Below are 135056 nucleotides of genomic sequence, written 5' to 3' on the forward strand. Positions count from 1 at the left end.
CAATTCCCCTCTACCATCACTCTCCTCTGCCCAGCGGAATTAGTTCTTACTCTCAATCATTTATCCTTTGGCTCCTCGCACTTCTTCCAAACCAAGGGTGTAGCCATGGGCACCCGCATGGGTCCCAGTTATGCCTGCCTTTTTGTTGGTTATGTGGAACAGCCCATGTTCCAAGCCTATACGAGTATCCATCTCCCTCTTTTCCTTCGCTGCATCGACGACTGCATTGGCGCTGCCTCCTGTACGCATGCTGAGCTCGTTGACTTCATTAACTTTGCCTCCAACTTTCACCCTGCCCTCAAATTTACCTGGTCCATTTTCGATACCTCCCTCCCCTTTTTTAATCTTTCAGTCTCCATCTGTGGAGATGGCCTATCTACTGATATCTACTATAAGCCTACAGATTCTCACAGCTACCTGGACTATTCCTCTTCCCACACTGTCTCTAGCAAAAATGCAATCCCTTTATCGCAATTCCTCCGTCTCCGTCGCATCTGCTCTCAGGATGAGGCTTTTCATTCCAGGACGAAGGAGATGTCTTCCTTTTTTAAACAAAGGGGCTTCCCTTCCTCCACTATTAACTCTGCTTTCAAACACATCTCTCCCATTTCCAACTCCCATGCCCTCACCCCATCCGCTCGCCACCCCTTGTCCTCACCTACCACCCCAGAAGCCTCCAGGTCCAACGTATAATTCTCCGTATCTTCCGCCACCTCCAACGGAATCCCACTACCAAACACATCTTCCCCCCCCCCTTTCTGCTTTCCGCAGAGATCGCTCCCGACGCGACTCCCTTGTCCATTCATTCCCACCGATCTCCCTCCTGTCACTTATCCTTGCAAGCGGAACAACTTGGAAAGATCCAAGATGGCGGCGCGACGCAGCTTGCAGCGGCCACTCCGGAGCTGATTATCTGTTATTTGTGAAGTGGGGTGCCGTGCGCAATCATAATCGATTGAAAACGGACGTGGGAGCACGGAGGAACATCGGGAAATGTCCAGGAAGTTCTTCTTCGTTGTTGCTGTTGCTGTGAGGTCCAACACTCTGTTGGGAAGAACAGGCCCCCAGTCCTCGGGGTCGCATTGGCGGGGCCGTCTTGATACACTCGGCAGAGGATGGTGCTCGGAGAAGCTGTGCCGGAGGGGATGGTCTTTGGCTCGGAGGTTCGACGGACTCGGCGCATTCGGTGTGTGCTGCGTCTGCGAGGCTGAGTCGGGCGGCGCCGTGGGGGCCAATAGCGGGGGTATTCCCTTCTGCCGCCGGCGTGGGATGGCGAGTCTGTCGGGACCCTGGGGACTCGTGGAAACTGTGTGGTGATTTCTATTGAATTTACAGTCCTTTAACATCTTGGACTATTTTTACTGTGGCCATAGTCTGTTTTTTTTTAATCAATTATGCTATTGTTTGCACTGTTGTAACTATATGTTGTAACTATGTGGTTTTGTTCAGGTCTTGTAGCTTTAGTTTTTGGTCTTGTTTTGTCTGGTGGTTTTGGGGCACCTTTCCGGGGAACGCGCTAAGATGGCAGCGCGATATTAATACGCAGCAGCCTCTCCGGACTCTGGATTGGGGATTGCCAAACGTTATGTGGATTTTCTGGTGTACTCTGTTTTGTCCTGTGCTTTTGTGATATAATTCTGGAGAACATTGTCTCATTTTTTTAACTCATTGCATTTGTGGTTTCTAAATGACAATAAACAATCTGAATCTGAAGTGTGTTACGAAGGTGAAGCAACTCTGAGGGGCCGAAGGGTACAAAGTAGCCCCCTCCTTTTTGAGAATCGCAAGATCGCTATTAATTCGGGTCTGGGACCCAGGAAATGAGAGAGAATCCTCAAGGTTTGGAATGTGTCCTGGCCTCAGCGAGACAAAGCCACGGATACCGGCCATTGTCTCTGGGAGACGGAATTGTGTATTGAGTACTGTACTATTCATTGAAGCCCTCAGGGAATGACCAGAGTGGGCTGGTTGAGGGATTGCATCATCCCAACCTGATTGACATCTGAGACCCCGTGAGTGAGGATAAAAGAGGGTCTGGGGAACAACCCCTTTAGACGCAGCAGGAGAAACGCTAGGAATCCCATGACAGCGTTTAATAGCGACAGCCGGTGGTGGGGGGGTTCGTGTGCGTCCTTTCCCTTGCCTGGGATTGGCGGCCTCACCACGGAAGAACGGCTTTAGCTAAAGGAGAGGCCACAAGTGAACGGCCACACCAACGGGACTCCCGAAGGATCAAAATCATAAAGGTTGGAAAACCCGGAGCGGTTCCATTCTATTCGTATTTCTCTCTCTCTCCAACAAAGTGCACCACAGCGACAACCAAAAGACGACGGCTTGTGGAACTTCAGTGAACTGTATATTTCCATTGGACAATTCGTTATCCCCGAGACAACGATAGAGCTTATTTCTTATTGATTATTAATATACCCGCACTTTTAGATTTAGTATTGACGACGTATATTATCTGTATATTTGCATTGATATTATTTTTGTGCATTTTTACTAATAAATACTGTTAAAAATAGTATCATCAGACTTCAACAGACATCTCTATCTTTGCTGGTAAGTGACCCAGTTACGGGGTTCGTAACAAGTGCTACACCTGCCCTTACACTTCCTCCCTCACCACCACTCAGGGCCCCCAACCTGATGGCATGGATTGACTTCTCTAATTTCTGTTAATGCCCCTCCTCCCCTTCTTACTCCATCCCTGACATATTTAGTTTTTTTGCCACCCTCCTCCTTTTTTCTCTCTTTCTGCTCGTCACTCTGCCTATTCTCCATTTCCCTCTGGTGCCCCCCTCCCTCTTTCTTTCTCCCGAGGCCCATGATCCTTTCCCTTCTCCAGCTCTGTATCACTTTCGCCAATCACCTTTCCAGCTCTTGGCTTCTCCCCACACCCTCCGGTCTTCTATCATTTTGCATTTTCCCCTCCCCTCGTACTTTCAAATCTCTTACTATCTTTCCTTTCCGTTAGTCCTGACGAAGGGTCTCGGCCCGAAACGTCGACAGAGCTTCTCCCTGTAGATGCTGCCTGGCCTGCTGTGTTCCAACAGCATTTTGTGTGTGCTGCAGATGCTGCGGATCAGCGGTAAAACGGGATCACGTGACGGGTGGAGGGTCTCCCACGTGACCCGGTGACTCCGCTCCTCGCCCCTCACACGCTGCCCGACCTCCCCACCGCATTTCCCACATTATTCCCTATTTACACCGGGTACATGTTTCACATTTTCCCTCCGTATATTCCCGTCCCATCCCTCCACCTCCCTGGGTTAGGGGCTACGGGTTCGAATCCCATTCCGATCCGACTAACATTTTAGATCCAAACCAGAATTGTGCAGGTTTCATGTAAATCAGTCGATGTTTATAAACACTAATTTGTATTCACATTCCTCCGGCCTCACTGGACAGGAACACTGAAACATCAAGTGAGAAACAGCAGTAGGTGGCCATTTAGCCCCTCTAACTATCAACAAGATGGCGGCTGCTCTCCCATCTCAGACACATGTTTCTGTCCGATCCTAATTTCCTCAATCCCTTCGGTCTCCACACATGAGTCAGCCTCTGTTTTACGTGGGGACGATCACCGAGTCTTCAACAACCTCTGAGGTGGGGTTTACAGACATTCACCACCCTCGGAATGGAGACATTTCCCCTCATCGCAGTCCCGGACAGACCACTCCTTTTTTCAGAGACTGTGATCCCTGGTTCAGCCGGTAATGATGTTGTGCATTTCAATGTGTCTCAGTCCTCAGTGCTCTAAATGAAAGGGTTATCACATTTGATCTTTCTTCATATGATGAGCCCAGCACCCCAGGGATCAGTCTGGTGAATCTGCATTGCACTCTCTATAACAAATACTCTCTAACCTCTTTGTTCATCCTCTATGAATAAAATTCCATCTTCTGCAGCCCCATGTTGCCCCAACCACTCACCTCCCACCCGTCACTATTTCCACCTTCCCACCTCCCCCTCACCTGGATCCACCTCTCACTCCCCAGCTCTTGCCCCATCCCCACCCTCACCCCTTTTCTCTGACTATTTCCCGTCCACTCTCAGTCCAGAGGGAGGGTCTCGGCCCGAAATGTTGACGGTCCATTTCCCTCCACAGATGCTGCTCGACCCACTGAGTTCCTCCGGCAGTTTGTTCTTTGCTCTGTCTAACCCGTGTTAGTTTGGGGAGCGGGATTTTACACCATATTCCAGGTACAATCTCAACAAAGCACAAATAATTGTCACTCTGCCCGGACCTTTGGTCCCGCTTGCAGGGCAATAGTCTGCCGGTGTTTGCCCCCCATGTGGTGAATCCCTCTGCTCGACACCACCGTGGGCTCAGACATTTCCACAGATGAGCCCCTCCTGTCCCCACCGGGACAAACATCCTGTCCGCCCCCTCTCTCACCATCTTCATCCTTTCAATAAAATCCCTCCCTCCCCGGGGAACCGGCATCGAACCGACGGGCCGAGCGGTCTCCTCCTGCCTCTCAGCGATACATCAGACTCCGGCCGCAGGGACGCTTCACAAACGCCCCAACTTCCCTCGGAGGGAAATGGAAATAAATCAGAAAGCGGGCATTTACTTTGAGGTTTTCTCCGCTCTGAGGAGGCGGTCGGCGCTCGAGCGGGGTAACGCCCACTCGGCTTGTCCGCCTCCGCGATTGGTTGTAACCAGTGACTGACATCGCTTAGCACCAATAGGAATAGCGTAGCTCCTGAATCCTCTGTTGACAGCGGTGCGGGAGGGGCTGGTCACGTGATTATTAGCCCAGCCGTTCAATCGATAAAGCTCGAGCACAGCAGCGCGTGGGTGACGTAAGACACCGCGCACGTGAGATCCCGGTGTGGGGAGCCCATGTGTGACGTCAGGCGCGTGGGAACTGTGTCTGACGTCACCTGTAGGCGAGCGCTGGCATTTAAAAGCACCTTAATGGACTTTTCGGTGGGACAACAACATTAATCACGGGTTTCATCACTGAATCCAGTGTTGTGGGATGTAAAGTCCCCTGTTATGTGTCCGGCTGTGCCGTGTTGTTGGTGGAGTGGGCAGCGTGGTGTTTGTCTCGATTCGGGTCACAACACCAGAATTGCCAGCGGGGTCCACACACATATTAGTCAACAGAATACACTGTGTGTATTCTCAAGTGAGGAGTCTGTGTGGTGATGCAGCTTCCCTGGAGGTGGACGAAAGAGGACACACCAACAGGTGGAACCGGCTGCGGGAAGACATGATTTTTCAGGTCTGATGACGAGCTGAATGTACCATAACCTTCAGACTGAATCAGAAAACCATTCTGAGGGTATTTGAAACGTCAGAAGCAGAGGAGATGTGATCCTATGTCTCCATCAGACATCAGTGAGATGGTTCCAGTTATAACGTGCAGGGATGAAAGCACAGTGTTTGGGGTCTGATTTAATCACTGATTCTGACACAGTGAGAGGGTTAGTTTTGCTGTAAGGGAGAAACATTAATGCAAGAAGACACAGGAACTTCATCAGTTGCCAGTTGTTTAGCAGAAGTGACCAATCTCTATGCTACTTTGACAGAAACAGATATTCCCAGAGGTGAGAAAGGGGTGCAGTCTGGTTTATTTCAGGTTGGAGACGGGTGTGGAGTTTTGAAATCAATGCCTTGCGGTGTCCCTATCGTTAATTTAGCATGTCCGGATTGGTGGATCACACAGCACGGGAACAGGCGTTTGGCCGGCCATACCTGTTCTGACCATCCACTCACTGTCTACACTGGTCCCATTTATCAGCACTTGGTTCACAGCCGACTGTATCTCTGCAGTTTCAATGCTCATCCTCTTCGTAAATGTTGTGAAGGGACCTGCCTCCACCACCACCTCGGGCAGTGAGTTCCAGATTTCAGCTACCCTGGTGACACCGGCTCCTCCGCTGTTGTGCGGGGTAGGGTTGTTTCCTTTGGGGGGGGGGGGCTCAAAGGCCTGTTTCCGTGCTGTGTGATCCACCACTCCGCTCATGCTAAATTAACGATGGTGGCACCACAAGGAATTGATTTCAAAACTCCACACCCCTCTCCAACCTGAAATAACCCTTTTGTCCAGAGGGGTGGGGTTTGTAGATTGATGATCGGGATGCCGTTCTTTTTTTAAGCTGGGGTTGGGGTGGGAGTTTGATTTTTCTCTCTGAACGACTTTCATGCTGGAACTCACAAACACAACAGCTCGTTAGTTCCGCTGTATCTGTCAGTTCACCAGCGCTTGAATGTCGCCGATCCTTGAATGTGGAGACGGAGATGCTGGAGAAGACAGCGCCACACTCGCTGCAAGGAGAGCCCGAACACGTGCCCATGTCCGTGATCTGATTGGATAAATCGCCATGACGTTCCGAGCAGTGAGATATCATTCACTGGCTCTCATTTTGGAAGGGATTCAGTCGGCCATCGCAGATTCACCAACAGCTTCGCTCTGGGAAGCGGCCGTTCACCTGCTCCGTGTGTGCGAAGAGACTCATTCAGTTAACCCATCTTGTGATGTAAATAGAGGCCACATTTCTGTCCGGAGTGAGCAAAGAGTTTTACTCAATCATCCCAGCTGCTGCAACACCAGCAACTTCACATCAAGGAGGAAGTTCAAATCAGCTCCGTGTTAAATGTTTAACCATCACGGTGACTGAAGGCAGCTGCAGGTTCATGAGGGACTGTTACTGTCAGATTCTGCAGTTCTTGCGGCTGCTCATCGCACCCAGGACTGAACCCTGGTCACTGAGCATTGGAGGAGTCTGTTCTGCTGATGTTAGCCTTAAACTAGACTGGTGTTTAATATTGTGGAGCTGTGAAAGATAAATCAGCTCTGTATCAAATACCGTGTCTCAGGTTCTTATCGTCTCTAACACACTCACAATGTACACTAGAGTGGCCACTCTGTCCATCTGGTCCCTGCCCATGTTTCTGTTCCATATCAGTATATTAAAATCTACCCCTGCCGTTCCCCTCTCACTCTCCCTGTGATGACAGGTTACAACTAGTCACCGCTCCGTGGGATAGGAGATTTCTCTTGAATTTCAGAGAATCATAGAAATCCACAACACATTACAGACGCTTTGGCCCACAATGTTGCGCCGACCATGTAACTTACACTAGAAACTGCTTTAAAATTACCCTACCGCATAGCCACCTATTTTCCTAAGCTCCGTGTACCTATCTAAGAGACTCTTAAAATACTCTATTGTATTCGCTTCTGCCACCATCGCTGGCAATGCATTCCACACAAACACCACTCTTTGCTTTAAAACCTTAGCTCTGACATCTCCTCTGTACCTACTTCCAAGCAGCTTAAACCTATTCCCCCTCTTGTTAGCCGTTTCTGCCCTGGGAAAAAGCCTCTGACTATCCACACGACCTATGCCTCTCATCATCTTATACACCTACATGAATTTCCTACATGATTTTCTCCGGGCTGAACAAGACGATGAGCTCACTGTGGTTGTGACGTTGTTCAGGGCTCCGGACGAAGTTGGTTAAACTCCTTCTTCTCCGCTCTTTTCAATGTTTTGTGTCATTTTCACCTATTTTAAAGGACTGTGCCTCAGACATCTGGGTTGTTGCAATTTTTACGTACCAGCAGCAATAGATCACTAACGGAGTCTGGTTTCGATGTTAAAACCATTCTCTTCATTAGTATCTACTCCAAATCTAAAAGATTGAACGAAATAAACAGCAATTAACGGTGTTGTACGTATTCCAAACTATCAAACTTGGGAAACAATGCTTAAACTCTTAAGATGGTAAAGTGGAAAAGTTCAGTAATCTACGGAACAAGCGAGTGAGAGGAGAGATTTATAAATCCACACGAAGATGTAGAGAGAAGGCAATTACGAAGAATTCCACACACATTCCACGCTGGGTGAACGGAATAACAGTCGCTGAAGATCTTATCCGTCGATTAGTTCCGAAATACACTTAGAAATATCACCAGGTGACAGTCACAAGAATATCTTCTTCGGGTGGTTACCACAGAACACCCCGATTCCGGGTAAGGGAAATCCACACATATGGATTATACGAAGTGACAGTCACACATCCGTTGTGCACTGCGTGCCGATGATCAACCCAATCTTTTGGGCATAGCAGTGACGAGCTGAAGTCTCTCTCACTCTTCCTCTCTTCGTCTCCCTCTATCTCTCTCTCTCCCCTCCCTCTCCTCCCCCCTCTGTCTCTCTGTCTCTGCTGCAGCGCCTGTCTGACGTCACAGACCCGCCTCACTCAGGCACTCAAAGCGACACTCACAGTAAACGAATCTGCGGTCTCGTAACACAATGCACCTCTAAAGTCTGACAGCAGACTGGCGAGTGAAACTTCGATGGTGCAGAGTCAGAAACCAAAGAGTTGCCAGCCTGAGTCAGGCTTTGCGGCTCCAGAGAGAGAATGGGTCTGGAGTTTACGAGGAGGAGGAGAGGGAAGAATCAGACCAACAGGATATGGCTACAAAAGGAAAATCAGAAAAAATTGGAAACTGGTTGACCGAAAAAAAAGATTGTTAGTATCTGCAAAATACTGGTGGAAATCAAAAGATTAGGCAGCAATTGTGGAGAGGAATAAATAAACAACTTTTAGACCGATCCTCTTCAGCATGCCTAGACTGTGGACTCCGCTGCTTAGTTGCTACCTGAACTGCAGAGCTCCTCCAGCATTTTGTGTGTGTGCGCATCTCTGTATGTCCAGCCACTGCAGAATCTCTTGTGTTTTATATCCACATTTTACTTTGGCATTAAATACTCGTTGATATTGAGTATATTGTTCATGTGAGCCGCTTCCTGCGTTAAAAAAGCTGCAGACTTTTTCTATATACCCGAAAAAAAAAGATATGGACATTGAACCGGTACTTCAAGAACTGTTTAATGGCACCGGTATTACCCAAAAGGCCCTGCGCGAATAAATCTTATCAGGCGCTGAAGCACTGATGAACTGCGCAGGCGTCAGGCTGATGACATCCCCGAGTATCACGCATGCGCGCAGCACACGAGGCCTGGAAAATGTCGGTTGCAGGTAAGAGCGATTCTCCGTGTTTTTATTTTAAACACCGACTTCGGGATAATTCCTCTGAATTTCGGACACCGTGACCAGCAATCCGGGGACAGTCCTGTTCTCTTCCCTCTCTCTCAGCCCCACGATCCGTACACGGGCCCCGGGGAGCTTCCGGCTGATGAGGGAATGGGAACCGATGGATCTCTCAGACAGAGCTGAGCTCCAGCTATCTAAATGCAAGGATTAGGAACTCGGAGAAAGGGAACAAAACCCATCTGTGGACACTCTCTGGAGGTCCAAGATTCGTATGTTACACGACCGCTGGACTAAGTGTGTAAATGTAGGAGTGGACTATGTTGAAAAATAGATGTGCTAGATTTTCTAAAATTGACTCCTCCTACCTTAGGCCACAACCTTATCTGTCATTCCTTATTTATTTATTTATCTATCTATTTATCTATCTATCTATCTATCTTATATATGGAAAAGCAGTATAACATTAGATGATCATCACCATAAGATGAAAGTTGAAACCTTAGCCTTTGCTTTAAATCAGTACTTAGTCTTTCCTGTGATTAGAAAATCGGAATCTTGGTTAAATTACTGGACATAAAGTATGGTGAGGTACATTGCTAGCATTGTAGATTAGCAAAGATTCTACTTTGGATTGGACTTCCAGAGCACAGTTACTGGATATCCACAGGACAGTACTGTCAAAGACTAAGATGGTACTTTCAAATAGCATTGGAAAGGAAATGAGCGGGAATTTTTGCAGTGATATAGGGCAAGAGAAGGATTGGAATTGAGAGGATAGTTCTGATTGATGATCTCCATTCATGCCAACAATAATTTTATAATAATTATTCTGTGATTCTGTGTGAAGCTTTCCCTGGTCATTTGCCACCTCTTCTTGTGATTCTGCTCCTAAATGTGAAAACTTGGGGAAGTGAGTTTAAAATTATGCCATTGAACTGGTTTTAAGAATGGATCACACCTATTGGTCCTCATTTGCTTTATTCAGATCCTTGTCAATAGCATAAATAACTGAATAAACGTTTCATTAGAACGGGGTGGATTAAACTGAATATATAGGATCTTTAAATTATACCCCTTCCCACTTATTATTTTCACTGGAAAAGAGATGTTGAAATTCTAAGTAATCATGACTAAAGTGTAATATGGTTTTAGAAAAAAAGCTCAAGGTCAAATAAGCGTGAAACATCTGGCGAGCATTTTATAGGAAGGGACATTAAAGACATTCATCATTCATGCTGATTTTTCCTCCCAGCACTGCCGCAAATACACAAACCACCCCACCTCCCTTCAGATCTACTCCATGCTGTGCCTCATGAAACAGCCAAGATTAGCAGTTCACCATCTGTGGGAAAAATTGAGTACAAATACCTAATAAGATTGGGATGTGTACATTTTTCTATACACACGAAAAGAATGAGGTATGGACATTGAACCGGTGCTTGCACAAATGTTTAATGGCACCGTGATTACCCATAGGGCCATTCATTAAGAATTTCGCCGGCGCTGAAGCGCCGATGAAATGCACAGGCATCAGGCTGAGGACGTCCCTGAGTTTCAGGCATGCGCGCAGTACACAGAAGGCTTTGAAAATGTCGGATGCAGGTAAGAGTGATTCTCCGTGTTTTTATCTTAAACACAGACTTCAGGATAATTCCTTTGAATTTCGGACACTGTGGCCAGCAATCCCGGCACAGTCCTGCTCTCTTCCCTTTCTCTCAGCCCCACGATCCGTACACGGGCCCCGGGGAGCTCCCGGCTGATGAGGGAATGGGAACCGATGGATCTCTCAGACAGAGCTGAGCTCCAGCTATCTAAATGCAAGGATTAGGAACTCGGAGAAAGGGAACAAAATCTTTTACATCACCCATCTGTGGACACTCTCTGGAGGTGCAAGATCCGTACGCTCCACGACCGCTGGACTAAGTGTGTAAATGTAGGAGTGGACTATGTTGAAAAATAGATGTGCTGGATTTTCTAAAATTGTCTCCTTCTACCTTAGGCCACAAACTTATCTATCACCCCTTTGATTTATATATAGCAGTATAACATTAGTTGATCATCACCATAAGATGAAAGTTTAAATCTTAGCCTTTGTTTTAAATTAGTACTTAGTCTTTCCTGTGATTAGAAAATAGGGATAAAGTATGGTGAGGTACAGTGCTAGTATTGTAGATTAGCAAAGATTCTACTTTGGATTGGACTTCCAGAGCACAGTTACTGGATATCCACAGGACAGTACTGTCGAAGACTAAGACAGTACTTTCAAATAGAATTGGAAAGGAAATGAGAGTGAATTTTTGAGTGATGCAGAGCAAGAGAAAAGGATTGGAATTGAGAGGATAGTTCTGGTTGATGATCTCCTTTCATGCCAACAATAATTTTATAAAATTGTTCTGTGATTCTGTGTGAAGCTTTCCCTGGTCATTTGCCACCTCTTCTTGTGATTCTGCTCCTAAATGTGAAAACTTGGAGAAGTGAGTTTAAAATTATGCCATCGAACTGGTAAGAATGGATCACACCTATTGGTCCTCATTTGCTTTATTCAGAGCCTTGTCAATAGCATAAATAACTGAATAAACATTTCATTAGAACGGGGTGGATTAAACTGAATATATAGGATCTTTAAATTATACCCCTTCCCACTTATTATTTTCACTGGAAGAGAGATGTTGAAATTCTAAGTAATCCTGACTAAAGTGTAATATGGTTTTTAAAAAAAAGCTCAAGGTCAAATAAGTGTGAACCATCTGTCGAGCATTTTATAGGAAGGGACATTAAAGACATTCATCATTCATGCTGATTTTTCCTCCCAGCACTGCTGCAAATACACAAACCACTCCAGCTCCCTTCAGATCTACTCCATGCTGTGCCTGATGAACCAGCCAAGATTAGCAGTTCACCATCTGTGGGAAAAATTGAGTACAAATACCTAATAAGGTTGGGATGTGTACATTTGTCTCCCAATTTATGATGTAGGAGCATTGATATTATGCTGCTTTGTGCGTAAAATATACAATCCTCTTTGTTCAATTCTTTATTAGCTAGTGAACTTGCAAGTTTGCTTCATGGAGTTAAGCAATTTAATTTTAAACAACAGCATGAATTGATAAATGTTACCAATTTTAAATAGCAAAAAGTTTATAGTATTTTTTTCCTGGGAAAAAATAGAAGGGGGAAAAAGAAGACTTTTGGTCTGAAGTTTGAATAGTGTTATGATGTGACCGCATTTTTCGAAAGAAAAGAACAAAAATTGTAGTTATCGAAATGCAGAAAGGTTAATCCTACATTAAATGTGAATTACGATTAAGAGATCCAAGATAATGTTAATTTAATAAAATAATTTAAATCCAATTATTGCTTTAAATCTACATTATACGTTCAAGAATGCATTTTAGGTAGCTCAACACCTCATGCAGGTCAGTCAGGTATCTCTGCTCCCTTTAAACTTGCACGTTTCTGTTTCCCAGATGCCTTTGAAACTTACTTTGACCTTATTTTCTGAGCTTCTTTTAAACTTGCAGGTTATGTGGAACATATCATTCTATAATGTGATGTCTAAAAACAGTGATTTGGAAGTGAGGTATGATGTATTAATATGAGAACATCTAATAATACAGAAAATCTGCTGGTCCGACACCCAAGACCCAACCATGGCAGGTTCACTAAGTTTTACTGTGGTTCGTCACATGTTTGGAGGGCTGTCGCCTGAAAGTAATGATCATTAATCACCATCAATGTTACATAGTTCACACTGAAAATAAAAGCACAGGGGAGAAATCGGCCTCTGCCGCACCTTTTTTTCAGAGTGCTCAGTGGTTCATTTGAAATCAGGTCCAGAATTTTCCTGCACTTCTGATGGGAAATCTGTTGGATGTGTTTCTGACAAACATAAACCCAAAAAATGTGATGAGTCAATGCACCAAGTGGATTGAACGCCAGCACTTTTGAACAGTGTGTTTCAGCCTATTCTGTTTCAATCTTTATGAAATGTGAAATAATATGAAAGGTCTAGAACAAGGGTGGGCAAACTTTTTGACTTGTAGGCCACAAAGGGTTCTAAAATTTGACAGGGGGGCCAGACCAGGAGCAGATGGACGGAGTGTTTTGGTAATACACCTCATAAGAGAAAATAAAATATCATGGGATATGTAGAAAACATGTGCTTTAATTTCAATTGAAAATGAACAAATGCATTACAACAAAATATCTGTCTTTGAAGTCCCATGGTATTTAGCTATTTATTGAAATGACTTTTAAAACACTGAAAATTAAATGAATAAAATACAGCTTTTTTAAATAGTAACAGTTATTATTTTAAAGCACTGAAAATTCTGTTATCCTTCAAGGTATTATCATCATCACTCTCCTCCTGACTGTCTTTATTTCAAAACCGGTAGGAGATGCAGGTCTACTTGTCCTACTCCTTCTTATTCAATTGTCCACTGTGCCAAAACTCAACAACGACCAGCACAAAGACAGAACAATGCCAGCGTGCCAGTATGCGGAGCGCGTTATTTGATCTGGAGCGCATTTTTTATTTTGAGAACGTACGTGCACCTGCGCACTACTCGTGTCCATCACTTAACAGCAATGACATGTAACATGTAAGGCTTATTGAAAAAAATATTTTCAAATGCATTTTTTACATAACACAATGAAGAAACTTATTTTTAATTTCAGTGGGAACAGTGTTGTTGGTCTCCCTTTTTAGCCAGCGCATCAAAGTCTGGATTTAGTTTTGTTGTGGCGATTCTCAGGATGGATCTGAGGTGTTGGTCAGTTAACTTGGATCTGTGGCTGGCTTTGTTGATGTTCATGACGCTGAACGCCTGTTCACACAAATAGGTCGAGCCGAACAAAGTGTAAAGCGCAAATGTGGAGTAATACGCTGCACCTCAACAAAGGTCAATGTATATAGAGTGCGTCATCTATTGGGAAAACGCCAGTATTGCGGGGAAAAGACGTTAACAAGGTTTATTAATATAATTTCATCAAGTTCTGCGGGCCGAATTAAAAAACTTAACGGGCCGCATATGGCCCGCGGGCCGTAGTTTGCCCATGCCTGGTCTAGAACTTGATAGAGGGCTAAAAGATTACGAGAGGCATAGACAGGGTGGATAGTCAGTACCCGTTTCCCAGGGCACCAGCAGCAAACACCAGAGGGCATATGTATAAAATTAAGGGAGGGAAGTTTAGGGGAGACATCAGGGGTAAGTTTTTTTTTTCACAGAGGGTTGTGAGTGACTGGAATGACTTGCCAGGGATGGTGGTGGAGGCTAAAACATTAGGGGTATTTAACATCCTCTTGGACAGGCACATGGATGAAAGAAAAATGGAGGGTTACGGGGTAGTGTGGGTTTAGTTCTTTTTTTTAAGGTTTATATGGGTTGGCACAACATGGAGGGCTGAAGGGCTTGTACTGTGCTGTAATGTTCTATTCTATGGCTCTAAAATCTTTTACATCACCAGTTGAGAAAATCATCTTTGTTGTACCTCCAATCACAAAGAGGAAATCTGCAGATGCTGGAAATCCAAGCTACACACACAAATTGCTGGAGGAATTCAGCATTAGTACTCTTTTCCATAGATACTGCCTGGCCTGCTGAGTTCCTCCAGCATTTTGTGTGTGTTGCTTGTTCTACCTCCTCTCGGTCTGCATTTTTCTACCAGTGAGAACATGTAGCCAGACAGAACCAATTCTGTCTGGCTACATAATGATATCAAACACCTTTGCCCTGGCCAACGAGTAGCTTTCACATCACAAATGTGCCAGACTCCAGGGAGACAGACTACTGCCCTTAAAGGCAGTATTCCTTGGCATTACCATCACTGAGTTCACCACTTTCAGTCACCTGGGTGAGACTTCAGGGGAAATACTTATGTACAATACTGTGTGTATTGTGGTGATGCAAGAGTTGCTGGAGAATTTTCAAGTGGGAAGAAGTGGAGTGATATTTGGAAATCTGAAATTGAAAGCATCATTTAGCAAGAAAATCACAAATAGGTGGTTTGCAAAAGCTGTGGCGAGTAAATCCTTCATTAACCTGTTACATAGGTTGTATGAGAGTGCTGATGAACTCAATCAAGACTCAACCAGAGGAGATTAAAGTTCTTACTGACAGTGATTTGCTCGCTGTTGAAATGAATACCTCTCTATATAAAATTCAGTTTGCACATGTTGTTGTCACTGGGTAAAAATTGTACAGTACAAGGTTTTTGCACACACTGGTCATTACAAATTAGAGGGGATATTGGTGGGAAGGCGGGGAGACCTCCAGTGTCCCTGACGTCCTCACGTATATCCAGCTGCACTTTAAGGAGTTGGAGTAGGTAATGGATGAATTCCGCATCATCCAAGCGTCAGAGGGTGTGATAGGTATGATGTGCAGAGAGGTGAGTTGTACCCAGGGTGCAGGACACAGGAAACTGGATGAGAGTCAGGAAGGGGAATGAGGTTAAATAGCCATCGCCGAGTACTCTTGTTGCTATCCCACACAACAACAGGTGGACACTTTAGAAACTGTTGGGGGGAATTACCTGGCAGAGGAAAGTCAAAGGGGTGATAGGGGATTTGTTAGTTAGTGGAACAGAACTAGAAAGGGATGAGTATCCTAGTGGCAAGGCTTGCTGGTGCTCCCCTGTGGGGTGGGTGGTTAAACTAAAGTTGCAGGGAGGATCGGAGCCAGAATGACAGAACAGATAGTAGAGAGGGTGAATTGAATCGAATTGACTTTATTACTTACATTCTTCATACACGAGTTGTAGAAATCTTTATGTTACGTCTCTGTCTAAATGTGCAATGTGAAATTTATAATAGTTTATAATAAATAGTATGTACAACAGGACAGTCCGGATAAATAAAAGTACAATTGTATCAGCATGAATTAATCAATCAGAGGACCTGGTGGAAGAAGCTGTCCCTGGGCCTGTTGGTCCGGGCTTTCTGGCTGTGGTACCGTTTCCCAGATGGTAGCAGCTGGAACAGTTTGTGGTTGGGGTGACTCTGGTCCCCAATGATCCTTTTTACACAGTGGCCCTTTTTACACACCTGTTTTTGTCAATGTCCTAAATAGTGAGAAGTTCACATCTACATATGCGCTGGGCTGTCCGCACCACTCTCTGCAGAGTCCTGCAACTGAGTGAAGTACAGCACCCATACCAGGCAGTGATGCAGCCCGTCAGGATGCTCTCAATTGTGCCCCTGTAGAAAATTGTTAGTATTTGGGGCCCCATCCCACACTTCCTGAACCGCCTGCGGTGAAAGTGGTGCTGTTGTTCCTTTTTCACCACACAGCCAGTATGTACAGACCAGGTGAGATCCTCGGTGTCGTGTGTGCCAGGGAACTTAAAGCTGTTCACCCTCTCAACCCCAGATCCTGGGTCAGCCTGTCTCCATTTCTCCTGTAGTCTGCAGCCAGCTCCTTTGTTTCAGTGACATTGAGGGCAAGGTTCATTTTTGACACCAAACAGATGTCATTCAGACCTCAGGACATGAAATTATGATATTGTAGCCATTACTTGGACTTGCTTGCACCCAACAGTCTGAGGGATTTCAAGGAACAAATCTGTAGAGAGATTGCGGACTGTGCCAAGAAACAAGGTTGATAAAGTGAATGATTTTAACTTTCCGTTTATTGACTGGAATCCTAGGCTGTAAAAGGACTAGATGGGGTAGAGCTTATCAAATCTACCTTAATCAGTATGTAAAATTCCCTATGTAGAAGTGTGCAATAAGCTATTGGGAAGTGATCTAGGGCTAGTGACAGAAATTAGTGTATGGGAACACTTTGTATCTACTGATCATGAGATTCCAAGTAAATACAGAAAAGCAGAGGCCTAGACCTCTCTTGAGATTCTAAATTGGAGAAAGGCCAATTTTTATGATATTTGCAAGGATTTGACAAGCGTTAGTTGGGACAGGATGTTTTTTTAGCAAAGGAGTACTTGGTAAGTGGGAGTTCTTCAGAAGTGAAATTTTAAGGGTGTAGAGTTTGTATGTGTCTGACAAAATAAAAGTTGAATGGTAACTAGTGCAGGGAATCTTGGTTTTCAAGAGATATTGAGGCCCTGGATAACTTGTTCCTCTAAATGCCGCAGACTACTGGGTGCAACCAAAACTCATTAATGACAGCCATTTCATAATTCCACTCCCGAGCTCATCTGACTTTCCTTTAGTTGTCTTCTGTTGGATTCTAAAAGCTTCCTAATGGTCTTTTGCTCTTTTGTTTGCCCTCTCCTCTGATTTTATGTTGGTTTTGGATTCTCATTTAACCCACGGTTGTGCCCTGCTGCCTTTCCAATGCTTCCACGTCTTTGGGATGTATCGATTACTCAGCTCTCGAATTGCTCCCAGAAACTCCAGCCATTGCTGCTCCATTGTCACTCCTACCTTTTCCCTTCCAAACAAGTTTGGCCAGCTTCTCTGTCACAGAAACATGGAGAAGTTCAGTACAGAAACAGGCTATTTGGCCCATCTAGTCAATGCCAAAAACATTTAATCTCTCTAATGCAACTACCTGCACCGGGATCATCACGCTCCGTACCCCTACCATCCAGGTACCTGTCAAACTTCTCTTAATGGTGAAATCGAGCTCATATTCTCCACTAGTGCTGACATCTCATTCTGCACTCTCACGACCATTTCAGCAAAGAACTTTTCCAAATGTTCCCATTAAATTTTCACCTTCCCCACTTACCCATGACCTCTGGTTTTCGTCCCACCCAACCTCAGTGGAAAAAGCTGTTTGCATTTACCCTATCTATACCCTCATAATTGTGTTTACTTCTGACAAATCCTCAGAGCAATGTAAAATTTCCTTGTTTATGTTTAGAGCCTTTTTTAGGTGTATAAGATGATGAGGGGCATTGAGTGTGTGGAGAGCCAGAGGATTTTTCCCCAGCGTTAAGATGGCTAACAGGAGGGGGCATAGTTTTAAGGTGCTTGGAAATATATGCGGAGGGGATGTCAGGGGTAGGTTTTTTACACAGAGAGTGTTGGATGTGTCGAATGCACTGCCAGCAGCGGTTGTCGAGGCGGATACAACAGGGACTTTTAACACTCTCTTAGATAGTTACATGGAGCTCAGAAAAATAGAGGACTATGCGCTAGGGAAACTCCCGGCAGCTTCTAGAGTAAGTTACATAGTCGGCACAGCACTGTGGGCCAAAGGGTCTGTAATGTGCTATAGATTTCTATGATTCTATGAAATTCAAGGGAAATCTCCAAACCCACGGAGTGGTGACTAGTCGTGAATAGTGGGAAAGTTACTGGAACGTATGTTCAGGAACCGGAAATATAAGTATTTGGATAGATGTGAACTGATTAAGTATAGGCAGCACGGCTTTGTGCATGGTAGGTCATGTCTAACCAATCTCATGGAGCTACTCGAGGAAGTTATCAGGAAAGTGGATGAAGACAAGGCAGTGGATGTCGTCTACATGGACTTTAGCAAGGCGCTTGACACAGTCTCATATGGGAGGTTGGTCAAGAAGATTCAGTCACTCAGCATTCAAGATGAGATAGTAAATTGGATGAGACACTGTCTTTGGCAGAAGCCAGAGTATGGTAGCAGATGGTTGCCTCTCTGACTGGAGGCCTGTGACTAGTGGTTGCCACAGGGATCAGTGCTGAATCTGTTGTGGTTTGTCATCTGGATCAGTAATCTGGATGATAGTGTGGTTAACTGGATTAGCAGATTTATGACTGGTGGTGTAGTGGACAGCGAGGAAGACTATCATGGCTTGCAGTGCAATCTGGACCCCCTGGGAAAATGGTTTGAGAAATGGAAAATGGAATTTAATGCAGACAAGTGTGAGTTGTTGCACTTTGGACTGACCTACCAACAGAGGTCTTTCACAGTGACTGGTTGGGCACGGAGGAGTGTTGTAGAAGAAAGGGACCTGGGAATATAAGTCCTTAATTCACTGAAAGTGGTATCACAGTTAGATAGTGATGGAAAGAAAGATTTTAGCCCATTGGCTTTCATGAACCAAATACTGACAAAAGATGGATATTATGTTGACTTGTAAAAGAGGCCTAATTTGGAGTGTTGTGTGATGTTTTGGTCACCTACCTACAGGAAAGATTTAAAAGAGTTTCAGAGATTTCAGAGGAAATTCACAAGGATGTTGCCAAGTTTGGAGTACTTGGTTATAAGGAAAGATTGAACAGGTCAGGACTTCATTCCTTGGAATGTGGAAGATCGAGGTGAGATTTGATTGTGGTAGAGGGGCACAGATAGTGTAAATGCAAGCTGGCTTTCTCCACTGAGATTGGGTGGGACTTCAACCAGAGGCCAGGGGTCAAGGGTGAAAGGTGAAATGTTGAGGGGAACATGAGGGGAATCTTCTTCACACAGATGGTCATCTAGGTTTGGAATGAGCAGCCATCCCGAGTGGTGCATGCGAGCTCGATTTCAACATTTAAGAGGTTCGTGTAGGTACCTGGATGGTAGGGGTGTGGGAGTGGCAGTTTAAATAGTTCAGCACAGACTAGATGGCCCAAAGGACCTGTTTCTGTGTTGTAATTTTCTAAAAGAACCTGAAATATTACAAAAATTCACTCTAACCCCTTTTAACCGCTGTGCGGACCAACCATTCATCTCAGCACGAGTTTTTTTTATATGGTGTTAAAACTGTGGCAGTTTAAGTTAATAATACATAAAAGAAAATCCCAGGTGCACATCCACAAAGACAATTTGCGTGAGACTGTTTCAGTTACTGTGGGGCCAGGCACCCATACTGCTCAACAGGAACAGGGAATAATACCAACGGAGAGAGTCAAAATGAGCCAGGTCACAGATTGGAGGCGGCAGAAATGCCCCATTGTTATAGAGACAGGAAGAGTATCAGGGAATTGATGGTCATTCCAGGTTCCAGCACTCTGCCCAGTCAGGAGATGATTTCTCTGTCCAACTTGGGTTGAACATCACTGTAACAGTGTGATACCAGATCAAACCTTGGCAACTCAAGAATTCTCATCTGAAATGTGGTCCTAAATCCATTGATGGATTTTGTAAATCTTTTCACAGGATAAAAATGAGAAGGAATTTGTCACCGGGAATCTCAAACACAGTCCGCCAGTTTTGCTGTCTCTGTCTGGATATTTAAGAAGTCGAGCAAGGATATTCAATCAACCATCCTTCCTGCTCAGACTGTGGGGAGGGATTTATTCGGTCATCTCAACTGAAGGTACATCAGCAAGTTCACACTGGGCAGGGCCATTCACCTGTTCTGTGTGTGAAAAAGGATTCAGTTGGTCTTCCCGCCTGTGGACACACCAGTCAGTTCACACCACACCGGGCGGAGGCTGGTCATCTGTTGAATTTCTGGGAAAGGATTCACTCAGTCATTTGACCTAATGGCTCACCAGCAAGTTCACACTGGGGAGAAGCCGTTCACCTGTTCAGTCTGTGGGAAGGGATTCACTCAGGCATCCAACCTACGGAGACATCAGCGAGTTCACACTGGGGAGAAGCCATTCACCTGTTCAGTCTGTGGGAAGGGATTCACTCAGACATCCAACCTACGGAGACATCAGCGAGTTCATACTGGGGAGAAGCCATTCACCTGCTCAGAATGTGGGAAAGGATTCAGTGAGTTATCCAACCTACTGGTACATCAGCGAGTTCACACTGGGGAGAAGCCGTTCACCTGCTCAGAATGTGGGAAAGGATTCCGTGAGTTATCCAGCCTACTGAGACATCGGCGAGTTCACACTGGGGAGAAGCCGTTCACCTGCTCAGAATGTGGGAAAGGATTCCGTGAGTTATCCAGCCTATTGAGACATCGTCGAGTTCACACTGGGGAAAAGCCATTTACCTGCTCAGAATGTGGGAAAGGATTTACTGATTCATCCACCCTACAGAGTCATCAGCGACTTCACACTGGGGAGAAGCCGTACACCTGTTCAGAATGTGGGAAGAGTTTTACTCAGTTATCCCAAGTACAGAGTCATCTGCGAGTTCACACTGGGGAGAGGCCATTCACCTGCTCAGACTGTGGGAGCAGATTCACTCATTTATCCAGCCTACAGAGACATCAGCGAGTTCACACTGGGGAGAAGCCATTCATCTGCTCAGAATGTGGAAAGGGATTCATTCAGTTATCCCACCTACAGAGTCATCAGCGAGTTCACACTGGGGAGAAGCCATTCACCTGCTCAGTCTGTGGGAAGGGATTCACTGATCCTTCCAACCTGCAGAGTCATCATCGAGTTCACACTGGGGAGAAGCCGTTCACCTGTTCAGAATGTGGGAAGAGATTTACTCAGTCATCCCAACTACAGAGTCATAAGCGAGTTCACACTGGGGAGAAGCCGTTCACCTGCTCAGTCTGTGGGAAGAGATTCACTCATTCATCCACCCTACAGCGACACCAGCGAGCTCACACTGGGGAGAAGCCGTTCATCTGTTCAGTCTGTGGGAAGAGATTCACAGAGTCATCCCACCTATTGAGCCATCAGCGAGTTCACACTGGGGAGAAGCCATTCACCTGCTCAGTCTGTGGGAAGAGATTCACTGATCCATCCAGCCTACAGAGTCATCATCGAGTTCACACTGGGGAGAAGCCGTTCACCTGCTCAGAATGTGGGAAGGGATTTACCCAGTCATCCCAACTACAGAGTCATCAGCGAGTTCACACTGGGGAGAAGCCGTTCACCTGTTCAGAATGTGGGAAGAGATTTACTCAGTCATCCCATCTACAGAGTCATCAGCGAGTTCACACTAGGGAGAAGCCGTTCACCTGCTCAGAATGTGGGAATGGATTCACTCAATCTTCCACCCTACTGAGACATGAGCGTGTTCACACCGGTGAGAAGCCGTTCAATTGCACAGAATGTGGGAAACGGTTCACTCTGTCATCCCACCTTCTGGAACACCAGCGAGTTCACACTGGGGAGATGCCGTTCCCCTGCTCAGAATGTGGGAAGAGATTCACTCAGTCATCCCACCTACAGAGTCATCAGCGAGTTCACACTGGAGAGAGGCCATTCACCTGCTCAGACTGTGGGAGCAGATTCACTCATTTATCCAGCCTATAGAGACATCAGCGAGTTCACACTGGGGAGAAGCCGTTCATCTGCTTCGTCTGTGGGAAGAGATTCACTGAGTCATCCAGATTACTGGAACATCAGCGAGTTCACACTGGAGAGAGGCCATTCACCTGCTCAGAATGTGGGAAGAGATTCACTCGCTCTTCCACACTACAGAGACATCAGCGAGTTCACCCTGGCGAGCAGCCATTTACCTGCTGAGAATGTGGGCAAGGATTCACTCAGTCATCCCAACTACTGGCACTCCAGTCAGTTGTTATGAATCCCTAGGTTTTGTTTGCTGTGGACTGTCATTTTAAGAGAGAGAGATTAAGAAGGTGAATCAGTCTGATTTGCAGCTTGTTTACATCACTCCCAGCTTGTTTAGTTTTAGCTGAGGACACAGACACTCAGAGTCAGGAGATGAAGGAGAAAAAATGGAAGGATCTATACAAGGGAAATAGGTGCCAAGGGTCACTGTTTGGAATTTCCCTATGCCCACAAAAGTGGGTTAATTATCGATTCAGCGTACACAAATGTGTGGTTGTCACGTCGTTTGATCCGTATGAGTGGATCTGATTTGGGGTATCCTATGAAGACCACTGATGTGTTAACCCTTGCCTGTGTGTGGTGTGGTAATTCATTTGAAGACGATACCCCTTGTGACAAGTCACTTTGGGTGATAATTAGTATGTGGATTTGGAAGGATGACAGATAAAATCTGCAGTGACTGTTCTCTTGTTTTACCACCATGCAACCTGTGGAATTCGACATAATTGCCTTCCCTTTACATTTACCCTGGATTACAAATATCTCTTTCATCAGTTATTCCGTGGCTGAACTGAACTTTCATAATTTACCATCTCAAGACTCCAGACCTTGGTTCCCCCATGCTCAATAGTTTTGGATTTATACTTACACACATATATAAACATAACACTGTTAACTTTTGTTTATTTTGCTTAAGTTACTATATTATAAGTACATTCTAATAAAGGTAGTTTTAACATCAAAAACAGATTCCTGCTGTAGTCTCCACGAGGAAATCTGCAGATGTTGGAAATTCAAACACACACAAAATGCTGGTGGAACACAGCAGGCCAGGCAGCATCTATAAGGAGAAGCACTGTCAATGTTTCAGGCCGAGACCCTTCGTCAGGCAGTCTCAGGCAGTCCTGACGAAGGGTCTTGGCTTGAAACGTCGACAGTGCTTCTCCTTACAGATGCTGCCTGGCCTGCTGTGTTCCACCAGCATTTTGTGTGAGTGTTGTTTCAGGTGTAGTCTATTGGTGCTGATTTGTTTCAAAAGCTTTACAATTCATAACAAAATTGGGGCCTGCATCCGGGATATGAACATCTATGGGGGCGTTGTCATTAATTATCGATTTCATTGGGGAAGTCCCTTTTGATTTATTTGTGTGTGGAAAATCAGCAGCGGATGCTGATTATTGTTTGGAAGCAGCAACCTCTGAGGCATTAGAGGATGCCAGAAGGATTGAGTTGTTGAGTCTTGTTAGAAGGGTAAAACTTGTTATGTTGAAATTGACAATGAGGAGGGCACAGTTGCAGAGGATAACAGCTGAACATTATGTTTCTGAGAGTGTGTTTAAAGTGGAGGAGTTGGAGGTGTTTCCTGAAAGTAAATCTAGTGAGCTTGAGCTCCAGTATGAGTGAGAAAAATTAAAGATGGAGGCTGCGGAAAGGCAGAGGCAGTTTGAGGCTATCGAGGCAGAAAATCAGAGAGGAGGCAGAAAAACAGAGGGAGGAAGCAGAAGGACAGAGGCTATTCGAGCTGGAAAAGATACAGTGGTTGCAGCAAAGGGGTCTAGCGTTAGACTCCGGTGATGAGTTTGAGGCCAGTCAGGAAATTAAATTGGTACCTCCATTTGATGAGACAGAGGTTGATAAATACTTACAGCATTTTGAGAAGGTTGCTTAGAATTTAAAGTGGCCAAAAGAGGGTTGGTTCTCTTACAAAGGGGGAGGCTTAGCAAGCCTATTCTGCTTTGACAGTTGATGAAGCAGCTGATTATGACATAGTGAAACAGGCTGTGCTCAAAGCTTATGAGTTGGTCCCAGAATCATACAGGCAAAAGTTTAGAAATTTGTGGAAATCTGTGAACCGGACATATGTAATTTGCTTATGAGAAGTCTGTGTGTTTTGATTGCTGGTGCACATATATGATGATATATATGATGATGATAAATATATGATGATTTTAATAGCTTGAAAGAGTTAGTTTTAATTGAAGAATTCAAAAAGTGTGTCCCTGATGACACAAAAACATATTTAGATGAAAAGGATGCTGCCACTTTGCAGGAGTCTGCTAGATTAGCAGATGAGTTTGCTTTAACTCATAAGTTTAAGTTTACCCAGAATAAGAGCTTCCAAAAGAGTAGCAGGGATCACCAGGGTAAACGCGAAATTATAGCTGGGACTAGTGACAAGTGTAAGGATGAAGGGAAGCAGTTGAAAGAGAAATATTCTGGTCTTGCTTGTTACTATTGTAAGAAAGCTGGTCATATGATGGCTAATTGTTCTGTCCTGAAGAAGAAAAAGGAAAAGGTGTCAGTCCCGAATACCTGTGATCAGTCTGTTGAAGCACCTATCAACCCACAGGGTTCTGAACATTCTGTTGAGGCTCAGTTATGGACTGAGAGTTCTGACCGAATTAAGAAGGCTTTTGATCATTTTATGTCAAATGGGTTTGTATTAGTAAAGGAAGGGTGAACCCAAGAACCAGTGAAAATTCTTCAAGTTACTGGCGATTCTCAGTCACTTATATTAGACAGCATTCTAAAGTTTGGTGATGAGATTTAACACTGGTGAGGTAAATCTTATTAAAGGCATTGTGCCGTTGTACAAGGTAACTTTACTGTCAGGGTTGGTTTCAGGACCTGTTAAAATCGGATTATACTCCATTTTACCATTGGAAGATGTTGGTTTGCTGTTCGGGAATGACCTAAAATTGTTCCTGCAGTGCTATTGACAACTAAGACAACCACTGACGACCCACAGATGGATTTTAACATTTATCCTTCCTGTGCAGTAACTCAAAGTATGGCTAAGAAGTCTGCCGATGCAGACGGTTCTGTGCAGCATGATTCTGATATCCATGATAGCCAACATCGGGATTCAGGTTATGATGTCAGGGAATTTCTGCCTTCATTGTTTCAACAGGATTCAGGTCGTAAGTCTGATGAGAAAAATTTATCCCTGTGTCGGAAGGAGTTTATAGCAGAACAGAACCGAGACCCTGAGATTGAAGCTTTAAAAGAAACAACTTTCTCAGATGATGAGATTAAGAAAGTGCCAGTAGGGTATTATCTTAAGGATGGAGCGTCAATGAGGAAGTGGAGGCCACCTGCTATTCCAGCAAGTGAGGAATGGGCAATTGTTCACCAAGTTGTAGTTCCTAAAGTTATATGGCTGAAATTTTAACTTTGGCCTGCAGTCTGCCATCAGGTCGACATTTTGGAGTGAATAAAACTGTAAACAGTTATGAAATAATTCTACTGGCCTAATTTGAGGAAAGATGTTGTGACCTTTTGCAGAATCTGTCACACTTGTCAAGTTGTCGGTAAACTGAATCACTCTGCCCTATACCTGCATTCGGTGAACCCTTTTTAAAATTTATAGTGAGGGGACCTTTGTCCTTGTTAAAGGAACAGTGGATTGATGGGGATATACATCTTAACTTGTTAGACTTTGTGTAGAAGTTCAAGAATAAACTACAAGTCTGTAGTCCAGTGAGACAAAACTTAAAGATTTCTCAAAACAAAATGAAGTGTTGGTTTGATAAGTTGGCTTTGGAAAGAAAATACCAGGTGGGGGATAAGGTGCTTGCCTTATCTCCAATATTGATGAATCCACTTCAGGCTAAGTTCAATAGACCGCATGAAATAGTCTCTCAAATTAATGATCTGAATAATGCTATTAAAACACCTGACCAACGTAAACTAACACAGGTGGTACACATAAATATGATAAAGCCTTATTTTGACAAGCAGGCTCCATCTGTGAGTGTTGTTGTCAAAACAAATGAATCTGGTAACCCTGAGAATGAAGCAATTGACTCGTCTGAGAATTTTCACAAGCCAAACATGGTCGCAGTTAGGCTAATCAACTCGGTTGTTCCAGAAAACATTGTTAACAAGTCGGCTCATCTGCAGCCAAAGCAACAACAACAGCTGAAGGAAGTAATCCTGATGTTTAAAGATTTATTTCCCGATGTTCCCAAGCAAACCACGGTCGCAGTACATGATGTAGATATTGGTCAAGCCAAACCGATTAAACAACATCCATATTGTATGAACGTTGAAAAATGTAAATTGGCTGAGCAAGGAATTGAATATATGCTGAAAATGGTACTATGAGTCCTTCAGCATCAGATTGGAGCTCACCCTGCATTATTGTGCCTTAACCTGATGGTGGTGTTAGATATTGCACTGATTATGGGAAGGTAAATTCATTAACAAAAACAGAATCCTGTCCTATCCCTAGGGAGGATGATTGCATCAATAAGGTTGGAAAAGCTAAATTTCTTACAAAGATTGATCTGTTGAAAGGGTATTGGTGTGTTTCATTGACGGACAGATGTAGAGAAATTTCTGCATTTGTGACACCTTCTGGGTTGTGTGAATGCAATATTTTCTCTTTTGGAAGGAAAAATGGTCCAGGATCATTCCAGAGAATGATTGATTCTCTAATTCGAGGGTTAGAACATACAGATGCCTATATTGATGACTTAGCCACAGGGAGTGGCACTTGGGAAAAGCATATCTCTGCAGTAGAGAAGCCGTTTGACAGGCTTTCCCAGGACAACCTTACAGTTAGCTAAGAGTGAATTTGGCCATGCCACTGTGACCTGTCTTGGCTATGTTGTTGGTCAAAGCAAGTTGGCTCCTGTTGGGGCAAAAGTCCAGGCAATTTCTCAAGTTCCTATTCTGACTGCTAAGAAGGCTCTTAGAAGGTTTCTGGGAATGGATGGATATTATCGTAAGTTCTGTAAGAACTTTGCTGCTATCGCTCTTTCTCTGACTAATCTCCTGAAGAAGCGTGAAAAGTATGTTTGGACCGAACCTTGTCGGGAGGCATTTGATCGATTGAAAGTTATTATTTGAGGTTAGGCCAATCAATGTAGTGCTGTCAGCCAATTTCATTAGCAGGTTGGAGCTGTGGGTGGCAACACAAGTCATGGGTGCACAGAGAGTAAAGGAGAGGGCCAAAGAGACAACACTGTGGGGTATGAGTGCTGAGGGTCAGAGAGACAGGAGATGGAGCCCACTCTTACCACCTGCCGGCGATCTGACAGGAAGTCCAGGATCCAGCTACACAAGGCAGGGTGAAGGCCGAGGTCCCTGAGCTTCTTGTCGATACTTCACGCCTTCGTATGGCTACTGCTCTGCCCATGACTGTAAGGAACTGCAGAGAACTTTGGAGAGCAGAGAACATCAGAGAAACAAGCCTCCACTCCATGGACTCTCCCTACACTTCCACTCCCTCGGAGAACCAGGCCATGTACTCAAAGATCCTCACAACCTGGACATTCTCGCTGCAAACCCGCTCCCCCATCGGGGAGGAGATACAAAAGCTTAAAGTGCGTAACACCAGGCTGAAGGACGGCTTCCTGTCTGCAGTTATAAGCCAAATGAATGATTAAATGGACTCGACCTCACAATGTAACTGGACGTGACCCTGCACCATGTGTCTATCTGCACTGCACTTTCTCTGCAGCCATAATGCTTTGTTACAGTTATTGTTTTATCGTATATCAGACCGATGTACCGTTGTTATGTATCGATCTGTGTGGATGGTACGTCAGGGAAGATTTGAACTGTCGTTCAGTACATGATGATAATAAACAAATTCCCCATTTTAATTGTGTGCAAATATTAGACAGACTGAGCTTCTGCTCTGGAACCACAGAAGGAAACTGAACAGTTCTCTTTCTGAGGAACGCAAATGAATAGAAAAGGCGTTAATCTCTCATTACGATCTGCGGTAAGTGGGATCAGGTGACTGGTGGTGGGTCTCCCATATCAATATCAGAATCAGGTTTAATAGCACCGGCATATGTCATGAAATTCGTTCAGAAGTAGAACCTAATTTTTAACCATAGATTTTAACAATTGTGATTTAATATAAGAATATAAATATCACATTGTTAAATTATATAAATAGTACAAAATGAAAAAAAGATATAATAAACTATTTTAACTGTGCCGACTGTTTGACTGACTGGGTTGTTGCTTTGGAAGTAGTGGAGTGAAGCTTAACTGAACTTTACACAATGATGAGAAGCTCAGATAATTATAAAAAGCTAAATTCTCACATAAGTGGGTCAGACACCCAGAAACATCGGCAGCACTTCAGCAGGTAAAAACAGTGGAATGAAACATGCTGAAAATATTGCCGAAAAAAACCATATTGTCCACCACAACGAGAGGACGTGACAGATCCGGATCTCACTGCCTTGTCTGAACGGGGAAAGATGAAGCTACACGTATAGGTAGAGCAGTGACCCGCAGATGCTGCAGATCTGCAGAGAAACGTGAACAGGAAACGGGATCACATGGCCGCTTCGGTCTCTCACCCCCAGACAGATGTCCGTTTACCCACTACTCTGTGGAAAGACGCAAACGCCACTCATATCTCCACTCACTTTAACTGTATTAGACATTTCAACCTCCAGGAAAAATATATCGTCTGTCCACTCGATCTATTCCTCTCGTAATCTTATAAACGTCCATCCAGTCTCACCCCAGCCTGCGCCGCTCTGGAGAAAACAACACAAGTTTGTCCAGCCTCTCGTTATAGCTCATGCCCTCTAATCCAGGCAGGGTCCTGGTAAACCTCTTCTGCGCCTTCTCCAAAGCCCCGACATCCTTCCAAGAATGGGGGCAACCAGAACTGTATGAAACACTCCAGATGTGGGCTAACTAGTTTTATAAAATTGTGTTACAAACTGTAGCGTTTTAGAAACAAACCAGCAGCAATAGAGTTCACACTGGAGTCTGGTTTTGATGTTAAAACCATTATCTTTAGTAGTATCGACTGATAATATAGTAACTTAACGAAATAAATGAAAGTTACCAGTGTTATGTGTATATATGTGTAAATATAACTCCCAGACTATCGAGCGTGAGGGAACAATGCTCAGAGTCTTGAGATGGTAAAGTAGGAAAGTTCAGTAACACACAGAATAAATGATGGGAGAGAGATATTTGTAATCCAGGGTGAAACGTAGAGAAAAGGCCGTTACCTCAAAACAACCACCGTCGAAGTTCTTATCCGCTGAATCCGTCCACCGACGAGTTATCAGCGAAAGTGACCTGTCACAGGAATACCGTCTTCCAGGGGTTACCACACAACATTCCCAGGCAAGGGTTAACACAAGATATTCCAAAACCTACTCCTATGGATTATACGAAGTGACAGCCACACACATTCGTTGTGGTTCCGTGTACCGATGATCAACCCACTCCTGTGGGCATAGGAGAGTTCCAAGCCTCAGCTGCGACTAACTGAAGCGATCAGCTTTTCCAGTCTCTGTCTCTCCCTCTCCCTCCCCCTCCCTCTCCTCTCTCTCTCCCTCTCTCTCTCTCTGATGGTTCAGTCCACAGTCAGCGCTGTCAGCCTGTGACTGACGTCATAGTCCCGCCTCCTCACGCCGGCGCTCTTAAAGAAACAGTCACAGTACGACCGCAGGCTCGTAACAGCCGCAACACAACTTCCCGACTTTTGAACTCAATGCTTCAACTAATAAAGACAACCATGCCATTTGCCTTCTTAACCACCCGATCAATCTGTGCAGACTCTTTCAGGGAGCGATGAACTTGGAGTCTGAGATCCCTCTGATCATCAACACTGTTCAGGGTTTTACATTTAACAGTGTTCTGTCTCATACATTCGACCTACCGAGCTGCCAAGATGATCATCACTAATCAAATCCCACTGAGATTTCTCAGGTCCTGTTGAATTTATTGCCAAGTGCTCAAGTACGGGAAGGTACAGGTACAGAGAAACACTGACTTGTGGCAGCATCACAGGCAAGTACATTCAGATAACACGCGGAACACAAATTATACGATTCTCTGTCAGTAACAGTTTATAAATATGTTTTATGTCATTAACGATATTTAAAATACATTGTGTCATGATCAATACTAAAATGTGCATTTGTGTCAATAACAGACTTGGAAATGTTGAATTTGGTCTCTGTCTCCATTCCTCCTGTAATCCACAACCAGCTCCTGTGTTTTTGTCACAATGAGAGAGAGGTTGTTTTCTTGACACCACTGTGTCGGGGTGATGACTTCTTCTCTGTCGGCTGCCTCGTTATTATTTGGGATTCGGTCGATCAATGTTCTGTGGTCAGCAAATCTAATTAGCAGATTGGAACCCGCCACTGCAGACCCACAGTGCACTATGTACTGATTGCAAAGCTACGAAATTGCATGTGAATAGCCTCCCCTCCCCCAACTCCACTCTTTCTGCCTCACCAGCAGACTGAGGCATCACACATCTCGCTGCCTCCGCCAGGATATTAAACTGTGAACAACTATGGTCAGGGACTGCTCTGTGGGGTACTCCAAACGCTACCTCCTTCCAGTCTGAAAACGATCCACTCATCCAGACACACACTACCGGCAGTTTATCATCTCCAACGAAAAAGCCTAATCACCTATTCCCGATGTTCAATACCATTGCTGTCTCTGAGTTCACCACCGTCAAATGCCGGGAGGGACATAATAATCAGAAAGTCTCTAGTCACAGCCGTGTAAATAAAATGTGATCTCAGTGGGTGTGTGGCGCATGCTCAGAATGCGAAGGAGACAGACAGACTGAGCCAAGTCACAGACTGATGAAGGGGAGGAATGATCCATTTTGATACAGAGAGGGAAGCAGAGAGTTTGATGTTGTGCCTGATGCCGGAACTGTGGCCAGTTAGAAGTCTTGTTCCTCCAACTTGTTTTGAACTGTGAAAATGTTTTATTTATACGAAGGCACCATGGACGCTAAAGTTATTTGAGTTGAAATGTTGTCCTTCACCCACTGACGTGCTTTGTAAACTTTTAACAGTGTAGAAAAGGCAAAGGATTTGTGTATGGGAATTTCAAACACAACAACACGTTAGTTCCGCTGTATCTGTCAGTTCACCAGCGCTTGAATGCCGCCGATCCTTGAATGTGGAGGCGGAGATGCTGGAGAAGACAGCGCCCCACTCGCCACAAGGAGAGCCCGAACACGTGACCATGTCCGTGATCTGATTGGATACATCGCCATGACGTTCCGAGCACTGTGACGTCAATCACTGGCTCTCATTTTGGAAGGGATTCAGTTGGCCATCACAGATACACCAACAGCTATCGCACTGGGAAGCGGTCGTTCACCTGCTCCGTGTGTGGGAAGAGACTCATTCAGTTAACCCACCTTGTGACGCTCCGGTGTGTTTACAATAAAAAGAGGCCACATTTCTGTCCGGAGTGAGCAATGAGTTTCACTCAATCATCCCAGCTGCTGCAACACCAGCAACTTCACATCAGGGAGGAAGTTCAAATCAGCTCCGTGTTAAATGTTTAACCATCACGGTGACTGAAGGCAGCTGCAGGTTCATGAGGGACTGTTACTGTCAGATTCTGCAGTTCTTGCGGCTGCTCATGTACCCAGGACTGAACCCTGGTCACTGAGCATTGGAGGAGTCTGTTCTGCTGATGTTAGCCTTAAACTAGACTGGCGTTTAATATTGTGGATCTGTGAAAGGTAAATCAGTTCTGTATCAAATCCCGCGTCTCAGGTACTTACTGTCTCCACCACACTCACACTGTATACTAGGAAGGCCACTCGGCCCATCTGGTCCCTGCCCAAGTTTCATTTCCATATCAGTATATGCCGTTCCCCTTTCACTCTCCCTGAGATTACAGGTTGCAACTAGTCACCACTCTGTGGGATAGGAGATTTCCCTTGAATTTCATAAAATCACAGAAATATATAACGTATTACCGATGCTTAGGCCCAGAATGTTGTGCCGACCATGTAATTTACTCCAGAAGCAGCCTAGAATTACCCTACCGCATAGCCACCTATTTTCCTAAGCTCCATGTACCTATCTAAAAGTCTCTTAAAAGATCCTATTGTATCCGCCTCTACCACCGTCGCTGGCAGTGCATTCCACCCACACACCACTGCTTAAAAAAATTAGCTCTGACATCTCCTCTGTACCTACTTCCAAGCAGCTTAAATCTATGCCCCCTCGTGTTAGCTGTTTCAGACTGGGAAAAAGCCTCTGGCTATCCACACGACCAATGCCTCTCATCATCTTATACACCTGCATGAATTCCCTGCATGATTGTCTCCGGGCTGAACAAGACGATGAGCTCACTGTGGTTGTGACGTTGTTCAGGGCTCCGGACGAAGTTGATTAAACTCCTTCTTCGGCGCTCTTTTCAACGTTTTGGGTCATTTTCACCAATTTTAAAGGACTGTGCCTCAGACAGCTGGGTTGTTGCAATTGTTACGTACCAGCAGCAATAGATCACTAATGGAGTCTGGTTTCGATGTGAAAACCACTATCTTTATTAGTATCTACTCCAAATATAAAAGATTAAACGAAATGAACAGAAGTTAACAGTGTAATGCGTATATATAGCTCCCAAACTATCAAGCTTGGGAAACAATGCTTAATGTCTCCAGATGGTAACGTGGAAAAGTTTAGTAATCCACGGAATAAGTGAGTGAAAGGAGAGATTTGTAAATCCACACGATCATGTAGAGAGAAGGCAATTACGAAGAATTCCACACACATTCCACGCTGGGTGAACGAAATAACAGTCGCCGATGATCTTATCCGTCGATTAGTTCCGAAATCAACTTAGAAATATCACCAGGTGACAGTGACAGGAATATCGTTTCCAAGTGGTTACTACAGAACACTCGGATTCCAGGTAGGGGCCAACAAAAGTGATACCACAGGATACTCCAGCAAATCCACACATATGGATGATACGAAGTGACAGTCACACATCCGTTGTGCACCGCGTGCCGATAATCAACCCGATCTTCTGGGCGTGGAAGAGCTCCAACCTTAGAAGTGGCAAGCTGAAGGTCCAACAGCTTGTGCCTGTGTGTGTGTGTGTCTCTCCTCTCTCTCTCTCTCTCTCTCTCTCTCCCCTCTCTCTCTCACTCTCTCTCTCTCTCTCTCTCTCTCTCTCTCTCTCTCTCGCAGCCGCAGTGTGTGACTGACGTCACAGTCCCACCTCACTCAGGCACTTAAAGCGACATTCACAGTGAACGGATCTGCGGTCTCGCAACACAATGCTCCACTAAATTCTGACAGCAGACTAGCGAGTGAAACTTCGAGTCAGAAACCAAAGAGTTGCCAGCCTGAGTCGGGGCTTTGGGGCTCCAGAGAGAGAGATGGGGTCTAGAGTTTAAGAGGAGGAGGAATCAAACCAGCAGGATGTGGCTACAAAAGAAAGATCAGAAACATTTGGAAACTGGTTGACCTAAAAAAATGTGGTTAATTTCTGCAAAACTGTGGTGGAAATCAACAGATCCGGAAGCAAATGTGGAGAGGAATAAATGGACATCGTTTAGGCCGAGCCCCTTTTGCACGCTCAGGCTGTGTACTCCGCTGCTTAGTTGCTGCTTGAACTACAGAATTCCTCCAGCATTGTGTGTGTGTGCGTCGCTGTATTCCCAGCAACTGCAGAATCTCCTGTGTTTTATAACTGCATTTTACTTTGGCATATGATACACGTTGATATTGAGTATATTGTTTATGGGAGCCGCTTTCTGCGTTAAAACAGCTGCAGATTTTTCTATACACACGAAAAAAATGAGGTATGTATATTGAAACAGTGCCTGCAGAAATCTTTAATGGCAGTGTATTTAAAATTTCGCTTACTCTGAAGCACCGAACAAATGCGCAAGCGTCAGGGTTGATGACGTCCCCAAGTATCACGCATGCGCACAGTACACAGAAGGCCTTGCAAATACCGGGTGCAGCTAAGAGCGATTCTCTACTTTTTTAAATAAACAGCGACTGAGGGACGATTCCTGTGAAATCCGGACACCGTTACCCGCAATCCCTGGACTGTCCTGCTCAATCTCCTCTCTCTCAGCCCCACGATCCGTACACGGGCCCCGGGGAGCTTCCGGCTGATGAGGGAATGGGAACCGATGGATCTCTCAGACAGAGCTGAGCTCCAGCTATCTAAATGCAAGGATTAGGAACTCGGAGAAAGGGAACAAAATCTTTTACATCAGCAGTTGAGAAGATCACCTTTGTTCTTTCCTCAATCACAAACAAGAGAACATCTGCAGATGCTGGAAATCCAAGCAACACAAATTGCTGGATGAACTTTTCCACAGATGCTGCCAGACCTGCTGAGTTCCTCCAGCATTTTGTGTGTGTTCTTGTTCTGGACTTTTCTACCGGTGAGAATATGTTTTGTCCCATTCTCTTTGGGTACATAATGATATCAAACACCTTTGTCCTGGGCAACAAGTAACTTTCACATCACAAATGTGCCGGACTCCAATGAGACAGACTACTGCCCTTCACTTCATATTCATTGGCATTGCCATCACTGTAAGTCACTTGGGGGAGACTTCAGGGAAAATATTTATGTAGAATACAGAAACTGGTGATACCTGTGTGCATTGTTGGTGATGAAAAGTTGCTGGAGAATTTGCAAGTTGGAAGAAGTGGAGTTATATTTGGAAATCTGACTTTTTAAACATAATTTAGCAAGCAAACCACATATGGACAGTATGCAAAAGCTTTGTTGAGAAAATCCTTCATGTTCGGTTACAAGCCTGCTACATAGATCGTGTGAGAGTGCAGATGAACTGGACTGAACCCAGAGGAGATCAAAGTTCCTATTGACAGTGATTTGCTAGCTCATAAGATGAACACCTCTCTGTATAAAACTCACTGTGCACATTGTCACTGGCAACAAAATGCACAGTACAAGATTTATGTGCACACTGGTTATTCCAAATTAGAGGAGATATTAGAGGGAAGGAGGGGAGACATCCAGTGTCCCTGATGCCTTCACTGACAAGATGTACATCCAGCTGCAGCTTGTAACCCTGCACTTTAAGGTGTTGGAACTTGAGGCAGATGAATTCCACATCATCCGGCAGTTGGATGTGGTGATGGATGTGACATGAAGTGAGGTGAGTTGCACCTAAGGTGCAGGGCACAGGAAACTGTGTGAGAGTCAGGAAGGGGAATGCGGTTAAATGGTCATCATTGAATAATCTTGTGGCCATCCCCCACAACAACAGGTAGACCACTTTAGAAAGTGTTGTGGGGAGAATTAACTGGCAGAGGAAAATCAAAGGGGTGATAGGGGATTCGTTAGTTATGGGGACAGAACAAAAGGCGACTAATATCTTAGGCTTGCTAGATGTAGCGTGGTGTCGGGGGGCAATATGATTAAAATAAGTTGTAGGGGGAATGAGAGCCAGAATGACAGAACAGATAGTGGAGAAGGTGAATCGAATTGAATTGACTTTATTACATAAATACTTCATAAACATGAGATGGAGAAAACTACATTACATCTCCTTCTAAATCTGCAATGTGTAATTTATAGTAATTTATAATAGATAGTTTGTACATAGACAGTCAATATAACATCGAAATGCAATTGTATCTGCATGAATTAATCAGTCTGATGGCCTGGTGGAAGATGACGTCCCAGGGCCTGTTGGTTCTTTTGCTGTGTTACCGTTTCCTGGATGGTAGCAGCACGAACAGTTTGTGGTTGTGGTGAACTTGGTTCCCAATATCCTTTGGGCCCTTTTTACACAAGTGTCTGTGTAAATGTATTGAATGGCAGAAAGTTCAGAACTACGGATGCGCTGGGCTGTCCACACCACTCTCTGCAGGTTCCTGTGATTAAGGGAAGTACAGTTCCCATACCAGGCAGTGATGCAGCCAGTCAGGGTGCTCTCAATTGTTTCCCTGTCGAAAATTCCTAGGATTTCGCCCCATCCCGAACTTCTTCAGCCATCTGAGGTGGAAGAGATGCTGCTGTGCTCTTTTCACAACACAGCCGGTATGTACAGACAACCTGAGATGCCTGGTGACGTTTATGCCGAGGAACTTAAAGCTGTTCACCTTCTCAACCGCAGATCCAATGATATCAGCCTGTCTCCATTCCTCCTGTCATCCACAATCAGCTCCTTTGTTTTGGTGACAGTGCGGGAGAGTTTGTTTTCTTGACACCAGTCAGAATAATTGCTGGCAGAGTCAGCAATCAAATGGTTGAGCGTGGTGCGATGAATGTGCTGAGCTGTGTATATCACAATGCAAGAAGCCTCGTAAGAAAGCCAGATGAGCTCAGGACAGGGAATTGTGATATTGTAGCCGTTATTGGGACTTGTTTACACCCAACAGTCTGAGGAATTTAGAGGAACAAATTTGTAGAGAGATCACGGACCATGCCAAGGAACAAAGGATAATTCAGTAAGTGATTTTAACTTTCCATATATTGACTGGGACTCCCATACTGTAAAAGGACTAGATGGAGTAAAGTTTGTCAAATGTGCCCTTAGTACGTAGAATTCCCGACGTAGACGTGTGCAATAAGCTGTTAGGAAATGATCCAGGGCTGCTGACAGAATTTAGTAAACATCATACCGTGAGATTCAAAGTAAAGATGGAAAAAGAGAGGTCTGGACCACGGGTTGAGATTCTAAATTGGAGAACAGTCAATTTTGATGGTATCAGAAAGGATCTGACAAGTGTGGTTTGGGACAGGCTGTTTCCTGGCAACGGAGTATTTGTAAGTGGGAGGCCTTCAGAAGTGAAATTTTGAGGATATAGAGCTTGCATGTGCCTGCCAAAGTAAAAGTTGAAAGGTAACTGGTCCAGGGAACCTTGATTTTCAAGAGAAATTGAAGCCCCGGATATTTTGTTCCTCTAATAGCCTCAGACTGTTGGGTGCTACTGAGATCCATTAATGACTACAAATCACAATTCCACACACTGAGCTCATCTGACTTTTTTGTTGTCATCTTCTGTTAGGTTCTAAAAGCTTCTGAATAGTTTTTGCTCTTTTGTTTGCCCTCTGTTTGACTTTTATGTTGGCTCTGGCTTCTCATTCCAGCCACTGTTGTGTCCTCAATGTTTTCACTTCTTTGGGATATATTGATCACTCAGCTCTTGCTTGCATTTGCCCTATCTATACTCTCATGGTATTCTATACTTCTAACAAGTCGTCCGTCCAATGTTCAATTTCTTTGTGTATGTTTGGAGCCTTTTTTAGGTGCATATGATGATGAGGGGCATTGATCGTGTGGATAACCAGAGGTTTTTTTTCCCAGGGCTGAAATGGTTAACACGAGGGGGGCATAGTTTTAAGGTGCTTGGAAATAGATACCGAGGCAATGTCAGGGGTAAGGTTTTTTTTTACACAGATAGTGGTCGGTGCGTGGAATGTAAGCCAGCAGTGGTTGACAAAGCAGATACAATGGGGTCTTTTAACAACCTCTTGGATAGGTACATGGAGCATAGAAAAATAGAGGGCTGTGCACTAGGGAAATTCTAGGCAGTTTCTAGTGTAGGTTAAATGGTCGGCACAGGACTGTGGGCCAAAGAGCCTGTAATGTGCTCTAGATATCTCTGTCCTATGTGAAGGAGCAAAGCAACTTTGGTTATTCGCCGATCCTCTATTACCACCCCCATCACTAAAGATGACTTAATTATCTCTGCTGGGGCCCCTACAATTTCTGCTCTTGCCTCCCACAGGGTCTGAGGGAGCACCTGGCCATACCCTGGAGATTTATCCACCCTAATCTGCCTCAGGATGGGAACCACCTCCTCTGCTTTAGTGTGTACGGGGTCCACGATGTTAATGCTGCTTTTCCACACTTCCATTGACTTTGTATCCCATTTGCTGAGGAAACAGAGATGAAAGAAAATGAGGATCTCCCTCTCTGCTTTGTTTCCAAACATGGATTGCCACGTTGGTCTTCCAGAGGACCAACTTTCTCCCTTGCAATACTTTTGCTCTTAATCTATCAGTAGAATCCCTGAGGATTATCCTTCATCTTTTCTGTGAGGGCAACCTCAGAATCAGAATCAGACTTTAATCGCCAAGTACCTGTACACACACAAGGAATTTACTTCCAGCAGATGTTGCCTCTCTGCTCATAACAATAATAATGATAAATATAAATGAAAATATAGATTATACATACAGGTAGTGCAATCCAAGTAATAGTTAGCCGACAGTTAACTGGCAGTCAACTGTTCAGCAAAGTGACCGCAGTAAGGAAAAAACTTCTCCAGTGCTTATTAGTCTTAGTCCGGAGGGATCTGAGGTGCCTTCCAGACGGAAGCAGTTCAAACAGTCCGTGCGCAGGATGGAAGGAGTCCTTTATGATGTTCCCCGCCCTCTTCTTCAACCTGGAAGAGTACAGGTCCACAATAGAGGGCAGGGAGGCTCCAATGATGCGCTCGGCATCTTCTTTTAGCCATCCTGATTTATTTCTTATAGCACAGAACACTAGAGGGGAATTCTAGGCAGATTCTAGAGAAAGTTACATGGCTGTCACAACATCTTAGGCTGAATGGCCTGGAATATGCTGTAGATTTCTATGTTGAACAACCAATTAACTTCTCTTCTTTAACCTGTGCAGGGTCCATGATTTTAATGCGGCTTTTCCACACTCCCATAGAATCTTTGTCCATCTCCTAATAAATAGAGATGAAAAATTATTTAAGATCTCCCCCATCTGCTTTGGTTCCACACGTGGATTGCCATTCCGGTCTTCCAGAGGACCAACTTTGTGCCTTGCAATGCTTTTGCTCTTAATCTATCTCTAGAATCCCTGAGGATTATCCTTCATCTTTTCTGTGACAGCAACCTCATGCCTTCTTTTAGCCATCCTGATTTATCTCTTATGTGTTCTCTTGCATTTCTTATACTCCATAAGAAACTGCCTGTCGATCCCTGTTATGCAATTCCATTTTGTGCTTCACCAGGGTCTCAATATCTCTTGCAAACCAAAGTTCCCTACATTTTCTATCTTTACCTTTTATTCTGGCAAGGAGATACCCGCTTTGTACTTTCAAAATTTCGCTTTGAAGGCCTCCCATTTACCAAGCACACTTTTGCCATAAAGCAGCCTGTCCCAATCCACAGTTGCCAGATCCTAGTGTTGATTCCAGGTGTGGATCCATGTCCTGAACACATCCACCTTTCCTACGCTGCTCCTTGTATTGAAATATACAGGCCTCAGCATATTCACCGCACCATGCTCAACTTTTTCATTCCTGTCTTTGAGGACTGAACAACATCTGCCTCCACAACCTCTCCACTACCTGTTCTGTTATTCAGGCTCCCATTCCCCCTGCAACTTTGGTTTAACCATCCTTATCCTCACCTCCCAGCATGCAGCTCTATCAGCCCTTTGGCTTTCTGCTCCCAGATCGATAAAAAGGAGGTACAGGCAGATAGGAACAAATGGAGTACTTTTGAAATACAGGAAATTCAAGTGAACACTTATGAAAGAAATAAAAGAAGGCATCAGGTTGCCCCAGCAGACAAGGTGAAGGAGAATCCTCAGGGATTCGGCAGATATGTTAGTAGCAAAAAGATTGCAAGGGAAAAAAATTAATCCTCTGCAGGATCAGAATGATAATCCATATGAGGAGACAAAATAGATGTGGGAGATTTATTTTGCATCCGTATTGACTCAGGAGATGGACACAGAGTCTGTAGAAGTGAGGCAAAGCAGCATCAACTTCATGGACCCTGTACAGATTACAGAGGTGGAGGGATTTGCTATCTTCAGGTAAATTAGTGTGGATCAATCCCCAGGGCCTGACAAGTTGTTCCCTAGGATCCTGCGGAGGACAAGTGCCAAAACTGTACGGGCACAAGGACAGATATTTAAATAATCTTTAGTGGCAGGTGAGGTACTGGAGGATCGGAGGACAGCCGATATTGTTCTGCTGTTCAAGGAAGGCTCTAAAAATAAACTGAGAAATTGCACATTGGTGAGCTTGACATCAGTAGTGGGAAAGGTCTTGGAATGTTATGTGCAGGAACCCGATATATAAGTATTTGGATCGATGTGGACTGATTAAGGATAAACAGCGTGCATGGTAGGTCATGTCTAACCAATCTTATAGAGTCTCTCGAGGAAGTTATCAGAGAAATGGATGAAGGCAAAGCAGCAGATGTTGTCCACATGGACTTTAGCAAGGCACTTGACAAAGTCTCATATGGGAGGTTTGTCAAGAAGGTTCGGTCACTCAGCGTTCAAGATGAGACAGTAAATTGGATGAGACACCGTCTTTGGGAGAAGCCAGAGTGTGGTAGCAGATGGTTGCCTCTCTGACTGGAACCTGCGACTAGTGGTTGCCACAGGGATCAGTGCTGGATCTGATGTTGTTTGTCATCTATATCAGTAATCTGGATGATAGTGTGGTTAACTGGATCATCAGATTTGTGGATGACACCCAAGATTGGTGGTGTAGTGGACAGTGAGGAAGACTATCATGGCTTGCAGTGTGATCTGGACCAGCTGGGAAAATGGTTTGAAAAAGGGAAAATGGAATTTAATGCAGACCAGTGTGAGTTATTGCACTTTGGTATGACCTACCAAGGGAGGTCTTCCACAGTTACTGGTTGGGCACGGAGGGGTGTTGTAGAAGAAAGGGACCTGGGAGTACAGGTCCTTAATTAACTGAAATTTGTATCACAGTCAGATAGAGACAGAAAAAAAGATTTCAGCCCAATGGCCTTCATGAACCATAGTACTGACAACAATAGATGGATTTTATGTTCACTTGTAGAAGACATTGTTGAGGCCTAATTTAGAGTATTGTGTGTAGTTTTGGTCACCTGCCTACAGGAAAGCTGTAAAAGAGGTTCAGAGAGTTCAGAGAAAATTCACAATAAAGTTGCCAGGTCTGGAGGACTTGGGTTATAAAGAAAGATTGAACAGGTCCAGACTTTATTCCTTGGAATGTAGAAGATTGAGGTGAGATTTGATTGTGATAGAGGGCATAGATAGTGTAAATGCAAGCTGGCTTTCTCCACTGAGATTGGGTGGGACTACAACCAGAGGCCAAGGGTTAAGGGTGAAAGGTGAAATGTTATGTGGAACATGAGGGGAAACTTCTTCACACAGACAGTCATCTGGGTGTGGAATGAGCAGCCAGCACGACTGGTGCATGCGAGATCCATTTCAACATTTAAGAGGTTTGTGTAGGTACCTGGATGGTAAGGGTATGGGAGTGGGCAATTTAAATAGTTCGGCATAAACTAGATGGCCCAAAGTGCCTGTTTCTGTGTTGTAATTTTCAATGACTGTGACAAAAACTTGAAATAATACAAAAATTCACTCTAAATCCTTTTTAACAGATGTGCGGACCAACCATTCATCTCAGCAGGAATTTTTTATATGGTGTTAAAACTGTGGCATGTTAAGTTAATAATACATAAAAGAAAATCACAGTTGCACGTCAAGAAAGACTATTTGTGTGAGACTGTTTCAGTTACTGTGGGGCCAGGCACCCATGCAGCTCAGCAGGAGGAGGTAATAATACCAATGGAGAGAGTCAAACTGAGCGAGGGTTCAAATTGGAGATGGCCAAAAGCCCCATTCTTATAGAGACAGGAAGAGCATCAGAGAATTGATGGTCATTGCAGATACCAGCACTCTGCCCAGTCAGGAGATGATATCTCTGTCCAGCTTGTTTTGAACCTCACTGTAACAGTGTGATACCAGATCAAACCTTGGCAACTCAAGTAATCTCATCTGAAATGTTGTCCTACACCCATTGATGGATTTTGCAAATCTTTTTACAGGTTAAATACAAGAAGGAATTTGTCTCCAGGAAGCTCAAACATGACACGCCAGTTTTGTTGTCTCTGTCTAGATATTTAAGTAGTGGAGCAAGGGATTCAATCGACCATTCTTCATGCTCAGACAGTGGGGACAGATTCACTCGGTTAACTGACCAACTGGCATGTCCATCATTTTACACAGGAGAAAGGCCATTCACCTTCTCAGACAGTGGGAATGGATTCACTCGGTCATTTCAACTGAAGGTACATTAGCAAGTTCACACTGGGCAAGGCCATTCACCTGTTCTGTGGGTAAGAAAGGATTAACTCAGTTTTCCCACCTGTGGACACACCAGTCAGTTCACACCAGGCAGAAGCTGGTCATCTGCTGAATTTCTGGGAAAGGATTCACTCAGTCTTAATGGCTCACCAGGGAGTTCACATCAGGGAGCGGCCATTCACTTGCTCAGTCTGTGGGAAGAGATTCATTAAATCATCCCACCTGCTGAGTCATCAGCGAGTTCACACTGGGGAGAAGCCGTTCACCTGCTCAGACTGTGGGAAGAGCTTCACTCAATTATGCAACCTACAGAATCATCAGCCAGTTCACACTGGGGAGAGGCCATTCACCTGCTCAGAATGTGGGAAGGGATTCACTCAGTCATCCCATCTGAAGGTTCATCAGCGAGTTCACACTGGGGAGAAGCCATTCATCTGCTCAGTCTGTGGAAAGGGATTCACTGATTCATCCACCCGGCAGAAACATCAGCGAGTTCACACTGGGGAGAAGTCGTTCACCTGCTCAGAATGTGGGAAGGGATTCACGGATTCATCCTGCCTACTGGTACATCAGCGAGTTCACACTAGGGAGAAGCCGTTCACCTGCTCAGAATGTGGGAAGGGATTCACTCAGTCATCCCACCTGCAGAGACATCAGCGAGTTCACACTGGGGAGAAGCCATTCAAATGCTCAGAATGTGGGAAGAGATTCACTCAATCTTCCACCCTACAGGCACACCAGCGAATTCACACTGGGGAGAAGCCATTCACTTGCTCAGTCTGTGGGAAACAATTCACTCTGTCATTCCAACTACTGAAACACCAGCGAGTTCACACAGGGGAACGGCCGTTCGCCTGCTCAAAATGTGGGAAGAGGTTCGCTGGATCATCCAACCTACAGAGACATCAGCAAGTTCACACTGGGGAGAAGCCGTTCACTTGCTCAGTCTGTGGGAAGGGATTCACCCAGTCGTCCCAACTACTGGCTCACCAGTCAATTCACAATGGGGAGTGGCCATAGTTATGAATCTCTGGGTTTCGTTTGCTGTGGGCTGTCATTTTAAGAGAGAGCGAGAGAGATTAAGAAGGTGAATCAGTCTGACTTGCAGCTTGTTTACATTGCTCGCAGCTTGTTTCCTTTTAACCAAGGACACAGACAATCAGAGTCAGACGGAGACGAAGGAGGAAAAATGGAAGGATCGAAACCAGGGAACTAGAGGCCAAGGGTCACTGTTTTGAACTTTCCTATGCCCACAAGGGTGGGTTAATTATCGATTCACCATACATCGTATATGTAGTTGTCACCGCGTTTGATCCATAGGAGTGGATCTGATTTGGGGTGTCCTATGAAGACCACAGATGTGTTAACCCTTCCCTGGGTGTGGTGTGGTAATTCACTTGAAGACGATACCGCTTGTGACAAGTCACTTTCGGTGATAAATCTTATGAGGGTTTGGAATGATGACAAATAAAATCGACAGCGACTGTTGTGTGGTTTTACCACCATGGAACCTGTGGAATTCAACATAATTGCCTTCTCTCAACATTTACCCTGGATTACAAATATCTCTCTCATCACCTGAACTTTCATACTTTGCTATCTCAAGAATCCAAGCCTTGTTTCTCCAGAGCTCAATAGTTTGGGAGTTTTATTTAAACACATATATACACATAACACTGTTAACTTTTGTTTATCTTGCTTTAGTTACTATATTACAAGTAGATTCTAATACAGATAGTTTTAAGATCAAAAACAGACTCCAGGTATAGTCTATTGCTGCTGGTTCGTTTCTAAAACGTTATGATTCGTAACAAAATTGGGGCCTGCATCCAGTATATGAACAGATTTGGGGGCGTATTCATTAATTATCAATTTCATCCCTTTTCATTTATTGGTGTGTGGAAAATCAGCAGCAATGGATGCTGTTAGATGTCTGGATGCTGACCAACCTGTGAGGCATTAGAGGATGCCAGAAGGGTTGAGTTGTTGAGCCTTGCTAGAAGGGTAAAACTTGCTAAGGTGAAATTGACAATGAGGAGGGCACAGATGCAGAGGATAATAGCTGAACATTATGTATCTGAGGGTGTGTTTAAAGTGGAGGAGTTGGAGGTGTTTCCTGAAAGTAAACCTAGTGAGCTTGAGCTCCAGTACAAGTGAGAAAAATTAAACTGGAGGCTGCGGAAAGGCAGAGGCAGTTTGAGGCTAGGGAAGCAGAAAAACAGAGAAGAGGCAGAAAAATAGAGGGAGGAAACAGAAAGACAGAGGCTGTTCGAGCTGGAAAAGATAAAGAGGTTGCAGCAAAGGAGTCCAGCGTTTTTCTCTGGTGATAAATTTGAGGCCAGTTGGGAAGTTAAATTGGTCCCTACATTTGACGAGGCAGAGATTGATAAATACTTTCATCATTTTGAGAAGGTTGCTCAGAGTTTAAAGTGGCCAGAAGAGGTTTGGCTTATTCTCTTACAAAGTGTAATTAAGGGGGAGGCTCAGCAAGCCTATTCTGCTTTGACAGTTGATGAAGCAGCTGATTATGACATAGTGAAACAGGCTGTGCTCAAAGCTACGAGTTGGTCCCAGAATCATACAGGCAAAAGTTTAGAAATTTGAGGAAATCCGTGAACCAGACTTTTATGGAATTTGCTTATGAGAAGATTGTGTGTTTTGACCGCTGGTGCACATATAAAAATGTGAATGATGATTTTAACAGCTTGAAAGAGTTGGCTTTAATTGAAGAATTCAAAAGGTGCGTCCCTGATGACATAAAGACATATTTAGATGAAAAGGATGCTGCCACTTCGCAGGAGTCTGGGAAACAGTTGAAGGAGAAATATTCTGGTTACTTCTTACTATTGTAAGAAAGCTGGTCATGTGATGGCTGACTGTTCTGTCCTGAAGATGAAAAAGGAAAAGGAGGCAGTCCCAAATGCCCGTGGTCAGTATGTTGAAGCAGCTATCAACCCACTGGGTTCTGAACATGCTGTTGAGGTTCAGTTAAGGTCTGAGAGGTCTGACCGAGTTAAGAAGGGATTAGATCATTTTATGTCAGATGGGTTTATATTAGTAAAGGAAGTGTCAACCCCGGTAACAGTGAACATTTTTTGAGTTACTGGGGCTTCTCAGTCACTTATATCAGACAGTGTTCTAAAGTTTGGTGATGATTCTAACACTTATTAAAGTCATTGGGGGCGACATGGTTTCCGTGCCATTGCACAAGGTAACTTTACTGTCAGGGTTCGTTTCAGGACCTGTTAAGATCAGATTATGCTCCAGTTTACTGGTGGAAGATGTTAGTTTGCTGTTAGGGAATGAACTGGCAGATGGTAAAGTTGTTCCTGCAGTGCAGTTAACAACTAACCCAACCACTGACGACCCACAGATGGATTTTAACATTTTTCCTTCCTGCACAGGAACTCGAAGTTTGGCTAAATTGTCTGCCGATGTAGACGAGCTGATAGCAGAACAGAACCAAGACCCTGAGATTGAAGCTTTAAAAGAAACAGCTCTCTCGGATGATGAGATTATCAAAGTGCCAGCAGGGTATTATTTCAAGGATGGTGTGTTAATGCGGAAGTGGAGGCCACCTGCTATACCAGCGAGTGAGGAATGGGCAATTGTTCACCAAGTTATAGTTCCTTAAGTTTATAGGGCTGAAATTTTAACTTTGGCCCACAGTATACCCTTAGGTGGCCATTTTGGAGTGAATAAAACGGTAAACAGGATTACGAAATAATTCTACTGGCCTAATCTGTGGAAAGATGTTATGAGCTTTTGCAGAACCAGTCACACTTGTCAAGTTGTGGCTAAACCTAATCAGGTCACCCCAGTGCCCCACTGTGGTCTATACCTGCTTTCGGTGAACCCTTTTCAAAATTTATAGTGGATTGTGTTGACCCATTGCCAAAGACTAAAGCTGGCCATCAGTATCTACTAACTATTATGTGTACTGCATCCGGATTCCCAGAGGAATACCTCTCAGAAATGTTAAAGCTAAAACTGTGGTGAAGGCTCTTACCAAGTTTTCTACATTTTCTGGTTTGCCTAAAGAAATCCAGTCTGATCAAGGACGTGATTTTACATCTGGATTATTCCAGCAGGTAGTTTATCAGCAGGGAGCTGAACAAATTGCAACATCTGCATACCATCCAGAATCACAAGGGGCTTTAGAAAAATTTCATTCTACCCTCAAAACAATGATTATGACATTAAAATGTTGAAAATGGAAAAGACTGGGATGAAGGAATACATTTGCTTTTGTTCGCAGTAAGAGAGTCGGTACAGAGATCACTGGGCTTTAGTCCATTTGAACTTGTATTTGGTCAGAGAGTGAGGGGACCTTTGACCTTGTTAAAGGAACAGTGGATTGATGGGGATGTACCTGTTAACTTGTTAGACTATGTTTTGAAGTTCAGAAATAAACTACATCAAGCCTGTAGTCTATTGAGACAAAACCTAATGATTTCTCAAAACAAAATGAAGTGTTGGTTTGATAAGCGGGCTTGCAAAAGAAAATACCAGGTGGGAGATAAGGTGCTTACCTTATCTCCAATGTTGACAAATCCACTTCAGGCGAAATTCAACAGACCGTATGAAATAGTCTCTCAGATTAATGATGTGAATTATGTTATTAAAACGCCCGACTGACATAAACTAACACAGGTGGTACACATAAATATGATAAAGCCTAATTTTGACAAGCAGGCACCGTCTGTGAGTGTTGTTGTCAAAACAAATGAATCTGGCAACCCTGAGAATGAAACAATCGACTCGTCTGAGACTTTTCACAAGCCAAACGTGGTCCCAGTTAGGCTAATGAACTCGGTTGTTCTGGAAAACATTGATAACAAGTTGGCTCATCTGCAGCCAAAGCAACAACAGCTGAAAGAATTAATTCTGAAGTTTAAGGATTTATTTCCCGATGTTCCCAAGCAAACCGCGGTTGCAGTACATGACGTAGATATTGGTCAAGCCAAACCGATTAAACAACACCCATATTGCATGAACGTAAAAAAATGTAAATTGGCTGAGCAAGTGTTGTAAGTGGGGAAACAGATTCGATACGTCTCAGAAGCAAGGACTTTGGACAGAAAATGATTTTATTTACAGAAGGCAAACGTGGGAAAACGGCAACAGAAGCAACACGCACAATTTACAGCAGTCGTGGGGAAAGTCGGTTCGGCAATAAAACACACACGGACAATTACTAACGAACGTGGGAAAATCGCCTGGGAACAAAGTGGACGCGCGCACACACGCAAACACACAAAGGAAAATTCTATACGATATCCGCCAGCCCTTGACCCTGTGCAGGCACAGCTCTGTGTTATTAAAGAGAGTAATCAACGCTCCCATCCTACAATGCACAGCTCACTAACAATTTCTCCAGCGCCGTTCCACGGTTCTCAGCCTGGAGTGAAGCAGGGTGGTCTCTCGGAGATGGCAAAGGGAAAGCACACGCGGCACCCTTTATAGTGCACAGGGATGGAGGGTCCAGCCCAGGTAATCTATAGAGGGGCCAAAGGCTCCGTGCCAGCAGAGTTAAGCAGATTACAAAGGCCAATTGCTCGAGGCCAAGTACAAGGCTAATTAAAGGGGCCAATGGTGAGGTGTGTATTTGGCAGGTGGTGTGCCTTGACCAGGTAGTGCGTAGGTTTGTCACGTGAAAGTCACGACCCCTCCAATACAGTCTACCCCACGGATCCACGCCACTCGCCAAGCATTACATGTAACAGAGTGAGAAGGAAAGTGATATATCTTAATGGAAGTCTTACACTTAACTATTTCTAAGGTTAACGCTGTATGTCACTGTCCAGAACTAAAGAAAGGCAGACGTGCTCGGAATGGTTTGGCAAGCACAGCATAACATACACACAGCGATGATAACGAGAGGTAAAACGTAGAGAGAAGGCAATCACGCCGAATTCCACGGTGGTAATTAATAAATATCAGTGGTGGAAGATCCTCCGTCGAGCCGTTCCAAATCCACACACGAATTACCACCAGAGTGATCTGTCACAGGGATGCCGTCTTCAAGGGGTTCCCACATCACACACCCAGGCAAGGGGTAACTTCGAGTGGCCCCACAGGACATTCCCAGATCCACTCCTTTGGATTATGCAGAGTGACAGCCACACATCCGAAGTGCTCCGGATCGATGATCACCGCACCCTTGTGGGTTTAGCAGAGTTCCAAATCCCCAGCCTCGACAAGCTGGAACTGCTGCCTTTTCCAGGTTCGCTCCTCTCTCTCTCTCTCTCCCTCTTCTTCCGACTCCTGACCGTGACTGTCTGCGTCCTTGTTTTAAAGGTAAACAAGCTGCGAGTCGGTCAGTGAACAACATCATAGTCCTGCCTCACTGAAGCGCTCTGTTAAAGTGACAGTCCACAGTGAACGAAACCTGCGGGTCCGTAACGGTGCATTGATGGGCGAGGAGGGGTCAAACCTTGATTGGCAGGTGACGTGCCTTCCGACCGGGTAGTGGGCAGTGATGTCACGTGACAGTCACGACCCCTCCGATACACTGGGTCAGGAAATGTTCTCTCAAACCGTTCAGTCTCAGTGTACTCCCGACATAAAAACAATTAACCCTGTCTTTCCCTCCAGGCGACCAAGAACGCTCGGAGTCGGCTTTCCTCCAGCAGCTGGTTCTCACAGCGCCAGTGCCTGGATCCCAGCTCAGAGCAGATGAGGACTGAAACAGACGTAGGAATAGGAGCAGGAAGCAGGTCGGGTCAGGTGCAGGCACAGGAATAGGATCGGGGCAGAGGTAGCTGGGGCACTGGTGCCCGAAGTGGACACCCTAGGGTTTCGGGTGTTAGGACAGTCCCTCCGAAAGTGCCCCACCTGACCCACGGGGCAGGAGCAGGGACTGAAACAGACGTAGGAATAGGAGCAGGAAGCAGGAGTCGGCTCAGGTGCAGGCACAGGAATAGGATCGGGGCAGAGGTAGCTGGGGCTCTGGTGCCCGAAGTGGACATCCTAGGGTTTCGGGTGTTAGGACAGTCCCTCCGAATGTGCCCCACCTTCCTGCACGTAGCCCCAGAAGCACCCGCCTGAATCACAGGGGTAGTAGCAGAGACTGGAATAGACGTAGGAACAGGGACAGGGTTAGAGACAGGGTCAAGGGCAGGAGCAGGGGCCGGCACAGGTGTAGGAGCAGGGATGGGATCAGGGGCAGAGATAGCTGAGGCACTAGTTCCCGAAGTGGACTCCCTAGGTTTTCGAGTGCTAGGACAGTCCCTCCGAAAGTGCCCCACCTCCCCGCACGCATGGTACCGTGGGCACTCAGAGTTCCAATACACCTGATAGTCTACCCCCTCGGGCCGGACAGTAAACCGGCCCTCAACGTCGTCCTCCATTTCCAGCTGCATGAACACCTGACGCCGGAAAGAGATTACGTTACGGAGGGTGCGTCTCTTAAATTTGAGTCTGATGTCAGTTATATCTGACCGCACTTGTCCCAAGCTGTCTAGTGCGGGAAGCAGGACCTCGTTGGGGATTAAACGTGTCCGTTAAGCTGCGTGGAAATGTCACCAGCTTCATGTTTAAAAGGATGTTTTCCACCGTGATCCCCCCAACTAAGATCCCGGTGTACTAACTCATCATTCTCTAGATAAAACACTACCTTCCCGAACTCATTCTCTGTGGCCAAAATACCACCTTTCCCAAACAAGTCCTCCATAGCCGCCACATATTTTTTGCAGGGCGGTTCTTAGATTCAAAATACATTGCACTCGCGTTCCCCTTTCACCGACCAAAACAAGGCGTTGTCCGAGGCTGGAGTTGCAGCCGCCTTTGTCCAACTCCCCGAAGGCCTGCAACTCCGTGGAGAACGGACCGGCATGCTGACACTACGTCCAAATCTAGAGATATACGGATGTGCCGGTTATAAAGTCCTGGAGCGAGTGGAGTAACTGGCCGGAAAAGTTTGTACTCGACAGTATCTTGCAGGCTCGGCGCCAGAAATTTCAACGCCAGGAAAGGCTCCGTTAGTCCTACAGAACTTCAGGCCGTGAGGAGTCAAGACTTCTCAACAGATGCTCCGGCTCCAACACCGAACGAGAATCACGACAATAAAAGAGGAGGGACGTTGTCCCGATGTTAATGGGAGAACAATGGCGTTTGTCTCCGTTGTTTGGAGCAAACCGGTCTCCTGGCGAATTGCCAGCAGCTGCAGCTGGGAGCCCGGCATTTAGCAGCCGTCAACGAACCCAGTCCAAACTGGCAGAAAAACTCCAAGCGAAGCTTCCACGCTAAAACAGCCGCTCACTTATATGTCCAAGAGACAATTCGAAACATCTCCAAAGTTTCTCACGAACTTATACAGCAGATTTTCCCCGATTTCTCCCAGCTCATTCAGAACAGCTCCACGCTGTGTCTGACCCTGCGAGTGTGTGTTTGGATGATGTGGACGGAGATTCACTCTGTGTCTGACCCCGGGAGTGTGTGATGGGTGATGTGGAGGGAGCCTCACTCTGTGTCTGACAGAGGAATTGTGCGATGGGACAGTCTGGAGGGAGATTTTCTCAATGTCTGACCTGCGATTGTGTTATTATACAGTGTGGAGGGAATTCTCTTGGTATCTGACCCGGGTAGTGGGTGATTTCATGGTGTGGACAGAGATTCTCAATGTCTGACGCTGGGAGTGTGTAATGGGACGAGGTGTAGGTAGGTTCACTCTGTGTCTGACACCGGTAGTGTGCGATGGGATGGTGCGGAGGGAACTTCACTGTCTCAGAACCCGGGAGTGTGTGATGGGATGGTGGAGAGGGAGATTTACTGTGTTTCTGACCCCCAGGTGTATGTAATGGGAGGATATAAAAGGAGCTTCACTCAGTGTCTGACCCTGGAGGGTTCTGATGGAACGATGTGGAGTAAACCACACTCTCTGTCTGACACAGAGATTGTGTGATGGTACGATGCGGAGGGAGCTTCACTCTGCGTCTGACACAGAGACTGTGTGATGCGACATTGCAGAGGGATCTTCACTGTTTATCTGATCCGTGGAGAGTGTGATGGGGCCCTGCGGAGGGGCATACACTCTGTGTCTGACCCTCTGCTATTTCTGACCGTTGTGGACGCAAGTCTGATAGTATACCGTATATGAGCTTCCAGTCTCTTTTGTTGATTTTGTCTGCAAAGCCAGGAGAGTGCTCATTAAGGTTGGGGTCCGGAGAGTGGGTGTATCTCGGGTGCGAGGAAGCGGTGGTCAGCCTTGATGGGGATGGGGACTGAAGAGATCCAGGGGACTGGACAATCTCAGCCTGGAACTGAGGCGCAGCTGTACCACTTCATTGTGAGTGTGTGGTTCCCTCTGTATGTGTGTGTGTGTGTGTGTGTGTGTGTGTGTTTCAATGTGTGTGTGGTTCCCTGTGGTGTGATGGGACGGTGTGGAGGGAGCTTCACTCTGTGTCTGACCCCGGGAGCGTGTGATGGGACGATGCGGTTGGAGCTTCACCCTGTGCTGAATGCCGGTATTCCATCCCGCATCCCATTCGTACTTGGGAACCCAGTGAAATCACGTCTGACATTACAGAATTACAGACATTACAGGCATTAACTGTCTGTGGGCGCCTAATCTCTGAGACGCTGCTGTACCAGTGTGAGGAGCTCAGAACCATTATTGCAGTTCACCGAATGCGGGGGGCAGCAGTAACTCCAGGTCTCCTCTAGTGAGACTCAGGAATGCAGGAAGTTACAGCGGTTTATTGATTTCATCATGACAAATGCAAATTAAGGAATGTGTGAACTGGATAGGACGCGGAATCATGTCACTGCGGCACCGCCTCTGAGATCACAGAGAGCTCGGCTGAAGCCAGGATCTGTTAGAACAGTTAGAAAGTAAACGTGTATTGCAGGAAATCGGCCAACATGTCCTCATCCAGCGAGCAGGGCTGTTCACACATTCAGATCTTCACAACTCCACTCTCAGTCCTGGTCTGGGTTCCTGCAGTGATCTCAGTTCCCTCTCTCCTGTTGGACTGAACCGATTCCAGTGCAGCCTGAAACAGATGGGAGAATAAAGATGAAATAAACTGATTACACAACAGTGTCAGTAACAGGGGACCGGGGTTAATGTTTCAACAACACTCACAGACAAATATCACCAGAAAACCCGCGGATCCGCTGATATTTCATCACATTGAACATTAACACAAACACTCACCAGATCCGCTCCAGACTCGGGAGGGTCAATATGAGGCGGCGGAGAGCGGGGACAGATCGGTCTGTCAGTGAGTTTAATCCCAGGTCCAGCTCCGTCAGTGATGGGTTTGTAATGAGAGCGGAAGCGAGATCCTCGGCGCCAGAATCCCTGAGACCGACATTGTACAGCCTGGAGATGAGAGAGAGTGAGGGTGAAGGACACAGAGAGACAGGAGATGGTACAAATCCCCAGTGTTTATCAGTAACACAATTACTGATCACATTAGTGTTCAGTGTCAGACACCCAGTGACTGTAAACACAATCTCCCACAGTCTGGTACTTACAGCAGTTTCTGTATTTTACACTCCGGGTTCCTCAGAGCCGCAGAAACCAGTTTCACTCCTGAATCTCCCAGTTTATTTTCACTCAGATCCAGCTCCGTCAGTGATGGGTTTGTTCTGAGAGCGGAGACGAGATCCTCGACACCAGAATCTGAGAGACTGATATCTCTCAGCCTGCAGATGACAGAGAGTGAGGGTGAAGTACACAGTGAGATACGAGACGGTACAAATCCCCAGTGTTTATCAGTAACACAATTACTGATAACATTAATGTTCAGTGTCAGACACCCAGTGACTGTAAATACAATCTCCCACAGTCTGGTATTTACCCCAGTTTCTGTATTTTACACTCCGGGTTCCTCAGAGCCACAGACACCAGTTTCACTCCTGTATCTCCCAGTTTATTACGATCCATGTTCAAATCCATCAGTGATCGGTTTGTTCCGAGAGCGGAGGCAAGATTCTCAGCGCCAGAAACTGTAAGATCGACATTGTCCAACCTGGAGATGAGAGAAAGTGAAGGACACTGAGAGAGGAGGTAGTACAAATTCCCAGAGTTTACCTGTATCTCAATTACTGATCACATTAATGTTCAGTGTCAGACACCCAGTGACTGTAAACACAATCTCCCACAGACTGGTACTTACCCCAGTTTCCGTATTTTACACTCCGGGTTCCTCAGAGCCGCAGAAACCAGTTTCACTCCTGAATCTCCCAGTTCATTCCCCGCAAGTCTAAACACAAACAGACAGATTGCTGAACAAATGGATGAATTGATGAGGGTCTGAGGGAATTACTCTCAATCAGGTATTTCAGGAACCACGATACCCTTCAGTAAATCACTGATCGGTGTTCCCATCACTGTCAACGTCCCTCTCTGCCCAGCTCCAGGGTATTCACCGAATATCAGTAATTTAATCTGTTGTTGTGACCCTGTAAAATACACATATTCTGTCTCATTTCTGGCAGTTAGAAAAGTGTTATTGGCCTGAGAGCATCAGAAGGGGCAGGGATGAATGATGGAAGGAAGTCCCACAGTGAGGAAAATTTATGATTGGGAGACTGTCGATGGGAATGGTGGAAGAGCCCGCACCTGAGGAAAACTCGATGGGAAGAGAGATCCCACAGGAGGAAGGAGGATGGGAAAAGTTAATCCTACAAGACGAGAGGATGCAGAAAAAGATTGCAAGGAAGAGGTGGGTTTGAACTGAGGGCCACAGTCGGGAGAGAAGATGTGCCCATGGTGTCGGGGTATCTGGTAGTGAGCACAGTCACACAGGTGGACTGATGGTGATAGTCACACACGGGGAAGGGCAGGGGAGGACAATCTCACAATGGTATTTCTTTACTTCTCACTGGGGCAGTCTGCTGACGGTCTCTTGTCCCTCACCGGGAAGGGGGTGTGAAGCTCTGACCCACCTGCTGCAGTTAGTGTCGGTCTGGGTGTCAGTAGCAGTGAGAAGGAACATTGTCAATGGACGTGTCACAGGCTGAGAAAAACACGGCCATTCCTGTGATTTATTATCATTAAACCAAAGGCCGGTGTTCTCTGAACTGACAAAGTCTCTAACAGCCCTTCACAAGGAATCACAGTAACCTCCTGTACTTGGGGAATTAGTGGCCAATCACAAGGGCATTTGTCACAATTCTTCAGAAGCTCATTTACTATAGTTTTAACCAAATCCCTTGACATTGAAAGAGCAAAATGGAACAGTTTCACAGATCAGAGTGAGAGATAAGTCGTTACCTCAAATCCTGGCACTTGTGCAGCCCGGGTCCCAGTCGCTGGCTTCCTTCACTTTGAATGAGGCAGTACTCCAGGTCGAGGTGTTTTATTGTATCACAGAGTCCGATGACATGAGACAGGACCGCGCAGTCAATCGGGGTCAGTGTCATTCCACAGAATGAAAGTGTTTCCATAGATTCCAGTGCGGCCTGAGCCAGTCCACGATTATGAAACTCAAACAGGTAGTGCAATGTGTTCAGGAGGCTCCTATTACCAGCTTTACTCTCTGTGTTTCCACTCTGGCGTTTAACCTCCTCCTTCACCCAGTCAATCACCCGGCAGGTTGTTTCATTGGGAAATGGACCCAGAAACTCCTCCAGGCCCCGAGCTGTCACTGGGTTGGAGAGACCAGCAACAAAACGGAGAAATACCTCAAATCGCCCATCCTTCACACAGTGGGCTTCAGTGAGGAGTTTCATGATATCTCTGCCATCTGGGATCAGGAATTGTGCGACTGCAGCTACAAACTCTTGGATGGTGAGGTGTGGGAATGTGTACACCACGCTCCGGGCAGAATCCTCTCTCTCCAAAAGCTCCATCAGGAACCCGGACAGGAACTGGGAAGGCTGCAGATTGTAGTTGATCAAATCTCCATCTGTAAACACAATCTTCCTCTCGGACACTCCTCTGAAGGCCAACTGACCAACTCTGAGTAACACATCACGGGGGTTCTCAATCTCACGGCCATGGTTTTTCAGGATGTTGTAAATGTAGTAGGAGTACAGTTGGGTAATGGTCTTGGGAACTCGCTGTGGGTCCCTGACTCTTTGTGTGAAAAAGGGGCCCAGTGCCAGAGCGAGGATCCAGCAGTAGGAGGGGTTGTAGCTCATGGTGTACAGGATCTCATTCTCCTCCACGTGTTTGTAAACAGCTTCCGCCACCGTCTGATCTTCAAAATGTTTGATGAAATATTCCTTCCGTTCCTCACCTGAAAATCCCAGGATTTCAGCTTCGGTACCGATCTCAGCCTTTTCCAATAAATGTAACGCAGTGGGACGGGTGGTCACCAGCACTGAACACCCTGGGAGCAGCTTGTGCTGGATTAAACTGTACAGAATGTCAGACACCTTGCACTTGTATTCAGGATCTGTGCACGTGCACCGAGTTTCCGTGTCTCTCCGACTGTCAGAAAAATTAATTTGGTCATTGAATTCATCCAAACCATCGAATATAAACAGCGATCCCTCTGGGTTCTTCCAGACCTCTCTCAGGATATTCCCAAAGTAAGGATACTGATTCAGGATCAGTTCCTTCAGGTTTATTCTGCAGTTAATGGTGTTTAAATCGCGGAATTTGAAACTGAAGACAAACTGGAACTGTTGGTATATTTTCCCTGTGGCCCAGTCATGAACAATCTTTTGTACCATTGTTGTTTTCCCGATCCCTGGGACTCCGGCCACTGCTGCTGAACTCCCAGATTTGGAGTTAGTTTGGGAAAAGCTGCTCTGGAACAACTGATCCATCTGGAGTTTCTCCAGCTCTCCGCAGAGATGTTTTTCTCTCCACTCCCCGTGGTCTCTGCCTCTTGCCAGCAGCTCATGTTCCACCATTAGCCGGTCTCGAACAGTAGAAATGACCGTGAGCTCAGCGTATCGATCAACCAGCTGGAAAACCTTCACCTTCTCCCTCATCAGGATCGTGTTCACTCTCAGTGTTTCAGTTTGTGCCCGCAGAGTCTCCTTGTGTTTCTGTTGGACATCTTCCATGGGAACAGACAGTGGACAAACTGTTAGATGCCTCAGCTCAGAACTCAGTATTTAAGCACACAAGAGTTAGCTCAGAGCTGTTGCATTGATGGATTCATCAATGGTTGTTCGTACAGTAAAGTAAATTTGATTAACAGACCTCTGACTGGACAGAGAGGCCTGTTCCAGATAAACACCAGATCATCACATTTCCACATTAACTGTGCTGTGAAGGTGAGTATTTCGCTGGTAGTTTACTGACCCCCAACTGTCCCGTACTGGACAACATCTCACTACTGCCACAGATATCATTGCTCCTAAGGAAGTATCTTTTAATCCCTTGTGTTGATGTGGCGTATGGAGATAGAGAAGAAGGTGGTGGTCATTCTGTCAAAGGAACAGGTCGGGGAAATACAGCTCACCCTCCCCTTCCACCATCACTGAATCAAAATACAAAGCAGCAGATTTGCTGATCAGAACATGAACTGTGGGTGGGTGGGTGGGGTGCGTCGGATCTCAAACTGTGTTCGAAACCTGTCGGGTGTGTGGGGTTATGCACTGTGTCCGGCCTCTGCCAGGGATGTATGGGGAGAGCACAGTGTGTCAGGACCCTGTCAGGTGTGTGGGGTCTCAGTGTGTCAGTATCCTGTCAGGGGTGTGGGGTCTCACAGTGTGTCAGTATCCTGTCAGGTGTGTGGGGTCTCAGTGTGTCAGTATCCTGTCAGGGGTGTGTGGGGTCTCACAGTGTGTCAGTATCCTGTCAGGGGCATATGGGGTCCCACAGTGTATCAGGACACTGTCAAGGGAGTGTGGGGTCGTAAAGGTTGTCAGCGCCCTAACCGGCATGTGTGGTGTTTCACGGTGTGTCAGGACCCTGTCAGAAATATGTGGGGTCTCGTAGTGTGTCAACCTGTTTAGGGGTGTGAGGGTCTCAGCATGTGTCAGTATCCGGTTAGGAGTGTGTGGTCTCACATCCTGTCAGGACAGTACCAGCGGTGTGTGGGGTCTCAGTGTTTCAGGACCCTGTCAGGCATGTGTGGTGTCTCACAGTTTGTCAGGATCCTGCCAGGAGTGTGGGGTCTCACGGTTTGTCAATTGATAATAGACGATAGGTGCAGGTGCAGGCAATTCAGCCTTTTGAGCCAGCACCGCCATTCAATGTGATCATGGCTGATCAGCCACAATCAGTACCCCGTTCCTGCCTTCTCCCCATATCCCTTGACTCCGCAATCTTTAACAACTCTATCTAACTGTTTCTTGAAACCATCTGGAGAATTGGTCTCCACTGCCTTCTGAAGCAGAGCATTCCATAGATCCACAACTCTCTGGGTGAAAAGTTTTTCCTGAATTCCATTCTAAATGACCTACCCCTTATTGTTAGCTGTGGCCTCTTGTTCTGGACTCCCCCAACATCAGGACCATGTTTCCTGCCTCTAGTGTGTACAATCGCTTAAAAATCTTATATATTTCAATCAGATCCCCTCGCATCCTTCTAAATTCCAGAGTATCAGGACCCCTATCTGGCGTGTGTGGCATCTCATGGTGTATCACGAACCTGTCAGGGGAGTGTCGCGTCTGACAGTGTGCCAGGACCCTGTCAGGGGTGTGTGGGGTCTCACAGTGTGACAGGATCCTGTCAGGGGTGTGTGGGGTCTCACAGTGTGTCAGGATCCTGTCAGGGGTGTGTGGGGTCTCACAGTGTGTCAGGATCCTGACAAGGGTGTGTGGTGTCTCACAGTGTGTCAGGATCCTGTCAGGGATGTGTGGGGTCTCACAGTGTGTCAGGACCCTGTCAGGGGTGTGTGGTGTCTCACAGTATGTTAGGACACGGCCAGGGGTGTGTGGGGTCTCACAGTGCGTCCGGACCCTGGCAGGCATGTGTGGCTTCTCACTGTGTGTCAGGAACCTAAAATGAGTTTGTGGGGCATCACGGTGTGTCAGGTCCCTGCCAGGGGTGTGTGGGGTCTCACAGTGTGTCAGGACCCTGTCAGGTGTGTGTGGTGTCTCACAGTGTGTCAAGACATGGCCAGGGGTGTGTGGGATCTCACAGTGCATCCGGATCCTGGCAGGCGTGCGTGGCCTCGCACTGTGTGTCAGGAACCTAAAATGAGTTTGTGGGGCATCACAGTGTGTCAGGTCCCTGCCAGGGGTGTGTGGGGTCTCAGAGTGTGTCAGGACCCTGTCAGGTGTGTGGGGTCTCAGTGTGTCAGTATCCTGTCAGGGGTGTGGGGTCTCACAGTGTGTCAGTATCCTGTCAGGTGTGTGGGGTCTCAGTGTGTCAGTATCCTGTCAGGGGTGTGGGGTCTCACAGTGTGTCAGGACCCTGTCAGGGGTGTGGGGTCTCACAGTGTGTCAGGACCCTGTCAGATGTGTGGGGTCTCACAGTGTGTCAGTATCCTGTCAGGGGCATATGGGGTCCCACAGTGTATCAGGACACTGTCAAGGGAGTGTGGGGTCGTAAAGGTTGTCAGCGCCCTAACCGGCATGTGTGGTGTTTCACGGTGTGTCAGGACCCTGTCAGAAATATGTGGAGTCTCGTAGTGTGTCAACCTGTTTAGGGGTGTGAGGGTCTCAGCATGTGTCAGTATCCGGTTAGGAGTGTGTGGTCTCACATCCTGTCAGGACAGTACCAGCGGTGTGTGGGGTCTCAGTGTTTCAGGACCCTGTCAGGCATGTGTGGTGTCTCACAGTTTGTCAGGATGCTGCCAGGAGTGTGTGGGGTCTCACAGTGTGTCAGGACCCTGTCAGGTGTGTGTGGTGTCTCACAGTGTGTCAAGACATGGCCAGGGGTGTGTGGGATCTCACAGTGCATCCGGACCCTGGCAGGGTGCGTGGCCTCGCACTGTGTGTCAGGAACCTAAAATGAGTTTGTGGGGCATCACAGTGTGTCAGGTCCCTGCCAGGGGTGTGTGGGGTCTCAGAGTGTGTCAGGACCCTGTCAGGGATGTGTGGGGTCTCACAGCGTGTCAGGACCCTGTCAGGGGTGTGTGGGGTCTCGCAGTGTGTCAGGACCCTGTCAGGGGTGTGTGGGGTCTCACAGTGTGTCAGGACCCTGTCAGGGATGTGTGAGGTCTCACAGTGTGTCAGGTCCCTGCCAGGGTTGTGTGGTGTCCCACTGTATCTCAGGACCCTGTCAGGGGTGTGTGGGGTCTCACAGTGTGTCAGGACCCTGTCGGGTTGTGTGGTGTCTCACAGTATCTCAGGACCCTGTCAGGGGTGTGTGGGGTCTCACAGTGTGTCAGGACCCTGCCAGGGGTATGTGGGTTCTCACAGTGTGACAAGACCCTGTCAGGGGTGTGTGGGGTCTCACAGTGTGTCAGGAACCTGGCAGGGATGTGTGGGGTCTCACAGTGTGTCAGGACCCTGTCAGGGGTGTGTGGCGTCTCACTGTGTGTCAGGACCCTGTCGGGTTGTGTGGTGTCTCACAGTATCTCAGGACCCTGTCAGGGGTGTGTGGGGTCTCACAGTGTGACAAGACCCTGTCAGGGGTGTGTGGGGTCTCACAGTGTGACAAGACCCTGTCAGGGGTGTGTGGGGTCTCACAGTGTGACAAGAACCTGTCAGGGGTGTGTGGGGTCTCACAGTGTGTCAGGAACCTGGCAGGGATGTGTGTGGTCTCACAGTGTGTCAGGACCCTGTTAGGGATGTGTGGGGTCTCACAGTGTGTCAGGACCCTGTCAGGGATGAGTGGGGTCTCGCAGTGTGTCAGGACCTTGTCCGGGGTGTGTGGGGTCTCACAGTGTGTCAGGACCCTGTCAGGAGTGTGTGGGGTCTCACAGTGTGTCAGGACCCTGTCAGGGATGTGTGGGGTCTCACAGTGTGTCAGGACCCTGTCAGGGGTGTGTGGGGTCTCGCAGTGTGTCAGGACCCTGTCAGGAGTGTGTGGGGTCTCACTGTGTGTCAGGACCCTGTCAGGGATGTGTGGGGTCTCACAGTATGTCAGGACCCTGTCAGGGGTGTGTGGGGTCTCACAGTGTGTCAGGACCCTGTCAGGAGTGTGTGGGGTCTCACAGTGTGTCAGGACCCTGTCAGGGTTGTGTGGGGTCTCACAGTATGTCAGGACCCTGTCAGTGGTGTGTGGGATCTCACAGTGTGTCAGGACCCTGTCAGGAGTGTGTGGAGTCTCACAGTGCGTTAGGACCCTGTCAGGGGTGTGTGGAGTCTCACAGTGTGTTAGGACCCTGTCAGGGGTGTGTGGTGTCTCACTGTGTGTCAGGACCCTGTCAGGGGTGTGTGGTGTCTCAAAGTGTTTCAGGAGCCTCTCAGAGTTGTGTGTGGTCTCATGGTGTGTCAGGACCCTGCCAGAGTTGTGTGGTTTCTCAGTGTGACAGGACCCTGTCAGGATTGTGTGGTGTGACTATTCAATGTGTTGGGCTGTCATAGGGAGCGTAGGAATACACTGATCCTGGATATATTCACTTTTGAGAATGTGACAGTGGCAGAAATGATGTTCTTTAATAATCAGGGAGTGTATCAGTTTCATATTCAGAAATGGGTTTGGGAATTTCTCTGTCTTGTCTGTTCCCTCTGCAAACAGGATGAAGGACAATGATGATCAAGCTTGTCGCGATTTTCTAAACCCGTGTTCAGGGACACTGAGGGGTTTCATTGACCGGGTGTGGACTGGAGCAATATTTACAGAGGTCCCAGAAACGTCAGTAGTTTGCAAACTTCCTGATTCGAACATCTCTGCTCCCATATTTAAATTATCATCTTTGGGATTTGTTATTGTAAATGACAGAGACTGAACCAGGGTTCTGGCCAAGATTCCTTGTATTTCTGGTAAGAGCTGCTCTGTGGTTGAACAGACCAGTTGGGATGTTCCCTGCTTTTCTAAGTAAAGTGATGCTATTATTACTATTCTGTGACTGGAACTTCAGTGACGCCCAACTCTAAGAAAAAATCATCTGCGGGAACTGGGGGAGTTTAGAAAATGGTTCAGGATGAGTCTGTTCAGGAGGGGGCAGTGCCTGGCAAGATAAGGTTTTGACTTATTGGTGTGAAGAAATATAAGATTATTTTTCCATTCTCCAGATCGCCTCTTCTCCACTCAGACTCCGGTGGGGATCTGTAGTTGCAGGCCCCAGAGCGGTGTGACCACCTTCCTCAAACTCGCCAGCTCTCTGCCTCTTTCCTCAAAATGTCCTTTGAAAACTCTCCCTCTAGCAAACACGTTTCCCTGTGTCTCACTGTGTTCTCTGTCACAGTGTCAACATTTACCAGGTCAGATCCTGTTGGCTCATCAACTGAACCGCCCGACGCAAATTACAACCGTTGGTGGAAACAGAGGTCAAGTTTCAACTTAATGAAATTTGCTTCAGCCTCATCTGGGTCATTGCGTACCGTTCCGATCGCCCCACTACCGGAGGGATGTTGTGGCTTAAGAGAGGGAGCAGAAGAGGTTTACCAGGATGCTGCCTGGTTTAGAAGGCATGTGCTATCATGAGAGGCTGGATGAAATTAGGTTGTTTGCTCTGGTTCATCGGAGGCTGAGAGGAGCTCTGACACAGGTTCACAAGATTACGAGAGGCTTGGATAGAGTGGACAGAGAGAATCCGTTTCCCACGGTTGAAATGTCTATTACCAGAGGGAACATATTGAAGTGGTTGAAATGTCTATTACCAGAGGGGATATATTGAAGGTGAGAGGGTGTAGAATGAAGGGGGATGTGAAGGTCAGCTTATTTTTTAAATCAGACAATCGTGGCTGCCTGGAATGCACTGCCTGGTAAGGTGGTCGAGGCAAATTATTAGAAGCTTTTAAAGGACTTTTGGACAGTCACATGGATGTAAGGAAGATGGAAGCATGTGGACATGGTGAAGGAAGGAGAGATTAGTCTTCAGGTTTGTTTGATTTATTTCTTAGCTGTTTCGGCACAATATTATTTGCCTGATGGCCTGTTCCTGTGTTATACTCTTCAATGTTCAATGTACGTTCACTTACCTTTCAGCTCACTGAGAACCTTTAGTAAAAGTTGAGCGGGAATTGGTCGATGGGAAGGATCACAACCTGTTTGAATTTAAACAAATTGAGGGAAATCATTTTCGTAGCATTTTAAAGTGTGCTGTATTAAATCCAAATTTAAATTAATCTCTGATATTATCTCACCATAAATCTGGATTTCCTTCAGTATTTTGTCCAACTTTGGGACACCAATCCTCATTTTCACAAAGGTTTCCCACATCACCCTCCGGGCGCGGGAGCCTTTCTCCATCACCAGGCTCAGGAGGAGTTTAGAACTGTCCGCCCGCTCTCCCTTATCAGCGAGATCAGAGATTTTCTGTGAAGAGTAACAGTGAACATATTGGGGACTGACAGATTCACACAGAGAATGGGAATTAAATGATGTGCTCTGTAACGGGATCACCCGGACGGGTGCTGATCCTGTCTGGACATGGACTGTACATTCTGAGTGCAGAGCACACGGAGGGACATTCACCATGAACCTGGTCCACCAGTCAATGAGATCCTGGCTGGTCTGTGACCGCTTCATTGATGTGGCTCCAAATCCATAAATATTTCCTCACCGGATTTGACGGTGTAAAACAAAATCAGAAAATAACGATCACAGATGAAGAAAGAAGTCAGGAGGGTTTTTGTATCAGCGTGAACAGTCTCTGGGAATTTGCAGAAAAGATGATGTGATTCATCTCCTCAGTCCGCCAGTGCCCAACATGACAGCGGATTTCCCGTTGGCACCTGATGCCTTTCCTTTGCCTTTTCCAGTGGAGGTTTATTCAGTGATTACACATTACAACATGGCAGTATTCCCCGATCCACACTGTTTGCAGTTACAGATTGTCACAGAATGATCTCCAGCGGGAACAGAACACACTCGAGCTCCTGTGGCATCCAGTCGTAATGCCCCGGTTCTCAGTGAATCCTGCCGTCACTCTGTACACTCTTCCCAAAATAAAGATTCCTGCCGTACTTCCATTTAAGCTCGTTAATTGCAACATCATAGAACTGTTGCCTACTCCCCTCGCTCTGAACATTGAGCCACCAGCAGGGGTATTTACAACTTTTTCAACCATCGCTTGAGATTCACATTTTTAAGAATTTCTTTATTTCTGATTTGTTTTAAGCTTTATGATCCGATGAGTGAGAGTTATGACACCCATCAGTCCTGTGACGTGTGAAAATTCAAACCCATTCTCTCTCCCACTCACCCGATGTTCCTCTCCGCTGAACTGATTCTCGGCCGTTAACGCCAGGCTCACTCCGTGCACCCCTCCTTCCATCGCCTGCTCCAGCCTGTCCCGGTAGAAGTCCATCAACCGCAGCAGCTGGGAATCGTCCCAGCTTGCCAGGAGCTCGGTGATCACTCTCAGATCTGTGAAGGAAAATGGGGAAAATTAAAGACATTATCGAACACCTAATGGACCACAAATTTATCTCTGGAGCCTAAAGACGGGGATTCTGTGCAGCACGTTGCCAAACAGAATCAGAAATAGACACACAGAAGTGTTACAATCTGGAAGGACAGATCAGAGAAGGAATTTCACAGCGAAAGACAGGGCAGTGAGTAGTGAACTGAGGAACATGGATATGACCCCATGGATTTTAAATGATTGAAAGTGGTGTCACGTGGAGTTAGGGGTGTAAATAAATATTTGATACATTGGATGTTATAAATCCAAACGTGAGTAGAGACATACACAAGCTGCTGTAAGAATTCAACAGTTCACGCAGCAACCATGGAAATGTGTATACAGTCGATGTTACGGGCCGAGATCCTTTGCAAAACGTCGACTCTTTACTCTTTCCCATAGCTGATGTCTGGCCACTGAGTTCCTCAAGCATTTTGTGTCTGATGGTTAGAATTCCCGATACTACAGATTTTCTCATCTCACAATGTGTCAGAAACCTGTCAGGTGTCTGTGGGGTTACACAGTGTGTCAGGACCCTGTCAGGTGTGTGTGGGGTCTCACAGTGAGTCAGGACCCTGTCAGGGGTGTGTGGGGTCTCACAGTGTGTCAGGATCCTGTCAGGGGGGTGTGGGGTCTCACAGTGAGTCAGGACCCTGTCAGGTGTGTGTGGGGTCTCACAGTGTGTCAGGACCCTGTCAGGGGTGTGTGGGGTCTCACACTGAGTCAGGACCCTGTCAGGGGTGTGTGGGGTCTCACAGTGAGTCAGGACCCTGTCAGGGGTGTGTGGGGTCTCACAGTGAGTCAGGACCCTGTCAGGGGTGTGTGGGATCTCACAGTGTGTCAGGACCCTGTCAGGGGTGTGTGGGGTCTCACAGTGTGTCAGGACCCAGTCAGGGGTGTGTGGGGTCTCACAGTGTGTCAGGATCCTGTCAGGGGTTTGTGGGGTCTCACTGTGTGTCAGGACCCTGTCAGGGGTGTGTGAGGTCTCACAGTGTGTCAGGACCCTGTCAGGGGTGTGTGGGGTCTCACTGTGTGTCAGGACCCTGTCAGGGGTGTGTGAGGTCTCACAGTGTGTCAGGACCCTGTCAGGGGAGTGTGGGGTCTCCATTCAATGTACTCGGTTGTGATAGGGAGCGTAGGAAAACATTGATTGTGGACATATTTACTTTAGAGAATGTGATAGTGGTAGAAATGATGTTCTTCAATAATCGGGAAGTGTTTCTGCTTCATATTCAGAAAAGGGTGTGAGAATTTCACTGCTGTGCCTGTTCCCTTGACAAACAACATGAGGAATAGTGACGAACAAGCTTGTAGTGATTTACCAAATCCATGTTGCTGGGAAAGTGTGGGGTTTCATTGAGCAGATGTGGACTGGAACAGCATTGACAGAAGTGACAGAGGCATGAGTAGTCTGTAAATTTCCTGATTCGTCTATCTCTGGTCCCGAGTTTAAATTATCATCTTTGGGATTTGTTCCTGTAAATGAGAGACCCTAAACCAAGGTTCTGGCCGAGATTCCTTATATTTCTGTTGAGAGCTTCGAATAATCAGATAGGACATGGTCTGATGCAATATTAATCAGTTTTGTGATATTTGTCTTTCCTACGCTCTCTCCTCTGTTAAATGTGCAGTTGAGTAATCCAACTCAGTCTGCGCTGAAGGTGTCTTACAATCTCTTGAGCTCATGCACTGGCCCGGGCTCCATTTTCACAGACATGATGGGCTTATGGATGTAGTCAGCTTCCCATCCAGATGGTCACAATTTAACTAATTGCAATATTATTTATAGATATTTCCAGTCCTTTGCACCTTCCTTGCCGCAATCCCAGAACCCTCGGTTTCCCTGTCCTAATTCCCATCTCTCATCCTTCCACAGTGTCCATCACACAACACCGGCAGACAGGAATCTCAGCTTCTGTGGACTGAGCTGAGGAATACGTCCCCCAGTCTCACCCTCTCTAACACTGTAGCAGTGTTTGCACTAGTGAGTGCAGATGTGAACACAGCGGGTTCATCTGCTGCTCTGTGGTTGAACAGACCAGTTGGGATGTTCCCTGCTTTTCTAATTAAAGTGATGCTATTATTACTATTCTGTGACTGGAACTTCAGTGGACGCCCAACTCTGAGAAAAGATCATCTGCGGGAACTGGGGGAGTTTGGAAAATGGTTCAGGATGAGGCTGTTCAGGAAGGGGCAGTGGTTGGCAAGAGAAGGTTTTGACTTTTTGGTGTGAAGAAATATAAGATTATTTTTCCATTCTCCAGATCACCACTTCTCCACTCAGACTCCGGTGGGGATCTGTAGTTGCAGGACTCAGAGTGCTGTGACCACTTTCCTCAAACTCGCCAGCTCTCTGCCTCTTTCCTCAAAATGTCCTTTGAAAACTCTCCCTCTAGCAAACACGTTTCCCTGTGTCTCACTGTGTTCTTTGTCACAGTGTCAACATTTACCTGCTCATTTCCTTGTGGCTCAACAACTGAACCGCCCGACGCAAATTACAACCGTTGGTGGAAACAGAGGACAAGATTCGACTTGATGAACTCTGCTTCAGCCTCATCTGGGCCATTGCGTACCGTTCCGATCACCGCACTACCGGAGGGATGTTGAGGCTTTAGAGAGGGGGCAGAAGAGGTTTACCAGGATGCTGCCGGTTCAGAGGGCATGTGCTATCATGAGAGCCTGGATAAAATTGGAATGTTTTCTCTGGGTCATCAGAGATTGAGGGAGCTCTGACAACTATCCGAAATTATGAGACTTAGTTGGAGAGGGCAGAGAGAATCAGTCTCCTGGGTTTGAAATATCTGTTACTAGAGGGTGTGCAGTGAAGGTGAGCGGGGGTTGGATTAAGGGGGATGTGAGGGTAGTTTTTTTTTAAATCAGAGAGTCGTGGATGCCTGGAACACACTGCCTGGAAAGGTGGTAGAGACAAATTTTTAGATACTTCTAAGAGACGTTTGGACAGGCACATGGATGTAAGGAAGATGGAGGCAGATAGACACGGTGAAGGAAGGAGAGATTAGAGTTTGGGTGTGTTTGATTTATTTCTTAGCTGTTTTGGCAGAATATTATTTGCCTAATGGCCTGTTCCTGTGTTATACTCTTCAATGTTCAATGCATGGTCACTTACCTTCCAGCTCACTGAGAACCTTTAGTAAATGTTGAGCGGGAATTGGTTGATGGGAAGGATCACAACCTGTTTGAATTTAAACAAATTGAGGAAATCATTTTTGTCAAATTGTAACATGTACTGTATTCAATCCAAATTTGAATTAATCGCTGATATTATCTCACCATGTTCCTGTATTTCCTTCAGTATTTTGTCCATCTCTGGAACACCAATCCTCATTTTCACAAAGGTTTCCCACATCACCCTCCGGGCGCGGGAGCCTTTCTCCATCACCAGGCTCAGGAGGAGTTTAGAACTGTCCGCCCGCTCTCCCTTATCAGCGAGATCAGAGATTTTCTGTGAAGAGTAACAGTGAACATATTGGGGACTGACAGATTCACACAGAGAATGAGAAGTAAATGATGTGCTCTGTAACGGGATCACCCGGACGGGTGCTGATCCTGTCTGGACATGGACTGTACATTCTGAGTGCAGAGCACACAGAGGGACATTCACCGTGAACCTGGTCCACCAGTTAATGAGATCCTGGCTGGTCTGTGACCGCTTTGTTAACGTGGCTCCAAATCCATAAATAATTCCTCACCGGATTTGACCGTGTAAAACAGAAATCAGAAAATAACGATCACAGATGAAGAAAGAAGTCAGCAGGGTTTTTGTATCAGCGTGAACAGTCTCTGGGAAGTTTCAGAAAAGATGATGTGATTCATCTCCTCAGTCCGCCAGGGTCCAACATGACAGCGGATTACCGGCTGACACCTGATGCCTTTCCTTTGCCTTTTCCAGTGGAGGTTTATTCAGTGATTACACATTACAACATGGCAGTATTCCCCGATCCACACTGTCTGCAGTTACGGATTGAAACACTATCATCTCCACTCAGAACAGAACACATTCAAGCTCTTGTAACACCCACAGATGATGTCCCAGTTTTCAATGTCATCCTGCCATCACGCTGCACGTTCTTCCCAAACCAAAACTTCCTGTATTATTTCAATTTAATACTGTAAGCCCACACAACTCAACTCACTCTGAACATTGAGCAGCTACCCACCATTCCGCGGGGTCTTTTCACCCCTTTCTATCACTGGTTCAGATTCACATGTCTGGGATTGTATGTAGAGCATTTATTTCCCAGTTGTTCCTTTATCTAATATAATATCCGATGAGTCAGAGTTCCGGCACCCATCAGTCCTGTGATTTGCAAAAATTCAAACTCATTCTCTCTCCCACTCACCCGATGTTCCTGTACACTGAACTGATTCTTGGCCATTAACGCCAGGCTCACTTCGTGCACCCCTCCTTCCATCGCCTGCTCCAGCCTGTCCCGGTAGATATCCGTCAACCGCAGCAGCTGGGAATCGTTACAACTTGCCAGGAGCTTGGTGATCACTGAGCTCGGACCTGTGGGGAAAATGGGGAGCATTAAAGAAATTTCAACACCATACTGGGTGGTAACTTTCTCTCTGGAACCTGAAGATCACAACAAAACACAGTCCGGGGGAGGGGGGGGGGGACACGTGATGACGTAGGATCGAGACGCGGGAAACCAGCTCTCCCGTAAAAAATCAGTAAATTAATGCTTACGTGAAGAAAAGTTAGTAAATACTTTCTAAAAGTTACTTATAAACTACTCCGGATTGTTTCAAACTGTGTCTCACAAACAGAAGATGAAGAAAACTACTACCGTGAAGACAACGCAACTTGGAACAGAATCAAGGCCCGCTGCTGCCAGAGAACCGGGGCTCAGGTACATTTTACCTGCGGTGATACAGACCAGGAAACTGCGGCAACATCGACCATTTCCAAAGAAAAAGTCCAACAAGAACTGCGCAAACGTGAAGGAAGGAACATGCGCAAACGCGAACAACCTGAAATACAAATCCCAGTTACGATTGAAACCGGAAGTGAAAGTGAATCTGCGGCAGATTCAGATTCTCTGGATAAATCAGACGAAGATGGAGGTAAAAGTTTTTCTGGAAATATAGAAAAAACTTTGATGCAAATAATGCGTAAATTAGAAAAAATAAACGCATTAAAAGAAATCAGAAAAAGGTAAATATGGAGATTATGTTTGATAAAATGATAAAAAGACAGGAAAATGGAAAGAGAATTACAGACTTGGAAGCCACAACCGAAGACGTGGTTGAAAGAATGAACAAAACGGAAGATAATATCTCTGCCTGGACATCAGAAAGAAAACCATTGTTGGAAAAAGTGGATAAGCTAGAAAATTTTAGTAGACGAAACAATATTAAGATTGTTGGACTTAAAGAAGATATAGAAGGAGAAGATCCAATAGTTTTTTTTCAAAAATGGACCCCTGAAAACTTGGAAATGGAAGAAAGTCTAAATGAAATTGAAAGGACTCATAGAGCCTTAAGATCAAGACCTCAAGCTGATCAAAATCCGCAATCAAATTTGATAAAATGCTTAAGATACCAAGATAAAGGCTGCCCACTGTGCCAGAAAGAGTAAAGGGACATTGATGATAGAAGGGAAAGCAGTTCTTTTCTATCCTGATATAAGTTATAACCTTCTGAAGAGAAAAAAGGAATTTAACCCAGTGAATTTTTTTTTCTTCTTAAGTATATACTTTTCTATGTCGCGGGGGAGCTGGAGGAGCTTTGGATCGATTGCTACGGGATTGACGTGTGTAATCATGGAGATTGCCATGACCCGTACAACAGATAGGGGTAATGTTGTGTTCTTTTTTTACCCACAACATTTGTAGGGGGGAATTTTGTTTTTTTCTTTATATTCTATTTTTCTTCTATCTTTTTTTGCCTGGATGTTTGGTGGGGACACACATAGCAGCATGGAGAATTTTAAAAAGATTCCCCAAGGTTCCACGAAAGTTGAAAGATTAGGTATTATTATAGATTGGAGTAACCCAATTAAAAATAATGACTAATTTACTATATTTTTAATGTTTTAATGTTAATGGGCTTAATGGACCGGTGAAAAGAAAAATAATCTTAACACACATTAAAAAAATGAAAATATATATAGCTTTTTTACAAGAAGCACACTTAATAGAGAAAGGACATCAGAAATTAAAAAGAGATTGGGTTGGAAATGTTATTGCAGCTTCATTTAACTCAAAGGCGAGAGGAGTTGCAATTTTGGTTAATAAAAAATTACCAATTAAAATACAAAATGTATTAATTGATTTGACGAGGAGATATGTAATTATACATTGCCATTTTTTTTCAGAAATATGGACTCTTATGAATATTTATGCACCAAATGAAAATGATGTAAAATTTATACGAGGTCTTTTTGAATTTAGCTAACGCACATGACAAAATATTAATAGGCGGAGATTTTAACTTTTGTCTAGATCCAGTTTTCGATAGATCAACAAAGGTTGTCACAAAATCAAAAGTAGCAAAATTAACTTTATCATTGATAAAAGATTGAAATATGGAGAAGTATTAGTCCAAAAGTAAGAGATTATTCATTTTATTAAAATAGACATAAAACTTATTCAAGGATAGATTTTTTCCTACTAACAATGAATATTCAAGACAGAGTGAAAATATGGAATATAAAGCAAGAATATTGTCAGATCATTCTCCTTTGATAATGACATTGATAATGATAGATAAAGAGGAATCAATGAAGGCATATTGGAGAGATCAGATAATGTTATACTTCTAAAACTAAGAAGGAATATATGATAGAAATAGATCAATTGGAAAAAGAGATTACAAAATTAGAAAAAGAATCTCAAAGATATATGACAGAAGAAAAATGAAGACAACTTGTTAACAAGAAGTTACAATATAATACACTTCAGGCATATGGAACAGAAAACGCAATTATGAGAACTAAACAGAGATATTATGAACTAGGTGAAAGATCACATAAGTTTCTTGCTTGGCAGTTAAAAACAGACCAGACTTCTAAAATGATGAATGCAATTCGAACAAGAGTAAATAAAATTTCTTATAAACCATTAGAAATTAATGAAACTTTTAAGAATTTTTATTTTGAGCTGTGTAAGTCAGAACCAAAACATGATAATGTCAAGATAGAAAGGTTTTTATCACTAATAACTCTTACAAAATTGAGTTCAGAAAAACAGAAGCGATTTGATGTGCCTTTTGCATTAAAAGAGGTCGAAGAAGCTCTACGATCATTTCAAAATAATAAATCCCCAGGAAAAGATGGTTTTCCACCTCAATTTTATTAAAAATTTTAAGATTTATTAATTCCTGCTTTTATGGAGTTAATACACCAAGCGGAAAGAATGCATAAACTTCCAGAATCTTTTTCGACAGCTATTTTAATAGTATTGCCAAAAAAATATAGAGATCTTTGAAAGCCAACATCATATAGACCTATTTCTTTGTTAAACACTGACTATAAAATAATAGCAAAAATCTTAACTAACAGATTATCTAAATGCTTACCAAAATTAATACATATGGATCAAACAGGATTTGTTAAAAATAGACAATAGGCAGATAATGTAACTCAGTTATTTAGCATAATTCATTTGGCTCAGAAGTGGGAGGAAATGAGTGTGGCAGTTGCTTTAGATGCAGAGAAAGCATTTGATAGATTGGAATGGGATTTTTTATTTAAGGTATTGGAAAAATATGGATTAGGAATGTCCTTTATAAAATGGATTAAAACCTTCAATACTAATCCCAAAGCTAAAGTAGTGACAAATGGTCAATTTTCAACACCATTTCAGTTAACAAGGTCAACGAGGCAAGGTTGTCCATTATCACCTGCTTTATTTGTGTTGGCGATAGAGCCATTAGCTGAATTAATTAGAATGGACCCAGATATTAAGGGTTTCCGAGTTAACCAGGAGGAATACAAGATTAACTTATTTGCTGATGATGTTCTGTTTTATTTAACAAACCCATTGTACTCGTTGCGTAAATTATCCTCTAGATTAGAAGAATATGGGAAAGTTTACCGACTCCGTGTCGTTATTGTAGTGCTGCGTGTAGCACACCGCTACAAGGCTACAAAATAAATTGGGATAAAAGTGAAATTTTACCTCTTACTAAAGGAAATTATAGTCAATGTCGATTAATAAATCAATTTAGATGGCCGATAAATGGTATAAAATATTTAGGTATAAGAGTTGATAATGATATAAAGAACTTATATAAATTAAATTATTTACCATTATTGATAAAAATTCAAGAAATCTTGATAAATGGATGACATTACTAATAACATTAGTAGGTAGAGTAAATACCATAAAAATGAATATATTCCCTAGATTACAGTACTTGTTCCAATCACTACCAATACAATTACCCCAGAAGTTTTTTCAAGAGTTAAATAAATATGTGAGGAGGTTCCTTTGGAAAGGTATGATGTCAAGAATATCTTTGGAAAAATTGACATGGAAATTCGATCTAGGAGGGTTACAACTTCCAAATTTTAAGAATTATTATAAAGCAAATCAACTTAGATTTATTGCATCTTTTTTTGAGAAAGATAGACCGGCATGGATTAGAATAGAACTAGCTAAAATAGGAGCAAATACACCAGAAGATATTATATATAAATGGGAATCTAAATGGATACGGGAAAAGAAAGAATCTCCTATATGAAAACATTTGATTGATTGCTGGAATAAGATAAATGTTGATGATGAGATAAAGAAATCTTTATTAGCAAAGAGATCTTTAATTCAAAATAGACTTATTCCTTTTACAATGGATAATCAACTTTTATATAATTGTTTTCAGAAAGGGATTAGATAAATAGGAGATTGTTTTGAAGGAGGTATATTAATGTCATTTGATCATTTAAAGAATAGATATAAAATATCAAACAACACTCTTTTTTGTTACTTCCAATTAAGGGCATTTTTAAGAGAAAAATTGGGTCAAACAACGTTATTGCCGAAATCTAATGAAATAGAAACTTTAGTTCAAAAAGGAAAAACTAAAAAAAAAATATTTTTCGTATGTATAGTTTGATTCAAAAACAGGCAATTAAACAAGGAATCCATAAGTCAAGACAAAAATGGGAAAGTGACTTGAATATTAAAATTGAAGAAACAAATTGGTCAAGACTATGTTTTGATAGTATGACAAATACAATAAGTGTCTGGTTAAGATTAGTGCAATGTAATTTTTACATCAATTATATATTACACCACAAAAAAAATAAATTAATTAAACCCAAATTTATCAGCTCAGTGTTTCCGATGTAACCAAGAAATTGGTACTTTTTTACATTCTACCTGGTCTTGTTCTAAAATTCAACTTTTTGGACAAATTTAAGAGTTTTACTGGAAAAAAAATTATTGGAACACAACTTCCACATAACCCTATATTATTTTTATTCGGCGATATTGACGGGTTAAAACCAAAACCCAAATTGAATAAATATCAAGAATTCATAAAAATTGCACTGTCAGTAGCCAAAAAGGCTATTGCAGTTACTTGGAAATCGGATTCATACTTAAGTATAGATCGTCGGAAGAATGAAATTTCCAGCTGTATTCCACTTGAAAAAATTACATATAATTTAAGAGATAAATATGAAACATTTTTGAACATTTGGCGCCCTTATTTACAAAAGACAGGATTAACTATATAGGTGCTCCGAAGATAAAAAACATTGGTTATTTGGGGAAATAAATAAATATATATACTAAAGTTATTATGAACTCCGTGGAGCATGTGGGATCTTCCAATATCCAGGCATTCTTTCTTTCTTTTTTTTTTCTTTTTTCTTCTTTTTCTTTTTCTTTTCTTCTATAGGGATGTTAGGGGGGAGGGGTTAAGGGGAGGGGGAAAGGGTAGATATTTTTTTCTTTCTGTAATCATTTGAAAACTCAATATTTTTTTTAAAAAAACAAAACACAGTCCGAGATATATATATGGGAGAGAACAGGTTTGGGTCAGAGGGTAGGGGTCGCCGGGGTGCAGGAGGTAGTATAGTTCCATCTGTTGAAGTCTGCTCTTTCGTGACCCCAGGAATACACCTCTCTGTTTGGAAAGGACTCTGCTGATTGCTGAGAATATAGTAACCCATCACCATCACTCTCCTGGTATTGTCCATCACCACCGCTTTGCTCTGGGTTACTGTCTGCCTGCCTGGTCAACCCCTTCCTCAGCAAATCTCTGGGATTTCTCACAAAATGCTGCAGGTACTCAGCAGGTCAGGCAGCGTCTATGGAGGAGAATAAACAATTAATGTTTCGGGCCAAGGCCCTTCATCGGACTGGAAATGAGGAGACAGAAATTCTAGATATTGTCACATTACTTTCTATTCCTTGTGGTCCTGATCTGAAATGTTGACCGTTTATTCCTGTCCATGGATGCTACCTAACCTGCTGAATTCTGCCAATATTTTGTGTGTCTTTTTGTTGCCCAAAACTTTCAGCATCTGCAGAATGTCTTGTCTCCTGGTGTAACTCGCTATTTTAATGTGCATCACAATCTGTTAGAGGAGCAGGAGCAGACGGTAACTGTATTCCTTCCATGTGTGACTGAGTTTCCCCCAGAGATGTTAACTCTCTTTTTCTCTCTCTAATCTCCCTGCTCAGTTTTCACAAATACTTTGTGAATTGCCTATATTGCATTAAACTCAGACGCAGAATCCGCAGAGTATTTATAAATTTAAATAATTCGCCAACATACCCGTGTCCTTTCCTGATGTTGACGTCACTGGAGCTCCTCCACTGCTCGAACCTTGATGCATTTTGGGGACAGGTGTGATCAGTTTTTACTGTTCTGTAACAAAACAAAACAACAACAGGAGGGTCAGACATTAATTACAGGAGAATACTGTATTGTTTTTAAACGGATGCGAACACTTCCAAACATCTTGGGCCGATCTACTGAAGCCTTGACATGGCCGGATCCACCTGTGCCCATTCACCCACAGTCACACAATGTCCATTTCCGATCTCTCCATGGATTGTACACTGGACCAGGATTCTCCAGGGTATCTACTCTCTGCATTGCAGGCAATTCCCTTTTTGGAACCAATCTTGTGTCCCGGACCAGGACTGTTGCTTCTACGGAATGGCAAGGCAGATTGAGCAGACAGCGCCCATTGCTTTGGTCCTCCTACCACTGGTGGCGCTGTGGTGAGTAATGGACAAGTGTTACAACAGTGTGAGCTGAAACATTTCTGCTGATGATGAGACGATGCTGACGATTCCTCTCGTCACTGGATTATACAGATTTCTCAGTCACTCCTGATTCTCACTGTCTCCTTTCAGGTTAACATCGTCTGGCATTGACACCTACAGCAATATAGGATTTGAGTCTACAGAGTGACATCCTGAACAATGCAATATTACCTATAGCATCGTAACATTTTGTCCTGAACCACTATAGTTTTTTTTTTTTCCGGCAGGACTTTTAAGGCCATTATTAGCACCAAAATTCGGTTAATATTTCTTTGAGCATATCACCTGGCTATTCTCAGATAGTTAGTTAAACACCTTGGTAAACACAATGTCAACATGCCATACATCCAGAACAACAAGTTGGGAAAAATCATTAAAATAAGTAAAATAAGATGCTGGAGTTATTCAACAAGACAGAGAGTATGTTAATATTTCAGGTGGCAGACCCTGTATCAGAGCTGAACTTGTGTGTAGGAGCCATGTATCTGTTCTCTATCAGCATTGCATCCTGCGTTGTGTATTTATGATGTTTTTATGGTAACTAGTTGCATCAGTAGGGGTGTAGTACACGCAAAGGGAGTCAGTTATATATTTGTGCTTTGTTCCATGCAGTACACAGCCCTAACGCCCTTCCTTTGGACAACATCCGTGGCGTGGAGAGGGGAGACTTACAGCTTGGGCAACTGCCGGTCTTCCATAAGAAAAATACCTTGCCCAGGCTTGCGCCCTGGAAACTTCCCAAGGTGCAAATCCATGTCTATGGAGACTAACGGAGGCCAACTACACTACCCAGCTGGGGACTGACGGATGTCATATATTTTGTTATTATCCACTCAAATACGCTGAACTTAAACTTGGGTTCAGATCAGTTTCATCGCTTCAAGATTGTATGTTTACTGATTTCTAATAAAGGATCGAATACTTATCACTGACATTTGTAACAATCATTATTGGATTTGAGGGCACGTCATGTAAGTAGAACAAATTTGTGGGGGGTCGCCAGCAATGGCAAATTAGCTTGGTTACATTTCACCGCTACATTCTCAACAGATGTTTCTCAACCTGCCGATCATTTGATTATTCTGAGATGCTGAGTATTTTGCTTCAGTTTTCACCAGTGAAAAGGACCCTGGCAATTGTGGGGATGACTTACAGCAGACTGAAACACATGAGTGTATGGACTTTAAGAACGAGCATGCACTGGATCCTTTGAGAGGTTTTAAGTTAGATAAGTCGCTGGGACTGAACGAGATAATCCCATGCTACTGTATGAATCGTGGGAGGAGATTGCTAATCCCCTGACGACGATCTTCACATCATCAATGAGGTGGGGAGGTGTGCCAGAGGATTGGAAGTTTGCAAATGTTGTTCGCTTGTTTAAGAAAGGGAGTAGATAACTGAGAAAATTATAGACCAGTAAGCATTTGGAGAGACATAATCTGATTAGGGGTAGTCAGCACGGCTTTGTCGAAGGCAGGTCACACCTAATGATCCTGATTGAATTTTTTGAGATGTAACAAAACACACTGATGAAGGTAGAGCAGTGGAAGTACTGTCTATGCATTTCAGTAAGAGGTTAGCTAAGGTTCCCCATGGAAAGCTCATTTAGAAAATAATGAGTGATGGGATCCAAGGAGACCTTGCTTTGTGGATCCAGAATTGGCATGCAGACAGAAGGCAAAGGGCGGTTGTAGATATTTTGTATTCTGCGTGGATGATGATGACCGATAGTGTTCCGTTGGGTCTGTTCTGTGACCCCTTCTCTTTGTGATTTTTACAACTGACCCGGATGAGGAAGTTGAAGGATGGGTTAGTAAGTTTGCTGAAGACACAAAAGTTGGGAGAGTTGTGGATCGTCTGCAGGGTTGTCAGATGTTACAGGTCAACATCGATAGGATACAGAACTGGGCAGAGAAGTGGCAGAAGAATTTCAATACAGATAAGCGTGAAGTGGTTCTTTTCGGTCAAATTTCAAGATAATATAATATTAATGGTAATACTCCTGTCAATCTGGAGGATCAGTGAGATCTTGGGGTTCGTGTCGATTGAACACTCAAAGCTGCTGCACACGTTGACAGTGTTGATAAGAAAGCATATTGTGTTGACATTTATCAACCATGGAATTGAGTTCAAGGACATGAGGTAATGTTACAGAAATATAAGACCTTGATTAGACCCCACTTGGGAGTACTGTGTTCAGTTCTGGTCACCTCACCACAGGAAACTGTATGGCTGCTTTAGAGGGAGCACAGAGGAAATTTACAAGGACTTGCTTTGGATCCAGAATAACAATTATTTTGTTCTCCTTTACATTTGTAAACAATCTTGAATCCTGAACCTTGGGGATAATAACACGACTAACCATATTATCTATGCCACTTGATTTCATCAACTCCTATAATGTCACCCTCATTCTCCTCTGGAATAAAGATCCAGCTCGGCCAACCTCTGCCTATGACTCGGCCCTCTAGTCCAGGCAGCATCTTCAGCAATCTCGTCTGCACCCGATCCAACTTGATAGTATCTTTCCTGCAGCAGGGTCAACACAACTGTACAGAATACTCTGTGTCGCCACACCAACAATATAATGCCCATAATCCGGAACTCAATGCCCTAACTGATGAAGGCCAGCATGATTAAAGCCGTCATTTCCACCCTCTATACTTGCCCGTCCACTTTCAGTGACTGTACTCTTGTACTCCCAGGTCGCTCTGTTCCGCAACACTTGTTGTGTTCCCATTCACTACACCAGTCTCACCTCGTTTGACTGTCCAAAATGCACCATCGCTCACTTGTCCAAGTTGAAAACCATTTGGCATTGCTCAGCCCATCTCCATAACTGACCAAGCTGTCTTTGAAATTCATTGTCACCTGTTGCCTGATAAGCCGGTCTCCCGAATTTAGTCTCCCTGTCTGCACATGACTGTGTCGGCACCCACAGCTCTCATCTGCTAATTAAGTTTGTCGACGACACCGCATAGATTGGCCTCCTCTCAAGCAATAACGAGGTGGCCTACAGGGAAGAGGTCATCTCTCTGACACAGTGGTGGCAAAGTAACAACCTTCCTCTCAATGTCGCAAAAACAAAGGAGCTAGTTGTGAATTACAGGAGGAATGGAGACAGACTAACCCCTATTGACATCAATGGATCTGGGGTTGAGAGGGTGAACAGTTTTAAGTTCCTCGGCATCCACATCACCGAGGATCTCACGTGGTCTGTTCACACCAGCTGTGCGGTGAAAAAGGCACAAGAACACGTCTTTCACCTCAGACGGTTGAGGAAGTTCGGTATCGGCCCCCAAATCCTAAGAACTTTCTACAGGGGCATAACTGAGAGCATCCTGACTGGCTGTATCACTATCTGGTATGGGAACTTTACTTCACTCAATTGCAGGACTCTGCAGAGAGTGGTGCGGAGAGCCCGGCGTATCTGCAGTTGTGAACTTCCCATGATGCAGGACCTTTAAAAGGACAGGTGTGTAAAAAGGGCCCGACGGATCACTGGGGACCAGAGTCACCCCAACCACAATCTTTTCCAGCTGCTACCATCCGGGAAACGGTACTGCAGCATAAAAGCCAGGACCAAAAGGCTCCGGAACAGCTTCCTCCACCAGGCCATCAGACTAGTTAACTCACGCTCAATTGAGTGTACTCTGTATTATATGGACTGTTCAATATATTATAAATTACTTTCATTGCACATTTTGATCGAGACGTAACGTAAAGATTTCTACTCCACATGTATGTGAAGGATTTAGGAAATCAATTCAATTTAATTCAATTCAAACCTGCTCACCGTGCCATGTACGTTCATATATAAATCAATGTCATGAATTAATTACAGAGGTTTCGACACTGACACACACATCCCACTCGTCACATGCCTCCATTCGATAAAACCATTTTCAATCATCTCCCTCTGCTTCTTGTTCTCGAGCTCGGTGTGAATCCACCTCGCCAGCTCCGCGTGACTCCCACGTGACCGAACCTTCCCGATCAGCTGCCATGCGGAATCTTGTTACAGACTTTAACAAAGTTCAGATGAACAAAGTCACTGCCCAACTTCACCTAACTCCCTAGTTAACTCTTAAATAATCTCCAAATTACTTGACTGATGATGTCCTAGTGGGCAATTTAGACGGTGATCTTCCGTTAGCCAATGTCCAACATCCCGGGATTTCAGCTTCACTGCAGACAGAAAATTCCGATCCCAGCTATTGAAATACCAACCTGGACTGAAGCCTGTATACTGCCAGTTCCATATCCTCAGTCACCAGCCCAATATCATCACCCATACAAAGACGCTTTGGTGCCGGTGATTTGCCGTGGAGTTCCTGCCCTTTCCGATTCACAAACTGAGTTGGAATTGGAACCTAATGCTGCCGGGGCCGGTGCTCAGGCTGGTTCCCCGGTCTGTATAGAGGATGCGGATACACTTCAGCCTGATCCCAGCAGCTAAACCGAGCACATTTGATCACAATCTTCCTGCTGTGTGGGATCTTGCCCAGCACAGCTGGCTGCCACGTTTCCTGCAGTGTAGCAGGAACAAAATGTAAAATTATACAGTAGAAAATGCTGAGAACTCAGTACATCAGAATACATCTCTGAAAGGAAAAATGGTGGAAGACCCAGTTCCAGAACTGAGACTGTCCAAGATGCTGCCGATCTGCTGAGCGTTTCCAGTATTTTCTCCTCCTTACTTTAAATTTCCTGCAACTGTAGTATTTTCTCCCTCTTCATTTTAATGCACAGATAGTAACTGATTGCCATCCTAAACTGTAAATACCATCCCACCCCAACCACTCTGTTAGTTCTGAGTTCATTCTGACCCTGGTGTAACACATTTCGTACGGTCAATGATCACAGCATCCTTTTCTCCCACTATCAATCACTCTGTTACATTTGCTCCTGAGGTCACTGTCTCTACGCTGAGAGGCGGTGACCACAGAGCGATAAAAAGTGCAACACTTGCTGCAGCTCTGACGGGCCGTTACCCTGGAAACGGAGGAAATGGTTCACCGAAAATAAACAAAAAATGAAATAACAAACACAACTTCAGATGCTATGGGTTACATTATGGCAAAGGTTAACACTGTAGCCATTTTGTAAAGGTGAAACTAAAATACAAATGACTGCTTTTTACTCTGCCACGTGCTGTGTTCAGTTAAACCACTGGTAGTCCTAACTGTCAAAAAAACAATTCTGGAAAAGATGGAAAGCAAAACTTGATTGTGAAGACAAAGTTTAAAAGAGAGATTGCAGAAATATATCATTGTAGCAATAGGAACAGTCTGGGCAGAGGTTAAACAAGATGGTTGATATATATTATTGAGGTGATGGCATACAGACTGGACAGACGTTGAACAAGATGGTTGATATTTTTCATTGAGGTGGTGGAATACAGGCTGGGCAGAGGATTAACAAGATGGTTGATATATATCACTGAGGTCATGGGATACAGGTTGGACAGAGGTTGAACAAGATGGTTGATATATATCGTTGAGGTGGTGGAATACAGACCGGACAGAGGTTGAACAAGATGGTTGATATTTTTCATTGAGGTGGTGGGATACAGGCTGGGCAGAGGATTAACAAGATGGTTGATATATATCACTGAGGTCATGGGATACAGGTTGGACAGAGGTTGAACAAGATGGTTGATATATATCATTGAGGTGGTGGGATACAGACTGGGCAGTGGTTGAAAAAGATGGCTGATATATAACACTGACTTGGTGGGACAGAGGCTGGACAGAGGTTGAACCAAATCGGCACGTGATGAGCAGATGGAGCCAGATGGGAGAATGGGATCAAGGGCGGTCTCTGATGTTCCTCCCGCAATACACAGATAATAGATAATAATAGTACACACTGGTAGATAACAGATTCCAATATAACAAAGCCAGAACAAACAATAAGAATTTTGGTATATGTCATTTTCTACTCGACACACTTTATCAATTCACCGCAGAAAGTATCCCATTCGATACTTCACATCTTCATATGGATACTGCTCTTCCTTTAATTGAATGAAATAGCGGAGAACAGTGATTGAGCTGAGTACGTAATAGAAACCAACCCTCCCTCCATGGACTCTGTCTATACTTCCCACTGCCTCAGTAAAACAGACAACATAAGGAAAGATCCCCGCAACCCTGAACATTCTCACTTCTCCCCCTCCCATCGGGACGAAGATAAAACAAAACAGAAACATGCCACCGGGCTCAAGGACGGTGTCCATTCTGCTGTTAGAAGCGAACAGCGTGACGAGTGGACTCCTGACCTCACAGTCTAAATCGATGTGACCTTGCACCACATATCTACCTGCACTGCACTTTCTCTGTAACCAGAATGATTTGTTTTACCTCAATGTACTGCTGCAATGTATTGATTTGTGTGGATGATACCAAAGACATGATTTTTACTCCACCTCTGTACATGGAAAACATTCCACATTTCAATCGTGTGGAAATATTAGACAGCCTGGGTTGCTCCTTTGGAAATTTTGGAGGGAGTGGACACTTTTCCGAGAAACCCAGATAAATGAACAAGACATAATTCTCTCATTAATAGGGCCAGATATCGGGAAACACTCTCAGCATTTCGGCAAGTTGTGGTAACGGAAAGAAGATGAAAATAAACTTCCCAGTCCCCCGAGAGGACGTGAGAGATCTGGATTTCACTGTCCTGTCTGAACTGGGAAAGATGAAACTACTCATACACGTGGAGGAGTGTCCCGATGGTGCGATTACTCTGGTTAACCCTCGCGGTCTGCAAGAACACAATAGGCCGAACGGCCGCTTCCAGTGTGCTGCAAATATGTAAAACAATTATCGACCCCAGGCATCCATACAAGTGAAGTTTGGATCCAGTACCGGGCCGGGTGATGGAGGTAAAGTTCACCAGGTACGTCTTAATGGATGGGTTCAGTCTCGGCATCACCACCTCATCCCTCTCCTGGGACCAGAACACCAGGGGCTGAACGGCAGCTCATCTCAGGCGGTTCGGTGTGAAGGTCCCATAACCCAGACCGACCACGACAGGTTGTGTCCAGGAAGCGGGACGAGACCACCGGTTCGAGGATGTTAACGGGACTCCCTGCCCATCATCAGGTGCCCAACTTCCCCCGGGATCGGCTTCCGTACTCACCGATGGGAAAATGTAGGTCACGTTTACCCGTAGTGACCGGTTATCAACACCCACCGATGAGAACTTGATCAATTGTTCCCGCAGAAAGCGATCGGTCCTCCGGCTCCCAGACGACGATCCGCTTCAACAGAGAACGGAACGAAAACCCCGCCCATCCGGAGACTGTGAGAGTGGGGGCGGGGCTTCGGAAGCGAAACCCTCAGATGCTGCAGATCTGCGTTTGAAATGGGAGTGAGAACCTGGATCACGTGACGGGTGGAGGGTTTCCCGTCTGAACCGGTGACTCTGCTCCTCGCCCCTCACACACTGCCCAATCTACAGGCCGCATTTTACATATTATTTCATATTTAACCCAGCTACATTTTTAATCTCTCCCTCTGCATCTTCCCCGTCCCCATCGCTCCACACCCGGTTCTCAGAGTTACTGGATCAATTCTCATCCCGGTCCGACACTGAATTCCCACCCGAAGAAGAATTGTGCAGGTTTCATTGAAATCACTTCTCCGTTTATAAACACTAATTTCTATTCACATTCCTCCGGAGCCTCACTGGACAGGAACACTGAAACATCAAGTGAGAAACAGGAGGAGGTGACCATTCAGCCCATCAAACCATCAATAAGATGGCGGCGGCTCTCCCATCTCAGCAACATGTTTATACCCTATCCTCATTTCCTCGATCCCTTCGGTCTCCACACAACTGTCGGTCTCTGTTTTATGTGAAGACGATCACTGAGACTTCAACGTCCTCCAGGAATCAATCTGGTGAATCTCTAAAACAAACTCTCTCTTACTTGTTAGATAATCTTCCACAGAATTTGATTCCATTTCTGCAGCCCCGTGTTGTCCCAATCACTCACCTCCCACGCCTATCACTATTTCCACCTTCCCACCTCCCCCCTCACCTGGATACACCTCTCACTCCCCAGCTCTTGCCCCATCCCCACCCCTCACCTCTTTTCTCTGACTATTTTCCACTCTCAGTCCAGCCGGAGGGTCTCAGCCTGAAATGTTGACGGTCCATTTCCCTCCACAGATGCTGCCCGACCCACTGAGTTCCTCCGGCAGTTTGTTCTTTGGTCTGTGTAACCAGTGTTAGTATGTGGAGCGGGATTTTACATAATATTCCAGGTACAATCTCAACAAAGCCCAAATAATTCTTACGGTAATTGCCACACTTAAACACGAGAAAGCTTGCAAACTCTGGAAATCCAGAGTAACACAGACAAAATTCTAGAGAAATTCAGCACAGCAGGCAGTGGCTATGGAAAAGAGTAAACGGTCCACAGTTTGGACCACGAGCCTTTTTCATTCCTGAGCAGGAGGGGGAAGTGATATGAATACAAGTGTCGGGGGGGGGGGGTGGGGATAAAGTGGGGAGCTGGAAGGTGATAGGTGAAGTCAGGTGATGGTCTGTTCAAGGGCTGGAGAGGAAAGAATCAGAGCGTTGTCAATAGGAGAAAGGGAATGAGGGGACCCAGGGAGAAATGAAAGTTCAGAATGGGAGGGGGAGGGGTGGGCTTTGTTTACTGGAAGGAGAATTCATTATTCATACAATCAGGTTGGAGGGGACCCAGATGGATTATAAGATGTTGATCCGCCACCCTGAGGGCGGTCTCATCTTGGCACAAGAAGAGGCCATTGACCGGGACGTCGGAATGGGGATCAGAATTAAAATGTTTGGCCGCTGCAGAGTCTCCCATGCGGCAGATGATACAGAGATGCTCGGCAAAATGGTCTCCCAATTTATGGCTGTTCTCACCAATGTAAACGAGGCCGCATCGGGAGCACACGACAAAATAGATGACACCAGCAGATTCGCAGGTGAAGTGTCGCTTCAGCTGGAAGGACTGTTTTGTGTCTGAATGGAGGGGAGGGAGGAGGTGGACGGGTAGTTGTAGCACTTAGGCCACTTGCAGGGATAAGTGGATGGAGGGAGATTAGTGAGGAGGGATGAATGAACAAGGGAATTATGGAGGGAGTGATCTCTGTTGAAAGAAGAGGGTGGGGTGGGCGAGGAAGTTGAAAATATGTTTAGCTGTAAGATCTCTTTGGAGATGGTGGAAGTTGCAGAGGCTGAAGGGGCGGTAGGTAAGGGCAAGAGCAACTCTATCACTGTTACGGTGGTAGGAAGATGCGGTGAGCACGGAAGTACGGTAAATGTGAGTGAGGCCTGGATCAATAGTGGGGGGAGGACTGCCGGATCCTGTGAACAGATGCCGGGGGAGCAATGAAACTGAGAAAATTTACAGGCGATAGGCTGGGAAGAGGCATAGTCGAGATTATCACGGGAATCAGTAAGTTTATAAAAGATGTTGGTTAACAACCTGTCTCTGGAGATGGAGAGATCAGGAAAGCGCACGGATGTGTCAGAGATGGACCAGCTTACACTAAATAGCTCTTGGCAGGCAAGTGTAGAGACGGCAGGAGGCCTGGCAGACACGGATGTTGTTAGTATTTAAGGAGCTGAGTCACAGGGGTAGATTGAACAAGATAGAAATCTGTGAAGCACAAGAGATTGTGATGAAACTTTTTTTATGCCACAGACCCCTACCATTAACCGTGGTGTCCGTGGCTCCCAGACTGCGAACCCCTGCCAGAGGTTTACAAAGGATACCCCTGCTTGAGGTATACAAACTATGATGGTATAGATAGCGTGAACTCATGTAGTTTTTTGCCCCTCAGGTTTGGTGAGGTCATGGATTTAGGGCAATAAGTGGAATATTAAGGGGGAATCTGAGGAGGAACTATTTCGATCAGAATTCACGAATGCAAATTCAGGTTAAATTGCAAAATTTAAGAGAATTTTCTATGGGTACATGGATAAGGGAGGTATTGAGGGCTGTGGTCTGGGTGCACGTATATGGGCCTAGGCGGAGAATGACACTGACTAGATTGTCTGAAAGCCCTGTTTCTGTAAGGGAATGATTACATTGTGTGTCCTATACAATTCCATTTCCCAGGAGACGTAAATCATTCCAACGTAATGTTCTAAAAATAAATGAAAATGCAAGAAACAGTCAATAGATAAGGAATATCTGTGAAGTGAAACAAAGTTAATGTTTCAGCTCCAACTCGCTGTGTCGGAATGGCTTCAAACATTTTCTGATTTGATTTCTGGTCTCCTACAACTTGAGTCACAGACAGCTGAAAATGAGTGGGAATTTCCAAACATGGTGAGAAAACTGAACCAGAGGCAGAGAACCAACGATGCAAACACTGCGCAGATCGTTCCAGATACTCACACGCACTGTGTTTTGAGATAGCCTCTCAGGTGTCTCTGGTCTCTCCGCTCCATTGTATCTGTGGCCTTTGGCTTCGGACTCCCCAACCCTGGGGAAGAATCCTTGGTATATTTGACTGGGCATCAACGGCATTACAGACTACGTTGGGAAAAATGGCGCTGACTGCATGAGTCACGTTCCCCTCCCGTGCGCTCTAAACAATGCTTCGAGGCTCGAAACTCGAGCAAGTCACGAAAGCTGCACTCTCCGAGGAGAACAGCCACACAATGTAACAACAGCAGATGAGAGGACTGTTCAGAGATTCAACCCCTGTGAGGCAGCCGGGCCAGAAAACATCCCAGTCCATGTACTCCGTCAGTGTGGACACCAGCTCACTGATGACTTCACGGCCATCGTCAACAGTTCACTCATGTGTCTTCAAATCTATACCTTCAGAAGCAAATGACTACTGGCTAGCCTCTTCTTCAACGTCAACGAGACAAAGGAGATGGTTATCAACTTCAGGAGAACTTGCACCACTCACACACGTCTTTACATCAGCAGCTGTGGAAACCCGAAGCAGTTTCAAACTCCTGGGCGTGCACATCTCACACAACCCCTCATGGTCCCAGAACACATTCCACAATGCTCGCTCCCCAACATCTCTACTTTCTAAAAAGGCTGCAAAGAATGGACTATGTGCAGTGCATGCGGGAAAGAGGCCGGCAACAGTCCCACCCGGTCTTGCGCATGGACTCTTTGACCCACTCCCAACAGGAAAGGCTACGTGGCATCACCTCCAGGACCAGTAGACTCAAAAATAGTTATTTTCTCAAACAGTAAAGGAAATCAACACCTCCACCCAATAACTCACCGCTCCACACCCCCATCACCACTATTTTAAAATTTCCTGTCAGTCACCATATGTCCAGACACTCCTCTTCCTATTATCATTTCATGGACATACGTTCAATGTTTAAAGCTATCATATGTAGTGTGTGTTTTTATAATTGTGCTCTTTATCTTCCAGTGTTTTTTCTATTGTTCCTGCGTCAGATCCAGAATATGTTATTCTCCTTTTCACTTGTGTACTGGAATGACATTAAATAACTTGGATCTTGAATCCGAGAGAATATACCACGACCAACCAAATTATCTATGTCCCTTCCTGATTTTATAAACTTCTACAATACCACCTCATTCTCCTGTGCTCAGCTGAATAAAGATCCAGCTTGGCCAAACGTCTGCCTTTGAATAGGCCTGTAATAGCCTCACCAGTAATTTATGTAACCACAATATAATACCCATAACCCAAAGCTCAATGCCACAACTGATGAAGGCCAGCATGGTTAAAGCCTTCTTTGCTGAACTTTCAGGAAAACGTACAATTGTACTCCCCGGTTTCTCTGTTCCACACACTCGGTGTCCCATCATTCACTATTTCAGTCCCACCATGGACTGACTGTCCATCATGCACCATCAGTCACTCGTCCAATTTAAAAAACAGTTGCCATTCCACATCCCAACTCTATAACTGATCAAGATCTCTTTAAATTCATTGTATCCTGTTGTAATATCAAGCATACTTCCGAATTTTATATCAAACTTGCTGACGATGCCATGCACATTCACATTCGTTAATGTCCTGACCAATGAATTATAGAGGCCTCAGTGCTATCACTTGCATGCCACTCGTCACAAACCTCCATTCAATAAATCAATCTTCAGTCTTCACTCTCTGCTTCCTGTCATCGAGTCGGCTTGACAGATAAAACGTGTTGTAGTCGGTGATATCCGGACAACCAATGTCCAATCTCGCGGATCCTCGGCTTCACTGCAGACTGAGAAGTTCCCAATAAACACCTGTATAATTACCAAGTGGACTGAAGCCCCAAACAGCCCATTCCATTTTCTCAGAGACTTCGACCCAATATAATAACACACAACTCTGCGATGTTTGGTGCCAGCGATTTGCCGTGGTGTTCCTGACATTTCCAATTATCGTGAATTGGAACCTAATGACCCTCTGCCGGTGCCGGTGCTCAGGCTGGTTCCCCGGTCGGTACAGAGGATGAGGATGTCCTTCAGCCTGTCCACAGCAGCTAAACCGAGCACATTTGATCCCTGTGTCATCATTGTGTGGGATCTAACCCTGCACTGTTAGCTGCCATTTTTCCCACAGTGTGGCAGGAACAAAATGTTCATAATGTAAAATTATGCAATAGAAAATGCTGGGATCTCAGCTACATCTGTGAAAGTAGAAATAGTGGAAGACCCAGTTTCATAATTGGGGCTGCTCAAGGTGCTGTCGACCTGCTGGGCGTATCCTGCATTTTCTTCTTCTTGCTTTAAGTTCCCTGCAACAGTAGTATTTCCTCTCTATTGAATACAATCTGATTGTAGAAATGTTTGTGTCACCCCAAACTGTTCGGCCGTGTGTGATGAAAATGCCATCGCCACAACCATTAATATGTTAGTTCTCAGTCCACTCTGACCCTGGTGTAATACATTCCACACAGTCAATGCTCACAGCCTCCTTTCCTCCCACTGTCACTCTGTTGCATTTGCTCCAGAGGCCACTGACAGGATGCTGAGAGGCAGTGACCAAAGAGCGATAAAATTGTGCAACTCCTGTTGCAGTTCTGGCCAGTTGTTACCGTGGAAACGGAGGAAGTAACTCGCCAAAAGATAATTGAGAGAGGAAATAACAAAATCCACATCATCCGCTATGAGTTACATTGTGACAAAGATTAACAAAGCAGCCATTTTGTAACAGAAACACTGAAATTTTAATGGCTCTATTTACCCCGCGTGTCGATTCAGTTAAACCTCTGGTAGTTTTAGCCAACAAAAAGCAATTCCTGGAAAACTCAATGAGGTACAAGGCGGAAGAAAATACTTCACAATGAAGACAACTGTTGGAAGAAACGTTGTTGATATAAGTATAGCACTGAGCTGATGAGATACCTGCTGGACTGAAGAAAGCAGAGAACTGTGACACAGCTGAGCAGATCAGAGAAACAAGTCTCCCCTTCATGGACTCTCTCTGTCCTGCCCGCAGCCTCAGTAAAGCAGGCAACATAATCAAAGATCCGCACAGACCTGGACATACTCACTTCTCACCGCCCATCAGGTTGAAGACGAAATAAAACAGAAACGTACCACCAGGCTCCAGGGAAGTTTCTATTCTGCGAACTGAATGTTCCCCAGTGTGATGAGATCGACTCCTGACCTCACAGTCTAAATCGATGTGTCCTTGCACCACACATCTACGTGCTCTGCCCTTTCTTTGTAACCTGAATGATTCGTTCTCCTCTGTTATTGATTTACCCTGTCTCACCTCAATGTACTGCTGTAATGTATTGATCTGCATGCATCATCCCGATTACAAGATTTTCACTGTACATCGGTACATGACAAAAATAAACAGGCTCCCAATTTAAATTGTGCAGAAATATTAGAAAACTGGCGTCTTTCCCTGAGTAATAGCAAGCTTAATTTTCTTAGAAATCCATTTAAATTAATAAAGGCTTAATTCTCCCATCAATAGGTCATATATCGGAAAACACTAGTTGCATTGCGCAAGGTCGTAGCATAGGAAAGAAAGCAGAATTTATCCGAGAGGATATGACAGATGTGGATCTCACTGTCGCCTGAACGGGCTAACAGTTAAACTACGCATAGACGTGGATCAGTGTGCGGAAAGTACAATTACTCTGTTTAACCTTCTCTGTCTGCAAGAACACGAAAGCGAATGGCCGCTTTCCGTGTCCTGGAATGGTGTGAGACAATAATCGGCCACGGGCATCGATCCAAGTGAAGTTTGGATCCGGACCGGACCAGATGATGGAGGTAAAATTCCCCAGGTACAAGTCATCGGACGGGTGTAAACCCGGCATCAGCTCCTCATCCCGCTCCTAAAACCCGGGCACCAAGGTCTGAGCGGCGGCTCAACTCAGGCGGCTCGGTGTGAAGGTCTCACAACCCAGACCGACTCCGTCGGATTCTGGCCACGAAGGGATGAGAGGCCGCCAGTTCAGGGAAGTGAACGGGACTCACTGTCCGACATCAGACGTACCGGCTCGGGACCGGCCTCAATACTCACCGATGTAAACTTGATGTAATTGCCCCGTAGGCAGTGATCGGTCTCTCGGCTCCCCGACGGCGATCCGTTTCAATACAGAGCGGAAAGAAAGCCACCGGCCAGCCCGGAATTGAGCATGTGCAATGTGATCTCGCGTCTTGACAGGGGCGGGCGGGACCTCGGAAACAATCCCGCAGATACTGCAGCTCCGCGATTAAGGGCTCACGTGACCGATGGGTTGGGTCTCCCCTGGCAATATCATGATCAGGTTCAATACCCCCAACATATCTCATGAAATTTATTGTCTTTGGTCTGTACCCAAATGCAATAAAGAGCAATATCGGTAATACCTGAATTGCAGCAGATACATATTATATATTTAAATTAGATAAATCGTGCAAAAACAAAATGTTAAAAACAAAACAAAATTCAGTGCCAGAACTGATGAAGGCCAGCATGGTTAAAACCTTCTCTTCCACCCTCGATACTTTCAGTGAATTGTACACATGCACTCCCAGATCGCTTTGTTTCACAGCACTTGATACCCCGCCATTGACTATACCAGTCCCACCGTGGTTTGACTGTCCATAATGACCCATCCCTCACTTGTCCACGTTAAAAAAACCTTTTGCCTTTCCACATCCCGTCTGCCAAGATTCCTTTAAAATTCACTGTAACCTGCTGTAATATCAAGCAGACTCCTGAATTTAATGTCAAACTCGATGACCAAGCCATGTACATTCATATTCAAATTAATGTCATGAATAATGAATTGTAGAGGTCTCAATACTGACATTCACATCCCACTCGTCCCGGCCACCATTCGCTAAATCCATCTTTAGTAATTACCCTCTGCTACTTGTCATCGAACCCTGTCAAAACAGTTATCTATTTCCAAAGCTCTAAAATACTTGATCTGATTGACGCCCCACTGTGTGGTGTAGTCGGTGATTTCCCCACAATCAATGTCTAATCGCTCCACTGCCGCTTCACTGCAGACTGGGACAATTCCAATCATACCTGTACAGTTGCCAAGGTGGACGGAAACCCATATACTGCACACTCCATATATTCGGAGACTCCATCTCAATATTATCACGCACATAAAGACGCCTGTGCGAAGCTTTGCTGCTTGTAGAATTACCTACCTGGACTGAAGCTAGTATACTGACCGTTCATTATTCCCAGGGACTCCATCCCAATATCCTAACCCACAACCCTGCGAAGCTTTGGTGCCGGCGACATGCCATTGTGTTCCTGCCATTTCCTATTCACAAACTAAGGAGCCCTCTGGCGTGGCAGGGGCTCAGGCTGGTTCACCGGTCTGCACGTTTTGAGAGGATGAGGACATACTTTTGCTTGTCTCCAGCAGCTAAACTGAGCACATTTGATCACTATATCATTGTTGTGTGGGATCTTACCCAGCACAATTTGATGCCATTTTTCCCACAGAGCAGCAGGAACAAAATGTTTTAACGTAATATTATGCAATAGAAAATGCTGCGAACTCAGTACATCAGGCTACATCGGTGAAAGGAGAAGTGGTGGAAGACCCAGTTTCACAATTGGGGCTATTCAAGTTGCAGCCGACCTGCTGAGAGTTTCCTGCATTTTCGTCTTCTTGTTTTAAGTTTCCCGCAACCGTAGTATTTCCTCTCTATTTAATACACAGATATATACCGAGTTCAGAAATATTTGGGACACCCCAAGCTGTTCAACAGATTTGTGTAAACACAATCGCCACCACCATCAATTTGCTAGTTCTCAGTTCATTCCCACCCTGGTGTAATACAGTCCACACAGTCAATGCTCACAACATCCTTTCCTCCCACTATCATTCTGTTGCACTTCCTCCTGAGGCCGCTATCTCTGTGCAAATTGTGCAAATCCTTTTGCAGTTCTGACCGTTTGTTACTGTGGAAACGAAGGAAGTAACTCGCCAAAAGATAACAGAAAAAGGAAATAACAAACTCAACACCATCCGCTATGAGTGACATTATGACAAAGATTAACACGGCAGCCATTTTGTAACAGAAAAACTGAAATTGTAATGGCTCGATTTACCCCGCCTCTTATTGATTCAGTTAAACCTCTGGTAGTTCTAGCCAACAAAAAGCAATTCCTGGAAAAGTCAATGAGGTAAAAGGCGGAAGACAATACTTTACAATGAAAGCAACGGTTAGAAGAAACGTTGTTGATATACGGTCACCATTGAGCTGATGAAATAAAACACAAAAATACAACTCTGCAGATGTTGTGGATCAAGGAATACATTCACAACGCTGGAAGCATCCGTGAGGAAAGAGTAGCCAAAGTTTCGGGCCGAGACACTTCATCAGGAATGAGATACATGCTGATGATATACCTGCTGGGCAGAAGACAGCAGAGAACTGTGACATAACTGTGCACATCAGAGAAACGAGTCTCCCCATCGTGGACTCTGTCTGTCCTGCCCACAGCCTCAGTAAAGCAGGCAACATAATCAAAAATCCCCACAGACCTGGACATTCTCACTTCTCACCCTCCCATTGGTCGAAGATAAAATAGAACAGAAACATAACATTAGGCTCCAGGACCGTGTCCATTTTGCTGTTATAAGCGAACTGAATGTTCCCAGTGTGACGAGATGGATTCCTGACCCCACAATATACCTCGATGTGACTTTGCACCACATATATACCTGCACCGCACTTTCTCTCTAACCACAATAATTTGTTACGCTGTTATTGATTTACCCGATTTCACCTCAATATACTGTATTGACCTGCCTGGATTTTACTGATTACAAGACTTCCACTGAACCTCGGTACATGACAAAAATAATAAACTCTTTCCCCATTTTAATTGTGCGGAATTATAAGACAGCTGGAGTCTTCCTTTGGAAATTCAGGAGGGAAACTTCATTTTCTGATAAATGCATTTAAATGAATCTGCGGCAGCACCAGAATGCAATACATAACAATATCGGACACAATGAAATGCAATAAGTATATAATTAAATAAGTAGTGCAAAAATACAACAGAAAACTAATAAACCGATAGCCCGTTTTAATCGTGTGGAAATGGTATTCGGCCTAGATTGCTATTTCTGAACTTCTAGAGGGAGGCTTAAAAGAAGTTTAAAAATTTTTGAGAAGCCCAGATGATTGGAAAAAGCTTAATTCTCTCAGAAATACGATCAAACATCGGGAAACATTGGCTACGCTTAGCAGGTCATAATAGTGGAGTGGAGTCAAGAAAAAAAAAGCCTTCAATGAGTGAACGTGACAGATCGGGATCTCACTGCCTTGTCTGAACGGACGGAAAATGAATCTACACATACACGGGGGGGGGGGGGGGGGGGGGGTGATCCGCAGATGCTGCAGATCTGTGGTAAAATGGGAGCGGGAAACGGGATCAGGTGACTTGTGGGGGTTCTCCTTACTGAACCGGTGACTCCGCTGATCGCCCATCACATACCGCCCGACCCACATGCTGCATTTTCCACAGTATTTCATATTGACAGCAGATACATTTCAACGCTTTGCTCTGTACACTTCCCCTTTCCGCTTTCCCTGGTCATAGAGTCAAGAGCTCATCCCCATGCCGGGCTCACATAGAATTTATACACAGAACGGAACTGTGCAGGTTTGATCTAAATCAGTCTATGTTTATAAACACTAATTTCTATTCACAATCCTCTGGCCTTAATGTACAGGAACACTGAAACATCAAGTCAGAAACACCAGCAGGGGCCATTCAGCCCGTCTAACCATCAACAAATGGAGGCTTTTCTTCCATCTCAGCCATATGTTTCTGCCCGATCTTCATTTCCTCGATCCCTTCGGCTCCACACATCTGCCGGCCACTGTTTTATGTAAAGAAGGTCATTGAGTCTTCACCGCCCTCTGTGCTGGGGACTTGCAAACATTTACCACCCTCCAAGTGGAGACATTTCCTCATCTCAGTCTCGAACAGTCGTCACCTGTCTCAGAGACTCGGATCCTCAGTTCACTCGTTAAAGATGTTTGGTATTTCAGTGTGTTCACTTGTCAGTCCTCAATTCCCCAAATGGAAGAGTTTTCGAATTTGATCGCTCTTCATTTAAGAATTCCAACAGCCTCGGAATTAGTCTGCTGAATTTTTATCGCACTCTCTGTAGCAAATACTCCCTAACCTCTTTGTCAATACTCTATGAAAATAATTTCCTCAAAATGCAGCAGGCAGGCATCAGGTCAGATAGCATTCATAGAAATGTGCAAACAGTGGACATTCCGGGCCAAGACCCTCGTTTTGGACTGAAGATAAGTAAGAGGGGTTCCACAAAGAAGTAGTGGGCAGGTGAAAAGCAGTAAAAGGTCAGACTGGCGAATAGGGTAAGTGTGGAAATTGGAAATGTTGATCACCAAATTGAGAAATCGATATTCATACCATGAGGTGAGGGAACCCAGCCGGAAGTTAACGAGCTGACCGTCCACCGCGAGGGTGGCCTCATCTTGGCACCATCATTTGCAGCTCTGTTCTGACCCCACCACTCAGTTCCTAACCACTGTCGCCACTTCTACCCCACTGCCTCCCCCACACCATGATCAACCTCTCCCTCCCCAGCCCACCCTTATACCCACCCCTCACCTCTTTTCTCTGACTATTTTCCGTCCACTCTCAGTCCAGAGGGAGGGTCTCGGCCCGAAATGTTGACAGTCCATTTCCCTCCACAGATGCTGCACGACCCACTGAGTTCTTCTGGCAGTTTGTTCTTTGGTCTGTATAACCCGTGTTTTTATGAGGAGCAGGATATTCCACCATATTCCAGGTAAAATCTCATCAAATCCCAAATAATTTTCACTTTGCCGATACCCACCACTCCAGGGATCAGTCTGGCGAATCTTCATCGTACTCTCTATAACAAATACTCTCTAACCACTTTGTTAATCCTCTATGGAATTAAATTCCATCTTCTGCAGCCTCGTGTTGCCCCGATCACTCACCTCCCACCCCTGTCACTATTTCCACCTTCCACCTCCCCCTCACCTGGATCCACCTCTTACTCCCCGGCTCTTGCCCCATCCCCACCCCTCACCTCTTTTCTCTGACTATTTCCCGTCCACTCTCATTCCAGAGGGAGGGTCTCGGCCCGGAATGTTGACGGTCTATTTCCCTCCACAGATGCTGCCTGACCCACTGAGTTCCTTCGGCAGTTTTTTCTTTGGTCTGGATAACCAGTGTTAGTATGGGGAGCGGGATTTTACACCTTAATACAGGTACAATCTAAACAAAGCACAAAGAAGTGAAGTCATGTCACTCCCTTACACAATAACATTTACAATAAGCACAATGTACCTTCGACCTAACCCCTACCCACTGCCGGGAATGTGGAATAATCCTTGTTCCAAGCCTGCACCGGTATCGCTTTCCTACTCCTCTGACACAACACTGCCGAATGCATTGGTGCTTCTTCCTGCGCCTGCTGTCAAGTTTACTTAGTCCATTTACTGACTCGTCGAACCCTTTTCTCGAACTATCTTTCTTCATCTCAGGAGGTCGTATATCCACTGACATCTTGTATAAACCCATTGATTCTCTCAGCTACCTGCACTATACCTATTCCATCCCTTCTCTCAGTTCCTCTGTCCCCGCCGCATCTGCTCTCAGGATGAGGCTTTTCATTCCAGAACTAATGAGATGCCATCCTTCTTCCTTTCTTCCCCAGCAATGCTGCCCTAAACCGCATTTCCTCCGCCCATCTTCCGTCTGCCCTCAACCCATCCACCCGCGGCCCCACAAGGGAGAGGTTTCCTCTGGTCCTCATCCACCACACCACCAGGTTCTGCGTCCAGCACCCAATTCTCCGTAACTTTCGCCATCTCAAACGGGATAGTAGCAACAAACATATCTTTCCCTTACCCCCCAACCCCACACTTCCGCACCCTACGCGACTCCCTCGTCCATTCTTCCTTTCCCGCTGATCGCCCTCCTTGAGGTTTTCCTTGCGAGCGTCACATGTGCCAGACCTGCCCCCAGGAAGCACAAGTTCCTCTTTATATTAAAAACTGTCTAATCTTGCTGTTAACATTGAGTGTGTTACAGGGCCCCAGAGTCTGCAAACAGGTGGTTGTTAGGAAGTAGAAGCTGACGGTGAGAAGCTGTTTCTTGGACTTGAGTTACGCGCTTAGTGATGTTCCAGGGCTGACACCTATTCCTACCTGTCGTGTAAATCGATAATTTGGTTCAGAAGGTACAGGATATGGTTAGTGAGTCGGCACAAATTAAGTTCAAGCAATTACATTTCTGAAAGACAGTAAGTATAAACAAACCGCAGACATTCCCTCTCCCCACTCAGAACTGACCAAAAACTGCTTCAAAACACGCAAAAGCTTGAAATGAGCAAACACTGAGGGAATGTGAGTGGCTTTAAAGAGCCGGGCTGCGAACAACACATTACCAGACTTGGAGTGATTGCAGCTGGGTTTGACAGAGGAATAACTGGCACTTTCAGTCTCATTCCAATTGTTTCCTACCTTCCATTGTACAGATATGTAATGTCTAAATGACCAGTGTTTGACTAAAGGAGACTCACCAGACTTTCTGCTGAACGAATCAATGGAAACTCTGAGTCAGGAGGGTTCTGTCCAGTTGATGCTCTCAGTCTTCGGGCTGGTTCATTTGTTGCTGTTCCCTCGTTTTCAGTCGCGGTTTCCTTCCAGTTGGGGTTTTTCTTCCAATAAATCTCTCACCGCAGGTCTAACTTTAACTAGGGAGATAATAAAGCACATTAACAATACAAATGAGAAAAAAAACTATTTCCTTTTATCGAAGTTTAAATGTTGAAGACAAATATAACGATCTCAAAGAACAAATCTGAAATTTCCCCTCGCACTTCCCACTGTCTGATACGGGATACGAAGGAGTCATCGTTCAGTTATGGTCCGACACAAGACGTAGGAGGAGAATTAGATGATTCTGTCCATCAAGTCTGCTCCACCATTCAAACATGATTTTTATTCTTACACCATATTCCTGCCTTCACCCTGCTATTGAGCAATCGCGAACATATTAAAATCTGCCATAAATATACTCAAAGGGCAGTCTACACCACCCTCTGCGGCAACAGTTTCCACACAGCAGCCATCCTTTAACTGAAGAGATTTTTCTCAAGCAAGGCTGCAGGCCCGGATGGTGTCAGCCCCAGGGTGCTCAAAGCCTGTGCCTCCCCCCAGCTATGTGGGGTACTTCACCATGTCTTCAACCTGAGCCTGAGTCTCCAGAGGGTTCCTGGGCTGTGGAAGACGTCCTGCCTCATCCCTGTACCGAAGACGCCGCGCTTCAGTGGCTCCAATGACTACAGACGGGGTGGCATTGACCTCCCACATCATGAAGACGCTGGACAGTCTTGTTCTGCAGCAGCTCCGGCCTATGGTTATGCCACACTTAGACCCCCTCTAGTTCGCCTACCAGTCCCGACGAGGAGTTGAAAATGACTTCTTCTACCTGCAGAACCTTGTCTACGCCCACCTGGACAAGCCGGCGAGCACTGTGAGGGTCATGTTTTTTTACTTCTCCAGTGCGTTCAACACCGTCCGCCCTGCTCTGCTGGGTGAGAAGCTGACAGTGATGCAGGCGGATGCTTCCCTGGTGTCATGGATTATTGATAACCTGACTGGCAGACCGCAGTACGTGCGCTTGCAACACTGTGTGTCAGAGAGAGTGGTTAGCAGCACTGGGACTCCACAGGGGACTGTCTCCCTTTCTCTTCACCATCTACAGCTCAGACTTCAACTGCTGCACAGAGTCTTGCCATCTTCAGAAGTTTTCTGATGATTCTGCCATAGTTGGATGCATCAGCAAGGGAGGTGAGGCTGAGCTCAAGGCTACAGTGGGAAACTTTCTCACCTGGTGCGTACAGAATCATCTGCAGCTTACTGTGGAAAAAAAACTAAACAGCAGGTGGTGGACCTCTGGAGCGTCAAGGCACCAGTGAACCCTTTCCATGCAAAGGGTCAGTGTGGACATGGTGGAGGATTACAAGTACCTGGGGATACGAATTGATAATAAACTGGACTGGTCAAAGAACACTGAGACTGTCTACAAGAAAGGTCAGAGCCGTCTCATTTTCCTGAGGAGACTGAGGCCCTTTAACATCTGCTGGACGATGCTGAGGTTGTTCTACGAGGCTGTGGTGGCCAGTGTTATCATGTTTGCTGTTGTGTGCTGGGGCCGCGGGCTGAGGGTAGCAGACAGCAACAGAATCAACAAACTCATTCGTAAGGCCAGTGATGTTGTGGGGGGTGGAACCGGACTCTCTGACAGTGGTGTCTGAAAAGAGGATGCTGTCCAAGTTGCATGCCATCTTGGACAATGACTTCCAAACACTCCAGAATGTACTGGTTCGGCACAGGAGTACATTCAGCCAGAGACTCATCCCACCGAGATGTAACACTGAGCGACATAGGAAGTCAATTCTGCCTGTGGCCATCATACTTTACAACTCCTCCCTTGGAGTGTCAGACACTCTAAGCCAACAGGCTGGTCCTGGACTTATTTCCACTGGCATAATTTATTTATCATTACTTAATTATTCCCGGTTTTATTTTGCTATATTTCTACTCTATTCTTGGTTGGTGCAACTGGAACGAAACTTACTTTCCCTTGGGATCAGTAAAGTCTGTCTGTCTGTCTGTCTGCCTTTCTGTCAACACAATTTTAAAGGTAGGCTTCTTTATTCTGAGTGTGCTGTCAGATCACAGACTCTCTGTCTAATGGAAACATCCTCTCCATGTCCACTGTATCCAGGCTTTTCAGCATTCGGTAGGTTTATTAACCATACATCCCTCCACCACCCCCACCGTCCCTCTGAACTCCATCCAGCACAGGTCCAGAACCATCAAATGCTCCTCATTCATAAAGCCGATCATTCCTGAGATTATTCATGTGAACCTTGTTATTAACAACTACACTGAACAGATTCCCAGGAACAACAGGCAAATGGATACCAGAAAAATTTAGTGCCATTTCCATTCCCAGGTTAAATCAGGTTAATTTCAGGAAATATAAACCAGTCCAGGGTGAATGTAGTAAAGGGAAACTGGAATTACCAGGAACACTCAGCAGGTAAGGAACAGCTGTGGGGAAAGGAACAAATTTGACGATTCAGGTTTACACCTTTCGTCACAATTACTTCAAACATTTTCAGTTTTTACTGCAGCTCTCCAGCATCTTTAGTTTCTGTTAGATTTCCACTGCCTGGCGGACGTGTGACAGTGAGGGGGAATTTACAAACACGGTTTGAACAATTATTTTACAGACCAGAAATACTCGCTCAACACATTATAAACCTGGGCAAGTTGACCCCCGGGTCCATTTTACTTGATCTGAAACTAGGATATCCCATGACCCAACCTCACAGTGTCACACAGATGATCACTTACCGACGCCAGAAGCCTCGCACATCGTCCCCACATCTCACAGCAAGTGGTGTATTCAGGGATATACCCACAACCAATGTCCAGATGCCCGAGACTTCTGAATCATTTGGAAGGAGGAACATTGTGTCCCATCTGTATAAGTACTAAGAATTACAGCCCAAACCTCAACTCTAGGACTCCTTGTTACCGGTATTTCGGCCAATCAGAGTTCAGAAACTAACACTCCATCAACCTATGGCAGAACGGGAACCTGACGATCATCTGACTGGACCAATGATCGGGCTGGAAAGCCTGGGCGTGAGTCACCAGATACAAGCGATACGTTTCACATTGTCTCCTGCAGCTAAACTGAACACAATTTATCGTTATCTTATTGTTAAGTGAGGAGTTGTCCGGCACAATTGGCCATCATATTTTCTGTAGGCTAACAGGATTGAAATGATTTTGATACAAAATTGAAATAATAGTGCTGGAAACTTGTTTCATCAGATAGGATGTGTGGAAAGAAAAACTGTGGAAGAGCCAGTATCTGAATTGGGACTGTCCAAGTTACTGCCCGAACTGCTGAACGGTCTCAGCATTTTCTCTTTTTACTTTAAATGATGCACAACTATTGACTGATTACAAGATGTTTGTGACGGCCTGAACAAAGTTGCACAAATGTAATGCCCACATTCATTAGTTTTGTCTTCGTTCCAACACAGAGCTAATACAGTCGTTACAATCACTGCTCACAAAATCCTCCCCACCCCACTATCAGTCTGTCACATCTGCTCCCGAGGCCGCTGTCTCTCACTGAGGGACCGTGACCAGAGAGCGATAAAAATGAGTACCACTCCCTGCAAGTCACATGGGCGGTTACCCTGGCAACAGAGAAAATGGCTCTCCAAAAGTGACAAAAAAATAAAGAAATAACAGACTCACTTTAAATGTTGTCAAGATTAACGCTTCGCCATTTTGTAACGTTGAAAATAAAATTGTAATTATTGATGCGATACAGATTGTCATTGAGGTGGTGGGCTACAGAACGGACAGGGGCTGAACAAGATGGTTGATATATATCACTGAGGTGGTGGAATACAGAATGGACAGTAGATGAATAAGATGGTTGTTATATATCATTGAGTTGGTGGGATACAGACTGGACAGAGATTGAACAAGATGGTTGTTATATATCATTGAGTTGGTGGGAAACAGACTGGACAGAGATTGAACAAGTTGATTGATATATATCATTGAGGTGGTGGGTTACAGCCCGGAGAGAGGTTAAACAAGATGCGCGGGGAATGAGCAGATGGAACTGGATGGAAAAGGGGACCATCATTAGTTTTCTCTTCATTCCAACACAGGAATAATTCAGTACACGCAGTCAATGCTCACAACTTCCTCCCCACCCCTTTATCAGTCTGTTACATCTGCTCCTGACGCCACTAACTCTCACTGAGCAACGGTGACGAGAGCGCGATAAAAATGTTTACCACTCCGTACCGGTCAAGTGGGCTGTTATCCTGGCAATGCAGAAAGCGGCTCTCCAAAAATGACCGAAAATGTAAACAGGGTCAATTTCAAACGCTGTGAGTCTCGTTATGACAAGATTAACATCATTCAATATTGCATGTACTTGTTCAAAATAATTCTGTGAACCTTGGCTTTCATTAACTGGTGTGACCTTCCCTCCCCCCCAACTCCGCCGCGCCCCCAATCCCCCGTACTGCAATAAATTCAACCAAATGCTTCCGTTAACTGTTGATCTTCCTGCACATCGGCTTGGAAGAATTTTATGCCATTCCGCCTTACAAAACCGCTTCAACTCTGCGGTGTTGGTAGGATTCCTCGACGGAACTGCTGCTTCAGGCCATTCCGCAACTTCCTAAGGGCTTAACGTTATAACTATGACTAGGCCATTCTAATTTTCTTTTAAAATTATTCTCTTATTGATTTACTCTTGTCTTTTGGATCATTGTCTTGTTGCATTACCCAACTGCAATTAAAGTCCAGTTGACAGAGTGCTACACTGACATTCTCCCGTAAAGTGATATAAAATTAACACACAGCAGTTTTATAACGTTGAAACTAAAATTGCAATGTTTGCCTTTATCTTACCTCAGGCTCCATTCAATACATCCTCTGATATTTCTAGTTAATAAACACCGATAGTGAGGCAAAATAATTCACAATGAGGCGACAGTAGTAGTTTCAATGATTACAGTCCAAACAGCAACTCTCCCAGGACTCCTTGCTACCTGTAATATGATGCAGTGTTTCGGCCAATCAGGGCTCAAAAACTAACACTGCGTCAACTTATGGCAGAATGGGAACCTGATGGTCATCTGACTGGACCAATGATCGGGCTGGAAAACCTGGGCGTGAGTCACCAGATACCGGGGATACGTTTCACATTGTCCCCTGCAAACAAACCGAATTCAATTTATTATGGTCTTTTTGTTAAATCAGGTCTTGCCCAGCACAATTGGTCATCATATTTCCTGTAGGCTAACAGGAATAAAATGTTTTTAATATAAAATTGAAATAATAGTGCTGGAAACTCGCTTCATCAGATAAGATTTGTGGAAAGAGAAACTGTGGAAGATCCGGAATCAGGACTGGGACTGTTCAAGTTACTGCCCGATCTGCTGAACGTTTCCAGCTTTTTCTCCTTTAACTTTAAATGATCCACAATTATTGACTGGTTACGGGATGTCTGTGACGGCCTGAACAAAGTTGCAGAAATGTAATGCCCACATTCATTAGTTTCGTCTTCATTCCAACACAGAGCTAATACAGTCGTTACATTCACTGCTCACAAAATTCTCCCCACCCCACTATCAGTCTGTCACATCTGCTCCCGAGGCCGCTGTCTCTCACTGAGTGACCGTGACCAGAGAGCGATAAAAATGTGCACCACTGCCTGCAAGTCACATGGGCTGTTACCCTGGCAACAGAGAAAGTAGCTCTCCAAAAATGACAATGAAGTAACAGACTCACTTTAAATACTGTCAAGATTAACACTTCGCCATTTTGTAACGTTGAGCCTAAAATTGTAATTATTGATGTGATAAAGACTATTCAGAAATTGACAAGAAATTTGATATATATATATCATTGAAGTGAGGGCATACAGACTGGACAGAGGTTGAACAAGATGCTTGATACATATTGAGGTGGTTGGATACAGGTTGGACCTGGGTTGAACAAGATGCTTAATGTATATCATTGAGGTGGTGGGATAAGTGCTGTACAGAGGTTGAACATGATAGCTGATATGTATTATTGATGTGTTGGGAGACGGACTGGACAGATTTTGAAGAAGATGGTTGATGTATATCATTGGGATGGTGGGATACAGGCTGGACAGAGTTTAAACAAGATGTGTGGGGAATGGGCAGATGGAACCAGAATGGAAAAGGGATCATCATTAGTTTTCTCTTCATTCAGTACAAACATTCAACGCGCTTCAACTCTGGGATGTTGGTGGGATTCCTTGCCTGAACTGTTGCTTCAGGCCATTCCACAACATTCTTATGGGATTAACGTTAGGGCTTTGGCTCGGCCATTCCAAAACGCGAAATTTTCTTTTGAAATTATTGTCTTATTTATTTTCCCTTGTCTTTTGGACCATTCTCTTGTCGCGTTATCCAACTTCAATTAAACTTCAGGTGACAGTCTGCTACCCTGACATTGTCCTGTAAAGTGCCTTTATATAAAATTAACACAGCTGCCATATCATACCGTTGAAACTAAAATTTGAAATGGCTGCCTTTACCCTACCTCATGCTGCATTCAATAAATCCTCTTCTAGTTCTAGGTAACAAGCACTGAGCGCGGAAATAACTCTGTGAGGCAGAATACTTCACAATTAGGTGAGAGTAGGAGGAAGATTGCTGATATATAATTATTGATAAAGTACAGGCAAAATATGAACAATATAGCACGGAGTGAGCAGATAGAACTTGGTGGAAGAACACATCAAGGACAATCACTGATGGTCCTCCAGAAATAGACAGTTACTGAATTAACAGTTTATATTATGATATAAATGATCCTAAAGTGAAAAAGCTAGAACGAAACAATGTAAACTTTGGCATATGCCATTTGAAATTATGCATGCCTTGTAATCCCGGAAATGTCCTGGTAAAGCTCGTCTGCAATCGCTCCAAAACCCCGACATTCTTCCGAGAACGATGTTACTAAAACTGTATGAAATACTCCAGAAGTGGCCAAACTCGAGCTTTAACATAACTTCCTGGCATTTGAAATCAACGCCTTGATTATAAAGGTAAGCATACTATTTGCATTCTTAACCACTCTGTCGATCTGAGTAGTCTCTTTCAGGGAGCGGTGAACTTGGACTCCAGGTTCCCTCTGCTCATCAACAATGTTCAGGCTCTTGTGTTTAACAATGTACTGTCTCTTTACATTTCTCCCACTGAGATGACAAGATGATAATCAAATCTCACTGAGTTTTGTGGGGTCCTGTGGAATTCATAACGAAGTGCACAAGTACGGGAAGGTACAGGTACAGAGAAACACTGACCTGTGGCAGCATCACAGGCAAGTACATTCAGATAACACACGGAACACAAATTATACGATTCTCCGTCATTAACAATATCGAAATGTGTTTTATGTTTTTAAATACAGGTTGTATGCAATGATATTATATATATTATGTATCAATAGCAGACTTAGAAATCTCACTAACAATGTAGAGATATAAGTTGTATGTCCTTAACAATATCTTAATATACATTTGTGTCATTATTAGTATATAACTATACTTTCGTGTCTACAACAGACTCAGAAATGTTGGATTTGGTCCCTCGGTCAGATTGCTGATACAGTTTGGGAAAAACTGGGCTCCTACCACCGGTCCTTACAACACACAGTGAAACATCTTGCAGACCAAGGAAGGATTTGGTTATTCCATCTCCTTAAACACAGAGACAACAGGAACAGGAGCAAGCCAGTCGGCCCTTCCAGCCTGTACTTTCATTCAATAAGATCCCGGGCCAGTCCATCATTACCCCCCAACACCACTCCTATCCCCACTTTTCCCAGACCATTGGCCCGACCCGGAGTTAAACAGTCTTTCTGTGTTTGTCCACCAGCTCACCACCACCATGGTCTCAGACATTTCCAAAGCTAAACCCCTCCTATTCCCACAGGGACAAATATCGTGTTTGCTCCTTTTCACACCACTGGTATCTTTTCAATAATATCCCCCTCCCCTCCGTCTTCTGCCGGGATCCCTAACTCCCCTGGGAGCTGATTCAAGCCGATGGGCCGAGCAGTTTCCTCCAACCTATCAGCGATACATCAAAATCCGGCCGCAGGAGACAATTCACAAGCGCCGTAAATTCCCTCGGATGGAAATGGAAATAAATCAAAAAGAGGGACATTTACTTTGGGGTTGGCACCGCTTTGACGGGGTGCTCGCTGAGGGAGCGGGAGACGGATTCAGCGGGGCTACCGCCCTCTTGGATGCTCTCCATCCGCTATTGGGTGTCACCAGTGATTGACATCACTTCGCACCAATGGGATAGCTCAGGTCCAGAATCCTCTGTTGACGGCCGTTTGTGGGTGACGTCACCTGTGGAGAGAGAGCTCGGATTTAAAAACACCGGAATGAACGATTCTTATTATTTCAGTGGGACAACAACATTAATCATGGGTTTCATCACTGAATCCAGTGTTGTGGGATGTAATGTCCTCTGTTATGTGTCCGGCTCTGCCGTGTTGTTGGTGGAGTGGGCAGCGTGGTGTTTGTCTCGATTCGGGTCACAACACCAGAATTGTCAGCGGGGTCCACACACAGTGTACTAGTCAACAGAAAACCTCTCGTCTCGGCAGCCTTTGTTTCTTGGTAAACTCAACAACCTTAACATGTGGACCATAGATACCCCTTCATCTAAAAGTCAGTGAATCTTTTGGACAGCTGAGAGCAGAAAGAAATTAAGTTTATTGGTCATAAAACCTCGCCCAGACTTGGTTGGATGGATTTAGTTTTGAGTTCGGGGTGTCACAGTGAAAGGGCCTGACGGATGAACTCTCTCCTTTGTCCAAACATCCTTCCAGGTGAGGTGACACTTCACCTGTGAATCCCCTGGGGTCGCCTAATTCGATGCGGCCTCCTCTACATTGGTGACACCAATTCCTCCACATTTCTGCGGCGTTAGGTTTTATTTTTGCGGGGAGGGTTGTCGATGTTGTTGTTGCGTTTTGTGCGGGGAGAGGAGTTTTTTGAGGTTGACGATCGGCTTGCCATTCCATTTATGTTTGTGTGTGTGTGTGTGTGTGTGTGTGTGTGTGTGGGGGGAGGAATTTTATGTTTCTCTCTGAACGGCGTTCATGTTCTTTCTCTGTTTCATGGCTGTCTGGAGAAGAAAAAAATCAGAGGTGTATATGGATACATGTTTTGATAACAAATTAACCTTTGAATTATCTGCTATGAGTGGGACTTCTAGACACTAGACACTCGAATACTACAGCATAGTACAAGCCCTTCAGCCCTCGATGTTGTGCCGACCCATATGTTCCTTAAAATGTACTAAACACACATTACCCCGTAATCTATATTTCTTTCATCCATGTGCCTGTCCATGGGGCTCTTAAATACCCCTAATGTTTTAGCCTCCGCCAACATCCCAGGCACTCACAAACCTCTGTGTAATAAACTTACCCCTGATGTCTCCCCTAATCTTCCCTCCTTTAACCTTGTACCCGTGCCCTCTGGTGTTTGCTATTCGTGCCCTGGGGAACAGGTGCTGAATATCCATCTGATCTATACCTCTCATAGTCTTGTAGACCTCTAGCAAGTCCCCTCTCATTCTTCTACGCACCAAAGTGAAAAGTCCCAGCTCTGCTAAACTTGTCTCATAAGACTTGATTTCAAATCAAGACAACATCCTGGTAAATCTTCTCTGTACTGTCTCCATAGCTTCCACATCCTTCCTATAATGAGATGACCAGAACTGAACACAATACTGTAAGTGTGCTCTCGCCAGAGGTTTGTAGATTTACAACATGCCCTCACTACTCTTGAACTCAATCCCGCTATGATCCGATAGGCCTTCTTATCCATCCTATCAACCTGTGCAGCGACATTGAGGAATATATGGATTTCAACCCCAAAGTCCCTCTGTTCATCCACACTCTTAAGTAACCGACTAATAACCCTGCACTCAGCCTTCTGGTTTGTCCTTCCAAAATACATCACCTCACACTTCCCCGGATTGAACTCCATCTGCCGCTATTCAACCAATTCTGCATCCTGTAACATTCGATAACCTACAGCTCCACCCACAACTCCTCCAATCTTCGTGTTATCTGCAAACTTCCATCCACCTCTTCATCCAGGTCATTTATAATAATCACAAACAGCCGGCATCCCAGGACAGATCCTTGCGGCACTCCACCAGTCACCGACCTCCAGGCAGAATACTTTCCTTCCACTGCTACCCTCTGCTTTCTTCCTGCAAAGTAGAAAAAAATTGCCCACGGCTATATAGTTTAAAGGTATCCCATAATGTTCCACTGGAAATTTCTTCCGTTGAGTTAGTTGAAAAGAAAAATACAATTTGTTCTTTAATGAAATTAACAAAATTTAAATCCTGAGGCAAAACAGAGTTGAACCACCATGGTCGATTGGACCTCTTGCGCGTACTAGGCGCTGTCTCCGCGCCGGCTTTCGAGTCTCCGTATTTTTCTTCTCGGGTGAGTTCGGTTCCTGCCTCAAACGCTAGAAATTGCCCAGAGTGTTCCGTTACTAACATGACGCTGTATGAGAGTTTCATCATACCACTTTGCGCTTTCGTTACATCAGCAGTATTTTGTGGTCACAGAGACGGGGAGGGAGGATGAATATCGCGAAGACCGTTTGAAGAAAGTGAGATCGCGGACATGGTGTGGGAAGGACTCGGGTCAAGCAGGCGGGGTGGGAGCGATCAGAGAGATGGCACGGGTTGCTTGTTTCAGAGGGATTATAGAATGTAAGCGCTGTAATCCCAGAATGCCCCGCAGGTAGGAAAGTCAAAATCGCTCAGTGTATTTCTGGACAGTATTCTCTGACTCACACTTCCCTACCTCATCCTAGTCTCTCTCTCACTCTCTCTCTCAACCTAAGTGTCTAGTTCCCTCCCCAGCTCTTATAATCTCCCGTCTCCCTGTATTCACCCATCTTCCCAACTCCTCTGGCCACCAGTACCTAAGCCCGCCTCTCTCTCTCTCTCTCTCTCTTTCTCTCTCTCTCTCTCTCTCTCTCTCTCTCTCTCTCTCTCTCCATTGACTTCCCAATTCTGGTTTCTCCCTCCCACCTCTCCCTCCCACGTTTCTCTCTCTACGTGCCGTCACTCCTACTCTACCCATCACACAGCCGCGTCTCGGAATCTCCCCTTCTGAGTTCTCTTCCAATCTCCCTCCACACCCCGATTCCCAAGTATCTCTCCTCAGCCCAGAACTTTCGACTTCCCCTGCCCCCTCCCCGTCGATCTCTCTCTATTTCACCGGTCTCTCTCCCAGACTCTCCCCTCAGTCATTTCGTCCCAAGTCTCTGCCTCATCTCTCTACACTAGATCTGTCATACAATTCTCCCTTTACTCCACCCCACTCTGTCTCGCTCAGTTTCTCTCTCCCTCTGCAGTTCTCCTCTCCTAGAATCTTGGCTGCATCTCTCTTCTCCCCCCTTCACCGTCCTTCTATTCTCAGACACTCGCCGCCGTCTCTCTACATTCCCCAGTCTCTTTCTCCCCCCACCCGTCTCTCACATTATCTCTATCTGATCTCTCCATAACCTCGGCCGCTTTTTCCTTCTGTCTCTCTCTCTCTCTCTCTCTCTCTCTCTCTCTCTCTCTCTCTCTCTCTCTCTCTCTCTCTCTCTCTCTCTCTCTCTCTCTCTCTCTCTCTCTCTCTCTCCCTCTCTCTCTCTCTCTCTCTCTACCTACCCCAACCCTTCGCCCTCCTCTGGACTTTAACTCCGCCAGTCTGTTTCTCATCCAGTCAATCTATTGGCCTCCGGTCTCTGCTCCGTCCCCCTCTCCGTTGCGTTTCTCTCTCCTGGCTATCTCTCTCCCGCTTTTTACCGACACCAAACTCCCGACTCCGATCTCAGTCCACATCTAGTGTCACTCTCGAAACACTGATCTCTCTCCACACCAGATACCTCGACCTCCCCGGCCCCCTCCCTAGGGTCTTCCTCTGCCCTCGTCTTTCTCTCGCTACCTCACCAGTCTCTGTCCCCGTCTCTTTCTCCCGAGTCCCTCTCTCTGGCCAGCCTCGAATCGGTTCCCGGGTAATGACTTTTCTGTTCATTGACTGCTCATGGAGTGTCGTGGAGTGAAGATGGCGTCTGAACCTTCGTGTTTTATAGTTGAAATAATAAAATATACTTGCTGATAAGTGCAGATTCTCTGTGCATCACTTATTATTATTACAGTGATGATTTCTGTAACAGTGGCGTCCATCACTAAAGTTGCGCACCAACAGGACATGCCCTCGACACAGTGTTACCACCGGGAGGGAGATTAATTGTACCGCTACTGTAAAGTTAACAAATTTCACGACGTATACCTGTGATATTAAATTTGTTTCTAATTCTGATTCACTTGCAGTGGGGATGTGTCATTCTGAATTAGTTGAAAGTATGTCACAACCTCGTGAGACGAAGGGTTGTACAATGCCGTAATGTTCTATGTTCTGTGCTCTATCTACTGTACCGCATCTCATTATTTAAGTCCAGTCGATTATTTATTTAAAGCTACGACACCGTTTCCAGACTACTCTCAATGCGCCTGATAATATTGCAGGATCATTTAACAATAGGCCATAAATATCAGTGACAGCCACAGGATGATAATGATAGTTTTGCCGAGAAAGGACCCGTCAAGTTCTACGTAAGGAGGAATTGTCCTCGGTGTTAAATCTGGTCATGGGGTATGAAGGGAAGTATATGGACAAACAGGAATATTAGCGATAGTCAGGATGGGCCAGTGCGTATTAGGTCATGTCTAACGAAACGTACAAAGCTTTACGAGGTAGTGACCAGCAATGGTGTTGACGGCAAGGCAGTGGATGGAAGGAACTTGAAAGGTTTTACATGGGAGGATGCTCGGGATGGGTCAGTCGCTTGGCTTTCACAATGAGGAAGTAAATTGGGATCCTTCCTGAGTCCGTTGTTATTTGTAATCTATATCAACGATCTGGATAATCATGTCATCAACTCGATTAGCAAGTTTAACGATGACAACAACATTACGGGTGTAGTCGACGGCGGAAAGAGTACCGGAGCATGAGTCAGGATCTGGACCAGCAGGGAAAATGTGTTGAAAACTGTCAGATCGAATTTAACGCACACAACTGTTAGATGTTGCCCTTTGGGAGGGCAAGCCAGGGTCGCTCTGACACAATGAGAGAGAGGGCACTGAGGAGTACGATAGAACAAAGGAATCTGGGAATGCAGGTCCGTAATTCAATGAAATTTGCGGCACAGTTAGAGAGCGTCGTGATCTTTTTGCACATTGGCCTTCCTAGACCAAAGTACGGAGTACAGGAGTTTGGATGTTACGTTTCTGTCGTTTAAGGCTTTATTGGGGCTTAATTTGGAATATTGTTTACGGTTGGGCTCAACTACCTGCAGGGAAGATGCAAATAAGATTGAAAGAATGCAGGAAAAACAAGTTACACGGCCATTGCCGGGACTGAATGTTTTGAATTAAAAGGAAAGGTTACTCCGAGCTAGTAGAAGACAGAGGGGAGATTTGATAGAGGTATACAACATTATGAGGCGAACAGAGAGTGTAAATGCAAGCGGGCTTTCTCCACTGACGTTGGGCGAGAATACCACTGGAGATCATGGGTGAAGGGTGAAATGTGAAATGTTTAAGGGAATCATGAGGGGAGGCTTCTTCACCCAGAGGGTGGTCAGAGAGTAGACAGTGCTGACAACACCAATGGTAACTGAGATACCGATGTTAATGTTTAAGAGATGATTGGAGAAATACACGGATGAGAGTGATTTGCAGGAACTGATGGGAAATTCGAAGGCTGCATATCTTTCCGAAATTCTCTGAAGTGCTGATGTATGCTCGCCTCAGATTCCCACGTCTCACTCTCCTAAGTTCTTTAGAATACGTGCTGAGGCCTTTTGCTTTGGAAGTTGTGGATGGCCACGGTCCAGGTCGTAAAAAAATAAACTTTTGACTTCATTTGACTTCATAGGCTAATGTACTGAGTACAGTTGTGAGGATGTTATGTTGATGCTGTTTAAGATTTCATTGCTGCCTAATTTGGAATACTGTGTGCTGTTGGGCTCATCTACCTGCAGGAAAGATGTAAATAAGTTTGAAAGAATACAGAAAACAAATGAAGATTGTAGTTCCGATTTGGAGGTGGGTGTGACAGTGGTCTCAGTACGGTGAACAGATCTGTTGCTTCAGAGGTGCTAGTAGGTAAAAGGGATGATTAGCCGCGATACTATACAACGAAGGTTCATTTAATCCGAATCCTATCCTTGGTCAGAAATTGCAGGTCAGTAATCCTGCAAGTCGTTGGAGGTTTGGAGACGTCATGTTTTAATTGTGTTGAATATTAACTCGTGGACGATACGTTACCTTCTGCGCCTCTTTGTCTTGGAGTCGAAAGGCTTCATTAAATGGTTTACGATTGCAATTACAGATGTTTGTTAACCATTGAACAAATAAGAGCATGTCACTTTCTGAAATATTTTGAAGATATGAATGCATTGTTGCAATTTGCATAACATTTGCCACCTTCTAATCTTCTAGTTCTTCTTCCGTGGTCAAGGAAAAAAGAAATATCCTGTCCGGAATCTCAGCAATATCTTCGTTTCCCTTCCCAAATCAGCTGAACTGTATCCATTCCGGCACCGGGGAATCATCTATCATAGTGTTTTCCAAGTTTGCAGCGCATCCTCTTTCTCAGCGCCGGCACTTTCGAGCATGTCTGCCTTTTGACGCTGTGTTCACATTCATTAATGTATTCAGTGAGGAGCTTGGACTCCAGACGCAAGATTTCCTCTTTTTCCTCTGATCTGCCCACACTGTCTCCAGTCTCCTCCTGTTCTTCACAGTGCAACTCGCCAAGGATTTCTCAAATCCCACTTCTAAATGTTGAAATCCATTAGTAAATTCTCTTCTGTGTGCATTGTGACCTTCCATATCCCTGCCAGATCCTTTTTTTCCGAAACCTTAAGTACCTTTCTTTCTTCCTCTTGACGAGTTGTTCCAACTTTATTGCCACCTGGGGTTACTTTATGCTATCATCCTTGCCCTGTGTTAATGAGACAAACCCTTACTGAACCCCATGTCAGTGGTCCCTAAACAATCTCCACATATCTGTTGCACATTTCCCAGAGTACATCATTTCCTAATGTACGTTCCCATGTTCCTGACAGGTAGCACCATACACCGCAGACCCGCAACTAAACACATTCAATGCTCCCTGGTCCTATCCATGTGCAAGTTAAATAGAGGGCAGATTTGCCCTATTGCTCTGAAATGCTGACCCACCCAGATATCTGTCACCTGATCCGTTTCCTTTTCTAATATTTGATCCGGTATGGAATGATCGCCAGTCCGCCTGTGTTCATATAGTGAGATGAAACCTTCCTAGACACAACTGAGAAATTATGCCATACCAAGAACTTTTACCCTGGGGAGGTGCCAGGGAATATTCTGGAAGTTTCAGTTACCCGAGACAATATCATGGCCGATGTCATGTATCGGCTTCCCGATCGGATCTTTACCGTTCCCGTTGCACTTATTTGGTTGATCTGGTGGGCGGCTGTATAGAATACTCCAAACGGAATGATCAGCTTCATGTTTGAGTCTTCGTCACACTATCTATTAAAAAGCAAACGCTCCAAGTTGTCCTCCCTTTCTGCAGCTGCGATACTATCCGTGTTTTCCTATTGCGCCCCATTTACACTCTGTTACCCGACCCTGACCATTTTGAAACAACTAAATCCCGGAACGTTTTGAAGCCATCCCTGCCCTTTGACAGTCGATTGTCTGTGATAGTTTGGAACATACTTCAACCAGTGTAACAATCACGTCAGCAACATTGAGCGTTTGTATTGCTACCTACCTGAACTGTATGAAGTCAGCAGTCTTCTGCCAATTCTCCAATTCCCGGATGACCAGGCATATAATTATTTGAATTTATGACATATATGCCGAACCTGTTTCTTTGTAAAACAGCTTTATTTGAAAATTCCGCATAATTGCAATTGGACACGGGCGTTAACTACACAGATGGCCATTTAATGTAAACACATACTTCATTCCATTCCTCAGCTCCTCTCTGAATTTCCTCTGTGTCAGTGTATAGATACAGGTATTGGTGCACATGCTGAGAAATTGTAACATGAACCCAAATTGTTGTAGGATGTATACCGGGGAACTCAAATATCTGTCCTGGTAAAAATAGTTTTGCACTTGCCATTTCAGGGAATGGGCTACATTGGGCAGCCAAAATAATATAAAATTAACTGATATAGAAAACAACAAAATCATCGATTTTCTGCGTTTCTCCACCTCGGCATCTTTCTGATTGTCGCTGCTGTGCCGAAGCCTTCTGCGGACTCCATTTGCCACAACGATATGTCTTACGGTTAACCCATTAAACATCAGGACTAAGCCGATTGGTAACAATGGTGTTAAAATACTGTCCAGTAATTGGTATCCTCTCCACACGGGTGAAGTAACGTACTCATATGTGACGGTGCACCGCCACGGCGTGTTGTCAATGATGACGTAAGGTTCAATGGCAAAGTATAACGGGACACATTTCCCGCAGCTCACTATAACCACGGTCACCATAACCACCGTTGCTGTTCTCTCGGTGCAGTATCGCTCCCGCAGCTTTCGGCAACATATTGCGATGAAGCGATCGAAGGTAAAACTGACCGTGAACCAAACAGAACAGTCCCGCGTTACTTGGACAAATACAAGTGTCAGAGCACATACAGGAGTGATGAGCAGGGATCTGGAATAAATGTGGATATTGTTGGTTTGTTCCACTAAAGCAGCAACGATAACCACCATTAGATCCGCTGTTGCCATTCCAACCAGGTAACGGGTGATGCATTTGGAGAGTCCGCATTTTCCCCGAGACAGGATCACAATCGCCGTTAAATTAACTGCAAGAAATTTAAAAGCAAAATAGAAATATGATCTCTCTGACCATGTGTATGTTTTGTTTGGAAGTGAAAAGCGGGAGAACAGTGTGTGCGGTCTCCGTCGCTGCACTCCGGCTGGACAGTTTAGAGCTAAGAATCTGAGTTCCACTGCTCACGGACCGGAGAAAGAAAGATCGTCAACAACACCATTTCCATTATTCAGCGTGAAACAGTTGAAGGGATTGTTTGCAGCGGTGAGAAAGTTGAACCAAAAGATACAAAACACAATTTATCATTTACTGACTTATGTAAGAACAGACCTACGTGTCGGAAATAGACTGCACCGTCATTTAAATAAGCTGCCACATTGCTATAAGGTCGAAGTGTCTGCACTGATAGAGACTCGGACCTTGAAATGCAGAGACCAGCATCACGTCAGAAAGCCTAGCGAGGTGAAATAATGAAACAATGTCAATGTCCGCACATACATAACTGACAAAAGAAAAAAACAATTCGATCAAAGTACGAAAATTGAAAATAAAACAATTAGATGCTTTAAACACAATACGGCCGATGGTAACATCTGTGCTAAGTACCAGTGCGGATACAACAGCAGAGTAACGACGGCACCATACATAAAGTGACCAGCTCCGGCATCTTACCGGGGACACCAACAGCTACAAGTGTGGGATAGAAAATGCTCGCGATGTAGTAAATCGCCGGATATCCCATATTCCGTCAGAAGCAGCGTTCAGTTGTACGGAAATTTTCAGCTGCTCAGATGGACTGGTATTCTGTTTAGCAGACTTTTATTGAGGTGAGAGCAATTCCAGAGAGGCAATTAGCGTGGCTATTACGTCAGGGACATTAGTGTCAACCAAATACACAAACACTTACGTTAACCTAACTTTACTCATTGTCCCCGTCATGAATTTGACTCCTCAAGGGATATTGCAATCTATGTACTTTAAAACAAAATATGATACGAATTCCCCATGTTATTTTCCATGATACCTGGCTTTACCTATCCAAATAGGACATTTTTATATCATTGTTGTTTTTAAAGTAGACATTCATCTTGAAGTCGATTTATTTTGTATCACTTGACGGAGCACATTCGCTTCTGAAATTCAGGGAAGGAGTTTGTTCTGGGAGGGGGAATGGAGAACACGTCTTTATTTAGATTATCATCATCCTTTCTTCTTTCGTTCCAGACATTCCGGGCGGTTTTGAGTGATGGAAATCACAGTGACAGCTGACACATGTTACAATAAAACACACTGCACATATTCCTACAAACACTGTAAAAGATCCACATCGATATTGCAGAGACCTCTGAACAAAAATGGAGCGTGTCCTCGGGAAATTAGCGAGGGCTGAGGACAGACGGAAGAACAATGTTTTCCAGCGCACAAATGGGCCGTTTGAATGGCCGTTTGAGGTGTATGACTGGACCTCCCATTCCCGTGACGTGAGATGCCGTCTATTTAACATAATTGCTTTCTCAAACCTGCCACACTCTACTATTATTTCTCTATCCATTCTCAGTTTGAATTCAATTAAATCCGCAGGTCCTCAGGCTGTTCTATTATTTGCACGAGGTTGTTTTTTTTTCTCTCTGCTCCTGATTTACTGTCAGGTAAATTGCCTTTCGAGCGTCACTATGAGTATGTGCAGAACAGCGGATGTGGTCAAGCTCACCTGTTAATCATACTTCCTTCTGCTCCTACAGGGTACAGCTCCGTGCCGATTGTGGTTCTCGTACCGATGAGCGGCCCTCGGCTTATTGGAGAAAGTCTCATCACTCTGTTTCCATTATGGAACTCGTACTATTGTGCAACAATTGGTTGACTCGAGAAAGTATCACCCCTGCCTTTACTTTGCCTTCTGTATCCCTGTATACCAAACCTTCTGACGTTATGAATGGTCCTATCACGGCTAACCTTAACGCCATGTTAAAATCCATTAACATCTGATCAATTATCCCCCACTTTATTTCCAGAAGACCACGCAACAAACACGTTCTCCCATCCGTTTCTCTCTTCCATTGACTCCACCTTAGCTCGCGCGAGTGTAAAGATGTGAATTATCCTCATCCTCCGGGGGCAATCTGGAAGTGGTTACCCAGCTCCTTCATCCACATCACCGTCAATTACCTGAGACGTAACTCCAAGAGGATCATCTCATCTCGGTCCAGGGCATCCTATTGACAATATGTTTTCTGAAACTCAGCTACGAGAGGACATTGAGTCTCTCCATTGGGCTTGAGTTGGTTAATATGATATCACTCCAATTGGTTTGGATTGGTCTGGATTCAATATAATGATGGACTTGAATTGTCAGAGACATCATTTGTCCCTACAAATTGCGAAGCTGTAAAGGGGTTTGTCTGATGTAGTGAGTTCCTAAACTACTGTCCTATTTCCGATTCCCGCTGTTTTGTTCGCACCTCGAAATAAGCTTTGTTTTGCTATTGCTTCCGTCCCTTATTATGGGCGGCATCATAATGAGCCTAGTTAATAGAGGCAATTAATTGCTGCTTGCATTTGTCTTTTGCAATAACATCATAAACGGTCTGTGATAAATCTAGCCCAAAGAGGGATTCTAACCATATCATTTTAGATAATATTGTCCTTAAATTTCTCAGCACCAGTTCAGCAATTGCACTCTATTATGGTCGATAAGGGATACCAACTTGTGTCGCTAGGGAGCTTTGCAATACCCAACTGGAAGGAACACTGTCCAACAAACTCCTGGCTGTAACGACAGCAGTTTTCATTATCTAGCTGGGAAAGCCTCTCTCCACTTGGTGAACGCATCCACTATCTCGAAGATATATTTCAGTCCTACAGAGGATGGAGCGGTCGATCCAACAAAATAACCCTGCAAGTTAACACATGGTGCTTCTACGGGACGTATCCTGAAACTGCTTTTCTAGCCGAATTATCTGGGTTCTCACTGGGCACAAATCAAGCAAATCTTACATTAATGTACATCTCCTCGCAGTTTTGTCCACCAACACAGATTATTCAACTGATCCACAGTTCTATCTGATCCTTGATACCTACAAATGTCATGGTGCCAATACATCATCTGGTTTGTTTCACAATTCCGCTCCTCAAATTTACCACTATCGAGTATAATCCAAATCCGTGCCTGTATCCATCGATATGTCCCATGATCTTCAGAATTCTCTCCTGTTTGCGCCTTTGCTAAGTCCTGATTCTGTTGCTGGGTCATGACAAAGTCCATATGTGTACGGTTTGCTGGTTTTTCTGTCATTCCTCCCTCTATATCTGGATTCCATTTCACAATCTAACGTGATTATAGTTTGGCTAATTCACCAGCACCCCTGCTCACTTACGGGGATGTCGTTAAGTGAGCCTCCACCTTGTAAACACATCAATGTGATAATAAAGGTTTGCCTTTTATTGGGATATAACCTCTCGATTCCCATAACGGTAAATTTTCAGTCAAAGCACATGAGCATCCAGTGAATGAAGGGAGATGGGTCATGTACAGTCATCAGAGTTTAGTCTTGTTCGGTATCTTGTTCTGTGCAGAAGTAGTGAGTCAAAGGGCTTGTTCCTGTTCTCTGCTGTTCCATTATCCCAACATGTCCAGGTGATGTGTTTCCCATGTGTTACTTTCTGTAATTAAATTATCAATATAGGCATCTGAGTGTTTTAACCCTTGAATTACTGAATGAGTCGTTCTCTGGAATGTCCCAGGTGCATTTTTCATTCCAAACGGCAAAATATTGTATTCATACAACGCAGAAGGTCTTACAAATGCTGAAATTTATTTACCTCTATCCATTAATGGAACACACTAGTACCCTTTAAACAGACAAATCTTTGTATGAAACTTAGCTTTTCCAACCTTGTATATGCAATCATCCACTCTGGGGATAGGATAAGCATTTTTTTTGTTAAAGTATTCACCTTTCTATTATCAATGCAAAACCTAACACTACCACCTGGTTTAGGCACAATAACACAAGGCGAACATTCTGAGTTAGAAGGCCTAATAATACAATTTTTCAGCAAATACACAATTTCTTGTTCAGCAAGTTTATATTTTTGCATGTCATGTGATAAGCATATTGTTTAATCGGTTTAGCATGACCGACATCGACATCAAGGAAAGCTATTGCCGTTCGTTTTGGGCGATCGGGAGATAAATTCTTAAACTTCAAAACTAACTGTTTCATCTCCAGTCAGTGCCTTGCTGTAAATCGGCAGATTTCTCTTCAATCGAATTCAATATACTTGAGTTCGTTAGTTTAGCTGAAACAATGTTCGGTTTATAATGAGCCTCAGACAGGTCAATCAATTCGTTCCCAAGGTTGACCGACTCCTTGTTATTTTGCAACCTGGTCACAGTTGTGCATTGTTTATCGAAATACGGTTTTACCATGTTTACGGGTACCAGCTGTGATGGTTTCCGTCGGTCTTGTGTTTTGACGAAGTAATTAACATAATTGGTCCAAGTCCACTACTGTGTGTGTGTGTGTGTGTGTGTGTGTGTGTGTGTTTGTGTATTAACAAGGATAAACATTGCTAGTGGAGACAGGATGTCGCAACGCGCAAAACTACGACCATACGGTTTCAGTTATCACATTAGATCTTGACCTCAGAATTTTACTGTGCAGTGTATTCGACTTGCAGTAGTCTGTGTTTCTCACGGGCATTTTATTTTCCTCCAAAATTCAAAAGACTTTCGGGGAGTCAGTTAAGGTTGCTTCGTTCGCGGCCACTAGTAGTTTGTTGATTAGGTTCCACTTAAAAGTCCTCCACTTCCTGGTCAAATTTTATATCGGTTGTGGGACGAATGATACAGCAATCTTGAGATTGGATGACACTGGAGCCGTATGATCTTGTGAACGTAACGAGAGAGGTTTGGAAAAGGATGAACTCAAATGCAGAGTGAAGTCTGGAATTAGCTCAGACTCAGACTCAAAATTAACAAAACGATACAAAAACAATCCATGAGCGAAATCTCAAACGGTAATAGGAAAAATGCAACTCTTCCGATTGAGCCCTGAGCGCTCAGTACGAGGACTTCATGCAGGGACTTTCCATGAATAAACATGACAGCAATAATAGGCAGTCTGATAAGGGAGAATTGCATTCATCCTTTTACATTATTACGTTGTATGTCCAGACGTCACATTAGGACTGAGAACTTGTATTTTCATTCGAGCTGATTGTCCACTCACTGTGCTTCATTTTCTCAGCCAGTTCACGTGAACCTTCACTTCATTGCTGTACTCCATGTCCAAAAATCCATATATCATCAATACAGTTAAAACTGGGACAGCAAGTGAGCACTCTACCGACTCGGTGTCCACTGGATCATGAAATTCAGTCGGCCCTTGTAAATACCCTTGAAGTGACAATTGAATGATGAACTGACATCACTCCCATGTCACCGCGGATCTACCTTGTGGATATCAATCCGGTAAGATTGGGAAAAGAAGTATTTAAACATTCAAAACGGCTTCTCATTGTCCATCTGCTTGTGAGGTGCGCTTGATCAAAGTCACAATATCTGGGAAGAAGTAAATGAACGATATGTAATTACACAGGCAAAGAGACAGAGAAACAGGCTGGCAGAGGACAGACACACCGGTAGACGGCCAGATAGATAGAGAGATAGATGGATAGATAGGTAGATGTGCAGGCACGCATATCGACAGACGAACATATATGTAGTTCAGAAAACCATAATCTGCAAATTAATTGACAGAAACGAGGCAATGGAAATAGACAAAGAAGATGCTGTTGTTCTTGCCATGTGATCGCAGGAATGGAGGTCCGTTCTCAGGGATGGCTTCATCAAAGCTACTACAGGTGGACACAATGAGTTGTTTTGATTTTGATGATCGAAAGCAAACCATTTTCAGATGAGAAGGAACAGCCTGTGACTTGATGGTCTGAGCCGAGTGTTTGGCTTGAACCAGTCTGAGTTGGGAAGGAAAAAATCAGTTACCAAGATCACATGTCGGGGGAAAGGACCATAAAGTTTGAGTTAACGAAATTGAAAGCTATTAGATTAATGTGATAAGGGAAAGATAGGAATAGAGGTTTTCAGGAGTACACGTCGAGACAACTCGGTGGAGACCAGCCATCGCGGAAGTAAATGACCCAAAACTGGGATCTTGAAGGTTATATAAGGATGACGAGGAGCGCCCAGCCAGCGTGGATTACTTTCCCCCAGTATTACCTTTCCCATGCGTTGACTCTTTGTGGCGGGTTCAAACTTACTGGGCGCACACACAGGTATTTACTCTTCTTTTATAACACAGTCGCTTTCCATAATATGCATTTCATCCTCGAGGAACTCTCGCGATTTTTTGGATGTGATTCACCTGTCATTACACCACGTCAACCAGGGTCTCGGCCCGAAACGTCGGCAGCGCTTCTCACTAGAGATGCTGCCTGGCCTGTTGGGTTCCTCCAGCATTTTGTGTGTGTGGTTGTTTGAATTTCCAGCAGCTGCAGATTACCTCGTGTTTGCACGTCAACCAATGCCTCCCCTTTACACACTTCCATAGGTCGGCCTGTTTTAGCCTCAGGGATTTGACAATGTAGACCATATTATTTTTCCACAAAGTGTGTATCGCTACGATGTCATTCCAAGGTGTGAAAGAGAGAAAATTGTTAGAAAACCTCCAAAGTAGCAGAGTCTGTAGAAAGTGAATCCCCGTTAACCCTAACCCATATAATTGAGTCAAGGGTGCAAGTGCGCTAATATTCAACATGGAGTTGACAGGGCAGTGAAAGATCAATTAGACCATGGAACCTTATGCGAAATACTGGCCATTATTTAGGATTATATGGTATCGGGGCAGGGAGGTGTCGTGGGCATCATCGAACAAGCAATGAAAGATAATTCAGCCGGATTAAGAAGAATAAGTGTGCTCCCTATCGTTGTGAGGTGTCTAGTTGGAAGATGAGATGCCGTTCTCCTCATTTATGTTATGCAAACGATGGCAGTGGAGAAGACCCAAGCCAGAGGAAAGAAGCCCGTATACCAGTGGATTAAGCATTAAATTGTGCTGAGCTCAGAATCAATCATGCTCGCAGTCCGAGCAAATCCAGGTTGTGTTTTATTTTCCAATGTAGTGGAGACATCATTGTGAACCCTGAAAGTGCAGTAGGCTCGGTTGGCAGGGCACAGCTAATTAAGGTCTGAGACCTTGGTCAAAGTTATCTCAGAGCTCAAATCTCTTGCTGTGCCCAAACTTTTGAATGGTTCTCCTTTCCTACTTTTCACTGTAAAATTGTACAAAACAAAAATAATATACTAAACTTGCTTAAAATGTAGAAAAAAAGTTTCATCTTTAACTTTATGACTTCTGGAGATCATTTCAACTTTTCTTCACTTAAATATTCACAGTAACATAAATTTTGACCAGTGGTGCCCCAGATTTTTGCAAGCCACTGTATGTCGCTAATACTTGTTTAGCTTCTCTGTGTAACACCCCCTGACCCTCCGTTTCAAGGAGAGAATGACAGATTCTCCGCTGATATCGGAAATGCTTCATGTTCGGCAATTTCCTTGTGAAACACTTGTGCAGCGGCTCCAAAGCAATCACGTCCATCACTCACGGGGAGCAGAAAATCAGACTACTATTATATATTATTACATCATGACTTTTCCCGTCCGTGACGGCATCTATTCAGAACGTATTGAACGCCATATTGCCATGAGATTGCAGGCTACCGGGACGGAATTTGTGGTGTAGCACATCCGGCCTGAGAGTAGCCTCATTGTGGCACGAGAGGAAGCCACGGATCGACATATCGGACCGTGAACGGGGATCGGAAAGAAAATGGTTTGCCACTGGGAAATCTCGCTTCTGTTGATGGAGGTGAGGTGCGACGAAGTGTTAATTAATTTGAAGTAAGTTCATGACCAGGAAGGTCGACAGGTTAATCATTTCAATAGATGCTGCCTCACCTGTTGAGTTCCTCCAGCATTTTGAGCGTGTTGCAGTAAATTTGATTAAACGTTTATGTGCATTCAGTATCTGTGTAAGCCTGAATATGATATTAGTTTTAGGTTCTTCACTATGTTACAGGGACGTACAAATATCTTATACCTTATTCTATATTTCTACTGCAAAATCTATAACCGAGACAATTCTCAGAGTGTAACAGAACAGCCCATTGACCGTACAACATTGGTCTATGGTGACAAAGTCCATGGATCCTCGAAATGGCCGAAATCAACAATAACAATCATAGAACCGAGAGGTGAGCCTGACAGTGTTTCACAACAACATTCACTGACTTCACCAATCGTCATTTCTTCATCTTTGAGATGTTGCAATTTCGTGTCAACCTCTCCATACCTCATCACAACTGGGAATTTAATTGAATAGCATCATCTTTATTTTTACCCCAGCTGTTGGAAGACACGTCATCCTTGTGTAGAATTGAAGAGTCAGTGTGCAGGAGCGAGTATAAATGAATGACCGTGGAGATTCATCAGCTCAGAGTTCCTTGGGCGAGATCGCGGGCAGCTGGAAGTCAGGCTGAATCTCACGCAGCATGCTTGAAGCGTTTTACCGTGTGAGAAAGATATATTACATGATCATTGCCGTTACTGGTGTTCCTGGTAAGAACATAGGTGAACAAATGTTTGCAGTTCTGTGTGCGCGCCCTTTGAACTCCTTCAGTTCGTGACCGAGTTGTGAGGTCGGTGCAGACATTGTGAAGAAACTCAGTGCTTGTTCAGAAATTCCCTTGGTATTTAATCTGTGCCCTCAGATAAAAATCCAACTGGCCGTTGCAATGGACGCGGAGTGGAAGATCTGGGAGATGGATTCCTTGAAGGGAACTTTCATTTGTCAGCGTAAAGCCGCTGTCGAAGTTAACTCCGACAATCCTGCGTACTCGGCACATTTCCGGCCGACCTGCTTTTCTCCGTATTAAAGTGAAACTCGCTTTAATTCCAATTGGAGCGTATTGCTCTGTATTTTGAGGATTTGCTGAGAGTTGATGGGAATGCGGGAAGCGGATCACCGCTGTGATTCGGGGAGAACGGTAGAAATCACTTGTGAGTTTGACTCCCTATCATCGTGAGGAGGTTCTAACATTAGAATAAGTGTCTGTCTGCATTTTAGTCAACCTGATTTGTTTTTCTCCACGCCTTATTATTCATGAAGTGAAGAGGGGTTTCCTTTAGAGGTCAGTCGGGTTAACGATATGCGAAACTCCGCTCTGGAACCATACGCGTCGAAGGATTTAGAATAATGCTCCGGTCATTCGGAGTAACCCACGAAAGTGGCAAATATTTTGAAGTGAGAATGGAAGTTTTCAGGTTGTATGCCTTGCATTGCGTACAGGAAACGGTGGCCGAGAGTAGTTGGAGACTTTAGAAGAGAAAAGCCATGCTGGGCCCCTGTGGACGCTTGTCAATTCAGAGTCGAGGAGCGGACAGACAGACAAACTTTATTGATGCCGAGGGAAATAAGACTAAGTCATGCGAACGGGTGAAATACCTTTGCTTTGATATTTGTGAATTGGCAGAGGAGGGAGAGAGCGCGGCCTCGCGGTATGGTGAGACTGACATAACACAGGTGACGAGAACACAACGATCTCCATCGTGACAACGTTGCTGAGGCGTCCAGGCTTTGGACCTCTTTCGAAACCGCGATGGTGGGAGATCCAAAACGCCCTCGGTGATCAGCTATTAAACACGGTCAAACACTACTCCTCTCCCTGAACCGAATATCGGACCCTATCGCGCAGATTGTACTCGATTGAGGCATTCGGGTCTCCCGCTCTGCGACTCTGAATCCTCCAGAAACGAGTTACCCGCAAAGTTTCATTGTTCTCAGTTACCCGTTTATTCCTGCCCTGTGACATAGAGAGTGAGGGGACGGCTATTAAATCTTCTTTTTTTTTTTGCTGCTCCCCCAGTGAATTTAGTGGCAATCGTGATTCTGTCCCGGGGCAAATGCGGCATCTCCACCTGCACCACTCGCTACCTGGTGGCCATGGCAACGGCGGATCTTCTTACCATCAGCTTTGAACTCATATTGTGGCGGGTCAGTTATTATTACTTCCCCGGAACTTTCCTGGACATCACCCCGGTGTGCAGTGCGATCTCCGCCCTGGGAGAGGCATCAACAGACTGGTCTGTCTGGTTCACCGTCACTTTCACGTTTGATCGGTTTGTCGCCATCTGCTGTCAGAAGCGGAAAGCAAAGTATTGCACCGGGAAAACTGCGGCTGCGGTTCTGACAACAACCGGCCTTCTTATCTGTGTTAAAAATGTGCCCATCTTCTTCATATACCATCAGGTGAAATTAATTGACAATATACCCTGGGACTGTATTATAAAGCCGGGCTACTATACGGATCCCGGGTGGATGGGATATGACTGGTTTTCTACCGTTCTAACGCCGTTACTCCCGTTTGTGTTAATACTCCTGCTCAACGCTCTGACAGTCAGGCACATTTTAGTGACCAGTCGCGTCCGTAAGGGGCTGAGGGGTCAGAGCACGACGGAGAACCGCAGTGACCCGGAGATGGAGAACAGGAGGAGGTCTGTGATCTTACTTCTCTCCATCTCCGGAAGCTTCATCATCCTGTGGTCTGTGTATGTTGCCGAATTTCTTTATTACACCATTTCCGGATTGGATCAGAATAATTACAATGATTCGGAATATATATTTGAACAATCGGGATACATGCTGATGATATTAAGTTGCTGCACAAACACATTTATTTATGGGGTAACTCAGTCCAAGTTCAGAGAGCAGTTCATCAGCGCAGCGAAATATCCACTCATGTCAGTTATTCAACTGATTAATAAAATAAATACCTGAGATCTTCTCAGAGGCTGTTGCGGTGTTTTCCATTTGGGCACAGCAGAAATGGCGGTCATCAGGAAACGTGGCAGAGGCGAGGATAAACTTGGTTTAGAGCCCGATAGAGACACAGCTCGGAAACAAATCCTTCAGCACCCGCAGCCCGCGACCTCCATCTCCTTTCACCCTACCTTTCAATTGTTTATCTTCTCACGATATGCCCTCTCTCCTTACCGCCACACCCCATTTCCACGATGAATCCCGCACTCCAGTGCGATTGTTCATTGGTCAGGTGACCTGAAAGCCGTTGCTTCTGGGTAACAGAGAAGAAACGAATTTCCTCGGGGAAATATTGCTGTCACAAGGATAACTGGCGGAATTCACACTGAGTGCTGCGGAGAGCAGGTCGTCCCCGGTCCTGCTCGGTTTGAGTAGGCAGCGTTACAAGTTAATTTAGCTGATTACAGCCAACATTGGCACGTTCTTCAACGGCTATGAGCAGACTGCATTTACTTTTACAGAGTTCTTAACTTCAACTCCAGTGAGTTGGTATCAGTTTTTCCTGCACAAGGAATGCCTCCCCAAGGTCCAATTATTATCTGCAGAAAGTCTATTTCTCAAGGTAGATTCCCCGACATAGAACATGGAATAGTACAGCACAAAACAGGCCCTTCGGCCCACAATGTTGTGCTGACCCTCAAACCCTGCTTCACATATAACCCTCCACCTTAAATTACTCCATATGGCTGTCTAGTATTCCCTTAAACTTCTCTAGTGTATCTGCCTCCACCACTCACTCTCTGAGTGAGAAACCTTCCTCTAATATCCCCCTTGAACTTCCGTCCCCTTAACGTAAAGCCATGTCCTCTTGTCCTGAACAGTGGTGCCCTGGGAAGAGGCGCTAGCTGTCCACTCAGTCTATTCCTCTTGATATCTTCTCCACCTCTGTCATGTCTCCTGTCATCCTCCTTCTCTCCAAAGAGTAAAGCCCTAGCTTCCTCGTTGTCAGGTAGACTCCGTTTTTTCGCATTTCGACTGTAGAAGCATTCCATAGCCACTTTAGGAAGATTTTAAGCGAGGGCCCGATGGTTAAGTCATATTGTCATTTAGCATGTGGTGACGGTCAAATCGACAGGACACAGGAGCGGGATTGGGCTGTTCATTCCAGGGAACTCTTCAGCCTTTCTTTGTCGTGTGTTCTCCTGCACAGCCACAATATCCTTCTTGTTGTCGGAAGCCATTGACCCCGACACCAGCCAAAAACGTTTCAACCATTTGCTTCGCTACCTCCAATGGCTTGTGCACCGCATCTTCTGTCACATTAACTTCGACCCCCGTTGAAATGAATGTCATCATTGAATTTGCCTAGGTTACCATCGAATTCACCTGCAGGTTAGCCTTCATGGAATCCAGACAAAGACTCATAACTCTGTATACATCTTTTATTTCTGAATTTTCTTCTCTGTTGGCAACTTCTCTCGATTTTACTCGATGTCTCCATATTGCACACCCCACACGGCCATACGTTGTATTCCACCTGTCCCTTATTTGTCCACTCGGTCAGACTACCACCCTGCCGGGGACACGATTTGCCTCTGCAGGTAAATTCTGCCAGTCTGAATCCCATCCATTAGCTGACTCGCCACCGTGTAAATCTCATCTCCCAGAGAATCCCTGGCTTGTCTCAGCATCCCTTATAATACCGCATAAATTAGCTATTTCCTGGAATTTCGGGTCGAGACCTTTTGATAAGGAAGGCACAAAGATCACTGCCAGCGTCACAACATTCTGTGCTCTTCCTCCCCATAATATCCTGGGATAAGGATGGCGAGGATCTGAGGGCAGTCATGAAAAACTTAATCCATTCTGATTTTAATATGCCTCAGGTAGCACAGTCCTCTCCCGTGAACTCACAAACTATGTCGGTCTTAGGAGTAAATGCAGATGAGATGATTTCATTTAACACTTTGATCATTTTCTGCGTTTCTATATAAAGATCTTCATTGAGGCCGGTGGTGTCGATTCCACCCCCACACCCGACATGCAAACATGGAGTTGCCTATTTACTTCAACCAAAGAGAACTATGCAGACGTCGTAGGCACATATCTGTATCGAGAGTGACAGACCGTAGTGAAGTGTCAATGTTGAGATGAGAGCCAACTTGTAACTCGTCCCCTCCAGTCTTTCCCGCTCCCTTTCCGGTCATGAAAAGGGATCTCGACTGTTTGTACTAAAGTACTTATCATTCTGGCAATTGATGCACTTTATATGTCTTCAATTAACGTTTCTTCATTAACCACCTCACTGTGTCAGAATCAGTGATGAAATCAGGGGCCCCAGCGCTATGTTTTCATCCCTGCACATTGTAACTCCGGTCTGTTGGAGACAGAAACCCTGTCCTCTGCACATGTGATCAGATCAGCCCCTGCTTCTGACATTTCAAATCGCCTCAATATGGTTTTCTGATTCTGCGTGGTTATGGTATATTAAGGTCGCTCTCAGACCGGTAAACCATGTTTTCCCTCCGTTGGTTCCACCTGTTGGTGTGTCCTCTTTCCTCCACCTCCAGGGAAGCTGCATCTACACGCAAACTCCTCACTTGCAAAGGTTGCCTATACCCTTGACGCAGGAAACCACATCACCGTCACGTTCCCGATACCTTGTCCGACTTGCTCATCTCCGGGTATCTTCCCTGTTCACTCTCCTCCTCAACAATCCTCTCTTCACAGTAACGAGATCATAAATATAACAACCAAAACAAATCTATTACACAGACTCCGTACCACTCCAATACTGATCAGTAAAAACTCTCTGCCCTCAGACCCTTCACTTTTTCAATCTAGTTTTCAGACCCAGATATGCCCGCAGATCCGAATCTACTGCAAGGCCATTTAAGACCGTAAGCCAAAGCAAAAGAATTAGGCTATTTACCCCATCGAGCCTACTCCGACATTCCATCGTGGCTGATCTAGGACCCCACTTAACCTCATACAGTTGAATTCCCGATCCTCATATCATTTGGTGCCCTGACTGATCAGAAAACAATCAGCTTCCGCCTTCAATACAGACGCGGACTTGGCCTGCAACTCAGGAGCCCAGGTGATTTTGCTCTATGGCTAAAATAAATCCTCCTTACCTCTGTTCAAAAGGGCGTCTCACGTCATTGCCCTCTAGTTTTGAAAAAGGCCATCAGAGGGAAATCTTCCCCAAATCCACCCTATCTAGCTCTTTCAACATCCCGTAGGTTTTAATGATATCCCCACGCATTCTTCGAAATTTCAGTGAGTACGGGCCTAAATCTGCGAGCTGTTCTAGCCCCTTCGATCCTCGGGAAGCTCATCCTGACCCTCCATATTGAGAACACATCCTTTCTGATATATGGTGCCCAAAACGGTTGACAATGCTCCACGTGCGCCTAACATGTGTCTTCTATGTGTTTATCAATATTTCCTTGCTTTCATGTAATGTACTCCTGGAAATAAATAGAACATTGGATTTGCCTTCCTTACCACAGACTCAGCCTGTAGGTTCACCGTGTGGGAGTCTTGCTGGGTGGTCGGGTCAGTCGTACAGAGGATGCAATGCGATTGCAGGAGGACTCATACGTCCCGTTACGCTTATGACGTTTGAAATCTCTCCCCATTTAGATAATAGTCTGCAGTGTTGTTCCTTTTACCAAATTGCATTTTCATATATTTCCCAACACTGTATTCCAACTCCCAATTGTTTGCCCATTCTTCCAATTTTTTAAAGTCCTTCTGCAATCGCATTGCTTCGACAGCACGACTTACCACTCCACCTATTTTCATACCATCCGCAAACTTTACCACAAAGCCATCAATTCTTTCATCTTTGACAAACAACGTGAATAACAGTGGTCCCAATACTGACCCTCTGAAGAGCACCTCTACTTTCCGACAGCCAACCAGAAAAGGCCCTTGTATTCTCACCATCTGCCTCCTGCCTGTCACCCTTCCCGCTATCCACACCGGCACCTTTCCTGCAACACCATATCTTCTTCTTCTTCTTCTTCTTCTTCTTCTTCTTCTTCTTCTTCTTCTTCTTCTTCTTCTTCTTCTTCTTCTTCTTCTTCTTCTTCTTCTTCTTCTTCTTCTTCTTCTTCTTCTTCTTCTTCTTCTTCTTCTTCTTCTTCTTCTTCTTCTTCTTCTTCTTCTTCTTCTTCTTCTTCTTCTTCTTCTTCTTCAGCCTCATCTGTGGCAGCTAATCAAACGCGTTCTGAAATGACATCCACTGCCGCTCCTTTGTCCACCCTGCTAGTTACTTCCTAGAAGAAGGTTAACGGTTTTCTCAGGCAAGATTTCCCTTTAAAGAAACCATACTGTCTTTGACTTATTTTATCATTAGTCACCAAGTACCTCTAATCCTCATACTTAATAATAGATTCCAACAGTTTCCCCACCTTTGTGTTTAGGCTATCGAGCCAGTCATTTCCTTTCTTTTGCCTTTTTCCCTTCTTAAAGAGTCGAGTGACATTTGCAATCTTCCAGTCGTCAGCAGCCGTGCCAGAATCAAGTGATTCTTCAAAGATCATGCTTCGGTTTGGTTTCAGTATTCAATCTATCAGCAACCTATCTCAGAACTCCGGAATGGAGGTAATCTGGCCCAGGGGGCTGATCTACATTCAAACCTTTGAGTTTGTCTCGCAAGTTTTCCATTATAATTGCAATAGCACTCGCTCTTGCTTCCAGACGCTCGCGGAACTCTGGCACACGGCTAGTATATTCCACCGTGAAGACAGATGCAAAGTACCCATTACGTTCATCTACCATTTCTCAGTACCCTACTACCTCCTCACGAGGATCGTTTCCCACTATGAACTCTCACATACCTTTTACTCTTTATATAACTGGAAAACCAGCTTGGTATCCTGCTTTATATTATTGACGAGTCTAACCTCATATGTCATCTTTACCTTTATTATAGATTTTTAGTTGCCTTCTGTTGTATTTTAGAAGTTTCGAAATTATCCAGTTTCCGACTTTAGATGCGGTTTCTATGCACCCCTTAACTTTGTCAGACACGGTTGCCAGCCACCGCCTTTGAAAAACTCTTCTTCTGTTTGGTATATCTATCTTGAGCCTTGTGAACTATTCTCAGAAACTTCAGCCTCCACTGCACTGACGTTATCCCTACTGTTCCCTTTCAATCCACCGGAGTCGCAGTCTCGACTCTCATGTCCAACAATGTCCTTTATTTCATTGGGATAGAGATGCATGTGCCTTATGCTTCTCCGTCTCTAATTGCAGTATGACTTCAATCATATTATGATCCCTGCCATCTAACGGGTCCTTTGCGTTAAGTTCCCTAATAACTATCGGGGTTATTAGACAACACCCTATCTAAGACAGCCTTTCACTGAATAGGCTCAAGCTCAGGCTGCTCTGAAAGGCCATCCTGTAGGTAATTAACGATTTTACTCCCTGGCGATCCGACACCACCTGATTTTCCCAGTCGCCCTGCATATTGAGATCCCCCGTTACAATTCAGTCATTACCCTATTGCATGCCTTTTCGAGCACCCTTGGCAATCTCAACCCACACTTTGGCCAGTATTCGGAGGTCTTAGATGTTTTTCATGATCTTTTTTTTTCTTTACCCTTGTAATTTCTTAACTCCACACAACCAAAAGTTGCAAAGTTCTCTGTCCCCATGTCACCTCTTTCTGAAGATGTAATTCCAACTCTGACCAATAGATTCACACCACCGCCTATGCCTTCCTGACTGTTCTTTCCATACAGAGTATATCCTTTAATGCTAAGCTCTCAACTATGGCCTTTCTTCATCCTTGACTCATTGATGCCCACAATGTCATACCCACCTATCCCTAATTGCTCTACGAGGTCGCCCACGTTATCCTGAATGCTGCGCGGATTTAAACAGAGCACCCTCAGTCCTGCAATCTTTGCCATTTTGAATTTTGTATCTGCGGTACAAATTAACTCTTTGCTCTGGCTGCATATGTAGTAAGTCCTTGGTTTGTCCTTTCCTACATTTCGGTAACACCCGCCATATGGTTGTTAACATTCTCTCTCATCCCCAGCTCAATCAGCCTGGTTCGCAACCCCTGCCATAATAGTTTAAACCACCCCATGCAGCACTTGTAAATCTGCCTGCAAGAATAATGACCCCCTCTCAGATTCAAGTGCAACTCTCCCTGTGGAAGAGGACCCACCTGCCCCAGAAATGTTCCCAATTATCCTGAAATCCAAATCCCTGCTCCCTGCTTCAATTCTTAAGCCACGCATATATCTGCCACTTCATTCAATCCCCATCCTTACTGTCGCAGTCACAGGCTGTAAACCCGAGATTACTACCCTTGAGGTTCTGCTTTGCTGCTTCTTTCCTAACTTCCTATATTCTCTTTTTTTTTCGGGACCACAACCCTTTTTCTTCCTATTTCGGTGGATACAATGTGTACCAGGACTTCTGTGTGTTCGCACTCAATTTTCAGGACGCGTCCAGAAATGCCGTGGATCCTGGCACCTGCGAGGCAAACTACAATCCGTGTTTCCTGTTTGCCAGAGGGCCAGACTCAGTGACAGAGTCACGGCGAAACCTTTGCTTCCATCCGGTAGCTCATCCCCCCAACAGTACTAAACATACAGTACTTAATGTTGAGAGGGACGGCTGCAGTGACCTCCACACTCTGACTTGTCTCCCTTCCCCCATTTGACAGTCAACCATTTATCTGTCTCCTGAACCATTGTTGAGACGACCTCCTTGTAGTTCCTGTCTATCACTGCCTCACTCTCCCTCACAAGCCGATGGTGCTGCAAGGACATGGCTGGGGACGAACCCAAGTGCAGGACACAGGCGCGGCGGCAGAGTCGTGAGGCGTTAGCACAGTCGCGAACAGGGATCCGGTATCCAGGAGAGTCTTTACACGGAGACAAGGTTCACGCAGATTATCTAGGAAATGGTGCGGAGCTTGGAACTGACAGCCCAAAGGAATCAAGAAACGAGGTTTACTCACACTAGAGTCGACCAACGAACTGGAAACGCGTGGCTGTGACGCCTGAGTTTTATCCTCGGTTTGCTAATGGACACAAGGTGCGCTGTGATTAATGGAATTGGGAACAATTGGGAATCAGACGAGGGTATTAAGGCTCAGTCCAGGAGATAACAGCAAGATGGGGAGGGGAGGTTTTGCCAGACGGGGCCATGACAGATGAGCATCGAGCTGGAGCTCCAGTCCCTAGCACGCTCTCTGAGGAGCTGCATCTCGGTGCATCGGGCGCTGATATGGCGATCCTGGGCTCTCGGAGTCTACGGAATATCCCACATCTGACCTCAGAACAGAACACTGGCTCTGCAGACATACTCGGTGAAGATCTGAATACAAAATAAGGGATGAACTTACCTACTTACCTTGCCTCCGGCTGTTCTAACCGCAGCCCTGCTGAACCAAAACTTTACTACCCTGTCTCAGACTATTCAGAAGGCGGCCACTCCAAATCCAATGGCTAGACTAAGAGAGTGAACCAGGAGTTGGAGACAGCCAGGCATTGCTTTGCCTCCTCTAAACCCCCGTCCTGGAGGTCACAATAGGTTTAGGCAGAGATCGCCCAGAATAACCTCCAGTCGTCCATTGAATCCCAGAAGAGGATCCAGCCCCCGCTCCACCCTGAGCAGCAGACCGATGCAGGAGTTCCTGCTGCTCAACAGTTGACCCAGCTCCACAAACGCACCTGGAGATGAGCCAGGGCTTCTCTGCTGCGCGCCCAGAAAGAACATATCCGGCAGGCTGATCCGCTCCTTCGACAGGCAAGGCCATTCAAACCAGAAGCGGGATTATGGATGGCATCAAGGGATCTTCACATGAAAGTTTGGAGCCGCAAATTGGCACCGCGTTATATGTGACCCGTTTCTCGTGGAAACGGCTTTTAACGAGGAGTCGTATAGATGATGTCTATCACCATCATTGAAAATATACCTAGTATACGATGTTATTAGCCCGGTCCGAATCACCGCTCCCCACCCTCCTCCTCGCTTGATGGTTGGTTTCCTGGTCTATATGGTGCGACGCCTCCTGACGAAGGACATCTTTGGCAAGTCGCTCATCCAGGACTTGCAGCGGACACAGTTCTGTGATGCCTCAGCGGCTTCAACAAGGGAGGGAATTCCCTGTCAGAAACACAGTAACGGTGGCGCAGCAGTTACGCCGATTGGGCTAGTGAATATGCATGTGTCAGCTAATTATTACTTATCGTCGATACTTGAGAAAAGCTCAGCAATGTTTTGCTGCCTGCTTGCGTCCCGCTTTGCCTGAGAAATTGGGCTGTCGAGTCAACTGGCTCTGAAGATAAGCGGTGTTCATCTTACATTTAGTTATTCCTTTCAGCTCAGTGTTGGCTTCGTTTTCCACTATGAGCGTAATATTTAATACCCAGTTTGGTTCAGAACTCTTGACCCGCATCACAGTGGCTCTCTCTCTGGGCGCTTCGATCATATCCGAACGGGACAGACAGCAGCTATCTTACGAACATAGGGTAAGACAGTGTCCCATGTGTCGGTTAAACATTTTAGCTAATATTGCTTTTGAAGTCCTGCTCATCTCTTCAATAATCGCACTGCGTTGTGGTCGATAGGGGATCTGGAACCTCTCTTTTACCCCAAACTCTTTCATTAGATTTTGTATCACCTGTGTGGTGAAGTGGGGACTTTCATCTGATTCCAACGTCCTTGGCAACCCTTAACGGGTAATAAAATCTCTCGGACAAAATCCCGTCCGTATCGTCAGCCATCTTCATTATCGCATTGAGAAGAATTCTATTCGCTTGGTGAACGTATCCACTATCTTGATGATTTATTGATGCAGATAAAGATCCAGTAACATAAACCTGCATTTTAACACATGGTCCTTCTACGAGAGTGCTTGTCCTGAAACTGCTTCACCAGCAGATTTACTTGGATTATCACCGGGCAGAAATCAAACAATTCTTACAATAATGTTCGGTATCTCGTCGCAATTTTGGCCACCAGATAGATTCCTCAGCTGCTCCATAGTTCTATCTGCTCCTTGATGCCCACAAATGTCATCGTGCCAATATATCACCTGGTTTCTTCCACTTTCTGGCACAACAAATTCACCATTATTAATTATAATTCCATTCCGTGCGTGTATCCCTCGATATTTCCCAAAGTCGTCAGAATTCTCTCCTCTTTGTCCTCTATCTCCTCTTTGACTATGTCTATCTGTGAACAGTTTGGTGGTTTCTCTGTCAGCCCTGTCATCTGGATTCCATTTCACCACCCAACTTGATTCTCGTTTCCTTAACTCACCAGCCTCACCGCTGCCTTCCTGGGAAGTCCTAAACTGAGCATTCACCATTTTTAAATCCATAAATGTTTTATCTTGTCTTCTCAGATATTTACCTCACCAAGGGAACTGATGGTACAGGTTTGTCACCGATTGATATATAACCTCCAGCTTTCAAATGTGAAACTTGAGCCTTCCTCACATTCCTACTCACAAGCTCTCAGAGTGCAGCACAAAACAATGAAAAATACAGATGGCAAAATACAGACACGTCAGAAGCTGTTATAAGAAAATCGAAATTAATATTATATCATTTATGAGTGGGACATCACTTGAATCAATTCATATTGTGGTGAACATTGAGGAATACGTGACAGAATCGGCAATAATAACAGTGCAGAGATACACGGTGAATGGAGCAATTTAAAACGGCTGAGGGAATGTATTCATACAAATGCTGCTAGAACATTAATCGCGATGCATTTGCGTTTTGTTTCGGTTAATTGATTAATTTACTGAATTAAACTTATTTATTTATTTATTTATTTATTTAAATTAACAAATTTATTTAATTTCTTTCATTTCATTCAAAATTTGAAATGTTGAGTTGCGAAGCCACAGAAAATTACAGATCAACCGCTGCTCAATTGGCTCTATGTGGTTGAGTAACGAATGGCGTGCACAATGATGCTGAGCCGAATGTAGCAATCAATACAACCGTCAGCATTCATCAGTGCAGTGACTATCTCACAAATTTAACATAAATGTACTGCAGGAGAATATTGTTCTAAAAATAGCTCAAGGAATACAGTATCTATTTTAAGAGTATTTCCTAGATTTGAGGAACAGCGGCAAAAAAGGCGAAAATACTCCTGCTCACAATGAATCAGCGGCTCAGAGATATCATACTGAGAAGACTTAAAGCTGCATCAGAGACTGACAGATACAGAATGAAACCCACACTCTCACACTGTAACAGAGACTGACAGATACAGAATGAAACCCACACTCTCACACTGTAACAGAGACTGGCAGATACAGAATGAAACCCACACTCTCACACTGTAATAGAGACTGACAGACACAGAATAAAAGCCACACTCTTTCACTGTAGCAGAGACTGAAAGATACAGAATGAAACCCACACTCTCACACTGTAACAGAGACTGACAGATACAGAATAAAAACGACACTCTCACACTGTAACAGAGACTGACAGATACAATATGAAACCTACACTCTCACATTGTAACAGAGACTGACAGATACAGAATGAAACCTACACTCTCACATTGTAACAGAGACTGACAGATACAGAATGAAACCCACACTCTCACATTGTAACAGAGACTGACAGATTCAGAATGAAACCCACACTGTCACACTGTAGCAGAGATCGACAGATATAGAATGAAATCCGCACTCTCACACTGTAACAGAGATAGACAGATACAGAATGAAACCCACACTCTCACTCTGTACCAAGATGGATAGATGCGGAATAACACCCACCCTCTCACACTGCAGCAGAGACTGACAGATACAGAATGAAACCCACACTCTCACACTGTAGCAGAGACGGACAGATACAGAATGAAATCCACGCTCTCACACTGTAACAGACACTGACAGATACAGAATGAAACCTACACTCTCACATTGTAACAGAGACTGACAGATTCAGAATGAAACCCACACTCTCACACTGTAACAGAGACTGACAGATTCTGAATGAAACCCACACTCTCACACTGTAACAGAGATAAACTGATACAGAATGAAACCCACACTCACACACTGTACCAAGATGGATAGATGCGGAATAACACCCACCCTCTCACACTGCAGCAGAGACTGACAGATACAGAATGAAATCCACGCTCTCACACTGTAACAGACACTGACAGACACAGAATGAAACCTACACTCTCACATTGTAACAGAGACTGTCAGATTCTGAATGAAACCCACACTCTCACACTGTACCAAGATGGATAGATGCGGAATAACACCCACCCTCTCACACTGCAGCAGAGACTGACAGATACAGAATGAAAACCACACTAACTGTTCCTCAGGCACTTTCAACAGCGGCTTTGTCCGTCACTTTTCCGTTTCAAAATCCACAGCAGCAATAACAAATTTTACCCATATACATTTTGTGATATATAAGAGTTGCACACAAATATCTATACACCTGCGCACATACAATGAAACCGACACTCACACACAAAA

General features: G+C 44.9%; 1 protein-coding gene and 1 pseudogene across 2 annotated transcripts; one reads left to right on the forward strand and one right to left on the reverse strand.

The window, feature by feature from the left end:
* Window positions 1-19953: 19953 nt before the first annotated feature.
* On the forward strand, window positions 19954-43380 carry LOC132389690 (zinc finger protein 850-like; annotated as a pseudogene).
* Window positions 43381-51835: 8455 nt separating this feature from the next.
* Window positions 51836-100842, reverse strand: LOC132389691 (NACHT, LRR and PYD domains-containing protein 3-like). Of its 2 annotated transcripts, none has more exons than XM_059962247.1 (15): window positions 100686-100842; window positions 95738-95911; window positions 74229-74321; window positions 67838-68004; window positions 66768-66939; window positions 66604-66669; window positions 63276-63439; window positions 62215-62386; window positions 62050-62115; window positions 54383-56120; window positions 53283-53369; window positions 52965-53135; window positions 52639-52809; window positions 52316-52483; window positions 51836-52151 (listed from the first exon to the last, which is right to left on the reverse strand). In XM_059962247.1, the coding sequence occupies exons 3-15, from the start codon at window positions 74287-74289 to the stop codon at window positions 52064-52066; spliced, it is 3291 nt and encodes a 1096-aa protein (XP_059818230.1). In that variant the 5' UTR covers window positions 74290-74321; window positions 95738-95911; window positions 100686-100842; the 3' UTR covers window positions 51836-52063. The 2 variants fall into 2 exon arrangements, with proteins under 2 accessions (XP_059818230.1, XP_059818231.1); XM_059962248.1 differs by having other exon boundaries at window positions 95738-95905; window positions 100686-100829.
* Between the last annotated feature and the right edge of the window lie 34214 nt (window positions 100843-135056).

The sequence above is a fragment of the Hypanus sabinus genome, unplaced genomic scaffold, assembly GCF_030144855.1.
Source record: "Hypanus sabinus isolate sHypSab1 unplaced genomic scaffold, sHypSab1.hap1 scaffold_628, whole genome shotgun sequence".
In the NCBI taxonomy this organism is placed as follows: domain Eukaryota; kingdom Metazoa; phylum Chordata; class Chondrichthyes; order Myliobatiformes; family Dasyatidae; genus Hypanus; species Hypanus sabinus.

Coding starts and splice junctions, on each gene's coding strand:
- LOC132389691 (XM_059962247.1), bottom strand. CDS start 74,289: ATGCATCAAGGTTCGAGCAGTGGAGGAGCTCCAGTGACGTCAACATCA. Junction 56,121..62,049: donor GGTTCTCAGTGAGCTGAAAG/GTAAGTGAACGT, acceptor TTCCCATGGAAG/ATGTCCAACAGAAACACAAG. Junction 52,152..52,315: donor CCGAGTCTGGAGCGGATCTG/GTGAGTGTTTGT, acceptor CATCTGTTTCAG/GCTGCACTGGAATCGGTTCA.